The following is a 121,896-nucleotide window of genomic DNA, read 5'->3' as shown; positions in this document are numbered from 1 at the left end:
TAACAACCCGTTTCTGACTTGCAAATGGAGTTTACGTCAGCATCCATGTTCTTATTATGACGGGAAAACTCATCGTTCTAAATATCTTGATATATCAACCGTAACAATACAGGAACAAACATGGATGCCTAATGTCAGCCAAAGTTCATTGTTTAACATTATAAATCCAAAATGTAATGAATGTTGTCCGATATCTTTAGTTCAGTGTTTTCAGCTATGCCACATCACAGGCCCACTACTTTGGTCCAGACTGTGATATTTACTATTGTATGGATAGTCTTAAAATGGACAAGGATCATCACTGGAAGATGAAGCTTCCTGACTTTGTTATCTCCTGACTTTTCCTCTGCAAAAACAATTTAATTTTTCTTCATTTTTCTTAAATCTACTTAGGGAGCAGGTCATTGTCTACAGAGTCCAACATGATGCACTGCCATGTTCAACTGTACCCCAGAGTAGGGATGCACCGATACGATATCTGGATCAAATATTGGCCCCGATATCATCAAAATAAATGGATTGGGTATCAGAAAATGCAACCTATGCCTGAGGCAATCCTTTCCCTTTAAATCTATTGCAACGCGAGCTACGTCATATGTCGTGGAGAGAAGGAGAGAATCTGCTGTGTGGAGGTATTTCACACTATTTCAACTGCTGGAGCACAATTGTTTATTTTTGTTAAAAATAAATAGTTCATTGCATTAATCTGTTTCATCTTGTTTCATTTTATCTTAGGCAAGAACTGTGTAGTCATCAATGTCTGATGCCTCTAGTCTTTTCTGTTCTACATGTAAAGGTGTATAGCTTTTTAGGTCAACCATGGTATCAGATCGGTATCGGGTGTCGGCTGATAATCAAAGCCACAGCATCGGGATCGGTATCGTAACTGAAAAAGCTCAGCTACCATAATCAGTAGCTCCCCCGCAATGAGCAAGTTTTTTTAAACAGGAAACCTTTTTATTCAGTCTTATTACCTCATGATTTGATTGGACTACTGGGTCCGTTTGTTCCCTCTGAAGATAATGCAGCTCCAAGTTAAAACCTCTTGAACGTCTGGATCTTAACTTAGGTAAGAAAACAAAAGCGATGACACATTAGAGGGTGCTGGGCTAGCAGCTTGTGTGTGATGCGCCAAACAATGTTGGAGAAACACTGAGTTGTAATGTGAAGCTGCTTTATTCAGTGTTTTCACCAATTTTAATCACCTGATTCATTTGTTTTGGAGAAGAAAAGAAGTAAAGGAAAAGACCTCTGCAGATAGTTCTGCTTTCAATAAAAACCTTGTCCTTGTTTACGGAGTCCACCATGTTGCACCACCATGTTTCTACAGTAGCCCAGAACGGACAAATTTACACTGGCTACAGACAGAGCCATTTGCGTTTTTGCGGCCACTTTAGTTAGCAGCCCCTCCACACTGAGCCAAACGGCATTGGAAAAACACAGATTTTTAGCGTGGAATTGCTTCATTCAGTGTTTTTGCTGGTTGAAGTCATGTGCCCCATTTGTTCTGGAGAGGCAAAGACCTCTACTTCGGCTTCAGATACTTAGGCTCTGAAAACCCCCCGGACAATTAATGCTGAAGGAATCCTTACTAGGAGTTCTTGCGTGGCATACGCAAGAAGTCTCTGTGGGTTTTGATGAGCAATCCTCACTGCAAGATGCCACTAAGTCGTGCACGCTGCTCCTTTAGCCATTATCAGATCAAAATTTGTGTGTCCAATAATTTGGTTTGTGACCGAATTCCTGCTAATGGCATTCTGTCAGCCTTAGCTGTACTTTGTGCTTATTGTTTCCTAAGAAACATCAGCATACTAAGATCCCAAACATGGTAAACACTGTACTGACTTAACATCAGCATGTTAACATTGTCATTTTGAGCATTTGGTTTTAAAGCACCACTGTGCAGAAGCAAAGCCTCCTTTAGGCTGCCAGCATGACTCAACAGTAGACTTTTAGTCTTCTTAACTCTCATACAACATGTTCTGTAATCATATGACAATCTTCAGCTGTCTGCTAATGTGAATGCTTGCAAGTCGACAAAATGGGAATGTGTCCAACCTCCATTATCCCTCCCTAATGATATGAATACTCCATAAAACAGCTGAATTGCTGCCCACATCTCAGATTTTTCAGTGATACAAAAGAGAGTGACAATTCAGACTGATTGTCAGGCTACCTAAACCTATCCCATGTGGCTGGATGGGTGTAACTCACAGGATCAAAGCCTTGGAAATGTGCTGCTGCAAAGTAGAAGAGGAAAAAAGTGTTTGTGGAAGGCTATAAGTGGGAGACATTTGATTGGCACAATTATATGACCTCTCCTTAACTTGCCACTGACACATTAGTCTTAAAAGCACATCTGCGGTTTCCATGGTGACCTGTGTGCTCCATGTGTTATGTGCTAAGATGTGTCTGAGAGCAGCAAAGCAGCACAACAACCTCATTGTTCTGCATCCAAGCTCTTTCTTCCTCTCGCTCTCTGCGCTTGTGTTCATACGTAGTTGTGTCCCACTTTCTCCCATCATGTCTCTTTCCAGTGTGAGGTATCCACAGACACATAACACCTTTCCCTTTTAGGCTTTCTACAGGTGATCAAACAAGCAGTAGTCCAGTATCATATACAGCACTGTACAGTCAAATATCTGATGAAAGCATATTTTGGTGGGGAAAAATAATCAAAGCAGTGGAGGCAGTGTTGCTAGAAACACTTTATTTATCAAGACCAACCAGCTGATATGTTTAATAAAACAACAGAGAAAGACACAATAAATTATTTAAGTGAAGCATACAGTTTTGTCATGAATATTTTTCTGAATACAGCAAAGCAGGTTCTTAAAACTAACAACTTTTCTCTGAGTTGAAAATATGACAGTACAATCAGTCACCCAGAATCCTCAGAAGTGAAGCCGAAACTCTGGACGAATCTTATTCAAAGCTTATCCAAAGCAACACTCTTTAGGCCTACTTGCATGGGACTAGTATTGCGCAAAGTCATTTCTTACACAAGACAGAAACCCTAAACAGCACCACTACAGGTGATGTACAGTATTAACCTCCCTTTTTCTTTTAAATGTGGGTTAAACAAACTAAACAGATTCTGCCACACATTGTCGCATAATCTGTCCTAAGGTCTTTCGAGATTTTGCTCTTCTGATTGATTTGAGCTCGCTTTTTCTGCAAACAGGTCTCCATGATGTGTAGCGAGATGAGCCTCTTCCACCTATAATGCTGTCAAAAGTGTCATTTGTAATTGACAAAGCAGCCTCCATAGTTCTTGACCGGGATGTCGATTCTAATGGGACTAAAACTATCGCAGAACCTCTGTGTTTGGCGAAATATGGTAGGGAATTTGCAGTGGAATTTTCACTTGAGAAATTATGGACATGGCAGATTCGCAGGGGATTAAGATCATAGACGACCTCTGAAAAGGGCTCTAGTTGTTGTAAACAAACAAAAAATCAGGGCTGCCCCAGATTAAGAATTTTCCTAGTCAACCAAGAGTTGTCATTTAGGGCCATTAGTTGACTAGTCACCCGTATGTTTACGATATTAATTAAATTCTATATTTTGGGCGGGGCAACACAATGGTTTGAGTTGACGGTGTGAGAAAGAATAGTATCAGTAACATTGTTAACACTGTGCTACATTACAGAGAAATACAAAACCGTACTAATGAACCTTCATTAATATAGGCCTATATTTTATCTACAAGTGCACGTCACACACTGAGCGAGCCGCCTGTTAATGACGCTGTCGGCAAAGCAGTAATGATTGTGCTAAGTGGCTAATGGGCATCAGCTACTTCCATGTTTCAGATGATACGTCATGTTTGTAGTCGACCAATGAAGATGAGTTAACATATCACCTTGGGTTCGTCCTTCACCTTCTCAAAATGATCCCACACTTTGGATTTCCTGCCCGACATGTTATTAACTAGCCTGTGGAATAACCGCAGGTACCAGCCCTGGAAATTAGGGGCTATATACATGCCATGTATATACATGCCATGTCTTTAACTGCCTGGAAATGCGAGGCCAGATGCTGGGCGCTAGTCTTGTGCCAGCTTTCAAGAGCTTTTTTTTTTTCTTCCTGCGATTAAGTGACCAATGAAATCTTGCTGACTAATGATCTCTCTGGTCGACTAACGTTTGGTTGACTATTGGGGGGCAGCCCTACAAAAATAAAACAAAAACTCAAACAATGATACAGTTTTACGTGTCTGATGTTGAAACTCATGTGGTTCTATTGTAATAAACTGGAGGAGAAAATGAACCAGTTTTGAGGAAAAGAGGAATGTGTCTTTGTGCCACGAAACAATGGAATGTGCTGATAACACCAGCAAACTGGCAGACACAGGAAGCACACACACACACACATACACACACACACACACACACCCCTCACGTACATTTAAAATACATGAATTTGCAGCAGAGTTGATAAAACGTCTTGCTAGAGTGACTGTACATTTTGCAACAGAGCATCTTGGAAAACGACACATTACCTCATCACCATCTGGCTCGTTAGATACTGAAAATATAAAGTGGAGATTTACCTGCCAAGCATCGTCTGCGAAATTTGAAAAAATCACCCACTCTGTATGAGCTTTGTGTTTATCTCTGTTTCAAAATGAAACCCACAGGAATGAGAGCTAATTTCACAAGCGAACAGAAGACAAAAGCTTTACAGCAGAGTGAAGCTGCTTTCTGTGTGTGTGTGTGTGTGTGTGTGTGTGTGTGTGTGTGTGTGTGTGTGTGTCTGTCTGTCTGTCTGTCTGTCTGTCTGGGAAATTACTTGGAATGTGACTACCGCACAACCTGACACACTTTTGGACCATTGAAGGGTGTTTTGTATCCCACACCTGCCAAATAAAACCCGTGACTTACAGCGCACACATGCACATGAAAGAGCGCCGGCACACAGCTGATCGGGTTTCACTGTGACCGCGGAATCGTCTCAGTGTCCGGTTATTCTCTTTTTTTGTCTGTCTTTAGAACAAAAGTAGTGTGTAAAATCCCATTTTCTGTGTAAATCTGGCCTGTAAGCGGGCCTGAGCGTGTGACACATGGGAGGTGATGATGGAGAGATGACTGATGATTTATTCCTCACAGCTGGGTCATGTGTTTGGCAATGATAAGCTGTTACTTTGAATTCTTGCTCTATTGCTTTGATACTCTAGCTACCTACACACACACACACACACACACACACACACATATGCACGCACTTGCACGCACAGTCACATGCCGACCATTCCCATGCTTGTATCGGCTGCCAGCTCTCACAGACTGTTGGTAACCCTCCACCCCTTAAACAAAAGGACCTCTTCCTGAGCTGTTACAGGCAGACTGGCACTCACATGCACACACACACACACACACACACACACACACACACTCTCAATTATCAGTGGTATTTTCAGCAGAGACTAACAACATGACTCTAATTCCCACAGATCTCTTTTCACTGTGGTGCTGCAGCAGACTTGCAAAGCAGCGGGTCAGATTGTGATACATGTGAGCATCTTTGCGAGGAGTAAAAGCAGCTTGACAAAAAAATCAGGCAAGCGCAAAAAATGAACATGCTGATTGAACCTGCTGAAGTAGCTGCAATCTTTTTTGTGTTGTGTCTCCGAAGTGGCTCCTCTCTCATCTCCCATCCAGGAGTGCCGGTAATCTACGAACAGGAGGCTTGATTGTCCCTCTTCTGTCAGCCGCCTCTCCTAAACAACTCTCTTTCCTCTTACGTGTTCAGGGTCTGAGGTTCATGGTTTTAACTATGTAAGCAGAATTCTAGTTAGCAGTTGGAATGCCTGGAACGCTCAGAAAACCGGGCAGCAGCCTGATCTGACATCTCCTTTGATGTGTTAGAGAGTGTGTGATGAAGGGAGAGTATGTGTGTGTGCGATGCAGTGAGAAAGAAAGAAAAGACACGTATGGATGGAAGGACAGACAAAGGCAAGCGTGAATATATGCAGGCAGGAATGTGTGCAAAACAAAGGAGGGCTTCACTGGAAAATAGAGCAGTGAAGAATTCAGTATAAATAACTTCACTTTTTGTCTTTAGGTGGGCGCGGAAGCCTAGAGCGAATGTGTGTGAGTGCGTTAGTGTGCAATTCAGATCTGGAGGGTTGTGGTTAGCCTAATTTCACATCAAGATAAAGTGTTATTTTGGTTTACACTTCCAACCCCTCTCCCTCCCTCCTTCTGTCTCACGCTCACTCATCTCAGTGTGCTCCTGGCAGAAGAAGTGCCTGAAGTTTCTACAAACGCTCTTTATATAACACGACGGAATGCAAAAACATACACATGAAATAGGAATGAAAAACTGTTTACACAGTGGTTGAAGTCAATTAAATATCAATCCAATTAAGTTGGCATCCATTAAACTCCTCAAATCACGATGTAAGTTTGATGCAACATTGGTGTTATGTTTTTAATAGCATGGAATGGTATTTTTTTGTAGTCCAAAGAATCTTTTGTGTGTAGTTTTTGAAGGAAAAAACTGATTGAAACAGGGAAAATTTAGACTCCAAGCTGTAGGAATGTTAAATAACAAACTTGTTGGGCTGGAAATATTTATGCATTACAAGTTTAGCCTGTGTACAGAGGAAGGGAGGTGGTTTATCTGCAAGAACAAATGTCACTGAATGGTGCTAGCTGCTGTTTGTCAGTCAAATTGTTGCCGCCTTCTTTGCGGCGCGTGTGTCTGCGTTGCTGTAATTATATGAAGTTCGTAGCAAAAAAGATAAAAAGAAGAACTTGTCCAACAGTTCCAGATGAATGTGCCGGTCAGGGTGTCTCAGCGAGGGGGCTGGGAGGGACACGCACACTCGCACTTTTCATGGTGTGTGAGGAAGATCTCATCTATGATCCAGCGCACCCGTGGCCTCCGATGGCGCTGATGCAGAGTGACCTCTGGGGAGTATTTCAGCACCTAAAGGGGTCAGAGAATGAGACGGCAAAGATGAAGAGAAGGGTTAGAGGATGGATTTATTTTTGCCTCGATGGTTGGTAAATGTTAGGTAGGACTGGGCAATATTAAGAGAATCTTATATCACAAGATTTTTTGGAAAAACACCTATCGATATTGCGATGTGTAAAGTTTGTTTTAAAGAATAAAAAACTTGACACTGAAACAAGAGTGTGAATGGCACAAAGCTAGCACTAGCATGGAATCTGATCTTCTGATCTGGGTCACTTTCATATGTGGTCCTAAATCAGACACAGCTCTCTTTCTCCTCAAACTCATTCATTGTCAGCTCACAAATTCATCGGCGTCCACTGCACATCAACTCATAAATGAAACCATAAACACTGACTTCAGTGGCCTCCATGTTGACTTCAACACTATGTGCTGCGTGTGACGTCTTTGTTATTGTTGTTTAGTACATGGCATGTGGACCAGGACTGTGACCAGTTCACATCTGAATCTGATATTGGCCACAACAGATCTGGGGAAAACTGAATTCTCCTACTCTGCACCTTGGACATTGAACAATCTATAATTAGAAACACTTATATCAATTGATTAATTTAAGAGCATCATAAAGAATGAGGTAACAGAGACATGTGCTTGTTTTTCTTCAGAGGCCACTATGTTTGAATAGTTGTTGTTTTATCGTGGATTTTTGTGTTGCATGTTGTAGTTGTGGCATTTTAATGTATTCTGATTGGCTGCTACCTCGGCCAGGTCTCTCTTGTAAAAGAGAGTTTCCATCTCAATGGGACTTCCTGGTTAAATAAAGGTTAAATAAATGAATAAATAAAAATAATGTGAACACTAGGGCTGCACAGTTAATCGAAATATTATTGAAATTGCAATATAGGCAAGTGCAATACCCAGATTGCATAAGCTGCATTTTTTTTTTGATTAAGGTAAAATGTGCGTAACATACCATTATAAAAGAAGCATAGTGGTGCTATAGACAGGCCCCGGCCTATGAATCATATTCCAGATATAGGGAACATACTTGCTTGGTACAGACTCCAGCAAAAATCACATCATCATCATTTTTATACTGTTTTCAGTAAAAATGAAATGCCAAAATTACTATTCCCACCACGATTGCAACTCATATTGCAATCAGATGATTTGTCTAAATAATGGCAATATATTATTTATTTATTTATTTATTTATTTATTTATTTATTTATTTATTTATTTGGTTATTGTGCAGCCTTAGTGAACAGCCAAACAAAACATCTCATCTGATCAAAAAAAATTGCAGTCTGATCATATAGCCTGAGAATGCAGTGGTGTACTGAGACAATTGTATATGCACCCTTCCCTTGTTATCATCACTGAACACACGGGGATTCCTACACTGTGTATTATCTTAACATTCATTCATCCATTCATCCGGGACATGTTGCCAAGGGACTTATTGCTGATTGTACAAAGAGAAAACAGTAGTATCTTAGAAAGCATACCAAACATAATCACAGTGTACACACATATGACATATACAATTACTGATACAGTTTTCTGTTTTATCATCAAAAAGTTTGCCTATCGTGGTTTTAAACAAAAGTTAGCCCGTTATACAAATGTGGAGTCAAAAGAGAGGTTTCAATGCTCTGTTTACACTGCGAGTCTCTAAAAGTACAATGGAATTGATTTTATAGTTAGAATTATTCAATGCTTCACTCTAACTGGCTTTGTTGCAGATGGCCACATTGTTCGCAGGTGCCACTACTAATGTGAAAATGGACTGAAAGTACAAATTGTTCTACAACTGATGCAGTCAATTTGTTCCCCAACGCTCAGTGAAGGCAGGGCTGCCCATGATTTATGTCAGGACTTCCCAGCACTGAAACAATAGTGTGAGTAATAATGTGTTTCTTTAGAAGTTAAGTCAGTGAAGGGAGAGGAGAGGAGAGGAGAGGAGAGGAGTCAAACACACCCCCATAAACACCCAATGCAACACAACCACACACTCATGAGACATGCAAGCAGTTTTCTGCATGCACAGTATATACAGACACAAACACCTTTTTCATGCTCACACATGCAGTGACTTACACACACACACACACATACGCACACACACACAGCACAATTACAACCCAAATCCCACTTTTGTCTAAATTTCCATTGTATGATTTTTGAACAGTGTGTGTGTGAGAGAGAGGGAGCCCTGCGGACCATGTTTCAATAATGAAGCTATACGAGAACAAAGACACAAAGAGATGGAGGGAAGAGCGAGAAAAGAATGAATGACAGGCTTAAAGAACAAGAATGGTGCATTGCAAAGGGATAAATTGAAAATGGGAATTGGGAAGAATGAAAGGATGATGGGAGCCCAGAAAGACAGCGAGAGTGATAGAATGCTAACAATGCATTGAGAGAGATATGGAAAGATCGGGGGAGAGAAAGACGGAGACCAGCGTAGACGCGAATGGAGGAGAGGAGCAGGGAGAAAGTGTGAAGCTGTTGGTGCATTGCTGCTTCATTGTTGATGCGGCGCCTGCCTCTGCACGCCCCAGTATCTCTCTCCTTCTCACTCAGTCACTTGCTCACACCTTTCAGACACACACCTAAAATATGCTGGAAATTTATTTGACATGTTAGTCAAATAAGCCCCCACATCACTCTGCCGTAACACTTCAGCACAGCTCTAGTCTACAATGAATGCCATCATTAATAGAGAGGCAACAGCATGCACAAGCATCTCCTAGAAATCAGGTTTGTACACAGCAAATTCGAAACAACAAATATGTTTGAGGGAAACGTGGTGTTAACATAATGAGTCAATATTGCTGATTAATAAACCTGGCAAGTTGCAAAAGATTTTGATACTGAATATATCCCCTAAATGTTCACTTACAATGCCTTTCATCTGTTTTCTGCCAAAATAGGCGGCCTTGCAATACACTGTGCACTTTGAGTGCCTTTTATTTTTTCTTATTACCTTTTCATTAACATTTGACCCAAATCTTTCCCTAACCTTAAAGGGATACTTTGCAGCTTTCAATTATCTTTGTACCATAACAATGTGTGTAGTATGTGTAAATGAACTGTGGTAACCTTCCCTCCGTCTAACCAGCACCGAGCTCTCCTTTGCTCATCTCTCAGCTCAAGTCTATGAAACTTGCAGCAGATTTTCACGGACTTTAGGGCTGCTGCTCAAACTACAGATTGTACTTCCGCATATTTATCGATAGGTTAAAAAGAGGAAAAGTCATGGCGTCATATCATTGGGGTACAACACATAAATCTGGTCTGCACTTCCCAAATGGCTCAATAACAGGCGCACTATCATAGAACACGGGGACGAGGATTTGTTTAACTGAGGCATCCGCAGTCGGCCTTGGGTCAGAATATATTTTAAAAAATATAGATGTGAGTGAAAATTACAGTTCTGCCGTTACTGAAAATTACCATAAAGAGATGCTTTCTTTTCTCCTCTCTTAAACCAAACTGTAACAACAGGCAGTGTTGATCCAATATGAACCAAGATTCTGTTACTGTATCACCTAAAATGTCTTCAGACACATGTATTAGTGCACTGTTTGGCTGCTGTTTGAGAATTTATGAACAAGAAGCAGGTAGTGTTGTTTCCTGTACTGTAAGTGGACCTGCATTTGTATAGTGTCTTTCTAGTCATTCGATCACTCAAAGCACAGATGGAAGCATCATCGGAACAATTTGGGGTTCGGTATCTTGCTCAAGAATGCTTCGACATGCAGACTGGAGGAGCCGGGAATCAAACTGCTGATCTTCCGATCGGTGGATGACCCACTCTACCTCTGAGCCACAGCCGCCCACTAAAAAATGAAGGCTGAAAATACTGAGATCAAACAGTAAAACTCGGCAGTGTGGATCAAATATGAACCAAGATTCTGTTAATGTATCATCTAAAACAGTGGTTACCAGTGGAAACCAGCCACAGGGTCCAGAACGGAGACCCACTTTTTGTCTGTGACCCACCAGTTGGAAACCACTGACCTAAACTGTCTTGAGAAACATGTAATAATGAACTACTGGGCTGTTGTCTGAGAATTTGCAAAAATGAAGCCTGAAAATACTGAGATCAAACAATAAAACGAGGCAGTGCTGATCAAATATGAACCAAGAGTCTGTTAATGTATTGCCTGTCTTGGCTAAAATGTTTTCAGACACATATTCTAGCTTACAGTTTAACTGTAATTTTGAGATTGTTTTGTTACCAGCCAGCTGCCATATTGTTTCCTATGAGCTCGCATTACATCAACCCACCAGTGGGAGCATTCATTGGTCCAGTGTATCCAGTGCATTTTGGTAGTTGTAGTCTACCTCTTGAGCAAAAGCGAATGCCACAGCCCTTTTTCTTTGATTTCTTATCATGTAGCACCAATTTCAAAAGTATTTGCATCTTTCTACTGTGCAGACAGCCCAATTAATCAGAGTGCTTGTGTTGCATAAACCTAGTTCAGACCGATGATTCGCGACGAGACGAAACCGTTTTGGAACATTGCAGAGAAAAGTTGCAGTGGTTGTCTGAGCTTAACGCAAGCCGACTGATGGTGTCACCTGCAAGTCAGCTGGTCAAATCACTGGTGGCTGGTTTTAGAATGTAAAAAACATCACCTGTTTCTAAAGCCAATCAGCTGATAGTGAAGTCTGCTGGTGAAGTCAAAATGACTGTATTATTATGAATACAGTCCATCTGATGCTTGTTTTATGTTTTTCGCCCTTTCGTCACTACTACAAATGCAGCTGTAGCCAATATCTCACTGTCACTGTCCTCATTCATATTTTAAGAAGCTACAAATTATATTCAGCCACAAAATAAGCCTTAAAAGCTGCAAATCAGAGCGAAGGTGCAGAGAGTTGCTGCATGGAGATGATACACCATCTCATCTAGTTGCATTGGTGTAAACCGGCAGGTTTTTAGAACATTGCAAGTAGTTGACTGTTTCAACTAGTTTCATCACAAATCTTTGGTCTGAACTGGGCTTAAGACAGGAGTCTCAATGAGAACACATGATTCAGGTGTCTTAGCCCTGCACTCTGTATGCACACCATCCACCCCGACCACCTCCCTGCGAATCTGCAGTGTGGTACATAAATGTGGTGTTTCATTAACTCAAAGAAACGTGGTCTCTGAACATTATCCAGGCAGTGATAATGTTGTCACCGCAACGTAATTATAAAAGCAATTTAATAATATACAGACGTAATTTCTAGGAGACAGGGTTGAATGTGCATAAAGATATTAAATGCACGTTTCTGCCTTCTTTAAAAGAAGTAAATGTATTTAACGTTTGTCATTTTAATTATCAGCCTTGTGCAAAAGGAAATAAAGTCAGTTTAATAAGCATAATGGAGAATATAAGAGATTCTTGTCATGTCAGATCAGATAAATAGGTTCATTTTTCCCCGCTTGTGGTGCAGAATGAAACAGGGGAAAAAAGCCTGGAAAAAAATACACATTAATCACAATAATCATCGGGCACCCGAAACTTCCATGCCAGTGCTCATAGAATGAGTATCCAACAAATGCTTTACATGCTGCATGTCAGCAAATGAAAGCAGTCTATCTTTAATTTATGCCTGTGCTTCGTCACTGTCAGAGGTCCACACTACACTCCTACTACGCTAACAATGATTTTTAATTAAGACATCGCCTACAAAATCACTGGTAATGATCTGTCATTCTTCATATTATGACTTTAGACTCACTGCTGTTCTCAACCGGTGTTGCTGCTCCATGTTGCACACCAGGTCCCAATTATCACACAAGCCATCTCAGCAAGCATGCATTTGTGTAGTCAGTGTGTATGTGTGTGTTTTGCTTGTGTGTGTACCTCATGTAGTTTGAGTGTCGTCTTGGAGGCCTGGCAGATGCACCCGTTGTTCCAGTTCTCTGTTCCGCAGCCACAGTTGCCTCCACAGCGTTTGACCAGCAGACATCGCGGGAAGAAGACGGCGTTGGTGACCCTCAGCTCCTCGCGCAGGTTCACAGAGTAGTTGCGAGGCGTACAGCTGTACCGCTTTACGTCGTCATAGAGACGGTTCAGATCAACTGGACAGCGAGTGAGAGAAGAGAAGATAGATGTTAGTTAAGTTTTTGTTGTATTCATGTTTCCTTTCTGCTCTGGTGATTTTTGGACTGCGCTGAGGGAAGGGTGAGAGGGACAAAAAGACATTTTGATTTATTGTTGCTTCGTACTGTTATTACAAATGAGTGATGTGCTGGAGACAGAGACGGAAGAATGAAATTGGAGAGGGAGGCAAAGTCGCTGTAATTCACACTAAAAATATGCTCCGCATTGATTGAATGAAAAGGGTTGAAAGGCGGAGAGGGACTATAAGATATGAGTACAATTGCAACAACAATTGACTGCAGAGGAACAGATGGAGAGATGAGTGGGAGAAAGAGAAACACAAAGATGCAGAAAGAGAGAACACGGGCCAGAAGAGCAAGCAGGAGCTATTAATTGATTGCAGATTGAATGTATTGACCGCAGTCTTTCTTCATGTCATCACTTTGGAGAAAATCACCTTGTTTGTGCATATTGGATCTTTTGTTCATTGGCCTTCTGCAATGGTTCAAAACTAATTTCAAGAGAACCAAAGGGATTATGGGAAAGGCTGATGAGAAATAAGGGACTAAAGTGCTGGTCCGGAGGGGAAAACCAGGAGCTCCAGAACCAGGAGCTTGATTAAAAACTAACTATCACTATGTGTTTCACTAGGATTGGCATTTGAGACTGCTAACTGAATGACACAAGTGCACATTGCTGCTCAGCACATAAAGGGCCAAGGGCCAAACTGTAGCAGGTGAGCATCATCAATTTGAGGTGGTTGAATTGTTGTATGGCAAAGATATTTATTGTGCTTAAAGAGAGAATCATAACAACCATCTCAAGCATTTGTATGGATTTTTTTAGCATGAGGGATAAATGTAAGAGTGAAGGAGGCCAAGCATGTGTTCTTTGTGGAGTTAAGTAGGAGCACTTTACATTGTTCATAATCTGCAGTCCAGAGAGGCATCAGGTGGTTTGAGGGTCACATGAAACAGAACATTTAAAAAAAAAAGAAGAAATATCATAAGAGGCAGAACAGAAAAGAAAGAAGAGCAACAATCAGCTGCAGATTGACTGCTCTCTTCAGTGAGGTCCTCGGCAGCATAATCATCACCACACTGTCCATACAGTAGGTGGAAATTACACAAGGCCATTGAACCAGTGATTGTGCTTTACTTTGAAAGAGTGCTATGCAACATTCATGCATATATGCATATATGTGATTCACAGTCTGGGGCAGGATAGTCTGCACACTGTTCTCAACAATGAATGTATAAGCGAACTTCATACAGCATTGGAGGCAAGCCTTGATCGTTGCTGTGAAAGTTGCTCAGTTGTGCATGAAGCTAAAGAGGTCAATTTCAGCAGTATGAAATACTGGGATCTTCTGCATTGTTGGATCCATACAGCAAGTGCGCTAGAGACTTACAGTGGCTGAGTGGTGGGGTCACCTCTAGCTCACCTGGTATAGTGTGCCCCTAAAGCTGAGTCCTTTGTAGGGTTACAGCGGTAACAACTGGTACAACTGTTTTTTAGCTATACAGTGATATTAAAATTGACGGTTATCATACTGTGTACATTTGCTTATCTATGACATTGAAAAAATGCAACTGGACAGAGCTTCTCAACTTTTGTTATTTTCAAAAGGGAGACTTTTTACACAAACTTTAATTTAAAAAAAATCAAATAGGGTTGCAGCGGTCAATCTCAACTTTTACTATTACACGAACTTTCATTAAACTTTCATTTCAGTAAAGTTTTTTTCAACCAAAAATAACCCTTCAGTTTCATTGCTTTAAGGGTTATTTTGACTTATAATAATAATAACTCTGTAATACCGCCACACTGTGAAATTGCGATAGTAAATCTCATACGGTTGCAACCCTAGTCCTTTGCAGCAGCCCACTCTCTCACACCTTTCTTGTCAATCTGTGGCTCTCCTATAAATAAATGCAAAAACACCCCCAAAAATCCTAAAAAATACCACTACTACTACTACTACTACTAATAATAATAATCCATTTTGCAGCTCTTCTAGACTTTCAAAGTGTTATTGGACTGCATGGATCAAACCTGATGGTGGGGTTTGTGATGCTCAGAGAGAATCCACTGATTTACAGACATCTCTTTCACAGTGTAAGTCTATGGGAAAGTGTCCATGTCAACACGTGATGGACACAGCCATTATACAGTGGTGGAAAAAAGTTTTCGGACACCCCATGCATTTGTGAAATACTGCACTAAGAATCACTCTTAGGTCTTCAAGTGCAATTTCTTTTAGTACAGTCACAGCCAAAATACTAAATAAATCCTAAAAAAGCCATTAAAAACTTAAAATTGATTGGTTCCATAAAAATACATAAGAAATTTTGAGTATTGGGTCATTTTGGTACCAGTGATGAAGGTCGTTCTTTTTATTAAAAGACACAATTTTTGTTGCCAAGCTTCGTGTCTACATAAAGCCAGCACATTTGAACGTTCTTCAGACACAAAAATGGCTGAAACAAGGAACCTAACGCAGGAAACACGCCTGAAGATAAAGATTCTCAGCCAGGAAGGGTACAGCTGCTGCCAGATAGCCAGGAAGTGCAGATGCAGTCCTTCAGCAGTTGGATACACTCTGCAGAAATACAGACGAACCAACAGCTTGGAAGACAAACCAAGATCTGGGCATCCAAGGGTTTCTTCAGCAAGAAATGACCGCATCCTGATCTGCATGTGCAGGCAAAACCGCCAAATGACATCACAGGAGCTTCAGCAGCAGTGGTCAAACCAAACTGGTGTCCAGTGTTCCACCCGCGCTGTACGTGGCCGACTTTTAGATCATGGCTTAAGGTCCTACAAGGCTATCAAGAAGCCCCTGATCAATGAGAGACAGAGGTTAGCCCAGCGTCGTTGGGCCCAGGCACACAAGAACTGGACAGCCAGGAATTGTAAGAAGATTTTGTGGTCAGATGAGTCCAGTGTCCAGCTTTATCTTCCTCCTACTAATGTGAGGGTACGCAGAAGGCCAGGCGAAGCATTATCTCCAGCATGTACAGTACCTACTGTCAAGCATGGTGGAGGCAGTATTATGGTTTGGGGATGCATGAGTGCTGCTGGTGTTGGTCATCTCACTGTCTGTGATGGCACATTGAACTCTACCAAGTATTGTACCATTCTCGAAACCCACATGCTCCCTTCTGTGCGTGCACTGTTCCGTCGAGGTAAAAACTGGATGTTTCAACAAGATAATGCCCCTTGCCACACATCCAAGGCCAGTAGAACTTGGCTGCAGGAGCACAGTATCCAGGTCTTAGAGTGGCCAGCTCAATCCCCGGACATGAGCCCCATTGAAAATCTGTGGTGGATTATCAAAAGGTCTGTTTCAAAGCATAAACCAAAGAATTTAGAAGAATTAAATGCAGTAATTCAAGAAGAATGGGACAAGATTACCCCTCAACAGTGTAAAAGGCTCGTGGGGAACATGCCAGCCAGGATTAGAGCTCTACTACGTGTCAGTGGCAGGACTACTAAATATTAATTTGATGATGTGATGGTTTATTTATTTTTTGTTCAGTTTTGAACACATTCTCTGTTATTTGTTGACTTTGATACCGACAATGTTGAGAACTGACATATTGAAACGGTCAAGAATTTAGTTTTGTTAGTTTTTCAATAAACAAAAAAATATAATTTGTATTTGTTTGTATCTGTCTAATGCAGCCACACCTTTTGAAACACAAAAAATATTTTTCCACAAATATTTCATGATAATATTTGAGATTGTGTAAAATTTTAAGGGTGTCTGAAAACTTTTTTCCACCACTGTAGTTCCACATTTGGCCACTATGTAAAATTGGCTTCAAAATGTGGCGCTGTCCCTGGGGGCTTGTTCTTAACATGGAGGTGGCTGAGTCGGCAGCCAGCAGCTAACAGTGCTAACTCAATAAACAGCGCTTTACAATAGCAACAGTGCTGACAAAGCTAACGTTGTTAGCATCGATAGCTGGGAGATATCGGAGTGCTAGTGCTTCACTTCAGCAATGGCGGCGTCCTCATACCTATGGTAACCACCGTTCCAGTGCAGTGCAGAGTGGCTGGGATTAGCCAGCCAGTTGGTTACACACACAGGGACTCGCATGCACATGTGGCCGAACCATCTACCACAACAAAGACAGGGAAGCTCTGATTACAACAGGCAGAGGGAGTGTGACTTCATTCTCTGCTCAGGATGCAATTGCTACACTATAACTTTACATAGCAAGTAGTTGTTTGCTACTATATTAATGCTCTGACTGTTGTGAACAGCTCCTTTAATACTAGACTCTTACATCTGAGTCACTCTACACTGGATACAAATTAAATAATAAACCCTACACTCTCAATGAGGTGAGTTGATTTCACTTGTGCAGTGCAGTTTAGTTTCATCTGTTGGTTGGAAAAGAAAAAACGTTTGCATGTTAACAAATGGAGCCCTATAAAGTTCTATATACAGCATGTTTGCCCTTGTCTTTTCCCCATAATAGCTGTCTGTAACTACCAATAGCCACTTTGATAATAAAAGGCCTCTCTGTCTCTCAAGTGGAAAACCTGGAAAAACATGTTGTTACTACTCAGTCGTGACTTGTGTGTGAATTCCAATAATGAGGCACCATTTATGTGAAAAAACACACCATTGTTTAACACACTGCAGTTGCTCTTTTACATCATGGAGGAAAAATAATTATTCCAGAAGCCTATTCATTCTGTTAATAGGCTGTATAGATTTGCCCTGAGAGGCACCCTCAAGGACCCCTCTGCACTGGGGGATGGGAAGGCAAGGCCTGCCTCAAAACAGCTTGATTGACATTATAACACAGCAGGAGTGTGACACATGTATGTCACAGTAAACTGGATTAGTTTGGATATTTAAAAAAACACAACATTAAATTAGAGGATTGTGAGGCATGATCCATCAGGCAACACAAGCTGTTGCATATTTGGCTCTTAATTACATTTTTCCCCCCCAAAACAGCTAATCATAGACGCTGTAATAAGCAGAACTGATTCAAGCTATTTGTGTTGTCTTGTTTTGTTTCTTTACTAAGCTAATAAAAAAGTGTATAAAACGTTAAAGATATCATTTGTAGGATTTTCCTAAAAAAACAATAGACTCATACAGAACCAACCCTCAATCATCACTTGTGACCCAATAGAAGTGTGTGGCAGTGTATTTTTAAGCAGAAACTCTGCTATATTTCCTTATTTTATTTTTTATTTTCTGGGCTCAGAACATTAATAAATGTGTACCCCTACAACTCTGAGATGAGGTAAGGCTTTATCAAAAGGTGGCAACCAGGTGCCAGACTGTAAGTAGCTGGCATCCAAGAGACACAGCGCCAAAAAATACAAATATAGCAAGGCAAAATGCGAAAAGACCGAGACTCTGAAGTTGGCTTTTAATTTTATTTTTGCTGGCGCATGTTTACAAACAGTAACCGACAATCTTGCACGGTATACCTTAAAGGACATTCCCTCAAAGCTACAGTAGGTAACTGTTTTTTTGACTAATGTCACTATATCCTGATAGTAGTACATGAGGCAGATAATCTATGAAAAAAAATAAAAATACTTTGCCTCCTTTACGTGCTCCTAATGGCATTTGCAGAAATCATGACGACAACCAGGCAACATGGTGGTGCAGTGGTTAGCAATGTTGCCTCACAGTAAGAGGGTTCTTGGTTCCTGGGGCAGGGGAGCCCTTCTGTGCGGAGTTTGCATGTTCTCCCCGTGTCAGAGTGGGTTTTCTCCAGGTACTCCAGCTTCCTCCCACAGTCCAAAGACATGCAGGTTAATTGGTGACTCTAAATTGTCCATAGGTGTGAATGTGAGTGAATGGTTGTCTGTCTCTATGTGCCAGCCCTGCTATAGTCTAGCGACCTGTCCAGGGTGTACCCTGCCTCTCACCCACCCGGTTATGTAAAATGAATGCAGGCTTTCAAAAAGGCTTTGCTCTCGTTGGGGGGCGACATTTTGTTTTTCAGCTCAACTGTTTTCAACATGGTGGCTACAAACTTTGATTTTACAGCTAAACAGTACACTAAAATATGTTTCTGGAAATACTTGAGACAACAGTCAATGCAGTAACAGAATCCTTATTCATATTTGTTCAGGCACCGTGATTGACAGCTATTCTTTCTGAGAATGACCTGTGATTGGCCAGACTCTCCCGTCACTGGGAAGATTTTATAAAGCCTGAAAACAGTGTTCGAGTGTTCTCTCAGACCACTTGAATTACAATATGCTTATTATGGGATTTTTACCCAGTGACGCCAAAATGAAAATGCCTCCCCGAGCTTTAATGGTCTCCTAAGGTTCAGAAGAGAGCCTTGAGCACCATGGGAGGACAACAGTCTGGCACTTTACTACCTGCAGAAACCACTCAAGAAGAGGGTGACTGAACAACCTCATAGCAACAGCAACATGATGAGAAGATATTGCTGATGCATTCACCTTTATGGTAGCATGTGACTGTCCTCTGTCACACGGAAAGCAGCCAAGAGTAATGGGTTGAGCTTGTCCTTTAGGCGGTGATGGTGAACGTAGCCTATGCACACAGGATGCTATTAACCAGTCTGACGCCATTCAGGGTACCATTAGGTGGCTGGCATCTCCTTATTGCACTGGGTCTCCATACAACTGGGGTTAAAATAACAGTATCGCCAGTTCCTTTTTCTTTTGAATATCACTGCTCTGTTCACCATTGAGGAGCTATTAGAATGAGTATATGACTACCCAAATCCTGTACACTCTCTCTAGCTTGCTTGGCTCCCAGATGGAAAAGATGAACGAGCGAATGGTGTGAGGAGCGTCCGCCATTATGAGACTGAAAGAAAGTAGAAGCATTGTTTGGATATAGGGCCATTTCTACAGCCAACACAAAGTGGATTTGTTTTTTGTATTCTTTTTTTGAATCTATAAACCCCAAAGAGCCAATCAGAGTGTGAAATGGGATAAACTTTCTTGAAACAAGTGAAATATTCTTAAACATTTGCAGTGAAGATGAATTAGATTTTCTCTGATTACTAGATTTTTCACTTTGTTGAAGTGCAATGGCTTTTACTACCAACCACAAGAACAGAGGACTTGTCAAGATCGATATTTGCAGTGAACTACGGCGACTACTTGGCAAGATTGGCTTGAATTGGCTTGTTTCTGAGTTTTGCTGCAACAATAAAAATCAGTCATGCAAAAGAAACTGCCCAGAACTCTCATGTCCTCCATATTAGTATAACAGTGACAAATTTGCTTGATGTGCAATACGTGACAGAGAAAGGGAAGTGCAGTGGGGTCAGGGAAGCCTAATGGCATTGATAATCAATAAGCAATTGTTTACAAAAAGAAGTCCTTGCTGGGGGGGGGGGGGGGGGGGTCCATTCATAACATAAAGCATGTGGGAAGCCCAGACAACAATGCAGAGAGAAGAGCAGGAGATATAATCATTTGCTTTGGCAATATAAAAATAAAGACAAAAGGAGAAGGTGCACCATTTATATTGACGACATTGATTGTGGTTCCATCTAAGTGGTAAAATTGCCAATGTTTATAGTATGCATTTATTTATGACCTAACATTAGATATAACAGGTGTATAGAAAAGAAATGGATGAGCGTGCTTCTGTGTGAGGTGTTGTATCTGTGTTTGCATGCTCCTCTAAGATCCCTGCACTCTGTCATAGAGACAGTTGCTGTGTGCACATCCTAATATAGTTGACTAAATGAAAAGTGGATTATGTGGATTATGTCTGCATTTGTGTGAGTATAAACAGGTTAAACGAGGACAACTGATCCAAACAGTGCCTGTGTCATGTTTATACAAACAACAACAACAGCCTCAGAGACTTTATGGAATATGAATAAAAAATAATGTGTTTAATGCAAGGTATGTTTTTTCCCCCAGAATATAGCAAATTAGGCTTATTTTCAACTATCCAAGCCATTTATACCATGAGGGAATGCAATAGTTATTTTTCTTTAGCACATTTGGCATCTAAGAATTATGTCTGTAATGATAAACGGGACAAAATGTGATTCTTCATTTGACCACAGACACAATAACAACTGCCTTAACTTACTATTATATGGTGTAACACAAACTATTAAGCATTTAAAAAATCATCTCATCATATACAGTCAGACTGCAGTACACACCCAGCATTCTGCTATGCCTGACAAACCTTTGCTCACAGCCAAATCATTTTCTTCCCCTGCATCTCCTTCAGATGTGAACAGTACAGGTGACAGAGAACCCACCATTTCTGTTTTTATTTAAGAGCAAAGCAGCCAGTTTTTTAACAAGTGACAGTTGATGACAGAATTGTGAGGATGTCAAGAGTCATGACAAGTGTCTCTAACATTTGTAATGTTGTTTTTGCCTCCCAAGGTAGTTCAGAGCCTGATGTAAAGGAGCTGGTACCAAATCATGACATGGTATGATATTTATGCAGAATTTAAACAAGAGCTTCAACTGGAAAAGTATGTGTTGCATGAAAACCCCAAAGTACGGGTAGGGTATTTGTAATTTTAAAGTGAACACACCAAAATTCCCAAAGTCATTGGAAGATTGAAAGGGCTGGATAGAAATCAGTAATTGTACTCTGTAATTACCGAGTCTCGATTCTCTGATTCGAGAATCGGCAAAGCTGCAGGAGTGTTCCAACCGCTCCGCAACGTATGGTCGTCCAAAGCTATCACTACGGCCATCAAGCCACACCTGTATATGTCAGTGGTCATTCCAACAGGGACCTACGCCTGTGAGACGTGGATGAGGACTGCCAGCATTACCAACATGTTGGATGTCTTCCACCTACGATGCCTCAGAACCATCTTGAGGATCTCATGGCAAGACCACATCACCAACGATGAGGTGATGAGAAGGGCAGGGGTGGCGCTGCTGTCTGGCATGGTCTCTGACAGGAGAATAAGAATGGCTGGACACATACTCTGACTGCCAAGAGAGAGACCAGCGAGTGTGGCAATGGACTGGGTGCCTGTGGGCAGCAGGAGGAAGAGAGGGAGGCCAAAGAAGACGTGGAGACAGACGTTTAAGGAAGACCTGAGCGAGGTGGGTGTCAGCTGGCATGGTGCAAGGAGGGTCACCAGGGACCGGAGCAAGTAAGGGGCTCGTCGCCTAATGTTCCAATAGGAACGGGAGGAACTAAGTCTAAGTAACTAAGTCTGTAATTACGATCGTCTGGGAGATGAGTATCATTTTGTGTGGATGTCAGAATGTGAGCTTAATTAATTAAAGTCAGAGGTATTTGCTTGATTATTATTTAAACTACTCATCTCTGTTTAAATTAATTGTCATTATAATCAGATAAGCCAAAAATTATTTATAGACGAGGTGCTTTTTTGAAGAACGTCTTTAGTTTAAGTAACATTTGTTGTAATTTCGTCACACTGCGTGCCATTGATTTGTTAATACTCTTGTGCTCCATACCATGTGATCACGGTCTTGGGTCAAAGGCACAGGGCACGTGTGAGTGGGTACGCTTGTTTACTGTGTGTGTGTGTGTGTGTGTGTGTGTGTGTCTGTGTCTGCAGGGCCGAGCTTGCGTCTCTTTAAAGGGGAATGAGTGTAATCTTGGAAAAGCAGTGGCGTGGAACCCTGTCAGGGAGCGTGGGGGAGAAAAAGACAGAGACAGAACGACTGCGAAAATGACTTTGTTATTCACACAACTACCAAGACGACAGAAAGTTTCTATCTGTGCACATGCCTGAAAATTACCGAGTATATTCAGCTCAAGACAGGTTTGTGTTATTGTGTTTTATGTTATTTATGCACAACTTAAGGCACAAATAAATATTACGATCAGACTTACTGTCCTTCATGGGAACAAAGGTGGGTGTGAGCTACCAAGAGTGTGTGTCTTAATGAAAATGAAACTAAGCTGCTGACTGTGGCAGATTTCTGCTCCACTGCACAGGTTGAATTTCCAATTAGAGAGAGCTACGCTTGTACAGAGTATCAAAGACCTGCAGCACTTATATACACCTTTCTATAGAGCTGCATCACCCGCAAACTCCCCATATATGGAGCCTCTAATACCAGCCGAGCACACGCATGCACTGATAAATAGAGATGGATTTGCTGTCACGTACAAACGTTTACTAAAGAACAGGAGAACCCTCAGGTAGAAAGACAGAGAAAGAGTGCAGGGGAGAGATGGGGACAAAAACACTCGGGTCGGTTGCGAGCATGAATGCTTTGATATTGTAGACGCACACGCTCCCATGTTTTTGTAACGTGTGTGTGTAATAAGTGTTTTCATGCCAAGACATGTGCTATCTCTGCGTTTTATGGAAAAAATCTATTGCCTCAGTGACTCCAGGTCATTGGCACCAACTTCACAGTAAAGAATTGCCTTGAACCGCTGGTCCTGTGTTACTTTAAATCTGTCACTGACTCACTTTTAGACGTACTGGAGGGCAAACTGCTCATTTGATGATGCAACAGCTTCGTGAGGCTACAGTATGTCGTTGCATCATAACATGAGCAAGGGCTATTTTTTGAAACTGATGATCTTTTATATTTCCAGAAAACTAGACATAAGAAGATGCATTTTCATCCATATATTTACATCTCTTTCAAGTTCAAAAAGCACTTTCACACCCAAATTCATCAGAATGCTCTTTAATCAGTTTTTTTTTGCCATTTTTATGTTCACCTCGGGGGAGTTAAGTGCACAGATATTTCTTCTGCCTTTATAAATTCCTTCCTGCATACCAAATTAAGTGTGTCAAGAGATACTCTCAACCATCAGCTGTCACCTGTGCTGTATCTAATCATAAGGCAACAATGTGGCTCCATTACAGTCATTACAGCGCTGACTGATGATTTCCTTCAAATCACCGAGCCATAGATGTTGTCCACTGCAGTGCTGTACCACTGAGTTTTATGCATGGCGCAATACTGTATGTGAGAATGGGCCTCCTGCTTTGTGGGTCTTTCTTGGTCAGCAGAAGGCGGCACGCTCTCCCCTCCCCTCTACGACACCAGCTACCAACGACTGCACCAGTCTGCAGCGAAATACTGTGAACGCAGCAGAGTTGTTGAGGATCACCATCTGCAGCACAATAAAACGGGATGAGAACATCACCGCGCTCATCTTCCTGCATCAACTCTACTAATTCGACGAACTCCTCATCACAAAGTCTTCTCATACTTATACTGGAATATACTTTTAGGGTCTTTTCCATGTCCTTCTTATATTTAGATACATAAAAATAGCTATTATTTCTGTTAAATGTCTCTCTATGCATTTCAATGTAATGCACACAGCATAACAACACTGTATAAAAACTGCTTTAACTATATGATCCTCATGTGCTCACAGAATATTAAATCCAAGGATGTTATTTTTATGGCTGCACAGTTTTCTCCCTGTAATTAAGCCTGATGATATAAATGATGTTGCATCTCTGGCAACGTCTGGATCTTTGCTAGAATTTCAAAGCCCATTTAGCATTATTTTCTACATGCATACACTCAGAAATCCATTCTCAAAGAGCCAAGAGTACTGCCAAACCAATGGTTGATCAACTACCAACTCTGTAGCTCTGCACAACCTTTTGACACTTGAATTTGACTTAGTTTGACAACAAATTGTAGAGCTACTTTGTATCTTTGTGACTGTGCTAATACTGCAAAACTAGCACTGTCCTCAACTTTTTACTCTATATTTGTTTATAGTTTGATAGCGTCAAATGAAAACCAAATACTGTCTCTTCATTACATCTGCTCATAATCTTATGTTTCAGTCCTGTGTTGTAAAACTGCCTTGTAATGTGTCGGCACATTCCACTCGCAGCAGTTATATTACAGCTAAATGAAAGCTACTATCGTCATACTACAAGCCGTCATGCAAGGACATATGTTTGGGTTTAGTGTCCTGTAATTCTGAGACATTGTGAGACAATCATACGTGTGTTTACGATGAAGTTTGTTGGACAGTTTTATGTTTTGCCTGTGAGATATAATGTATATCTTACCTTTATTATGTCTGCTTGCCAGATGATAGGCCCTGGATCTGTAATGTATGTGTGTTTGAGTGTAGATGCTGTCCAGGTCCTGTCTCCAGGTGTCTGGGCTCAGGGATCTGAAGAGCTGTTCCACAGTGTCAAAGGCAGCTATGGTCCGGTCCAAATCCTCCAATGAGAACGGAACCTGTGTGACTGTGGCTGGCATTTGCCCTACAACACTGTCCTGCAGAGAGCAAGTGGGAAAGCGAAAAAAATTAGGGATTTGATTATTAATTACCTTCAGCACATTGGGGAGATTTGTGGAAGTCCTGAGACACAAGTGAAAAAAAAATTCTGGTGATCCATTTCTAACTCTGTTCTAGTGTAAATTGTTGTCTCCTGTGTTTAAGGCTTTAGAACAGCTGAAAATAGGTTTTACCAGGATAATCTTTCTTTTTTTTCTTCTTTTTTTATTTCTGGACGGGATCATTAAAAGTTTGTTGTTGTAGTTATAATTTTGGCCACAAGAGGCTGAAGTTTATCACTACCTTATGTTCCCTATACATTGCTAGACAAAAGAAGGGCATGACAGTAATGTTATATAACTTGTTAACAATCAGTAGCCCTTTTTACATGGAAATCATGCTACAGCGCCACTACGAAGTCCAGTCTGTATGCCGCCTTTGCATTTTTACACAGTACCAAAAATGAAAATGGTGGTGGCTAGTGTGTGATTTTAGACAGAATGGCAGCATCACAGAAGCAAAAGAGGCATGATGGGCGTGACATGTAACACAACAGCACTGGCCTCTAGTTTGACATATAACAAGTTCACAACCAATAGCAATCATTTACTGTCTCTGTTATATGGCAGCTGATCTCATCGTCTGCTTGGAGGGTAAGGAACTCCTGGACCTCATTGTTTTCCCTATTTGTGGACATTGTCGGCTGCTGTTCCTCTTCTTTGAGTTAGCTGCTAACTGCTAACAGCTACTTATAAAATTGCCCGCAGTGGGTTGCATGCATAACAGGTCATCAAAACGTCATTAAAACGTCACACCCGTGCCGCCCAAGATCCCGTACCGTCAGCTGTCCCTTTTATAAAGACTGCGTTTCGGCACTCTTCCAATGCCCCCTTAAAGGTGAGAAAATTCTGCTCCCCCATTCCACGATTGTACCGTTTATACACAGAGGCGAGGCAGCATGATGGTGTGAAATTCCTGCCTTGAAGAGGCTGTGTAAAAGTGGCTATAAATATATGTACCTTGTGTTTGGAGTGCATGGGAAATTAAAAGTCACTAACAAGAAAACAAGAAGGCTTTTCATCCTATTAGAACATGGGGTAGTGGTGCACTTCAGCCTCTCGTGGGTAAAATAAGTATACAACAACAGGAAAGAGAGATTCTGGCAAAAACTTTTTTTTTCATCTGGCAAAGCATTTTTTCACCTGTTTTACAGATTAAAAAAAAAAGCAACTTAAAAAGGTTATCCTGGCAAAACCCTTTTCACCTGGCATAAAGTCTTAAACACAGAAGATAAATTAATTTTACAGGATTGTTTTTCTGGCTTGCCTCTCGGGGTTTCCATAGAAATCACAGGTAACTATTGGCCAAAAATCTTCTTGGTAGTTTGTGAGTCACTTTATCATTTCCTTCACCACTATGGTACTACACAGAATACAACCCAATTTAAAGGGTTACTGATGAGTCAGGGAACTATTCAAAATGATGTTTTGCAGTGTCTGTGTATGCACAGAGACAGGCGGGGTACTACTGCAGCTGATGAAACATAGGTTTTCTTTGCAAGCATTAAAAAGGTATCCAAGGATTGATGGGAAGATTTGGAGATACCAACAGATAACCTCTAGGCTGCCACTGTCACTGTTGGTCATATTGACTCCTCTAACACTTGGGGTCATTAATCAGATCCCTACTAAACATTTCAGACAGAGCTTTTAGTGAAATGGAAAACAGATTTTCAAGGAGACGTCTCGACCTGATCAGTGTCTTCCTCTACAGTGCAGCTCTTTCTCTCAAAATCTGAAATACATACTAGTCCATACCCACTGGTAGCTTTGTCACCTTCTACCTATGCCAGTTCTCAATGCCTATGCGCAGTTTCACACACAGAGACAGAATGACTGACTGACAGAATGACACACTCACAGTTTCCGTGGTTATGTACAGCATACCATACCATGACTTAGTCATACCAAAAATTAGAAAAAAAACAAAAAACAAAAAAAAAAAAAACATGCGGTCACAGGGGGAGCCACAGTGATCGGTCACATTTTAGCCATTTTTAAGCATTTTTCTGTTGTTATTGTGCCACCCAGTTGCCAATTAGAGTTACATTCTTTTTAGTTTAGTAAAAATCGATATGGCAGTTAGGCCTAGATAAGAAATTAGCTCTCTAGTGCCCCCATTTTGTTTGATTGGGTCAGTAATGGAGGGATTATATGTGGTCATATGCCTACAAAGTTGCGTGGTGATCGGTGAAACCCTTGAGATGTTATACACCTTTATGTGATGAGCCACGCCCTCCGCAATATTCATTGCCTTATAGAAGCTCAGTTTTAGTAAGTTTTCCAACTTTTGCCAAGAGGGAACTTTAGATATTGGTCCCTAGATTATGTTCACCCAGTTTCATGCAGATCGGTCAAACTTCCTAGGAAGAGATCGATTTTAAGTGTTTTTCAAAAAATTCAAAATGGCGGAAAATCTATATAACCGGAAGTAATGGGTTCTTGAGGCAAATTTGTTCCTCATGAGGAGAGGCATCTCTGTGCAAAGTTTCATGTCTCTACGACATACAGGGCGTGAGATATGCCCATTCAAAGTTTGCCATTTCAATCGGTTGCTATAGCGCCCCCCTTTGGCCAATTGATATAATATTGCTTCATTTACATCCTCCCATGACCCTCTACCACTGTGCCAAATTTTACATGGATTGACCAAGTCAGTGAAGAGAAAAACGTGGAACAGACACACAGACACACACACAGACAGAATTTTCGTCATTATATAGTAAGATTACTTACAGTAATATACTGATGTTGAATCTCTCTGTATTGTGGAGTGTGATCAAAACACTATAAATGTCTCATTTTCTGTGGTTATAAATACTGTTCATGCACTCACAACATGTAATTATGAGAGTAGTCTGACATTAAGAAGAAAGTCAAGAAACCAGCCTATAGCCTGCAGTGTAGCACACTGTAATGGAAATATTTACTCAGTGTTTTGCCATGTACAGTATGTATGCGTGACAGTAGTCTATATGCAAACTGTGCGTGACTGAGCTTGATTTCTTTCCAAACCCACTGTCATTAGTGTGCTAATTCAACGACATAACAAGTCTTCTAAATCTGTAATAATTTCCCACCTATCTATATTGTTAGTGCCATATTTTTTGCAACAATACTTTGAATACCACTTTATATCAAACACTGATGTCTTTTGTGTGAATGACAGCATCTGAGATAGTCAGGTAAGAAAATGAAATAAAGATAAGTAAGAAAAAAACAAACAGAATCTCTTACTCTTTAAATTAAGTAATCTTATGTGACACATTTACCTTTGATTTATCTTTGTAGTATGTTCGTTTTCCACCACAATGAATATTATCAGCAACATGGGCAGACAAAAGCAGTAACATATTGCACAGATGATTCCAACACAGCTCCCTGCTGCAGGCTATTTATCTAGCAAGGAGGCAATTGCAATAAAATTCTTGTGGCATGATGGACTAATACGCCTGTGACTTCAGTTGCCATAATCAGCACAGACTTCCATACAGGTCAAAAGACACGAGGGTGAAGTGATGACAAGATGTCAGGAGAATTAGATTCATCAAAATTTGAGAAGTGAAGTACACCTCTGAGACTTAACATTTGTTTATAGGTATAAATTTAAAAAAATCTCAGTATCACAGCGAGCTATAAAAATGTGAGTCTGGCTCATGTATAAAAAAGGCATTAGATAAATCAAAGCTCCATTAAACTTCTTTTCAAATATCATCTAATACGACTTGCATTTACTTTAATTATAAATTGTGTGTTGTTTAAAATATATTTTTCTCCATGTGGTTAGGATTGTAAAACCAATGACAGGATGAGAGTTAAAACATCATCAATGTCATTACAATAAATGTCTCACTTTGTGCTTGCTCTGTAATATGAACAGCAGGAACTTGATGTAAAACGACCACAAAACGAAACAGATTCTGTATCAGAGCACCATTTGAATATAAAGTGGAAGAGGCCAACAAGCTGCACATTTGCATCCCATCTGCAGTGGCAGTGACATATCCATACATACACACGATAAAAAAACATGCACCCACGTACATTTAACCATTATCAATCCATGTGGAAAAACTGCCACGCAGCCCGATGCACACTAATTATGATGGCCACATATGTTACTGAACCCCAGACACGGACTCACACAAATTATAGCGATGTACTTATAGAAACATTAGTCTATGGAAGCATGTCATCTTACATCTCAGGCTTTATGCATAATAAATACAGTACATACATGCATGGCTGTATGCTGTGTGTGGGTGTGTGTTAGCCTATATGCAAATTACCATATGTCATATTTATTAGTGTAGCTACTGTTCTCTGTTGAGCTTATGATGACACATATGTGAGGTGACGAGGTTGGATGGCAGGTAGGCTGCATGTGTCGAGTGTGATAAATAGTATCTGCAAAAAAGTTATTCGAACATAGTTTGGAACAAGGGATTTTTCCACAACATTGATATTAGTTTGAAAAAAAAAAAAAAAGTATAATCCCAATGATGGTGACATTTTCTTAGCTGTACTTTCATTCCACTCTGTGGTTAATGTGAGAGCTCCGTTACTGCCAAAAAGATCTCCTATTATAACTGAGGTCAAGAACGCCTGTTTAATTTTAATTTTAGGATTTTAACAATTCATAAAGTGTGTAAGTGTGTGCATGACTCACCGACATGGGCATGGTGACAGCCTCCCAGTTGGTGTTGGATGCAGGCAAAGGAGAGTCATACTGCGGAAACGGACAACAGAAATAACCAATCATCAGTTGATCAATTAAACAGATATTAGATTTAAAAAAAAAAAAAAAAAAACATACCAAAGAGAAAAAAAGAAAAGATGATGATTGAATGATTGGAAAAAAACTGTTTGGTTTTAGGGCCCTAAAAAGGCACAGTCAAGACAGCTCTCAGTTTGTGGTAAGAGCAGTTTGATTGTGATTGATTGAGGCCATCAGGTAAAATAAAAGTGACTCCAAAGCAACTAAATGTATAAATCTTTTGCCTTTTACGAAAGATGTCCATGGAGACCATTATATGTGATTTAGGTAAGACTAAAGGAGTCATGATCCTATCTTTTACATGTCACAATAACTGCACACAAAGCACCTTATACTGAAAAAGACATCATTTCTATGAAGCTCTTTACATGGCCAATTAAAGTAAATATTCCTCTAATGTTCCTGTTTACATGCAGCTGTGCTCACTCTGATTAACGTGCCCTAACATGTCGTTTATCACGTCAAAATACGGTAAAGTGAGCCATTTTCCTTTTTTGCGTAAAGTAAGTCAGCAAGTTTCCCACCTATAGTGGACTTGTTGGACCATGCGAACACAGCCTCCCTCTTTCAGTCCTTCAACCACCTTCTTGAAAAGGTTGGCATTGCGATATTTTCGCATATCCAAAAACCTGTTGATATCCAAGTCTTTCATAATGTAAGAAAGTATGTGTTTCTCCTTTTGACTAGAAATGTAGGCTTTTCCTTTGGGTATACATCTCTACCACAGCCTCACAAACTTCTCACTTGTTTGTGTATAGGGTTGCAGTGATATACAGATTTCAAGGAACAACATGATATAAAAGTAGATGGTTATACTGTGAACATTTGCACATCTCCGATATTGGAAAAAAATTGCAACTGGATGGAGAATCTCCCCTGTATTTTGGTTATATTTAAAAGCAAGACTTTTTACACGGGCGGCACGGTGATGTGGTGGTTAGCACTGTCACCTCACAGCAAAAGGGTTCCTGGTTCAAACCCCCTGTGTCAGTGTCGGTTTTCTCCGGGTACTCCAGCTTCCTCCCACAGTCCAAAGACATGCAGGTTAATTTGATGACTCTAAACTGCCCGTAGGTGTGAATGTGAGTGTGAATGGTTGTCTGTCTCTATGTGTCAGTCCTGCGATAGTCTGGTGACCTGTCCAGGGTGTACCCCGCCTCTCACCCAATGTCAGCTGGGATAGGCTCCAGCCCCCCCGTGACCCTCCAGAGGATAAGCGGTTAGAAAATGGATGGATAAATGGAAGAACTTTTTACACATACTTTCATTAACAAAATGAGTTTCAGTTACAGTGATAAAATGTTTGTTCAATCAAATATATCCCTTCCATTTTTCATTCCTTTAAGGATCACTCTGATAGAAATAATATAAATTTTGTGAGACGGTGATACAGTGATACCGTGAAACCTCAGTATTTTCTGAGACCACCATCATACCATGAAAATCTCATACTGTTGCAGCCCTATTTATGCACAACAACACATACATGGCAACACACAGAGCTGACCATAAGAAGGCAAGAGGCCATGTATTGCAGGCCGCGGTAAAAACGCATATTCTGAATGCGCTGTGTACATGTCCAAAGAATGCTCCTAAAATGTGAATAATACTGGCATGTCCCACATGTCACAATCAGAAAATGCTTAATTCGGATTCAGGCTGAATTCATAATAGCCAAAGGGAATATGCTGTTTACATGACCCGTATCAAATTCAGAAAATTGTCATATTGGTAGTAACAGTTGAGTTAACTTTAGGTACCTCAAATCACAGGTCAGGTTAAAATCATATCAATTGTCAAAATTAGGGGATATGAAAATATTTTAAACTTGTTTAAAAGGATGTGATCCCCAGACATTTTGTAAGCCTACATATCCAACCTCCTCCATGTGACTTGTTGCACAGCACACATCTACATGAACGCTGCAAAATCTTAGTTGTTGTGTAGAAGCTAAAGTGAATCTGTTCCATTAGATTTCTGACTAATATCTGTTTCTACAACCTCTCAGACATGACAGTAATACTGTACATATTTCTTCATTTATATCATCATAGCTTGTACTGTAGGAGACGGGGTGGAGCTTCACCCGTTACGTAAGGTCAACCAAGATATTCAGGTGTCTGCCTGTCGAACTGATGGGCTGTCAGTAAATTCCTAAAAGAATTTCCAGTGAAGCTGGTCACAGCTTGCCTTTCTTTCTCTCTTTCTGTGTGTGTGTGTGCCTGTGTGTGTGTGTGCCTGTGTGTCTGTGTGTGCACGAAGGAAATCAGAATCTGGTTAAAGCATGTTTAGATGTTAAATGTCATGCCAATAAAGCCTGATGAATTGAACTGAACTGGGAAACACTCAGCAGACTGACATACTGTATTTGGCACACATTCTTTGTGTTTCTCACACACTTACAGACACACACACACACACACACACACACACACACACACATAAAATCTCAACGGCTATCAAATCCCTCTCCTTGAAGAGTCTTAAATACCATCTCCGGTCAATATGGAACAGTAAATCTGCTTCAACCACACTTCAAAGACACTTTGCCCTCACTTTGCCTGTGTGTGTGTGTGTGTGTGTGTGTGTGTGTGTGTGTGTGTGTGTGTGTGCGCGCTAATGTAATAGAGTTGACATCAAAGCCTGTCAGTGTGCAAAAGTTTTTGTTTAACAGATCCTCGCATGTGGCCTTAGGATAAATGTACTCATATACCCAACCCAGCTGTGACTGAGGTCAGAGGGTTTCCTGTAAGTGTGTGTGTGGGTAAACCCATGTTTACAGATTCCTAGTATCATTTCCTTTTAAGGTTAAATGCCTCATCAAGCACATCTGGGCCACTTAGTAGGGCTGGAAGGAAGACTTAAGAGACAGAACATAGGGGTCCCGATGGGGGATTGACTGCTCGTGGCGGTCCGCTCTCTCCTGTGTGCTGGTGGGGGTCCATCCTGGGGGGTCCAGGCGGGTGGCCCTTCGCAGTCCCCTGGTTCCTGATGCGCTGGGGACATATGCCTTGCAGTATCACCGCCTCCTTGCCTCCCTTGTCCGCCCGGGCCTGGGTGGGCTCTCGTTACTGTCCGGTCCGGCGTCTGCTGGTGGCCGGCGCCTGGTGCGGGCCCGTCCGGTGCGGTGCTGGTTCTCTCCCCGGGGGCGGTGCCGGGCCCCCGCGCCTGGCTCCTTGGGTCGGGGGCGGTCCCTGGGTGCGTCCGTGGGTGGGGGATGGGGGTGGGGGCGGGCGGTGGTTGGGGGGGGTGGGGGCGGTCCGCGTCGGGCGGTGGGTGGGCGGGCCCTCCTGCTCCGCCTGTCTGGGGTGTGTCTCTGGCTCTCTGGGGGTGCCGGCCTTCGCCGCCCTGGGTCCTTGGGCCTGCATGGTGTCCTGCAGCCTCTGTGGCTCCATGGTCTTGGGGTCTGGGCGCTCCTGCGGTCTTGGGGTGCCATACCGCCCCCCTTCCCCCGCAGGGCTGGCCCTGGACCCTGGTGATGGTTCTCATAAACACATTGGAAGGGTTCAAATACACGCATGCATGTTTGACACTTCAGCTCCATGACGCATCGCAAAGAACCGATGGGATCACTCCAAAGGGGCCCACTTGCTTCTCGAACTTACCACACCGCGCTGGCAACTCTTCTCTGCAATCGGGCTTTCCCCCTCCACCAAGACTCTCACATTTTTGGTGTTCAGTATAGACTTCTCTTTTGTTTTTGTTTTTCAGTACAGTATAGTAGACATGTATATGTTTATTTTCGATAATCTGCATGGAGCACAACCACCTCAAGGCCACAATACATCAGCTACACTGCCTGTTTCTCCCCTGTTTTTTTTTTTTTTTGTTTCTTCTCCGCATGCACCGTCACTATATAACTCAGGACTTAAGCACCTGCCCCCTCCCCCTTGCTTGTTTCCTTACTTTCCCCCTGACACACTTTGGTGTATCACGGCCCTCTCTGACTCATATTAGAAAGTTTTTCCAATAAAGGCTGTTAGGCTAGTCTCCAGGGAGGGTGGGTGACGGTCACAACCACGCATTATGGGTATAAAATACTTGACTGCAAGATTAACAGTGCATCAATCTTCACAAGAAGCTTACACCCTTTAGTGGCACTAAGCTATGAAGACCAATGCAGACAAAAAAAAAAAAAAAAGAGACATAACATTTAAAGGGAGGACTGAAAACCTCTCAGCGTACAGGCTGAAGTCACCTGACAACTGGAGTACTAAACCTATACTTTTGAATTTTTACTTTTCATAAAATGTGCTCTACTTGAATTTGAATTAGATGTGTAAATGTATATAATTGCTAAAAATGTAGCTCAGTTTAAAGTAGATTAGTGTTGATTTAAAGTGATCAAAATCTAAGGTCACTTTTCTTATTCTTCATCTTATTTAAACTGACTAACAACAGAATGAACAGGAGTAACTCATTCATATATCAGTTTTCATCAGTCATCCTGCTTCTGTGTGGGGAAACCAAACTCTTGTAAATGATATCAAGCCAGGCTGCACTTTGCTTATTTATCTTCTCTGGTGTTAAAAACAGATGAACAGGTAGAAGCAAGACAACAAAAGTGGTAACATGACTGCACCCCGTCCAGTCCTTGACCTGGAAGCATCATGGAGGACAACTCAAACACTGAGCAAACTGAGCGACTGGAGCGACTTGTACCAAAGAGAATTACTGTGTCCGTCATTTGGATACATTTTAGCTTTCATAAAGACGACGCTGAACAGATAGAAATCAAATGTAAACACTGTGGAAAAAACATTTTAGCAACCAAAAGTAATACTACTACTACCAATCTGTTTCAGCACTTGGAGCACAATCATGTTACTGAATATGAACAGTGCATGGCTCAGACAAAAGAAAGAGACTAACAATTGCCCAGTGACAAGTGCCTCCACAAAGCAAGTCTTGATTAGACAAGCATTTACACAGTATGAAAAAGATTCAAGAAAATACTTCATCCATGTGTGTTTCCTTCAATTAATATAAAATCAGAAGTTAGATATGCCCTCTTTCATTAGAAAAAATATCCTAGCTTTAATAGATCATACTTACTGTACAAACCTTTTCAGTGAACTATGAGGGCAAAAAAATAAAAACAAAGTATTCATTCATTAATTATAATTGAGGTAAAGTGTTCAATTAATTGTGATACTGATTTGAGGTCGTATCGCCCAGCCCTTATATGCATGTCTAAATCAGGTCCTCTGTCACACGAGCCTGTAGTTGGTCTGCTTTGCTTTCACACCATTGATGAACCTCAGTAGAATGTAAACTTAATGTATCAGAGTTCAAGACATACTCTGCAGGATTTTTCTTAAAAACAATGCATAGGCTCAAACAGAAGCAATCTGTAAGGGGGAATATATACTCTGTGTCACTGTGGAGCCTATGCTGTAACCTATGACTTAGCCTGACGTGTCCAGAAATGTAACTACATGTTGTGCTGACACAGACCTCCGGTCTATTCTTGTAAGCTGAAACCATCTCTCTAAATGGAAATGAAGCTTTTGCATACTTTGATTTCACAGATACGAAACAATACATTGTGAAGACAATAAAGCCTCCACAAATTAGCATTTTAAGTCCTGTGTGTGATTTATCCTGGCTTCATATGAGCAGAGGAAATCTCCGCTCTTTGCTAGGTTAATTTATACAATGTAAAATGCCATAGGCTTGTGCTAATAACGTTAGCATGTTGTATTTGATTGGAAAACGTGTTTAGTATAAGACAGTTGTTTTGTCAGTGAACCTTGTGAGTTGTAATGGAGCCAAATTGTGTAACATTACCTTTGTTAAGTGTTGCTGTTGTCCCTGGTTTCATATGAGAAGAGGAAAAGTTTGTTAGCTGCTAGGCTAATTTATACAATGTAAAACACCATAGGCTTGTGCTAAAAACATTAGCATGTTGTATTTGTGGGTAAAATGTGTCCAGCAAAAGACAAGTGTTTGTCTGTGAATGCTGCGAGTTATAGTGAAGCCAATTTGTGTACTTGTGTTTGAAATTGTCTCTATTAAGCCATGTTTAATGCGTGTTTTGGATGTGTTGTGAATCAACTAAACTTAACAGCACTTCATAGAAACCCCGCCTAGTGTTTTGGAGGTGTAACTGCAGAGTGACACAGACACACCACCGCACAAGTATAAATGCTCACAATGGTGTAGGCTTTGTGTGTAGGCTATGCCGAAGGGTCTACCGCACAAGTAGGCCTATGAATCCCGCTTAAGTCATCACCTTTGACCCACTGGAAACGTGTGGTGATGTATATATCTGCAGTGACTCTGCCCTCTGTTTGTATTTTCTTATTTTCTGTGCTAGGGACGCTTGAGGGTGTGTGCCTCCACAGCTCAGGTGAGGTCGGGGCTTTGTAAAAAGGTAGCGCCCAGGTGCCAGACCATAAGCAGAAGACGTTCGAGAGACATAGCACAAAATAAACACATGTTAGTGCGGAGTGAATCTGGGGTTGGCTTTCACTTTCACTTTTGTTGGTGAGTGTTATATAACCAACAACACTGCATAGTGTACCTTTAAGCCTTTAAAATATGTAGCGGGGATCTTTTTCAAGAGGCTGTTTGTCAAGTTGCTAAAAGAAGCTCATGTTGTACGTGAATTGTTTTTTAATATACCTGAGTATGATTTATGAAGCAATATTTGTTATCGAAGCTAAAAGTAATATTTCAGGCACCATCGCCATATTCACCAGCGGTGAGGGAGCAAATTCTTATTTACAGTTGCAGTCTAGTGGAGGGGACACCAGGGAGCTACCCTTTTCAACCTCCATTTTGTACAGTCGGACAGTGGAGCGTCTGAGGATTAAGTGTGTGGTAGATGGTGAGGAAGGCGAGAGCTTTTCCCTGTCGTCTTTTACTCCGCATGACCAGTTGTCTGGCTTCCAGCTAGAGGAGGTTCAAGTCAGTAGATAAATCACATCGGACACACCTATGCTGTCTCATCTGTGTCTAAGTCTAAGGTCATTTTCAGGTTGAAGCCAGATAAATGCTCCTTTTCATGTAGTTTACTGTGAAACATCTGGTCTTAATTTGCAGTACATTTATGTAAATATATCGGGGTCATTAAATTTGTGGATCTTCAGTGTAATTCCAGCAGCAGCAATAGAGGTTTGCTTGGTGTTCACAAACCCACAGCTGGGTACTTAAGAGGACTTTGAGACTGTGACAGTGAAATTAGCGCCACCGAGAGCATCTCAAATAGAAATTTAAACGGCATCAAACACACATTAATAAAGAGGAATAATTGAGCAAATAATGATAGAGCATGATACTTGAAAGTGTTGGATTGGTGTTGTTTATCTCACACACACAAGGACACATGAAGGAGTTGTTGGTTTCATTTTGTGTCACATTCCACGGAATATCCACTCTGTATGAGAAACGCACATGTTGGATGACTCAGAATGGGATTCTGGGAACTAACTTGTCTCATATTTCCATCAGTAGTCTTTTCCCACTGCGCCTGGCATGGCAGCTCTCAGGAATACCCACCCAAAATACATTACTGTTACTCGTATGATCTCAGACAGTAAAATCAATACTGGCAACAAAGAAACACAAGTAAAAAATCTATAAGGCTCTGGAGTCTTACAAAGATAAACTCAGAGCTACTTCTGCTCACAATGTATATAATGATTTGTGCACTTATAGATTGTTCCTTTCAGCCTTTCTAAGCAAATAGCTCCGACTATGTTTATCTTATGCAATCAAAAGCACTCATCACTTCATGTGCGTCTGCACTGCAGATGATGAAGCACATCAGCTGAAAACAAGATATAAAAAAGGGTCAAGGAATAGTGATTTTGGGAGGAAGTAATGACACGAATTATGAGCAAGGCCTCTGTTTGACTGGAGTGTATTCTTATATCAGAGACATAGATCACAAATCTGATTGCAATCTGTCCTGGTTTTCACAGGCCACGTGTAGATCTGTGTAAGCTCAGCCCATTTGCAAAATAAAATGACACTGTACGATTCTGTCTGAAAATCCCAGATATTTTACATCTGTACATTTTATATATGTGAGACATTGCTCAGATTACATGTATATGAGCGGAGTTTCTCACCAGAAGGAGTGGGGGATGATGCACGGTATGACACATAGGTGAGACAGCTGAGAAGCAGCAGACAGCAGCAGACTTCTGTTGGAGACCAACAAAAGTAGGTGTTTTTGGAGACATGTCGTGCCATGTTTGTGGCAATAAAACTGGGTATTTTAAACCCAAACACAATGTTTTTCTAATACTAATCAAGTGGTTTTTGTGCTTAAACCAAACCACATGGGTGCCATGCCGTTGTTCCAACAGTGCAAATTCTGTAGCCCTATTAGTCCAAAAAAATGTCCCATTGGACCAAAGGCTCGTTTCTCCGACAGCCTGTTATCCCCAAAACAAACACCCATTGCTCCAAAGTCCCATTTCTCCAAAAATACACACTCCTTGCAGTTAGTTTAAGTTTCCCAGCAGTGTTTGAGCAACCGATCTGGGGAGTTATTCAACGACCCAGCCCTGCTTTTCCAGCAACTTTTGTGCCCCAGAACATTAGTGTTTTAGTTAAAATGTGGTCTTTTTCCTGACCATAACCAAGTGTTTTTATGTTCTGCTTAAACCCAACCACACAATTACAACAGCAGTGTGAAAGTGTGACAAGTGTGAAACACTTGTAAATGGACTGCACTTACATAGCACCTTTCTAGTCATCTGACCACTCAAATCACTTTTTTTTTTTTTACAATACGAGTCACATTCACACACACATTCATAGACTGGTGGCCGAGGCTACCGTACAAGGTGCCACCTGCTACTCAGTTTTTTAACACACTCGCACACCGATGGAGCAGCCATTGGGAGCAATTTGGGGTTCAGTATCTTGCTCAAGGATACTTCGACATGCAGACTGGAGGAGCTGGGGATTGAACCGTTGATCTTCTGATTAGTGGATGACCTGCTCTAACTCCTGAGCTGCCCTAATACCTGTGTTTTATATAAACGTATGATGCCAATATTTCATCTGCTGATTGGTGTTTGATTTTAGGAATAACAGACTGTTGGAAAAATGGGCTTTCAGTCCAATGGGACATTTTTCGGATCAACAGGGCTTTGGAATTTTCTGGCCAATGGGACAATAGTCAGTCCCCACCACATGTTTACCACAGTGTTGTCAGAACACAAAATTGAAATGTAAAGAACAATGGCAGTTTTAGGGGGGGCCAGCAGGAGCCAGTGCCCCCATAACTCTGAGTCCGGCCCCCCCTGTGGCCCCCCCCCGCCAAAGAGTCGGAGGGTTGACGCGGAACGCAGAACTAAATCGTCTCAACAGTTTGCTGGTCGGACCACTTAAAGCGGCACACCCACCGGATCATGTGAAATATACCATACAAGTAGGTAAAGGGCGCGAGTTTTCTAGTGTATATATACAGTGTTTCCCATACATTGACTAATTTGCTCTGCCATAGTCTCCAAAAATCAGCCAGATATAAAATGCCTCCGGTAAATGAACGTCACTCTGTAGCGCTCTGGCTGGAGCGCCTACTGAGAATTCTTTTTCACACATAAAAAGCACAAAGATGTTGAAATCTAGGCATATTCTGCCACCATAACTTGGCTCTCAGAGTTCACCAGATTGAACAAGATTTTTATAGGTTCTAGGCCACTGAAACTGGCCTAGAACCACCACTGGTAAAGAAATGTAAACTTGTACATATCTACGACATATGAAATGTGTATGTAACATATCTGTGGTTTGCAGAAACATACGACGCCAACATCTGTTCTGGCTATAGGGATGGTAAACCTCACTGCAGCAAAGAGAGCACTGTGAAGCTGATTGGTTTTGGTTAAAAATAAGGAAAATGACGACTAAACTGGAACCTCAGCAGTTGAGTTGCAGTAACAGGTCAAGTTGTCACCTACTGTAACAACTGTGGGCAATACAATCATGGATAACTTGCATTGATGGACTACAGACGAGACATATGTTCGTCTTCGCAGCTCTTACTGACACCACTCCCTTGCTTACTCATTCACAGATCATCCACTGGCTGAACTGATCAGGCCTCAGAAAAACACCATCACAGCTTCTTATTCTTTCTGTATCACTGTATGTGCTGAAATTGTTTGAGATGCTTTTTCTGAAGTTTAATGAGACAGAGATCAGATAGCTATCAAATCCCTCCAAGATGCTTGAAGTGGTTGAGCCTGAAGAGAAAGAGAACCAACACTGCGGTGGGATGATGTTCCTCTAATTAACAAGCAGCCACAAAAGGTCATAAACAGCGGCAATACATGTCATTTCTCCTACATGTCACAGTTCACACTCTCCTTTTAGCCTCAAAGGACAGATTTTTCTCTGGCGATCATTGATAAATAACATGATAAAAAACTTTGTTTTGGTCTTTATTCCCTCTCTTCTCCCTGCATGCTTCCATCTGACTCCACTCTGCCTTTTCTCTCTCACACACTGATGCTGTTTTGCTTTCCCTCATGGTTTTTTCCTTATCTAGTCAACCTCAGTCCACTCCATAGCTCACTACCTCACAAATGCCTCTCTCTCAGTCTGCCTCTCTCCGTTCAGGTTGTTTTAGTCATTAGCTGACATGCTGATACCATCTCAGACACCTGTTCTCTCCTTCCAATGCTGCTTCTCCTCATTCTCTCTCTGCCTCTCTCGTCCTCCTTTCCTCTCGCTGCCTCCTCTCCTCCTCCCTCTTATCTGTTCGACAGGTCTGGAGAGAACAAATTAGACCTGCTAAATTAAGCCACACACACAGCTCCAGTCTAGCTAAAGGGAAGCTGTGTGTGTGTGAGAGAGAGTGTGTGTGTGAGATGGAAAGATATAAACGCACACTCAAACACAGGAGCTCTTTGAAAAATGGGTAAAATGGATCAAATGAGATAAACCTCAGGAGTTGGATTCTGTTTTTAAAGTACAGAGGTGTGATTATTTGACCAGAGGAGGAATAACAAAGGGTGAGCAGGGAGGGAAGACACAGAGAGAAGCAGTGAGAATCTGAGAGAGGGAGAGAGATAAGGGAGTTATATGTTGGGGTACTTTTACTTTGTAGTCATTATGTTGGGTTGAACTTGGTGAAGTTTCTTTCTTGTATTTTCAGCTGAGGTTGTGAAGGGCACATCTGACTCAAACATGTAGTTCATGGCTGTGTGTATTGATCCACAGCTAAAAATAGTCCCCAACAAATTAGGGCTGTTCAACTTGGGGTAAAATGCTGCGGCCGCTAGACACTGTCGCTTTTTTACCCAACTGTCCAATCACAGTGGAGGAGGTACGGGATGAAAAGCCCACCACAAAGACCAACCAACCCTGTCTGACTCCCAACTCATCAAATGCCCATGCTTGGGGCGACCTCTAGCTCACCTGGCAGAGTGTTGTGCTGAGTCATCTGCAGCGGCCCAGGTTAAATTCTGACCTGCGGCTCTCTGCTGCCTGTCATCCCCCTAAGCCTTCCTGCGTCTCCTGTAGCTGTCTTATCAATAAAGACAAAAATGGCTGAGGCTGTCAGATGCTGACACATTGAAGCATCCTTTAGCGACGGTATGAGCCGCATCGGGCGGCGGCAATTTTTGATTTCCTGAGCAACTATCATGGTATAAAGAGTGAGAAAGTCTGCGTAGGGTGGATACAAAGTCGTTAAAACTGTTATCTTAATAACAATGTAGTGTGCTAGTATGTGTAGCATATTATGATAGTGATGTCATGTGACATTATATCACATTAGTAACAAATGCACTTATTTTAAGCCAGACTTTGATTTTTTTTTTTCCTAAACCTAACCACGTACTTTTGTTGCCTAAACCTAAGGAAGCAAACTTAACCCTTGGAAAGAGCCTGTATGCATTTAACAAGCAGAACTGTACATATCCTACTGCAGCTTGACTTGGCAGACTTGTTTTTTGCTCTAAAACTTGCCCTTTTGCAGGCTTATGGCCCCCAAAGAGTGGAATGTGTGTGAAAGCAGAAGAAGTACAGTAAACGGGTGTTAGACATATGTGTGGATTTTAAATGTATTTATACTAACACATCCCCGAGGAGCTCCCGCAAACCATGTCCTACATCGTCCATGCTGTGGAAGTCCAGAAACTGTACATTTCCAAAGTTTATTTTAAAAAGACAGTAAATTGACACCCCGTCCTGAGAACCCAAAACTGATGCTGGAATGGTAGCTAGAGTGTCATAGTATGTCGTATAGGGCCACCGACCAAGCGTTGGTATTTGACAAGTTGGTAGTGAGTATGTCTTGGACCAACTGTCACATCCTACATGTACAAATGCTGAACAACAACAATAGAGGAGAATTAATACTGAACCTATGGATTGGCAGGGCTGTCTTCCCTGCGCACTTTAGCCTTCATCATAGCAAACAGATGCAACCAAAGTGTGAAAAACATGTTAAAAGCCTCATTGCCCTTCCGTGATCTGCATTTAAGAATTTATTTATTGAATTTGTTTTAAAACTGTCATTTTTTGTTATTTATAAAGCAACAACCTCCCTCATTATTGCCAAACAATGGAGCTTATTTGGTCTTTATAGCACTAAAATCTGAGTACATGACGTAATTTGCAAAAAATCAACAACAAAATTACGCTCATACTACATATCATACTGTTGAACCAACCTTAATCACTGCAAGGGCAAACTCAAGCCCAACAAGCAACAGCAGATGGACATTTTGACCTGGATGTGACATTACTGAATAATACTAACGCAATGTAGTGTCCAATTTTACACTTAAAGGTCAGCTTAACTTTTTTTAAGCAGCTCAACATACTTTGGTGGTAACTCACATCGACAATAAATGCAAATAACTTTGGTAATGTCTTGAGAATCATCTGGCAGGGCTTTAAAGCTGGACTTGCCATTCAAAAGATGTCTTTCTCTATCCATGTTAAAATATAAAATTATTCCATATATATGCACCTTTGTGTTTATGTCATAAGTAGAAACCAATGAGCTTTGGACTGAGTGCTAAGGCCGGGGTAGGGAACTTAGATAGTATTGACTAATAATAATAAAAAAGACAGTCGTATGTTTCAAGTAAAAACTCATAGTGTTTCTTAGATTTTTGGTTCATGAAAAGAGGTTTTGCTGGTGTATGTAGGGTTTTTAGTACAAATTGTAATGAGAGCCAAGGTAACTGTTATCACAGGGACTTAATGTCAGAGTGACTGTATAAAACTGAAGCATAGTCTGCAAATACAGTATCTCCCTCTCTCCCTGTCTTGCCCTTTACTCCATCTGTGCTTATACCACTTTTTTCCTCCGTTTTTCCCTCAGATAATAAGCGATGCCACTAGTTCAGCCCTGTCTCTGATGCTCTGTCTCTTCCCCTCTCCTCTGCACTCATAAAAGAGGAAGCCAGGGAACATCTTTAAATGCTTCTCCGTTTCTCCGCCGCTCTTTCTCTCCCCCCTTTCCTGCTGATTATAGGGCGGGAGAACATCCTCAAATCAGAGTCCCCCTCTTTCTTCTTTCCTCTCCCTGACAGAATGACAAAGCTAATCTCCTTATCCGTTCATTTGACAGCCTTTAAGAGAACACTTTCTCATCCTCACCCCCCTGCCCTCTTCCCCCTATCCCTCCATCTCTCCTCTATTGTCGAGTGGACGTGTGAGAAAAGAACAGCTGGCTAATGCATGTTGGCATTTTCCCGACAGTGTTACCCTCTCTCACTTCCTCCTTCCTCTCCCATCTACATATCTCCCCCTATCATCCCATCTCTCTCTTTTTTATTGTGGAAGTAAAGGAGTGAAAGAAGCATTTTACCTGGAGCATCGCAGTGGTACTCGGGCTGAACCCGATGTGACAAAAAAAAATAATAAAAACTTTAAGCTGTGTCCCAAATAGCAGCTCATGATTCATCGTCAGCTGTGTGTGCGTGTGTTGTAGTATGTGTGTTTGTCTGGGTGAAAGTGTATGTCTCACCAGCAGTGAGTAGTAGACTTTGAATCCTGGCTTTGCAACAAAGTAATCGTCAGACTTGAAGGTGACTCTGAGCAGGTTGGTTTTGGAGTTGAGACTAGGCGGTGCCTTCTGCCCACACCAGCGACCCCAAATTATAGTGCTGGTCTCGGATTGGTCCTCCACTTCAACAAAGTCATACCTGGAGTGAGATAGAGAGATGGAGATGGAGAGGTAGGTGAATGTGTGGGAGGGAGGAGGGAAAGATGGAGAATGAAACCTGCACGTCAAGAAAATAGAAAAAATGAGACTTTGAAACTGAAAATAAAACATGAATGTGTCCTCACAAATGGAAGAGAGGACACTCAGGAAGGCAGTAAGATAAAAAATGTGGGTCTTATTTTTGTAGTTTTCATCCATTTTGGTAAAAACATTTCACTCAAAAACTCACTGTGATTACTAACACCTGGAAATTCAATGACTAAATGGCTTTTAAAAAAAAATTGAAATAGTCACAAACAACTTTGACCTTCCAGACGTTTTCTTTCAGCTTTATGCTTTATGAAGATCCATACCACTCTCACATCCTATATGAAGCTGGAGCCAGTAGCAGGTTAGCTTAGCATAAAGACGGACATCAGAGTTAAACATCTAGCCTTCACTACAGTTTTGTCTCAGTACTAACGAAACAGAACGTGTTGAGGCTGAGACACATCAAACTGACATCAAAGAACTAGCAGCAACAAAGGCCGACTGTTGCATTGCCTAACGTCGCCTCTGTCTCAGCCAAAAAGTTACACTGAACACACTATGAAGTCTACAGCCAACGGCTAACTAGAATGTACATTCTGCACCTGCATGAGAGGAAACAACTCTTCATACCAACAGGCGGCAGTGGTCTGTATATGTCATTCAAAAAAGGACTGTTTCAAGATTCAGTTGGCCAGTTAGCACATTAGCAACACAACCCAGTGTTAAAAGAACAAATGATATTTGCTGTGCGCTAACAAACAGTACCACAGTCAATTAGGAACCATTTTTGCTCAGCACTCAATGGCTAAAAAAAATAATCTTATGATAACAAGTTTGTTTTGATCCTCTTGACTTTCTTTGTTTGTTTACTTTCCTCACTTCCATTTCTCTTCTCGTGTACTGAGCTGAACTGCCAATCAGAGCAATTTCATTCAAAAAAGCCAACAAGGGTGGGCTTTTGCCAAAGGTGTGGGACACACCAACAAAACTAGGGCTGCAGACGCTCACCATCGGCATAACACTGACCGACTGGTGACAGTCGGCCTGGTCTGTCAGGGCCCTTAATCAGTGAGCTTCTGAGGTGCTGGTAGGATGATTTTGTTACCTGTGGAAGGCCCCAGGCTAGCTGTTTCTGGGTGTTTCCTGTTTTATTGCTAAGCTAAGCTAACAGGCTGCTGGTTCAAGCTTCACAGATATCAAAGTGGTACCAATCTCATCAAACTCGAGGTAAGAAAGCAAATAAGCCTATTTTTAAAAATGTTTTCAGATCTCAGTATCCACTTTGCTCAGCACAATGTTCTCATAACCAAAAGAAACAATAGCCTGCACTACAAATTTAAGACTTAATTTATAATTTAATAATTTTCCTTCTTCCTTTCGTGCACATTGATCTCCTTCTGACACTTCCTAGTTAGGTAGTTTAGGTTGACTTAAGGGTTTAAGTTTATTCAGCACTAATGATCAAATTAGTGATGGGACAATTATACCATGTATTCTGAAATCACAAGCCTGCGGAACAACAGCGAAAAGTTATCGGGTAACTTTCCAGCAGTCAATGCTCCCGTCAATTAGTGAGTCGATCTATCAAACACACACACAGCCAATGTGACAAACAAGATTTACAAAACCGGGCGCAGCTACTTCCTCCCTCCTCCCACCTTTCCAAATCTCTCCTCCCTCCTCTCCTCCCCCTCCTGCTCCCCATTGTCTTTTCAGCAAAGTGCTTACAAAGACGGCTGAGTTGCATATGGGGATTAAAAAGTCTATTTTCTCCCCTCAACCCTCAAGGACAAACTTCTTATACTTCTTGCCAAGAAAGCAAACTTCAACTATCCATCTCATTTGCAGTGATTCCACCCCCTACACTTTTTATATGCTTTTCTATCACATCCTTTCAATCACATCTTATTGTTGGTGAGCTAATGTGCATGCATTAACAAATCACGGTCACACATTTTACTGTTGCTGTTGAACGTCCTTTCAGCTGGAGACTTCTGCTCCATAAACTTTTCCTCTCCTCTTTGTCACTCCAAACGGTCCTCTCCATCACTGCTTCACTCACACTCTGGTTCTTTAATCACTGTTACTATCATCTGACTTTTCTCCTTTACAGCTGCTTGTTTATCAATACCTCCTCTTCTTTCTGCTCTGCACCTCTGCTCCTCTTTTGTCCATTCAACTATTGTCCCTCTCTCCTTTTCTACTCCGCTCTAATCCTCTCCTCGGAATTCCATCACTCCTCTCTCCATCTGTCTATTTCTCCATCTTTTCGAATCTCATGTTTTACCTGCACACTCCATTCTCAGCCTCCTCCAGACCGAAGTGTCCGTCAAACTCCAGGTGAATGCGGCTCCCTGGTGGCGACAGCAGTTTCCATGACAACAGCAGATTGCGGGGGTAAGCGTTGGGGTAGCGTGGGCTGTGGACGGCTCCACCCACTGGCGTGACTGTGATGTTTTCCTCCTTGCGGTACAAGTCTGTGGTGAGGTGATTGCTGTCTGTTAGTGGTTACAACTAATCAGTTAGTTAGTCCAGTTGTAATTAAGCACACAAGCAAAGCAGCTTGTTCACAGACACATACGCACAAAATGCAAATCTACATGCAAACACACCAACTAGACTTTAGTGGAGGAGACATAAGGAAGCACAAGAAAATACACAGACGAACGATACAAATTCAAATGTGACATTTCAGTCCTGTGATAACACGACCTCAGCAAATGTACTTTGGCTCTCATAAAGCTCTCAGCTTAATGTACACAGACATACCTCAACAAAATAGTTCAACAGTATTGGAAATGCGCTGATTCACTCTCCTGCCAAGTATTAAATTAGAGGATAATAAAACTCTCGGCCCCTTCAATGAGGACTTGAGGCCTTTGCACACTGAGTCTGTTTTTTCTTCTGCAATTGTCTCATGTATAAAATAAATACGACCTCATGTTGTAGTCCGAAACTTTCGTCCATCATTAAAATTTTCAGAACAGGTTTAATTGTCTACGTTTTTCACATCCGTCAGAGCCTTTGGAGACGTTTGACTAAGAATAGGCGAAGAAAATGTGGCGACGGGATGCTGCCACGACAAGACAGAGAATGATTCATAACTCAGATAGCTACTTTCAGCAGGTCAGATAGTAACACTCAGGTGGATGATGATGAAGAGGAGGAGGATGTGGACCATAAAGAATAAAAGACCACAGAATGTGGAGGACAGAGAGAGAGGATAGCTCCCCCTCTTCATGTAGCTGCAGTGCCAAGTTTAAGAGAGACAAAGGAGGAAATGTGTCTTTTCATTTTGTCTTTCAGTATTAAAGTATTAAAAAACATATCTGAAAGAAAAAAATAGTCTAAGTGTGCAAAATCCTTTACATACAGTATAGCCAGGCATGACTAACCTGGCTTTCCACCTAAAACTGCAGTTTTTCCTTTTTAACGCTTTGTTTTTTGTACGGATTAGAAAACAAGACATAATGTATTGCAGTGTATTGATTAATAGTGAGCTTTAGAGGCACTCTAGAGAGATTTTCTTTCAGACAGAGCCAGGTTAATGCTGCGTACACATGGAATCAGGCAGACGTCAGACAGCAGATGGATAAGCAGCAGGAACGTAAAATAACACATGTATGATGATATGTTGAGATGGTGATTTTATTATCTTAATAAAATATATTAAGATAATTTCATGTTTATTATTTGACGTAGTTTTTCTAGTAGTGTCCAGTAATTGTCCAGATTTTGATGCCCACATTTTCCTCTTGTGTGAGGAAGCTACGCAAGATCTTGTTGTAAATTCCATCGCAGAGGACAGCAAAAATTAAAATATTTCAACTTTGAATGACAATGCTGTCTACCGTTACCTTGTCAGTATTCTCTACTAGCCTCACCTGCTCCTCCATCCTGCTCTTATCCATTAAAATGATACCCAATTTTCCATCTCCCTGATTCCATGTGAACGCAGCATAATTGTATCCCCTGATTCCAGTCTTTATACTGAGCTAAGCTGGATTCTGCTGGTAGCTTTGTATTTACAGAAAGATCTAAGAGTGGTATCAATCTTCTTATCTAACTCTTGGAACTTAAGTGAATAAGTGTATTTCCCAAAGTGATGATCTGTTCCTTCGAACGTGTCCTTTTGTGGTTTGCAGTTTGTTTTATTAGATAACTGAGAGAGAATAATTCGGATCACCTCTATCATGATTTTATGGCGTGAGAATCCAGTTTTAAACAATGCTTGATTGTGGATCTGCTGAACATTGTGTTTTAATGGTGTTTAGGGACATGACTGTGTAGTCTGACCTTCTCACACCCATTAGATTTTGGTATTTTTTACATGTGCAAGTGGAAAACTTGGCCTGACATGGTTCTGGAGAAAATGTCAAAGGGTCAACAAAGACATTTAGATTCCCTCTTTCACGCTCATAAATATCAACAGTGAATTTGAAAGCAGAGCTGGTCACGGTCCAACATGGAAATCAGGGATTCACCAAAACCATTACGAGCAATTCTCTCGTCACCAAGAACATCGCATCCTGTTTTATAGCTGCTCTTGAGGCCAAGGGATGGACAAACTATCGCGGTAAATTATATACTTGTCAACACAGAGAATAAATTGTGTGTGGCATGTACTGTGCATAGAACTGAGCTCGTAAACATTGTTATGCTGATAAGTGTTTTTAAATAACAGTGTCTGTCTTTACTGTGAAGTTCCTCGCACTGCTGTGCCAAAACAGCAAAAACACTGTGCTTACCTGTCCCTGTGCTTTGTCTACTTTACAAGCTCACCACAAACCCATGCACACACACACAACACACACACACGCTCTTATAAAAAGAGATAATTCTTACCTACCTACCTAACATATATCCAAAAAAAATGTAAAAAATATATTTTGTAACTGTTACTATGGGCTCTGCTTATGAGCTTCATTGCTTTACTTACGATAAATTATAAACAGTGTTATTTAAAATTGTGTTTTTAGTACAATAATTGCTCATCAGTATTAATGAACATTATAATTATACCCACTGAATGTCTAATCAGCTCAATAACAAGTCAAATTTAAAGAAATGCACAACAAACTTATTAATTTCTCTCATCATTCTATTGCTGACTTTCTAAAAATCTAAAAAAAAAAATCCCTGCACACGCGCACACACACACACACACACAGTCGAAGGTCAGGCTGTGTGCTGAAGTAGGCTGACAGGGCTGTATTTTCTGAGCGGTGTGTGGTTTTTGCGAGAGAGCTGAATGCATAATCAAGCCACCGCAGCCTGCACCCCTGGGAGATGATGATGAAGCTTTGGCCCTTTCCTCCACCTCTTCACTGCAAACTTCCCTTAATTCCTCCTCCTGTCCTATCCTGTCTTTTCCTCTCTCTCCTCATCTTTGCTTCAGTCAGTGATTCTGTCTCATCAGTCTTTCTTCAGAAGTCACACCTTCTGCTAATTCTGGCTCCAGCAATTAACACTGCTCCGAAGTGTGTGCGTGTGTGTGTGCAGCAGTCATGAGCTTGTGTAAGTGTGTGTGCCCGTGTGTGTGTGTGCATGTGTGTTTGAGCACAGTTTGTTTCTAAAGGAATTCTTCCACTCTGCTGATCAGAGGCCTGGCTGTACAGATCCATTCAGTCATAAAAGTGCTTATGTGTCAGGAACTTTCACCCAGTAAGGACACTGGGAAGGAGAGCTCTAGGGCTGCCTCCTAATCGTCGACCGAATGTAAGTCGACCAGGAAGGTTATTAGTCAGCAACATTTCATTGATAACTTAATGGCAGAAAAAAAAGAGAAAAAACAAGCGTGGAACACTATTAAGAGCTGCCCCTCCTCAAAATAAATCTAAACCTATATGACTGGACCATGTGGGAATTTAATTTGAAAGGACAGACACAGGAACCAATCACAGCGGACATATCTTTTCCTTCTTCCGTAAATATTCAGTCTGATAAATACGGAAAAGTTGATCATGTTAGTGCAGGGCTACCCAGAGCTTTACATCTGTCCCACAGACGATAGGCCTACGCACTTATAAACAGCACCTGGAAGAAGATCAGCTCTACACTCAGAATTTCAGGTAAATAGGCTATATGATTCTTGTTAAGGTTGCTTAGCAACCTAAGATGCAACCTGCCACTGACCTCGCATTTTCCAGGCCGTTAAAGACGCGGCATGTGTAGGCTATGGCCTCTTATTTCCAGGGCTGGTACCTGCAGTTATTCCACAGGCTAGTTAAAAACATGTCGGGCAGGAAATCCAAAGTGTGGGATCATTTTGAGAAGGTGAAGGACGAACCCAAGGTGATATGTTAACTCATCTTCATTGGTCGACTACAAACATGATGTATCATCTGAAACATGGAAGTAGCTACATGCCCATTAGCCACTTAGCACAATCATTACTGCTTTGCCCACAGCGTCATTAACAGGCGGCTCGCTCAGTGTGTGACGTGCACTTGTAGATAAAATATAGGCCTATATTAATGAAGGTTCATTAGTACGGTTTTGTATTTCTCTGTAATGTAGCACAGTGTTAACAATCTTACTGATACTATTCTTTCTCACACCTTCAACTCAAACCATTGTGTTGCCCCGCCCAAAATATATCACTTAATAATTAAATTAATATCGTAAACATGCAATCACTAGTCAACTAATGGCCCTAAATGATGACTATTGGTTGACTAGGAAAATTCTCAGTGGGGGGCAGCTCTAGAGAGCTCACTGTGGCAGTTTAAGTGTCTCTCAGTATTTGCACATGTTCATTAGGACATTTTTTTTTTTTTTAAGATATTTTTTGTGGCATTTAAGCCTTTAATGGATAGGAAAGACAAGCATAAAAGGGGGAGAGAGAGGGAGTGACATGCAGCAAAGGGCCACAGGCTGGAGTCGAACCCAGGCCGCTGCGGCAACAACCTTGTACATGGGGCGCCTGCGCTACCACTAAGCCACCAGCGCCCCAGGTGGCATTTTTTTTACACGTGTATGTGACCATTGTCATTTCTTTGTACATGAAATGGGTATTTTTATAATTTGAAGTGTGTGTTTTTGTGCACATAAAGGAAAATGCACAGCAAACTTTTGAAAGCATTTATAAAATGCACTTTTATTCTAAGATGCACAAACATCTCTTAGATCTCAGGTTAACTGTGTCACCTTATACTCACTCCACACACATGGATCTGATGTGACTGTCTCCATTTTTTACGATCTTTCCTTATTTCTGTGAAAAAATAACGCCCACAGGCAGCCACTAAATCCACATCACATCTTATATTTATACAATGTGAGTGTGTGAACTATAGATCAGCTACAACAATAGTTCAAGCCATCGAGTTTCACCGTGGACATATTGTAGGCTTTGGTCAGTAGAAGCTCTGCGCCTAGCACAGACCTATAGGTGGAGATACTACAAGCAGTAGTCGTTGGCAGTGTTGTCCCCAAGGAAATACCATGAGCCTCTGCCTTGTTTTCCTCAGCAATGTACAGATTCCTTCTGTCAGGTAAACAGGAGTAGCTAGTGCAACATCAGTCAAGACATGGCTGTTTTCAACTTTCTCCAGGCCAGGGTGACAGGAAGCCTGTGCAAGATGAGTAAGCTTAATTTAAATTGTAAGAAAAACTTACCCATGTCACTCTTGTGTGTGCATTTGGCTGAGTGTCACAATCATTTATCTGGCTTTGTATCTTATGAACCCTTTTGCCCTCTGATCCACAATACTGCAGCCTGTTTTCAACTATCCAGAGAGGGTAAGTTAGTGAGCTAATGAGTTTCTTTCTATTGACTTAAAGGTCATATGATATCATCTTGCTTGCAAAGCTTGCACGATATTTAGAGTGGTATTACTATTGTTGTAGAAGAAGAATATTATCAGTGGGCAGCAGAGGGCCTGCAGGGTTAGACATTGTTTCAACACACTATCTGGATTCAAACTCAAGTGTTTCAGCATTCAATCCGCCAAAGAGCACTTGACGAAGATAAAGAGCTCTTCATAGCTTCTTACATGACCGCTGCTGTATAGCTGATCCTGACCTCTGACCTACCTGAGCTGGAGGCAGGCTAAAAGAGAATTTCAACTCTCTGTAACTAGCTTTCTAATATTCATGAGTTTAACCGTTTCCAGTCGCTGCTCTTGTATTGTTAAGCTCTACAGTGATAAGTGCAGCAAAGCAACAAAAGCTATGTTTGTTTGTCTTGTTTGTATATTTGTCACATGTGTTGTGTTTCCATCCTCCAGTGAACTTGTGGAAGGCAGCACAGGCTTAGCAGCCAAACTCTAATCATCCTGCTCGTCAGATTTTATGTGATTTGATCTCTGTTTTTCCATGTTTTGCCTATTATTTTGTTTTGTCCTGGACAATAAAAACTTTATCGGTCCAGCTGGGAAAGAGACACATCCAGCATCTCTTGCATTTGTTTGTCCTGGGGAAGTTTTCTGGCAATGTAGGTTGAATATTTCGCAAAATGCTCTGGCGTTAATTGCTGATTAGTTAAACATACTGTCGGCAGGCTCGTCATTTTCTGCACATTTTCTAAAGAACAGTTTAACTTACTTAAAAATGTGTCCATCCATTAACACAGGTGTGAGTGTGTGTGTGAGTGTGTTAGAGAGAGATAGAGGAGAGTGTGATAGAGACAGAACGCATTAAGTAGAATTAAGACACTAAAATTAGAAAATATGTAAATTTCCTCAAGGAGCAACCAGCTCTTCTTGATGGAGTTTCTCAGTCACACCATTGACCTTACTATAAATCATGCAGCAGTTGTGTCAATGACACCATTGCAAATTCATGCAAATGATACGATGATGAGAGAAGAGGTTTCTATTACAGATCCAGTCCATAGAATTGACAGTGCTAGAAAGTGGCAGCTACATTTCGTATGCCCGCTTTGCAAATGAGGATACAGTTTTAAGTTTAAGGCTGAGATGGAATCGGGGCTGAGCAAAATCCTGAAGCCAACAGATAGGGGGGGGCAGAGTGGGATATGCTGTGTGGTTTGTAAATACTAGAACATTTACACATTTCTGTACATTACTACTCTGCATTGGACTTGAAGTGAAACAGTGACTATACCAGTGTTTGAGGGTGCAGAAATCATTTACTTTCTTTACGTAGTCCCCCATTGTTAGCACAATACACCAGAGGAGTTGTGCTTAAAGGTGCAGTGTGTGGTATTTCAGATCATCTAATGGGAGAAATGGTTTATAATATTTGTGACTATGTTTTCATTAGTTCATAATCACTTGAAATTAAGAACTGTAGTGTTTTTGATACATAAGAATGACCCGTTTGCATAGAAATCCTCTTCCAGAGAGTCCGCCATGTTGTTCAACAGTAGTCCAGAACAAACAAAATAAACACTGGCTCTAGTTAGGGTCATCAGCGTTTTGCACTGACCACTTTAGTTCAACTACACACTTTGCACATGGGAGAAGTTTCAGTTCTGCAGCCTCACCACTAGATGCCACTAAATCCTACACACTGGACCTTTAATGTACAGGCCAGTAAATCACACTTATGACTAAACAGTTGAATGTACCTAACTGTTCACGTCAGTCACCACAGTGTGCAGCTGAAGACCAGAGTGAAGGTAGAAAAAACATTCAACAAGCAACCAGTGAAGATGTCTGCAGCACAGGCATTGCTGTGCATCACCAGGGAAGATAACATGTTTGCTATTGACTGTAGACATCAGACAATCACGGATTGAAAAGACTTTAAAGATATTAATTTCAGTAAAACTTAAATTAAGAGCCCAGGCTATTATTTTCTTAAATCACCAAAATCAACAGGCCTCACCACTATATTTGGGACAGGCCTTTAATTCCTTTCACACCAAACTGTCTCTCAGCAAAGATCAAGTAATACAATCAAACTGTCTATTGAAACCAGTGAATATTACTCGTATGAAACAGACAGAGAGTCAGCTACAGCACTCAAGGATTACGGTAGCCGGCATACCGGCACAACCCCACTTTATCCTGTTTAAAACAATACTCACAACTTGGGATTGATTTTTATGGAAAAGGGGGTTTATAAAAGAGGTTTATATGCAATGGTTTCATTGGTCTGGCCCTTTTGAGATCAAGTTGAGCTGTATGTGGCCCATCAACTAAAATGAGTTTGACACACCTGTTTCAGGGTATTATTAGTCTGAGTGGGCGGAAGTTCGCTGCATAGATCAGCCTCTCATTGGGCGGAATGAGCCACCCGCTGAAGTCCCGCCCTACCACCTCCAGTTGTGTAGCAGTTTTCAACCGTTTTCAACACGTCCTTTACTAATTTTTGCGGTGTTTGATCTTGCGATTTTTCTGCCATGGTTCGCGTAGGCAATATTTTTGTGGGCGTGTTACACCAAAACCTGTTTCCCCCCGGCAATATTTTTGCAAGCGCACCGTTGCTGGCACCGCCAAGAACGACTGTGATTGGTTGAAAGAAATACAAGCAGCCGGGGTGTTTTTTTCTCCAATCTTAAAGTGAGAGTCGGCCCAGCCAGACCTTTCTTTTCTTGAGAAAGGTCTGGTGAGCGAGACTAGGGTATTATAGTAACTTTATTTACATTGATTTTAATGTATCCAGTTTATTTTATTTTATTAAAATTTGGGGACTCTATGAAAAGGGCTATGTTGTTTACTTGATGTGGGCGTAAACACCATCAAATCAGCAAAGTCAGCTTTTCAGCCTCACAGCCAGTGTTATAGCCAATCCAATTTACTGCAGTACAGGGCCAAAAAAATAAAAAGAAAAGAATGTGTCACTGTCCAAACTATATTATCGCAGGGTAGGCACTGGATGAATGAAATACATGAAATTATGTGATGCTGTCATTACTGGGTTTATCCATGCATGTAAAGACATGTTCTTCCAGTAAATTGCCTCCAAATATGGAACCAAATAAAGTTTAATTTGTCTCTGTTACGTGCCCACTCTCTTCTTCTCTCTTCATCTTTCTTCATGACCACTTGCATTGTCAGTTAAACACACATTTTGAGCATTGAATTAATTAGTATTTCCTAGTATAGGAAATGCACAAAAACACTTAGTTCTCATGGCATCAAACCGAAGATTACTTGAGGCATGTTTCAAAGCTAATTGGTCTTTTATTTTGATTATTAGGGTTTGTATTAAAGAGCTGTAACTATGATAGCATTTGTTTGGATAAAAAACGCTGGTGCATGTAAATTTTTACAGGAGTGGGATGGCGCATCTGCTCGAGCGAGTGGTGATAGTCGGAAATCCCAGGAGAAGGGGGTGAAGCATTGAATTACCAGTCTCATGTATCTCTTATCTTGGATAATACCAGTGTTTCTAGATGTTCTGCAACTAATTTTAGTCTCCATTTTTTAATCAGTTTTTCTGTGGTTGTATTCATGAATTTCTTTTATGAGCCTTTGCGACAAACATCACCGCACATATTTAATGCTTCACATTGAAGCCATAAAAGTCAAGAAACAGGCTCATGAAAATCATGTGTTTTACAAGACTTCTGTTCTAAACCAGTCACATTACATTTATGTCTTCTGAAGTTGACAGAAAGTTTAAGTTCTGCAATCTCCAGGAATGAGATGATGTCAAAAGCACTGATTATATCAGTGACAGTCTGACTCACACCCCTACATTTAAACACACGCATGCAAAGTCTCACACTGGCAATTAAGCTTTCAGACCCCTGATCTTACACTTAAGTAACTGTGACAATGATGCTGTGTGACTGTCTATTTAAATGTGTTTGTGGGTGTAAAAGTTCTCAGAAAAAAAAAAAAAATTCTTGATTGTATGTGTGTATTTGCATGGATGCGCGTCTGCCAGGATGTATGTGGGTAAATTCTCACAAATGAAACTTGGCTCTCCCACCTCCTGTGCCAGGGTGTGATGTTCTTCATGGCTCTGAGATCTATTTCTGATCCAAGTGCCAATCACACTCTAATTACCAAGCAACCAGCGTGCATCAGAGACCAAAAAACATGTCTCAGTGGAGAAATTACTGAAGTCACAAGAAATAAACTGACGATGCAGACGAGGTATTAAACTTGAGATTTTTCTCCTAATTAAAAGTGCCAAAGGTGAACAAACACTTGCCTAATATTAAACTTCACCTCTTTTTAATCCAACTCTCTATTCTGTGCAAACCAAACTATTTTTCTTGAGTGACAGTTCACAATGATACATTCTCACTCAGAGACACACTCCCACAGGACATTACCTATAACAAGGCAACCCCATTTCCTACATCTGCCATCCCATCTAACATATCCTGTCTGACTTTCATCTGCTCAAAATGAATTCTCATAAGCCCCGACACTAGCTAACAGGACACACATAATAAATTCACTCTCAGCTGTGAAGAACTCCCCAGAGACATGCGATGTTGCTGTTCTCGTTCTTGGTGGCATTCCCAGTTTCTGTCTAAAAAATAGGTGTTTAACTATCATGAGTTGGAATTTGATGTTCTTTGAGATTATGCAATTATTCAGTTTTATACAATCCAAACTATTTCAACTTGCATCACTGTGAAAGAATAAGTTCAACATTTTGGGAAACACTTTAATTTGCTTTCTGGCAAAGAGTTAGACAAGATGATTGGTACCACTCTCTCATATCTGTCCTTTCAATCCCAAGGCCGAAATGCATGGGGAACAGACGCAACACTTTTAAGACCAGCCATATCCTCTAGAGACCTGAACTTCTGTTTGGTATGCATTTTTAATTTCTCCCAGCTATTTGGGATCAGTAGGATCTGACAAGTATAGAAAAACTAAACATTGTCAACAATAATAAAGTCCCAATATCCTCAAATGAGACAACAATAAAGTCCCAATGTCTTTAGACGAGTACTTCCTAATTAACGGTGTCTTAGCTTGTTACTGTTGCTAAAATTGGTCAAATTTGTTGCCATGTCAAACTACAATCAAACCACATTTTTAATCATACATGCACAGGTTTCAGCCATAAAGTGTGTCCCGTTTTGTCATGGGATCAGCTGCAGACTGACTTGGCAGAGATGGCTGCCATCTTGTTTTTACATGGATTGGTGTATTGCGCTCTTACTTCCACTAGATGTCACAAAAAAGTGTCCACAAATGAGGACAACAGGTTCAAGTTAAGCAGACTGAAGTATCAGGTGCAGGAAACCAAAAATGTGATGTCCTCCCTCAGACGGTGGCTTTCATGGTCAGCGTAGCAGCTTAAGTTGATTATAATGGATTTGCGTGTCATGCAGCTGGTTCGCATAGCTTATCACAATGACTGGAAATGGGGAAACAGCTAGCCTGACTCAGTCCAAAGATAACACAATCTACCAATCTACCAACTACTAATTAACATGTTATATCTCTTGCTTGTGTTTGTGTCTGTACAAAAACACAAAGAGAAGAAATGACAATTTGTTATTTTTTTAAACATAGGCCAGAAATAGGGGCGTACAAGGGGAAAAAATAGGCCCATGGGCAATTATTTCTTGGCTGGCAGCAGTAACTGCTTGGAGTCTCCTGGCAACTAAAGGCAAATAAGAGTATTTTCCAAACTGTTGAACTAATGCTTTGATTATAAGGGGATAAAATTACTTTAAAGTCCATGCATGGACATTTCATTGACAGGATTAGGGAGCAGAATCTGTCTGAATGATGACAAGTATCCATCCTACATGTCAAGGGAAAGATTATTTAATAAAGCAGTCAGCATGCCGCACAATAGTTTTTATGCAGCATTTATTTATTTATTTTAACTTCATATTCTGAGACAGTAACTGGCTCAACCGTTGGGTCTAGAAAATACAAAAAGAATTTAAGTGAGAATGATAAAATCCAGTTTGGCTGTGGCACGTATGAACACTGAGAAGCAGCTCTACCAAAACTCTTTCGAATAATTTGACTTCAGAAAAAGAGAAAATAGCTTGAAAAACAATTTTCGATGTAATCGTTATTATTGTTATATTTATTATTATTACCATCATTATTATTACAGACCCATATGCCTTCATGCCCAGTTATCCACTGAATTGTTTATTCATCTGTGTTTGGCAACAGAGTGTAAAACGCTGGTCATTAGCGACAAAACTGCTGATAAACACTGTGAGCATGTGTGTCCCTGCGTGTGTACAGTGTGGTTGTGTATGCATATCTACGCTTCGCTTTTATTTATGTCCATGTTTGTGTTTGTTTGTGCACATGTATGAATCTATTGGCAGTTGCTTGCACCCTCAGAGTATTTTCACCCATGAGAAATGACCAAAGCCTTTTCCATCTTGCTAAATGTTAGTTCAGGGCTTGTGTGTGTGTGTGTGTGTGTGTGTGTGTGTGTGTGTGTGTGTGTGTGTGTGTGTTTGTGTGTGTTTGTGCGTACATCACTATACTGCTTATCAAAGCCTGTGCTGGCTCCACTGTTTTGCCACTCTCTCATGACAAATCAGCTTTAAATATTCTCCCTTGTTTCTCAGTCACGCCCACACAAGCATAGAGGCATGAAAAAGACAAACACACACACACACCCTGGAGGTGAACACTGCATGCCGAGGGGTGTCAGCTTTGGTCAGCATCGGCTCTCGCCCCGCATTTCTCCTGCTCTCTCTTCTTCACTTCCTCTGTTCCCTCCATCCTGCACCATCTTCTCTACCTCTGCCTCCCTCTCTTTTGACCATGACAGAAACACTGAAGATCTAATTTTTCTTTCTCTGAGGTTTACGCCAAATGGACACCTGATTTGCACTCTCACATTTTTAAATATTTCACACCTCAGGGACCAAGTCAAACCTTAGTCCTTGAGGCTTGACCAAGATTTAACTTGGTCCCAGAGGTGATAAATATTAATACATCAAAAATGGTCAGAAAACATAGTGCGTTGCTCGTGTATCTCTCTCCCTCTTTCTCTGACTGATATCTTACTCTCTCCTTTCAGATTATCATTTTGGTGCAGCCCCACCTTTGCTGCTAAAACCAATTAACTTCCATTACTTCTTTTATGCACAGCGACTGCATGTTTTTTGCAGTCAGTGTGAAAGTGTGGGGAATTGGGATTCTGAAGTGAAGCGACGGCATGAAGTGGAAGACAGAATATAGAAGGGTCGGACAGGAGGGACCTTTCAGTTCCAGTCTAACTAAGTGGCATGACGATCAAGAAGGAGAATACATGCTTAAAGAGAGGGTGTGTGGGAGTGTCCAGTGCATTAAGCCGGTCATACAGGCATCCATCTGAGCGTTACATACATGCTGAGGCGGCTGGGGTGTATGTATCCATGAATTATAGAGGACAGCAGGCCTATATATGTAATTATGAACAAGAACACACTACATGCATCATGTGCCGCCATTTGGACAAAACAGAGCTGCTGCATTAGGTTAATGGCTGCAGAGCCGTGGTCAGAAAACTGTGACGGGATAACATGAACATGATTTCCATCAGAACTATGTTGGAAATATGCAAACATTCATTCCATTTAACTCCTTTCTTAAAGTAGTGGATGAGTATTATACAAAGACAGTTTTTGAAGTTGATCTTAAATTAAGGTATTTTGTTAAAACAAAAAACTTGTTTTGACTTGTGTGCTGATTCAGCGCTAAGAATAGCAAGCTAGGCCAACTAGCTTCCACTTTTCGATAGAACACAATCTTAACTGTAAACGTGTGGTGAATGTTGTAAAGAGTCATGATTCATAATATCAAGCCGCCAAACTCCATTGAGAAGAAAATGATTTTATGTTGCAGAACATGGTAGTTGCTGCTTCACCGCTGCCTCAATCACTTAATATAAAATGTAGCAGTGAAAATATTCGAGATAGAATACAATGTGCAATATACATATAAACTGGTAACCTTGAACTGGTATAGATTTTTGTAGGTGATTAAAATACAATGTGCTGCGGTCCCCCCATGCTTCTGTACCACTAGATCTCATTTATCAAAGACGCTGGCACAGCCACACAGTACGTACAGTACAAGCCAAAAGTTTGGACACACCTTCTCATTCAATGCGTTTTCTTTATTTTCATGACTATTTACATTGTAGATTCTCACTGAAGGCATCAAAACTATGAATGAACACATGTGGAGTTATGTACTTAACAAAAAAAGGTGAAATAACTGAAAACATGTTTTATATTCTACTTTCTTCAAAATAGCCACCCTTTGCTCTGATTACTGCTTTGCACACTCTTGGCATTCTCTCCATGAGCTTCAAGAGGTAGTCACCTGAAACGGTTTTCCAACAGTCTTGAAGGAGTTCCCAGAGGTGTTTAGCACTTGTTGGCCCCTTTGCCTTCACTCTGCGGTCCAGCTCACCCCAAACCATCTCGATTGGGTTCAGGTCCGGTGACTGTGGAGGCCAGGTCATCTGCCGCAGCACTCCATCACTCTCCTTCTTGGTCAAATAGCCCTTACACAGCCTGGAGGTGTGTTTGGGGTCATTGTCCTGTTGAAAAATAAATGATCGTCCAACTAAACGCAAACCGGATGGGATGGCATGTCGCTGCAGGATGCTGTGGTAGCCATGCTGGTTCAGTGTGCCTTCAATTTTGAATAAATCCCCAACAGTGTCACCAGCAAAACACCCCCACACCATCACACCTCCTCCTCCATGCTTCACAGTGGGAACCAGGCATGTGGAATCCATCCGTTCACCTTTTCTGCATCTCACAAAGACACGGCGGTTGGAACCAAAGATCTCAAATTTGGACTCATCAGACCAAAGCACAGATTTCCACTGGTCTAATGTCCATTCCTTGTGTTTCTTGGCCCAAACAAATCTCTTCTGCTTGTTGCCTCTCCTTAGCAGTGGTTTCCTAGCAGCTATTTGACCATGAAGGCCTGATTCGCGCAGTATTGTTCTAGAGATGGGTCTGCTGCTAGAACTCTGTGTGGCATTCATCTGGTCTCTGATCTGAGCTGCTGTTAACTTGCGATTTCTGAGGCTGGTGACTCGGATGAACTTATCCTCAGAAGCAGAGGTGACTCTTGGTCTTCCTTTCCTGGGTCGGTCCTCATGTGTGCCAGTTTCGTTGTAGCGCTTGATGACACATTTAAAGTTTTTGCAATTTTCCGGACTGACTGACCTTCATTTCTTAAAGTAATGATGGCCACTCGTTTTTCTTTAGTTAGCTGATTGGTTCTTGCCATAATATGAATTTTAACAGTTGTCCAATAGGGCTGTCGGTTGTGTATTAACCTGACTTCTGCACAACACAACTGATGGTCCCAACCCCATTGATAAAGCAAGAAATTCCACTAATTAACCCTGATAAGGCACACCTGTGAAGTGGAAACCATTTCAGGTGACTACCTCTTGAAGCTCATGGAGAGAATGCCAAGAGTGTGCAAAGCAGTAATCAGAGCAAAGGGTGGCTATTTTGAAGAAAGTAGAATATAAAACATGTTTTCAGTTATTTCACCTTTTTTTGTTAAGTACATAACTCCACATGTGTTCATTCATAGTTTTGATGCCTTCAGTGAGAATCTACAATGTAAATAGTCATGAAAATAAAGAAAACGCATTGAATGAGAAGGTGCATCCAAACTTTTGGCTTGTACTGTAAAATAGGCACAGCCGAAATGTCAGATAGGGTGGACCACCATGTTAAAGATTATGGCTGAAAAAATAAAAATAAAAAATTTGCTTTTTTTTACTGTCTCCACAATTTAAAGCAATTGCAAGTTGTCTAACTGGAAGTGATTGTGTTAGCATGGCATCACAGTGATTTGGTCTAGGGTGCAACATGATTCAGTCAGTTGTGCACCACAGAGGTTGATGGCAACTTTAGCCTTACACTGTCAGGAAACAGCTGCCATTGGAAACGCCCACCCAGTGGCCTGAATCTGATACTGAAGTGGTCTCCGCTAATGTGTCCAAAAACAGCTTTATTCTCTTTTAAAAATGGGAAAATATTTTTTGACTTTCCAAATACAAACAACTCAAAAGTGCATAAAACCAAGTGCACAGTATATGCATGTAATATGCCAAGTTGTTCTCATGCACTGTTTATATGTACACCTACAAAAAGTAAGGCACCATAATTCATATATAACCCACTCATTAGGGAAGGTAGTCATGTGACCAGTGCACTGAAGGACAAAGGATATAGTATGGAGAGCGAAAGTCTCCATACTATGGACCCATCCACCTAGGCGGTGGATGGGTCAAACAGACACAGGACTTTCCCCGAGAAGACTGGTGTTCAGGACTGTGTGAAACCAAGTTAACTTTGAGTTATTTTAAGGTACTTTGTCACCATGTGTCTTTTCCTAAACCTAACCCACATAACTTTACGTTAAGTACTTTACCTTACGTTAGGTACATAACACAACGCTGAATCATTAGATGTCATATGAACAGTTGTATTTGCATTTTCGTAAAATATACTAACTGTTGTACAAGGATATATTGAATATACACACACTGTCTATAGATCATCTCTTGCGTTTTCTCTGAGTAAACCTACATTACATATTGAGCAACCACCTGTTTCTCCCTTTCTCTTTCTTCCTCTGCTTTTGGATCCATTTCCTTCACTCCTCATTTTCATTGTGAGAGCGTCAGCATGTGACAGCATGCATGAGTAAGTGTGTGTGTGTGTGTGTGTGTGTGTGTGTGTGTGTGTGTGTGTTATGTGGGTATTTGGGTGAGCACACACCTCTGTTGAAGGATTTAGAAGATTTTGTGTGCGAGAGAGTGTGTATGTTCCTTTGAAGCCAACACAAAGGCATGTCCTGTGACACGGACGGAGGAGGTTAGACAAACAGCCGCAGACACGACCAAAACAGTGTTTACTGAGCTTACCTTACTCTGTCTCTTGGTCTGACTACACACAAAGTGAACAAGTAAGAGGGGGAGCAGAAAGACAGACAGACGAATACAAACAGCACAGAAAAAGGACAAAATTAATGTAAAGACAGGTTAAGAGTCAAGAGTGAGACAAAGCAGAGATGAAGGACAATCGGATTGATGAGCGAGAAACATGGAGACGGTGATTGAGTGAGGCAGAGGAGAACAGAGAGGAAAGAATAAGGAAGTGAAAGGCAAACGCAGAGAAAATAAATGTAAAGACAGAGCAGATAAAGAAAGGGGGAGCAGTGGAAAGAAAGAGAGGGAAACGCTGCCGCAGCTACTGTACTGTGAAAAGAACAAGGAAAGTCCACAAAGCCCCAAGATACCTCAGCACATCAAACACTGCATAGGCTACACCAAAGAGCATGTCTGAGTTACACTCATAAATAAGCAACGATTATAACTGCTTTGTGGGCATCTGTGAAGTTATGTGCATATTTGCGTCGCTTGCTTTGTTGTGATGTGTGCAGATTTGTGCAAATTCATCCTTATTTTTTCTTTTGTCACCTCTTTCAAAGAAGAAAAACAAAGAGAGGAGACATCACTGGGAAGCTGTGACTCACAAAGCATTTCAATTTTTTCTTTGGTGCTGGAACTTTTTAGTCGGGACTTACATCTTCACCAGCAAGTCTCAATGGTCCTTTTGGGCCTTTGATTAGCATTAGCATCCACTTAGCTTTCGCAAGTGCCTTTCAGGCATCTATGACTCAGCACCTGTTGATGGGGACAAATTAGCCTAATGGGTACAAAGAAGAGGGATGAGCTGCACTCTGCCAACTAGGGCAGAAAATCTCTATCTGAAAAGTTGAAAAGATAACGTCCATTATGTCAGCCTTTTTAGCACATTAATATGTAACTGTGAATATTACTCAAGCAAAACTAAAGGATGCTGTGTGTTGTAAACAACTTGACAGTAGGTGACATTTCTTTAATTGGGTTATTAGCCTCTGTGGTGGAAACCAACAGCACAAAATGTCATTTTTCCTGGTCCTCAGATATTACACACCCTTTTTCCATGCACACACCATACCAGGGATTTGCATGTTTAAGCCACAAATTAATTCAACCTCACATGACCAGTACTTTAATATTCCATGATGTACCTGGAGCATCTTTAATTCATGTTTTTTTCTAACTGGGAAGATAGTATTTACCAAAACATCCAACACTCAGAAATAAAGCAAATTTAGTATGCACACAAACATCTTTGTCACTGTGAACACACCACATCCCCAAATCCAAATCGAGATTCGTGTGAATGGAAATGGGACACAGCTTTAGTCCTGTTTCTACAAGCTAATCTCTGTTATCGCGCTAAGCTTACATCTCTACATTCTCCCTGTCTTGTGCCAGTCCACTTAGCATGCTCCCTTCCTCTGCTGTGATGTGCTCCTGTTTAACACCTTGGCTAGGCTCGCTGAATAATGCAGAGGGGACCAACACTTGCTGAGTCAGCACTGAGGACAGGTCAGTGGAGACGCTGTGGCTGAACGGCTCGAGCAGCTGCAACACACAAATACGGAGGCGGTGCACGCACAAGCAGATGCATGGGTGCTTGGGCGCTAAAGTATACATATTCATGGACACATGCACACATGGAATTGCTTTAAGGGAGGAGCATTAACACATGCACATATACAGACATAGGGGGAGAGAGAGAGAGAATGAGCCAGGGGGGTAATAAGAAGCCGATCTGTGCAAAAATGGCATTGAGCTCTCAAGGCAAGAGATGGGGATGTCATGCATTATCAATGCAAAATAAAGCGTGTTTCAGATAGGGATGGGAATCCCCAGGCACCTCACGATTCGATTACAATTTAGAGGGCCCATTTCCTTTCAGCCGTATAGCCAAAATACTTCTATACTCTAGCTTTTAAACCAGTCAGATTGTATCCATCTGCAGTTGAACACACGTATCTTTTGTGTGATATTCATACCAACGTAGTGTCCAGTGATTGCATACTGTAATATTTCACCTTAAATAGTATGAAATTACTACGTAAGTGCTATTCAATAGTAGCAGTGTAACTTAGCAGTTTATCACAATACGATATTATTTCAATTATTTGGACAATGATACGATATTTGCTGATATTACAAAGTCTGCCATGATATGATTTCGATTCAATGCAATTTAACCCTCAGAGTTTTCTGCCAGAAAGACCTTTCTGGAGGAAGTATTTTCATTTGAACCCAATCCATGATCTTTTTCCGAAAACCTCAGGGCTATCTGGCCTAAAGCCCTGAAGGCAAACTTCTCCCAAGAGCCGAACGTATCAAATTTAGCTCAGTAATAACTGTCAAGGTTCATGGACAAAACAATTGTTTTTGCTAGTGACCCATTATGAGCATGTTAACATTGCATAAATTAGCATAGCGGCCAGCAGACTCATAGCTCTCTTCTCATAGCTTAACAGATTACACGTAACGTTATTATTTTTCTTACTCACCGTTGGTTTAAGTCACTGCATCTACCGACAGAACAGCACAGTTGAATTTCAGCCTGCATGCATGTTTTTGTAAGCCTTTGTAACATTGTTGGAACAGCAGCTAATGTTGCTGTAGTAAAAAGTTAGCAGAGTGAGATGGCTGTCCAGGCAGGCAACAATATGTCGTGTTTTATCTCATAACGACATTGTTTACGTACGAAATTTGCTTTGTCTATTAACCTGTATTTTCTCCGAAATCCAAAATATTTCCACACTGCTGATTCATTCCTGAGTTATTAACATTATCCTCACCGTCTTTCTCTTGGCTCCTTGCAGTTATCTGCCTTCTGCTGTTTGACAGTGACACAAAATAAATGGTATCCTGAAAATGACGACATGGATCTATGTTTTCACTTCACATTGATGACATTGAATCATTGATCATTGAATATATAGATCCAGATTGATGGATCTACACCTGTTACGGCTGCAGGGCTCCAGACTAACTTTTTCCACTAGGAGCACCAGTGCTCCTTACTGAAAATTTTAGGAGCACCAGCACAAAATTTAGGAGCACTATCTATATCAACACAACATATTCATAATTTTGTCTATATTAACTGCATTACTGATAATTTAACACAGACAACCCTGCCTCTTAAATAATGTGTGCAGCGGCGCTTTTGCTCCATCATTGCATCTGTCCCTGCATAATTTATGCCTGATGCTGTTGTTGTGCTTAACCAGCGTTTCATGTTTGAAGTGTGTGGTGGAGTCGGCGAATTTAGTTTTCCCCCGCAAATTTCGGACCACACTGAGAGCAGTACATGCAGGACATCACTTTCTTCTCTTTACAGTATCTCAACCATGTAAATTCAGTGAGCCATTCTTGTCGGAAATGATAGGGCTTTGGCTTTTTCGGTGCTGCGACATCACCTGCTGACTCATCCTCTGAACTATCGTCGTTGGAAGTTTGGGAAACTGGCACAGGACCGACAGGAGTTTCTGGATTATTTTTTCTTGTGAAAAATGAATCTATAGTTCGTTTCATAGCGTCACTTTATGGTCAAACGACCATCTCTGTCTAACCCCGCACACAGTGCACACGTACTAAAACTGCTGCACGTTGCCTCCAAAAAAGGTCGCAAAATGTGACCAATTAGGTGCAGTCTGGAGCCCTGGGCTGTATTAAATAGTAAATTGCAGTTGCAGCCTTTTTACTTTAGTTAACTGCATCAATTAATTACTTTGAAAGCACCTTACAGTCTCCTGCCTGTATGTGCATAGCAAAATAAGGGGGAGGTGGAGTGCACTGCTGTTTTGTTTATATTATGTCTCCGACAGTGGAGGGCAGCTTCTCCACTGCACATTAGCTCCAAGCAGGTTGGGCACAGGGTTTTTGAGGTAAACAGACTGAGCAGAGAGTTGTTTTCTGCACCACAGAGTTGGTTTAAGTTGTTTAATGCTGCAGTGTGTGTTCGTTAGCTGGTCTTGTTTCTTAACGTTACTGCTGATAGACGCTGTGCTCTATTACCATTTGTCTCTGGGTGATGGCAGAAGAAAGTATTCACAACATAACTCATGTTTGCCTTGCATAAGTAATTATTTAGGCATTGAATTAAAGCAAGCTTGCAACTGCTGACTTTGTGAAAAAGTTAACTCGTGCGTGTCGCCTCTTTATTCTGTCCACATCACGTTATTAATAAACATTTAGATAATCGATTATAGACATTTATGAATCGATGACGAATCATACATGTTGGCATCTAAGAATTGGTTATTTCCCCTACCCTTGGCTTCAGAGTCAACACGTTTGCCTTTATAACACTGCATTATGAAACACCAATAGACCCTACGTCATATTAGTCCATTCACATTCATTTATTGGCTAGAACTGTGTCAAGTGCAAGTTTCCGTTTTTGTTTGTTTCATTCAAAGAAATACAAACTACCCAGAGTATTTTTTTTTTTTTTGTATTATGGTGGCTTTAGCCAAACCTCTCTCCAGCACTGGCACAGCACGAGAAAGGTCCGGCCATGCGAGACTACAGACACATACACACATTGATTTATTACTCACAAGGTCTTGCACATGCCTACATGCACACATGCTCATGTGTCAAACACGTACACAGCCACAGTGTTGCACAAGCAATAGGGTGAAGAAGGCGTCAAAGGACAACGTCTGACAGAAAGCTCCATTTAGCTAAATGAGGAGGATGAAAAACAAGTTGAGAAAAAAGGAGGACAATGGAGGGAAGGAGACAGAGAGAACAGGGAGAAGGAGTGATCCATGAGACAAAAATCCATGACTGCAAGAAGGAGAGAGAGTGCGAGAGGAGAAAGCAGGTGGGTGTGGGAAGCCGGTCAAGTTGTAACGACAGATTGCGAGGAGGGTTTGAGGGAGGAGCAGGATAGAGAGAAGCAGAGGATGAGGGATGAGAGGGGCTTGTCCCTGTGTAACCTCCTACACTGTGATGGAGTGTATTTACCCACGCTTCATCAGCGATATCCTCCCTGTGTGTGTGTGTCTGTATAGTATGTGTGGCTTGTTGCAGAGCATTGCACGGCGTGTGCATTACTTTCCATGTTATCTATCCGTTCAGTGCTGTATCTGTACTATTAGGAATACGATCTGTTTCTGAATTCAATCTCTCCTCCTGTTAATCAAACAGAGAATGAATTTTTGTTTTGTATAACTCTGGTTTCAGGTTGTATTAAGGACTGGGCCTTTGTTATACTTGTCACGCACCAAGAAATGCCAAGGGACTGTCAGGTATTTGTAATGTCTGTCATTGAAATGTGCTAAATGTCAAGATCTGAGATGCAATCACGCCATCTGCATTTAATAGATTTATTAAGCTCACCTCGACGTGTTTGTAAGTGTTTTTAAATGAGCGTATGCGTCTGTTTCTACGTTAAGGACTAATGTGATAATGTGTGTGTGCTTGTGAAAGAGTATGACAGTGCGTGTGTGTGTGTGTGTGTGTGTGTGTGTGTGTTTATAATGCTTGTTAGAGTAGCAGTTGGCTCCTGCTGACAGCAACTGCAGTCTGAACAGCAGGGCTGACGAGGACAATCAATTAGCCCTGCACACACACACTTGCACACACTGATATTCACGTAATACGTTTGAAGATTAAAACACACACACATCAAAGGCCATATACATTATATACATCATGATATAATAAAGATCTAATGTTATAACAAATTAAGTTTTCTTTATATCTCCATGACTTTATGTTTCAACACATAACTTTATGAAACTGGCTGTTGCTGGGCTGTGTGTGTGTGTGTGTCTGTGTATGCCAGTGTGTGTGTGTGTGTTTATTTGTGCTTTAGCTAAGCCCCAGCTGGGGTAGCACAAGTTTATCAAATATCAGCCTTTATCCCTCTAAGGGCTGCTTGGACGCTGTTTGCTAGATGTATGTTTGTTTGTGTTTGCTCTGAGCGTTGTGTGTGTGATGCTGAGCAGATGCTGATGTTTTGACAGCCATCCTGCTCTCAGTCTGTGTGCCTCACATCAGCTGTGTGTGTGTGTGTGTGTCTGTGTGTGTCTGTAAATGTGTATTAGTGTATGCATGCGCGTGTCAGGAAGTGTGTGTGACTGTGCCTGTGTGGTCAGATCTCAGGGTTAAGCAGTGGTCTGACTGTCAGTGTGTATCTGACCTTCTATCTACCACTGGGATCACTTATCGTGCTGCAGGCTGCAGCAGTAGCACACAGAGCACCATCCTCCTGCCATCTTTTTCCGCCCTCTCTCCTTTCATATTCTTTCTCTCCTCTGCTTCTTTTTCTGCCTGTTAACTTTTCTTTTAGCCTCTCTCGCACCCCCCCCCCCCAACTCTCTGATATCCCTCTAACAATGCCTTCTCCCTTCTCTTCTGTGTTCCTATCCATGTCCCCTATCCCCATTTCTCCCCTCTCTCCTTCATATTCGTATTCTCTGCTTCTCTCTCTGCGCTTCCTCACTCTCTGCTGCTCAGATACTAAATTCAGAGAGTGAAATGATGAAATGAAAACAGGAGAGGGGAAGCTAATGAAGACAAGAAGAGACAGAAGGAGAGGGAGAGAGACAGCGGGAGAAATGCTGAGATACACAAATGGAGAATCAGAGAGAGTGAGGGAAATATGGGGAGAAACGCTGACAGTTGGAGAGGGAAAGATAAAAGTGTTTGACAGAGGAGGGAAAAAAAGAATCTTTTTCATTTGTGTCAGAGCACCATTGTCAGAGTAACAAAGACATAGCTCTCACAGTGCACTAGAGGATTTCTCTCTCTCGCTCTTTCTTTCTCTCAAACACACACACACACACACACATATAAAACACACTACATAAATACACAGTGTTTATCTCTTTCCTTCAGCAGGGGCGAATCTCCTGGGGTGAGAGCAGCTCCTGCTCTGCAGTGTCACTTCTGACATTTGTCATGTTCTCACCCTCACTTAGCCCTGGTGGCAGAGGCGCACTGGCAACACACCAGTTTTTTTCAGGATCTGTATCTTGTACTTAAAAAGTTTCGGCAGGTACTGAAAACATTTGAAACACCTGATTCCTTGGTGTCTTTTTCTTGAGAAAACACCCTAAACTCTGCAATATGCCTCCTGTGCTGTTTCACAGAGATTTCACTCTCACATGGGACCCTCGAATAATCCTTTGCGCACAATAGATGAGTTGACTGCTTCATTCTGCACTAGCTGTTTTGTGCTGGACCCTCAAAACTCTGAGAAGTGGCCCTTTTTTAGTTGTTAACCATTCCTTTTCTTTGGTAGACTAGATTGTGAATTAGAGATTGGGCTTTGCAACACTAGACGCGTTTAAGGTTGGGCTGGATCAGCAAATTTGAACTGGGTTCTTGAGTGATCTTGTTATGTTGTGATCCTTTGAATCCAGCTGCCTTTCAAGGTAACAACATTTGGGCACACATGGAGGAGAAGAGTGAAGTTGTAAATACAGAAACCTGTAACACTTGAATTTTTTTATTCCTCAGGAACCTTAAGGCTTCCATTTTTAAAGTATTTTAATTTCACTGTTTTGAGTCTTGTGTATTTAACTCAAGTGTTGTCTCATGTGAAGCAGTGAATCAAATGTGACGGAGTATAGTATTTTTATTTGAAACCAATTCTTCATTGAATTCACAGAACAATAACTGTATCATGATGCAACTAACGATTATCTTCATTGTCGACTAATCTGTTGATTATTTCTTCGATTAGTCGACTAATCATTTTATGGAAAAATGTGTTAAAATGTTGAAAAATGTCGGTCTGTCTCTCCCAAACCCCAAAATTATGTCATCTAATGTCTTGTTTTGTACTCACACCAAATGGTTTTAGTTCACTGTCATGGTAGAGTGTGTAAAGCTGCCAATATTTGAACATAAGAAGCTGCAGTAAGAGTATTTTGGGGTACTTTTATAGTACTTTCCTATGAAAAATAACTCAAACCGATTAGTCGACTACTAAAATAGTCACCGATTATTTTTATAGTCGATTAGTCATCGATTATTCGACTAATCGTGGCAGCCCTAATCATGATACATACTGTTACCATGCCAGGGTGTCCACAGGTCTTAAAAAAGTCTTAAAATGTCTTAAATTCAATGGTACAGCAATAAGGCCCTAAAAGTCACTGAATAGTCTTACATTTGAATTTGTGAGGTTTTACCTACTACAAACATTTGATCTAATTTCATTTATCCATTTCTTTATTTCTTTTTGTGATGAGTGAAACCCACTTATGTAAAAGTCCACATTTCTAATGTTACAAATATTTAAAAAAAAACTATAATACTGTCATTTTACTTCATACTTTACACAACACTTACCTCTGCACAAGACAACATTTATGCTACTTGTCTGCAATGCTTACCTGCAATACTTTAACAAGTAAAACATGATTTGTCCAAAAATGTGTCCTAAATTTGGTTAAATTGTGTCTTGAATGGGTCTTAAAAAGCATTAAATTTAAGGGTCTGATACCTGCAGACATCCTGCATGATATAAAATTACACAATACCATGATGGAAGTTTTTGGCCAAATCGCTCAGGTTGGGTACATTTAAAGATCCAGTATGTAAGATTTAGTGGGATACACTGGCAGAAATGTGTATAAGTGTATAATCACTTGGAAATAATAATCATTAAATGATCATAATAAAATTTAGTCATAATCATGTCTTTTATGTCTACATATGGAGTGGTTTTTTGGCCAGTTTGAATCACCGGGTCAGTTTATTTTGAAGATGAAGAGCAATCATTAAGTTACCAGAGAGAATAGGTGAGCACTAATTAGCAGGTGCTGGGTTAGCAGCCTGTCTGCCACGTTCCAAAGAGTGTCAGAGAAACATCACTAATGTGACACTGCTTCACTGTTTTACTGGTTTTATCATCTGTTCCATTCCTTTTGGAGAGGAAGAGACCTGCAGATAATTTGGCTCCTGGTAAAAAACCTCCTGAACAATGAACACTGACAGAAGTCTAACCTAGTGAAGTTTCAGCTGGTTGGAAACTGCAATCCTCACCAATAGATGCAACTTAATCTTACACACTCCTTCAAGGGTACAGACTGAATTACGTCCACACTACCGACTATCGATTCATGTTAAATCCATTGGTACCTGAGAGAGCATCTGGATGAGAACATCATGTTTAGACAAGAGGAAGAAGTGCCAAGAAGCACCCTGAAGCCCGGAACCCAGACATGAAGCTCTACAGCCACTACATTGGCTTCCCAGTGGGCCATAGCTGTCACTGCAGCATCGACCTGCCGCAGTCTTTCGGCATTTGGTCTATTTTCATGTCTACATTATTGTAGTCATAGCCTAGTATCACTGCTAGACGAGCAGAAACACACACACACACACACACACACACACACACACACACACACACACACACAGGTAGACAGACAGACAGACAGTGACAGAAGATTAGCTCTATGTGTTATTAGACCAAAAAAAAGGTACTGTTGGGTACTGGTATACCGGTATCAGTTCACATGTGAACGGTACCCAAGCCCACATATCGCCCACCTCTTAATACAAGGCAAAGTCAGACATGAATGTGATGACTCTGGTCCAGTCAGTCAAACACAGATAATAATGTGAATATAAAACACCTAGAGAACTGATTTTTGGCCTCGAGGCTCTGACCTTGTCACACCCGTCACGGATTCACTAAACTCGACACCATAGATGTGGGAATACCAAATAATTTCTCACCAGGTCAACAACCTAGATTCGGCACAACAGATGGATACGTGGTTGGATAAGGGGTTATAAAACGCTATAAACAGCAGAGTTTTCAGGTTATCCGTGCAGCAGCAGGAAAGAAAACCTGCTCAGATTTGAAAAGCTGAAACCAGCAAATGTTATTTTTTGTGTAATTAATGACACAAATGGTTCGTCTGTGGATGTGAGCAATTTCAAAGCAGCAGCTCTTACAGGGTTGAGTATACAAAACAATTGGGGAACACACTTATGGTAGTGAGTCAAAGTAACCAGAGAAGCACCCAAACAGATGAGCATGTTTAGTTCATACAGGTTGGAAAATGTATACAGTGCACCGTCTGCCGTACTGATGATGTTAAATTGTGTTTGCAAACCAGAGAAATTAACCCCCCGCCTTTTGATGGAGGATGGCGCATTGTTCTTTTGCTTTTATATACATGCTCTCCCTGCAGTGTGATAAAAGATCAGCTGGATTTCTGGTATTATCCGACTCAAATCCAAATAAGTAACAAATAGCTGCCCTTGAGATCCTTTTAATTTCCCTCCCAATCCCCTCAGAGAGCCTGTTTCTATGCAACACCTTGCCCGAGGGGATATCAATGTAATTAACACACCAGCTGCAACTCCAGTGGCATTGTTACACATCAGTTATTAGTGTAAATATGAAGTGTGTGCGGTATTTTACTAGAAGCTGCTCTGGCGGGTTGCGGTGGTCAAACACTTAAACTTGTCATCTAAATGTATATTTGTGATTTGATTCAGTAGTAACTTTGTTTAAATGTATTTGCAGAAGGTCTGTGTTAATGTAGAACTGAGAGTCTCTAATACAGCTGAGCGATTTTTAAATATGTTTTACATTTCATATTTTAAGTAAGTTTACAAAAGTATATTACTTTGCTCAATATACTGTTAGTTTAAATGAGGTTTGAGGTGGAGAGTGTTTTCATTAACTCAGACTTCTGCTGTAGGTCGGAGGATATAACTGCACTTAGTTAAAGATATATTTTTGCAAGATTTTCTTAAAAAAAGTGTATAGACTTAAACAGAAGTATTCCCTCTTCATCATCACTTAAGACCCATTAGAAGTGTGTGGCAGTGTATTTTTCTGCAGCGACTCTGCCCTCTGCCTGGATTGTCTTATTTTCTTGTAATTTCCTGTGTTTGGGACGTTTATGGGCGAGTACCTCCACAGTGCTCAGGTGAGGTCAGGGGCGTTAAAAAAAGGTAGCATCCAGATCGGTATCGTAGAGACACAGCGCTGAAAAAACAGGGAAAGCATGGCGAAACATCAAATGAGAGTGAATCTCTGGTTGGCTTTCACTTTCACTTCCGCTGGTTAGCGTGTTTGCATACAGTAAGAAATTCAAGATCAACTTTATTGTCCCACAGGTTGGGAAATTTGTCTTGGGCCCTGCACCCATACTGCAGCCATAGAAATACAACATACAACATAGTACATAGACAAATCAACATTGTACCCAACGTAGCAATAGGAAACACCAAAAGAGAAACATCATATGCTAATCTACCTCGATAAAAATGCAAATACGCACATCGTCATAATGCAATTTCAGATCTGGCTTTATCTCCCATTGTTTCAAAGCTTTACAGACAGAGGTATGACTGAATTTTCAAATCTGTTCAGTCTGCAACGAGGCATTCTAAATTTCCTACCAGAGGGCAGCAGCTCATACTCTTTATGCAGAGCACGAGAGGAGTCACTGATGATCTCATTGGCTTGACTTTGAGTAGCCTGTTCAAAAATACACCGCATGGAAATGTGCTCTTTGACACCTATTATTTTCCACACGGCGTGGATCAATCGAAACAGTTTGTTTTTTAACTGCACAGAGAGGTTACCGAACCAAGCTGTAGCAGTAAGCAACAATCCTGCATAGTCTACCTTTAAGCAAACAAAAATACACATGTATCTACCATAGACTGGATAAGAATAATGGACGTAGCTACTGTGACATCACCCATTGGTTTGTGGACTCCTTTTTGAAGCCTTGAGTTAGGGATTTCTGCTGTGGCTGTCTTGGTTTTTGAAGCCAGAAGTAACCATATGTGGACAAGAGGCTGGTGCTGTGGATGAGCAAGGAGTGGATCTGACTAAAGAGCTGAGGACACTATTGGCCCACAGCCTGTCACTCAAAGCAGGTTGCCCTTATTTAACTTTAGGCATTATAAGATGTAAACGGTTGAGTTACATAAAAGATCACCCCTTGTACAGTCTGCATAAACGGGGAAATTAGCTATTGAGACCAAAACATGTTTATTTCTGCTGTAAAGTTGGGCATTTCAACATGGGGGTCTATGGGGATTGACTGGCTTCTGCATTTGCTGCTGTTTTTATTCACATTTTTAAATTATTTTTTGCACTTTCAGCACCTGTTGTATGGATGTCCTCAATAACTTGACTATTTCTGCATTGATCTCAGCCTGTTGATCTTTTTGTGGCCATCCAGCCCAGTTGTATTGGTGTGCAAGTATCTCCTCCTTTCCTGTGTCCTTTCTTGGTTTCTACACTGCCATCCATCCATCCTAGGGCTGCACAATATATCATTTCTTTTTAATCTTGCACAATAAACACATCACAAAAGACTGCAATCTGGAATTATTTGAGTTAGTAGTAGGGGTGTAACGATACATCGATCCATATCGTCATCTTAAAGATACACATTTATTTTGAAATTCACATAGCACGTCTGTGTCACCATTTCTGGGCAAGCGCGCCTCCGCTCAAACAGCAAACAGAGCTCAGAAATAAAATGGTCAAATTATATTCTAGTTGTTTTTGTGAGTTGATGTAAATGATTGTGTTAGATAGGCATATGATATCGCGTCATATCGATCGCAGGCTCCTCAATCGAATTGAATCAAAATCGTATCGTGAGAGACTTTGTGATATCGGCAAACATCGTATCGTCATCCAAACAAATCAATTTAATAGATAGATGAAGCTGGTGATTTACACCCCTAGTTAGTAGGCAACAAGTATCAGAATGCAAAACACTCTAAAATGCAACTAGCATTCTGTGTCTATTGGTGCCTTCTGTGTTCAGTTCAAAATTTAATTTGTTCAATAAAATAATGTTTGAAACCATTTCATTTCATTTTTTAAATCAACAAGCAATTTGTTGTATTCTAGCATTATACTAACAGCAGCAGAAAGGCAGAAATGTGTATTATGTATTTAATTATTGCAACAAATATGGCTCAAGCTGGCACATTCGGTCTGACCTTATGGTGACACACGTTGACATTTGCACTGATGATGACTTTATAATTATTTTATAATTAGTTTTTAAACTTTTAATTAACGTATTACTTTATGTTACTGATTTGTTTGACTTAATGATCTATAGATACATTGCAGCTTGTTTTTAACTGTCTTGTAAGGTGTCCTTGAGTGCTTTGAAAAGCACATATGAAGTACCAAGATATTTAAGGTTATTGCATGTTTTTCTCATATCATGAAGCTTTAATCCATCCCCCAACACACAAACACCACCACCATCCTCTCTAATTACCTCAATATTAAATACAGTTTATTTTTTATGCGCTCACACAAATGGATTAAAAGTTTTTTCCATGCCTTTGCTGTTGAGTCACATTAGCTTTGTTTTTCAAGGACTCAGACAGAGCAAACACTGAGAGAGAAGCTTACTATCCAGCTAATCTACATCCTCTTAAAACTGCACACTCTATTTTCCTCCCCTTATTATCCTTCATTCTTATTCGTTAGTGTCTTTCTCACTTTTGGGGGTGCCTCCCTGTGTGTTCACAAACTTTCTCCCTCCTTCCAAACTTTTCTCTCCGTCTTTGCTCTTTGGATTTTTTTTTTCACCTTCACTGCTTATTCAGCACACACCCTCCCACTCCGGTTTCTCTCTTGTGATGCCATGTACTCTCTCTATCACTCTTTTCACACCTCTACTCTGTCTCTTTTCATTGCCATCACTCTCTCTCTCTCTCACGTTGCCTCATTTTATCCCTCTCTCCTCTCCCTCCCTGGCTCTTTCCTTCACCTGCTTGTCAGCTGTTTTTTGTGAAACTCTCATATTGGCAGACTCCATCTCTCTCCTCCCCTCCTTCGCTTCTTCCTCTTCACTTTACCTTGCTCAACCTCTCCTCTCCCCTCCAATTTAACAGTCTGCTTCAATTAAAACTTTCCACTTGTTTATTCTCCCGCTTTTTCCACTTCTCTTCATTAATTCCCCTCTCCCACTCTCTTTCTAGGTCTCCTTAGCTGTCCTCCCCAAAAAAACTTTCATTTCCCTCTTTGCCATCTTTATTCTCTTCATGTTCTTCATTTCATCTCCTCTTCTCTTTCATCCACTGGTCTAATCAACTTTCTTCATTGCTCCCTGCATCTCTGTTTCCATGCCCCCTCCACCTCCTTCTTTCCTTCTGTCCAATTTTCCTGGTCCTCTGTTTTCTGCATCCACAGTGCCAGTCAGATGGCAGGGCTACAAGACTGACTACACTCTCCAATGACCAAACATCTGTCTCCCTCCCTGTCTTTCAGGCTTGCTCTCTAATTCTCCTCTACTGTGTCCCCGACTCGGCTTAATTTCAGAAGAGCTTTATTTGCTTGCAAATTAAGTTAGGATTGCCAAAAAAAAACAGTACACATCAGTGTGGGTAAATAAGTCTGCAGAAGTCTCAAACAATATGCATTAAAAAATAACTGAAAGACTTGTCAGTTTAAGCTGATTTTTGCAATGTAAGTAGATGCACATGATCACAAAGTAAAAACCCCATCAGGTTACATTACACAGCGATATCTATCGTAAAGCAAAAGTTTGACATTTTAGAAAATGAGCTTATTTGCTTTTTAAATCCATAGATCTATTCTCACGTCAGTCCTTATGAAGCTACGGCTTAACTTAACTCAAAGACTGTACACACTTTGTACGCACTTTGGTTTTTGTAAATTTAAAATAAATGAGATATTAAGTGTGTAAAAGAAGTATTTCAGTGCTGAAAAGATGATATTTTCATATAACTGGGCTGTCTATGCAGTAGAAAGATACAAACTTTTGAAACTGGTGCTACATCACCCAAGAAAACAGAGGGAAGGGCCGTGGCATTAGCTTTTGCTCAAGAGCTAGAGAACCTACGGGGCGTCGGTGGCTTAGTGGTAGAGCAGTTGCCCCCAGTTGCCCGGCCCGGGTTCGACTTCAGCCTGTGGCCCTTTGCTGCATGTCACTCCCTCTCTCTCTCCCCCCTTCACACTTGTCTGTCCTATCCATTAAAGGTTAAAAATGCCCCAAAAAATATCTTAAAAAAAAAAAAAAAAAGAGCTAGAGAACCTACAACTACCAGAATGCACTGCAATGTACATGACCACTTAAACACTCCCACTGGTAGGTGGACGTAATGCAAGGATGTAATGCCTATCCGTTTTGACACAGGAAACAACATGGCGGTTGGCTGGTAGCAAACAATCGCGAATTACAGTTAATCGGTTAGGTAAAGTATATGTTTAAAAAAAAAATTAGGCATGAAATAGGCAATGCAGAAACACAATCTTGGTTTATATTTGATCAGCACTGCTTAGTTTTACCATTTGATCTCAGTATGTTCAGCCTCTATTGTTATTATACAGATAACAGTATGTTGCCCACTTCCGGCTTACAAACTCTCGTATTATAGCCAAACAGTGCACTAAAGTGTATGTATGTTTCTTAAGACATTTTAGGTGAGAAATGGGCAATACAGTGACAGAATCTCGCTTTATATTTAATGAGCACTGCCTAATTTTATAGTTTGATCAGAGTTTGGTCTGCATTTGAAAGACAGCGTGAGTGGTGGGTCTCTCTCTATATCTGCAGACTGCTAGAAGCATCTCAGCGTCACTGCAGGGCTGACAGGGTGCGTGAGTTCTCTGAGTTTGTGGTGGCAGGCATACGAAGATGTGCAAGTACAATCTGTAGTTTGAGCAACAGTTCTAGAGCTGGTGAAAATCCGCTAAATGACAAAAACACATCGTCCAGTGGATCTGAACTGAGAGGTTAACAGTTCATTGACGCATACTACCCACATTGTTATGATACAAAGCTGGTTTAAAATTGGCAAAGTATCCCTGTGAGTGGTAAACTTCAGAGATGCTGGTAGGCAGATTTGAAGAGTGCTATCGATTTTCTCATCTGCCTCTCCGCAAGAATACAAGTAAGTATAAATGTGAAATTGCTTTAGGTTTGCAAACACCAGATACAATTCGTCACCATGTACTAGAGTGGCTGTCCAGACGTGTGTGGTCAGGAAGAGTGAGGAGATGTTTGTTCTTGCCTGATAACATCATGAGTTGGTAGCATATGCTGCATGGACTGGTACTGGTATGAAGCCCTGTTCCTGGGAATGACTGATCTGATATATATTCCACGCACAATTTACATATAGGTGCATAAAACAATACCACATGACAGCAGCCCACATTCAAGAAAGACAGAAGGCCCAAAGTCCAGACAACACATTCTCACTCCGACCTCGTCACAGGTTGACGTTTGGTCATGGACTTTCCTCGTCTACATACAACATGCAAGGTACCCTTGGTGTGTTGGTTGATGCCGTTTGAAGTTCTGCCTGTTACATGCATTGTCTTCTTTCAAAATACACTTCTGTTTTCACAGGAAATTTAGTTTTCATACAGTCTCCTTAAAAATAAATGCACTATGTCAGTACAGCACAGCAAATTGATGTTTTTTTTCCTTCAACAACTAATGCATGTGGTTATGTTTAGCCAACAAACACATGGTTGGGTTTAGAAAAACAGAACAGGTTTTGGCTTTATAACCTTATGGGGCACGTACACCACTCTCCTGCGTGAAAGTTGGTGTTTGTTGGACCCATTCATCACCCATCCCGCCCGCCCTACTGAGACTTTTGCCACTTTAACTTTCACTCTTGTCCTGCCGCATTTCCCCCAGCTGCTGTTAAACTATAATGGCAAATTTGATTTCACTTATTTCTTAATTTAATTTCAGTCTTTTGAAACTCACAGGCGGCTTGACATTGACTGACCATCAGCTTGGTGTGTTGAGGCCCCCTAAGGGAAGCAAAGCCTGCATGGGTCCTTCATAATTTGAACACTGGATATAGCTACTGCAACACCTCATTTCTTACTTCTGTAAAATGTTGTGGTCATGTTGGGTTAGTTTTGCTTTTGAATTCTTCACATGCAGCTGAAGCACAAAACTTTGAGGATCATTCCTTGTTCACGGTCCAGGTTTCACCTCTTTTATCTACAAACTCCCTCTTATAATTGGCTTAATCTTAATGGGAGATAACAAGAGATGGTGGCTGTTATTCACATAATCAGCATGAATGAATTCAATGTTTCTCTGTATCAGGATATTCTCTGTGTTTTGGATGATCTTTAGGAATTCATTGTTCTTTTAAACAATCACATTTGGGGCATGAGGTGAAGAAGCTTAATTATGTTTCCACTTCACTGCGTGTGCATGGATGTAGCCTGACCTTCCAATCTGGGCAGCCAGATTTGTCTGTAGCCTTTAGCAACGGCCAAGGTACTGCATGTTGATAGAGCTGTGGTCATGCCTCCTGTTTTCTTTATGCTTTAGGTTTTGATCAGATGCAGAGATCAGATAATCTGCTGATGTTTGGCACTATACTGCACTCCCTCTGCAGAAGCACCTTATCTTTCCCCCTCTCCACTCCTCTATCAGTCCTGCTTTCCTCTTTTATACTCTGTCCATTTGGCTTGCCGTTGGTCTTACTATCTCTGTTTCGGAGCTGACGGGGCAGAAAAGTGGAGGGACAGGTCTTTCAACTTGGCATATCTCTCCCAACACACCTTTTCCCTCTCCTCCTCCTCTGTGCCCTCTAAGCTCCTGTCTAAACTTTCACTCCTCTCCTGCTGCCCTCCTAAAATCTCAGCACAGCCCCATACATGAGCCTACACCTAGCTCCACTCAATTTCCAAGGCATCATCTCACTCTTTGCTTCTCTGTCCAAGTGGTCACCACCCTATTTCCTCCGTGCAGGGGAGGAAAAGACTGCCTGCCAAATGTTTAGGGGTGGGGTAACTTTAGCTCATGCAATTTTTTTTGCACGAAAGTGTGTGTGTATGTGTGTGAGATGACAAGTGTTTACTGGGGGATTCCCTTGAAAGGGAGATCCTGTAATTGTGTTTATGTGGCGGCCTGGGTGGGCGGGTGGGGAGAACTTCCATGTTGGGTGTCCTGAGAGTGACTCATGAATTCCAATAACCTTTAGTGACACTCCTCCCTGCTGTCACCCCTGTGCTTAATATGGTGACACAAAAACATTTGGAACCCATTTAGATCCTGTATTAAATCAATCAAGATGTTGCAGGATGGATGAAAGCCCTCCACTCACACCACTAGCAAATCTAGAGCTCCTTTTTTACAGCCTGTTCAAGGTGGACTGTTGCGCAGTTATTCCACCTCGCTGTTCTGTACAAAAGGTGTGGGCATGGAATGGACGTGGGAAGGAGACATTGTTGCTCTGCCACTAAGCCAGCAGTGCAGGTAGTAACTAGAGATTTGATCCTCTGCCCTGAGCCAATTGGGCCTGACCTGACCCGCCAGGTTTGGACCAAGCTGTAATTTTTCAAAATGCTCCCAGGCTTAAACCTGGTCAGGTTTGCAGCCATTTCTATGTTTTTCTTTTTAAAATGCAGACCTTATAGTCTGTGTGATGCCATGAATAATGAATGGGCTGTGTCGGTGATTGTGCCACTGATGTCTGCTACAGCACTGAAAATACTTTAGTTGATTTAGTGGATTGTAATAAATGGTTTAGATCAGTGGTTCCCAACTAGTCCAGCCAGGGGGTCCAGTTTTCTCCTTAGTCAGTAGTTCAAGGTCCCGCAGTTCAATACATTCAGCGTAATACTTGGTTTTGGCCGTGTTGTTGAGCTAGTTTGTCGTCTCTGTCGAGTAGCTGTCGATTAGTTACTCACTCTACAGTAAAAAAAAAAAAGTATGTGCTGGAAATTTACTGTACTGTACTGAGTGTTTTCAAACCTGACGTTTGTTAGTGACTTGTGGTCCATTCAGAAAGGACTTTTGGACTATGACCCAGCAGTTGGGAACCACTGGTTTAGAGTACGAATATCTTTATTGTCATTGTACATGCACAAGACATTGAATGCAACTCCTCAGTGCGAGATAGGTAAAAAAAAAAAAAAAAAAAAAGAGCTTATAAAGAATTATATAGAAGAAAGTAAACAGAAATATTAAAAACATCTTTTTTTTGTCTTTTTTTTTTACTGGAAATTTTGTTTTTTAATTGGGCTTGGATACAAAACTGCTGCCATGGTTTGGGCTCAGGTCGGACTTGGACAGAAACTATGTGGGTACGTGTCGAGCCAGGTTTGACTTTTTGGGCCCAATGAGAGCTCCAGTAGTAACAGAGCAGATGTTGGTGTTGACGTTGTTTCTAGAATGCCAGCATGCTATCCAAAATGATACACTGAAGCAGCATTATGCCAACATTGTTTATTTCAGTGTAAAAAAGCAAAAGCAGCATAATAGCAGATCTCCTTCATGGCAGTATTGCAGAATCTCTCTTTAAAAAGGGCTCATGTATACCTGCACCACAAAGCAGAGTGTACGAATACATATAGGATGGTCTTTTAGCCATTAGGTTTTTTTGATTTTACAAATTACCCTAGATTTAGATTAGTTTACATTAAGAACGATTGTGTGACATTATTGATAGCTCCAGAGCAGTTACCAGATGGACCTTGATGAAGTTGTTTTCTCAAATATACATTTCTTCTTCTAAAGCCACTTTGAAACCTCTACTGCAGCATGTAAATGGACATTTGTCTTTTTTTCCTACAAGTTTTATGCTTAAGTATGATTTGATGTGTGTCTATGTGAGAAATTTACATTACTGTATATTCTTTGTGTGTGTGTGTGTGTGTGTGTGTGCGCGCGCGCGCGCCTGTGTTATCAGAGACAAGGCCACCTTGAGTTCTCAGACACAGTCAAGGACCATGTCATCACACTCACTGATATCACCAACGCCTAGCTCAGGAGTATGAGAACACACATGCTTTTGTTGCGACAGCCGCTCATATGTTACTGTTCTGCATGTACATGTGTGTGTATTACTGTGTAACTTGTTGTGTCTGCGCCCATTTTTATAGCGTGAAGGTTGATCTTTTAGTGTGTATCCACAGTGGCTGTTAAAATGTCTGGTGGTTTACATAGGTTGACTAAAAGCATTATCCTTGCACAGGTAGCTGTGTGTTGTGCGGCTGTGTTGGAGTGCGTGTCTGTGGCACTGTTTGCTGCATTATATTTGCTCATAGAGCCAACAGGGTGAAATAGCTTTTGATTAAAAAGAGCTGAAACAGATGGGGGGGAAGATGGTGAGATAAAGAGAGAAATGAGAAAGGGGGAGACTGAAAGAGGAGGATCTGGAGAGATGGAGTGATACGTAGCGAGGCATCAACTGATAAGGGAGCACTGAGAGAGGACGGCAGCAGATAAGGGAAGAACTATTGGAGGGAATAAGAGGAGGAATCAGACAGATGCCAGGAGCCTTTTATAACATATAATGTGACTGTGTCCCTGAATAGAAGTTATATACCCTGTTTAGCACAGTGGCCACGATGACTGCATGACATGAACACTGCAGAGTCTGGTGGTCTGTTTCTTCAAACACTTAACCACGCCACTGACTGTAAGCATGGTCATTCAGTACCAGCAACATCTCCGTTACTTCATATCTTTAAGTTCAACTTTGAGTGGTGCATGCATGTCTACATGTGAGTGTGTACTTTCACACACGAGCGAAGCGTGTGCAAGTAATATTGTTGCATAGCTTTAGTTAATCTCAGAGTCAACAGGGTTAAAAGAAGATAACAGCACACTTAAATCTCCAGAGTTTTTCACACATTCTCTTACACTCACAAAGTTGTGCAACACCCTCTCTCAATACACTAGGGAGTATTCGTAGTAGCCCAGGTGCACCATGGATTAAAGAATAAAAGGAAAAATGGTGGTATTCATTCATGGGTAAAAAGGAGTTTGAATAGAACACTTCAGCTGTTCAAGTAGAACTGACAACAGCATTTTCTTTATGGGATTTTGACTTCACAAAAAATTGCACGGTAGACGAGGGATGTCATGAGAACCGATATTTTGGTACGAAGTTGATGCCAACATTCTGAAAATGTGGGGGTGCTTGTTTTTCTCCAGTATCATAGGTAGTGGGGAAGCAGTTCTTTCATACCTGATGGGGCAGTATATACGTCTACAAGTGTTCTAGTCAGCCTTTAAGTGCCAAAGGAAGAAGAACGCACACCAGCACGCAAGAACAACACCTGAGAGATGGCGACAACTGCAGCGGCAGTGACAGCTCCGCCTTGACTTTATGAAAAGGAGCCAGCCATTTTTAAAAAATTCTTTGCAGTAGGAGCCCCACATATTTACATAATGCCTCCAACGCCAGCACTGTGACAAGGCGCTGAGTGTCTATTCTGCGCTGCATGTTTGGCATTTTTTTCTTGTCGCCGAGAATTAAAAAAATGTTCAACTTTGGGTAAAACGCTGCACTCGTTACTGTCAGTTTACCCAGCTGTTCATTCACAATTGAGGAGGGACGGGACAATTAGCCTACCACAAAGACCAAACGTCACATCTTACATGTACAAGTGCTGAAAAATCACAACAATGGAGGAGGAATATGTTAATATATTAATATATCCTTGGCCATAGTGTCTCATGAACCCACACAGACTAGTGCTTTTGCTTGTGGTGGATCATCAAGAAAAAGAAGAAGAGGATAAACTTTATTGATCCCAGAGGGGAAATTCAATTTTTTCTTTTCTTTTTTTCACTCTGTTGTCATGTACACACAGGCCCAAAATACACACACATGCACAAACAGGACCTATACATGCATTAAATGAGCAGTTGGGGGCATGGTGCCTTGCTCAAGGGCACCTCTGCAGTGCCCAGGAGGCAAGCTGGCACTCCTCCAGCTACCAGTCCATACTCCATGTTTGGTCCAGATTGGTACTTGAATAGGTGACCCTCCCTTTCCCAACCCAAGACGCTGTGGATTTAGCTACTGCCGTCCCGCCCTAATCAGGGATTAGCGACAAAAATAATAATGTAAGTTAATTTAAATGGTTTTAATGAGTAAGTTTATGTTTAAGTGGATGGGATTTATTGTTTTGTTTTTCAGATTAGATTCAGATCAGATTTCTATATTGTCACTGTACAAACATACAGCAAAATTCAGGTGCATACAGGGATCGGGCTCATATATAAAATAAGTAAATAGTAATAATATAGTAAGAAAAATAAATAAATATATGTCTCCATTTGCATTCTACACAATTGTATATACACTTCATGCACTCATTGCCAATGTTTGCAATTAAAATAGGATAAAGAAAGTGCTCATATATATATTATTGCACATAAAAAAAGAGTGTATTTGTTTTTTGTTATTTTTCTAACCCTGGTGAATTGGCTATTGAGGTGTGGAATTTCACAGGTATTGCTACTGACTACTGAATTTCTGTTTTTGAGACATGGTAGATGATAGATTATACAAGCATTTCTACTTCACTAAAGGAAATTAATTTATAAATCCATTCAATGAAAAACCTTGAAAGTTTTAAGTATTACATGATGTCAAAAATTGCAAAGACATGAATCACCCAAGCATACCGTTGTCACTGATTTTAATAATATGTGACTTTCTATCTGAATATCTGAGGATATGATTTCTCTGAATATGCATCAAAAATTCTTGTGGATCTGACTCTAATCTAGTGAAGGTCTTCTTAATCTCCTCCAATGCCAGTGGAGGGCAGTCACAAAATGCCAGCCATTGCCAAACTTTTTCTATGATCACGATGCGTCAGAGCATCGTTAAGAGAATCACTTTTAAAGTAAAACCTAAGAGCAGTTGACACTTTATATGGAAGATAAATGACAGTGTATGTGTGAGCCATGTGAACAAAGTTAAGTCTGTGATCATTTGTGCTGTCGTCAGTGAAATGATAGTGCTTGTGTCAGTGTTGTTTCTGACTGTGCCTTCACAGACATGTACATGTTTTTGTGCCCACAATCACTGCTTACACACACACACACACACACACAAAGAAAGTGTAATAGGTTTCATCCTATCTGGGTCATCTGTTCTCTTCAGCAGAGATTTTAAGTTGTTCAAGCCAGAAAGGCCAAATAGTGTTTACCTCATTCTGTGTGTTTACATGTGTGTTTTCCCATTCTACAAGTACACTCTGCCCCCACCAACCCCCCCACCCTCTTCAATGCATACACAGACACACTTCAATGGCAGGCGAAAGAACGAGCAATTCGCTGAACAAACACAGGAGAAAAAAAAAGAACCTTGGGGGGAATTCCTCGAAGTGAGCTAAGACATTCTGTCAGAGCACTCACATACACACACATGCATACACACACACAAACACACACACACACATTCAAATACACAAAGGTACACACGCAGGCACATTTACGATGGCAAATGGAAGAGTGAAAGCAGCGGAGCCCCTATCAGCTTGAGGTTCACTCCTGCACATGGAAACACAGCAAATCAGCAGCAGTCAATCAAACAGGGAAACTAAGCTCTCATATTCCGCATAAGCCGACTGTAAATGTATTTACACACACACACACACACACACACACGTAAAGATAACTTCTGGGCACAGTGTATTTTTGTAAGACTGCATGCAGGGGATTGAAGAGCTGTTAAAAGACTGTGCAGCATCCAACAAGCATTCTGTCTCAGTAGCTGCCATCACAGCGACTCTTAGTCTTTGTGCAACAAAAGATCATCAAGAAATCAAAGAATTCACTTTGATTAATCTGAGTTTGAATTAACAGAACTTAAAGACGGCTTGACGACTTTGTCAGGAGGATCCTCAGCGAGCGTCTGAGTGACAGTGTTCAAAAAACATTTGCCGACTCATCTTTCAAACTCCTGTGATCGAGTGATTAAACGCTCATCGTTTTACCGGCTGCTGCTAGAGTTGTGAAAAGCTGACCCTCTGAAACTGCACCTGAAGTCTCCCACCTGAAGTTACTGCTAAGATGAAGCATGTTTCCCAGCCAGTGTCTGAGGGTAGAAACCTGAGATCATCTCCTCTCTGTCGCTGAGTGCACTAAACCAATCACTTCCTGACAATATCAGGGAGACAGCAGGGAGATTCCTAATTTTGGATTAGTTTGACAGATGGCAAGTGTAGGCAGCTCAGGGATGTGTGCAGCAGTGAGAGAGGTTTTGCTTTTGATTTAAATTTTACCAAATTATAAAAGTATGTGCGATGAGTGTTTATCAAAGGCCTAGTGCAGGTTTGGAACACAAGTTTTTGAGGATGAGGCAAAGTGTATAATTTTAATCTGAGTCTGATATGTAGAAAATTAGCAGGGAGTTAATTTTTTGCATTGTAAATGTTTACCGCATGATAATTGCTGCCAAAGTGAGGGTTTAACTGAACAAGCTTAAACAAAACAAGAGTGAATATGACTGAACAAGAATTTAATGAACATTTCTGCAGCCTGAGACTGACTCTTCCTTTGTTGCATAAAATAATAACAACTTCAGAGGAGATTTGCTGCAGAACTGAGAGGCAGATCTGATAAATCTTGTTGGAACAAGTAATAAAAACTCCCATTTCTAAAGTATGGTAAAAGCATGTTGGAGCTTTATCACTGCAGTCCTCTGATCTCTCCTCCTTAATACTTTTTTTCAGGGAGAGAACAGACTTTTATCCCGCCGCTATTGTGAACCTTGACCAAAATAGAGTGAGTGCAGCTGTCATCTCCAAACAGTATCAACTTTTATTTTCTAACAAGCCTTTTCTTTGTCATCACTCGCCGCTTTTGCTCTCCTGTCCGTCTGCGCTGTCTCACGGTTCTGCTGCGGCACAGCTGTCACTCTGTGTGGCAGTTTCTATGATATCATTCATATGTATATGCACACTTGTGACTGGAAAAGACCTGGCAACTGCTTTCTGACATGGTGCAATCCATCAGTCAAACATCTGTGGATACTGACTTATCAAAGTGTGTTTCGTCTCTGTGCTCGGTGCGTGCATGGCAGGCTTCGTTCAGAAAATGATTCATCATGAACGGTTAGATGCAGTAAAAACAATACTTGAACTTTAGAAAGTTTCAGTGGTATTTGAGGGGTAGGTGTGGACGTGTAGACAGACTTGAAGTCATGACCTAACCCTCTGTGTTATTCTTTTGTTAATAACGCACACACAGGAGTGAGAGGTGAGACAGGCCTCAGGGGCAGTTGTCCAGGTTAGAACCTAATACAGTGGTATTTTTATGTTTCCCTGCCAAAAGCAACCCTGCAGCTGTGTGCATGCCTGTGTGTGTGAGTGTGTGTGTAATCAAGGGTACTGTAGCACCGTGACTTTAGCCTCAGGGCCGAGTAAAAAGTAAGCATGGCGCACCTGCAGGAAGTTAGATAGGCGAGGAGCTCGGGGAATCTTAAGATTTCAGCTTCGGTGAAGGAGCAGACGCACTGAGGCAGTGATAGGAGTCCCACTCTTGACTGGCTACTGACACATACATGCTCCTTATTCAGTTTTCTGAAAATGTGGAGTAGCTTGTCATCCAACAGACCTTTCTATTTTTGCTTCATTTGCACCCACTTCACATTATTTAACTTTCCCCCCTCTGTCATCAGTGTCTCCACTTGGTTGCTGCCTCCACTCTCACCCCACAATGTGAACAGGTCATTCACTACAATAAGTCAAGTGCTTCACTTAGCAAACAATTGATGTCTATTTTAAGTAACACTGTCGGCCACCTAATGCTGCTCCTGACCAAGAATTTTCCTAGTCAAGCAATAGTCATCATTTAGGGCCATTAGTCGACTAGTCGGCCGCATGTTTACAATATAAATTTAATTATTAAATGATATATTTTGGGTGGGGCAACACAATGGTTTGAGTTGAAGGTGTGAGAAAGAATAGTATCAGTAACATTGTTAACACTGTGCTACATTACAGAGAAATACAAAACCGTACTAATGAACCTTCATTAATATAGGCCTATATTTTATCTACAAGTGCACGTCACACACTGAGCGAGCCGCCTGTTAATGACGCTGTGGGCAAAGCAGTAATGATTGTGCTAAGTGGCTAATGGGCATGTAGCTACTTCCATGTTTCAGATGATACGTCATGTTTGTAGTCGACCAATGAAGATGAGTTTACATATCACCTTGAGTTCGTCCTTCACCTTCTCAAAATGATCCCACACTTTGGATTTCCTGCCCGACATGTTTTTAACTAGCCTGTGGAATAACTGCAGGTACCAGGCCTGGAAATTAGGGGCCGTACACATGCTGCGTCTTTAACCACCTAGTAAACGTGAGGTCAGGTGCTGGATGCCCGTTGCATCTGAGGTTGCTAAGCAACCTTAACAAGCTGATTTTCTTTCAGGTGCTTTTTATAAGTGTGTAGGCCTATCATCCATGGGACAGATGTAAAGCTCTGGGTAGCCCTGCACTAACATGATCAACTGTTCTGTATTTATCAGACTGAACATTGACAGAAGAAGGGAAAGATATCTAATGTGACTCCTGTCTGACTGCTGATGGTGGCCACTTCCTGTGTCTGTCCTTTCAAATTAAATTCCCACATGGTTCAGTCACATAGGTTTCAATTTATTTTGACAAAGCGCAGCTCCTAATAGTTCCACATTCTCAGGTTTTTTTTTCCCTCTGTCACAAAGCGACCAATGAAATCTTGCCGACTAATGACATTTCTGGTCAACTGAAGTTTGGTCCACTATTGGGGGGCAGTCCTAAGGCCACCACAAGACAATCAGTCATTGCAAGAAAAGTATTTCCTGTTTGTTGTTTAAATTTCTCAATCATTGATCCTTTTATATCTGTATTACAGTTGATTAAAAAAACATAATACGGATTTTAAAGTAAGAGATGCATCTGAAAAAGCCACTGCCTTATCTAAACTTAATAAAAGCTCGGCCTAAGGTTTCAAGAAGTCAAGTTACACACATAAGCTACAATAAAATGCCACTTAAGATAAAAATATGATCATAATTATACTTTCCTGCAAGAGGGCAACTATAATAAAAATGATGATGATAATAATACCAATAATAACTTTATTTATATAGCATATTTCATGCAAAGATGCAGGCCAACGTGTTTAACAAGAGAAAATCAGATGAAAATCAATAATAACAATAAATTGATGAGAAAATAGCAATAATAGCTGTAGCAATAACACAGTTTCAGCAGGAAACGCAGAGGCCAAACACACACACCAAAGTGCAACAATAAAGACTCACCGTCTCTCCTGATGTTGCCCCTCATCACTTTGGCAGTAGAGACCTGAGCCCTCGCGACCCCTGTTATAGTCCCCAACAATAAAACCATCCACATCTGGAAAACCACCGGTCCACTCATGCTGATAACAAATGCGTAAACACTTAAAAACTATGTCCTCGTCACCTTCCAGAGGCTCAAACAAACTATCACTCACTTTAAATACCGACTAGAAAAGTCCACATTAACTTTCCATTCAGCAACTTGACTCTTTCATAATCTCCCTCCTCTTCCCGCAAATGAGAGCCACTTGTTGACTCCTCTGCCTGACGCCTGGCGCACACGATGTCCCGTCCTGTGCCGGAGTGCCCCACAATCCCAGTGCTTGTCCTCTGCTGGAAGTTACGCGCCCCACAGACACCGAGAGCAAAACTCCGAAACAATTAAGTGCAGGTGGAGGGTGATATAGTTGCGTTCACGGTCACACAGGAGCTCACAGGCGCCGAACTTCTTATCGCTGCGGAGAGGATAAATTCTGTTCAGTCACTGAGACATATCCTGCATAGTTTACTGCTTTCTATCAGGCGCGTCTGAGCTATGAGAGCCGGCACGTCAAACTTTGCCAAGTGAGTGGTGCGCGCTCACGATGTGTGTGTGTGAGTGTAATGTGAGTGTGTAACTGAGCGAGATGCTGGGGAGAGAAACAGTACACTTGCACTTTATTAGAGAAAAAAAAATGACATCAGTCCACCCTATGTTATTACTATGTTATTTTAATCTTGGCACACTTTCGTCACAGTGGAGGAAATGCGCCAAAGAGGGAACATTTTTGAAGGAAACACTCAGAGGGGAGCACAGGGGGTCACCACAACTCACTTCAAGAGGAGGGAAGTCTCTGGAGTTGGCTCTTCCTTGGTAGGCATTACACAGAGAGCCAAGGAAACAGCTGACATGACTGTGCTTGGGTTCTGATGACACAGGAAAGCCCATTATATACCTTTTATTACTCCTATAGGCACAGGCTAAGTGTAATGAGGGCAATAAAGTGTATTAAAAATTCAAAGTATATTGAGTAAATATAGGCGATCTCAATGCCCACTAATGGAATAAAATGTTATGGTAATTAAAGGAGCAGTGTGTAGGATTTAGTGGCATCTATAGGGGAGGGGACTGCGAACTTCAACCAGCTGAAACTTCACCCATGTGCCAAGCACAAGCAGGATTCCTTCATTGTTTGTTGTTCAGGAGATTTTATCAGTAGCTGAATTATCCACAGAGGTCTCTACTGCTCCAACACAAATAAACTAGGTGATTAAAACTGGTAATCTGACATCACAGTTGGGCCGCCAGCCCAGCACCTGCTAATGTGTGCTCACCTTTTTTCTCTGGTAACTTAAGTGTGCTTTCACACCTGCTCTGTTTGGTTCGGTTCAATTGAACTGGGGACGTTTGTTTCCCCCTGGAAGTGCCGTTCATTTGGGCAGGTGTGAACACAGCAATCGCACTCAGGTGCGCACCAAAACCACCGGATGGAGACCTTCTTGAAGAGGTGGTCTTGGTCCGGTTACAGACTAACTCTGGTGCGGTTCATATGTGGTGAGAACGTGTTCCGACCTGGATCCGAACCAACTGCAGTCACATGACACATTGTTTGGGTTAAACATGAGCATGTTACAGTCCTGGAGGATTATTAATGTGCACCTCCTCCTGTACTGCCTTAATATGCACATTCAGCACAACTAATGCATCAAAACATTGTTTTCTAGTTGGAGCCGCGCCTCATTTTCAAACTGTATGGTTTGACTAAAATGAACAATGACAGCAATATAGTCCACGATGACCAGCGCTAAAATCAGCCTGCGTAGTTGTCCCTCCACTGTGACATTAGAAAGTGTCACATTTGTCTTGCAAGTGTACTCTTCTTAAACTTTTGTTTACTTCCTGGATTCTGACCAATTCTGACCAATCAAGAGCAGCTTTCTCACACAAGGCATTTTGTCTGGTCCACTTGTAAATGCTGCCGTGAGAACACGAACCAACTCTAGGCAATTATGCAACTTTGCAACAAAATTAGACCCTGATTCAGACCAAAGCAAGACAACTCTAGGTCTGAAAGCACCCTAAGATCCAGATGCTCAGGATGTTTGTACTGGAAGCCAAACCACCCAGTGAGGTCTCTACCTCTCCTAAACAAACAGACCCAGTGATAAAAACACTGAAAAAAGCAGTTTCACATTAACAAGTGTTTCTCTGATGCTGTTCAGCCTGTCACGGAGGGACTGCTGACTACAGAGGTTGACGCAAAAAAAAAAGGAATGGTCATATCTGGAGCCAGTGTTTGGGGTGTTTGTTCTGGGCTACTGTAGAACAGTCCATGGAAGAGGACCTGCTCCCTGTGTAGAAATAAACAGCTCATTCTAAGGTGATGAAAACACACTTTTTTTTCTCCATTTCTGGCAATATATTCTTCTAAATCCTACACACTGGTCCTTTAAAACAAAATTTCTAAGAAATGACTGTAAATGACACCACTCCTCTGTCTGCTCCTTCACTTTGTAAAATTATCCTCACTCACAGTTTAAAACGAGCTTCCTCAACTTGTCTAACACAACACAGATGACATGATTGCACTTGTTGAGGATTCTAAGAAGTAAATCCTGGAAATGGTTTGCCAGGAATCATTCAATAGGCAGCTTTGTTTCAGCCAAAGGCAAACCATTTCAGACAGGCATCACATTTGAGGGAATTTTAGCAAGTACATTTCAAAGTCAATTATCTACCGTTGTAAAATGCCAAGGTGATAGGCCTGAGTTTATAAATGTGTTTCTGACTGATTCCCAGAAGGCACACTCATACTATAGGTGAGGTTTATTCATCCCCCCCTTTCAGTTTCTGTATCGGTCACTTCCTCACTCCCTTTACTCTCATTTCTTGTCACCCATGTCCAGGAATATCGTCACGTCTTATTTTAAGGGTTATTTAGACTTTATGGGATGAGCTTGCCAACTTGAGGTTTTCTGCTGACTCAGCACAAAGCCCTCCCATTACCCAGCAATTGGCTAATGAGTAATGCAGCACCTTTAAAACTTAGAACCACTTAGGGAATGATATAGGTTATTAATAGAGAGGGGAAATTAATTAAAATTAAAAGCTATTAGACCACCCTGCTGAGCTTCAAAGGCATAATGCACCCGGGGAGTGAATTTGTAAGTACGCATAAAGACCGCTGGCAGGCACAGATGTATCGTACGCCATGCATGCTCATGATGCACACGCACTTGCGCGCTGACACCCACACACACGTGCACGCTAACACACACTGAGACACACAGATACATTTGAATCTTTTTATTTCCACTGAAATTGCGACCTGCAGCATGTGTCTGCTTGAATGATCTGGCATTAGTCTTGTCGAATGTTCTTTATGAATTACGGTAAATTATGGACACATTTAACAACAGCAAGACTATTAGAACATCTATTCACAAACTTATACACAACTTGTGCAGCATAATCCAAGTTACAGTACTTCCCACACACATTCATCTTCACTATAACCTAACTATATAAACCATGTCTGCATAAACAGTTTCATGTGAGTACAAGTAGCGCACCTGGGTTTGAACTCTGCCCAGTGGAATGCACAATCAGAGTTCAAATGCACATGCTTGCCCTGGTGTGCTACTTTGCAAACCAGGACTACATAAAAATAATGGATGTAGCCTTGGTGATGTCACTCACTGGTTTGCAGACTCACATGTACCTTGAATTCTGCATATAGGCTGCTGTCATCTTGGATATTTACAGTCAGAAATGACCATATTTGGATGAAAGAATGGAGCTGTGGAGGAGCGAGGGATGGATCTGACTCAATCTGGCTGTGGTGATGCCTCGCAGACACTCTGTCAGTCAAAGCGGCGCTGCCCTTAATTATGAGTAACTTTAAGCCTTGATTAAATTTAAACGGGTGAGTTGTATATAAATTTACCGCCCGTACAGTTGAAATGAATGAAGAAATTACTGTGGAGTTGGGCATTTTAACATTGGTGTCTATGGGGATTAACTGGTTTCTAGAGCCATTAGAGAAACTGTCGTTTTTGGCATTTCTGCACTGGCTTCATTTTTCTGTGCCTGGAGGTTGCTGCTTGCTGTAAACGGATATTTTGAAGAACTGAAGAGGCCTCTTGGATGAGATGTGAAATGTCTTTGAGAAACTCAAGCAAGTCCAGTTGCCTACGATTTAGTACTTAAGATTACCATGACCTGGGTGACTGAGATTCTTCACAGAGATGTTTTGATGTAGTTTTGCTGTTGTTAAACACAACCCCCATTTACTCCAATTCTGGTTTAATCCCAACCACTGATTGACCTGTGGAAATAGCTTAAGTTCCCTTGAGCAGAGCTCTGCACAGCACTGTGTCAGGTGCAAGGACACTTCAGAACTGAAGCAAGTATCACATCTGAGCATTCCAAACAGGCAATTCAAAGCCATCGATATTGCATAATAAATATTATTTTAAAAAGTTTCTCACCTGAAATGTGGAAGTTACATTTCAGGTTGTAACTCCACTTTTCTTAGATTTCACAACTGGTTTACCCCAATGATCTTGGCAGAAGAAGATCAGTATACTCAATGACTACTTTGGTTATAAGCATACCAAAATGGGAGGTGTGTGGGGCTGTGTTGAGTTGTATGACTACAATTATAAAGCTGTACCAATCACAGCATCGACAAATGCCACCGCCTGGTGTTTCTCCACCACTTAAAGGTGCCTCTGTACGTCGGTATTTCATGCCAATGGCCTCTGAGTCAGTAATTTGACGAATTGGAAATGAGACCAGGTTGGTTGTACAGATTAGTTTTCCCACATCAGTTGTAAGATACTGGTTTTCCATGGTGGTGTGACAGGTGATACAGGCTGCATCTTCTAAAAAGTTTAAATATTTTCAATCTTTTTTTTAACTTGAATTATGCAAAAAAAAATGTGGCTGATGTACAGCTGCACTATAGTTTGATTTATTTGTAAGTTACAGCTTCATAAAATGCATTTTTGGTGGAATTGTATCTGTCTCAGGAAGAAATTCTGGCTTTGTAAAAATGGTGCACAATCCATTGCTCAACACAATAGGTAGTGTGGCCTATCAGTTTTTTATCTTTGTGCTCTAACTCTGGACCCCAGTACAGACTGGAGTAGATGAAGTAGATTTTTTTCTCATAGAAAGTGGGGCAAGAAATTTTATTTGTGGTGCTCATTGCATTTAAAGATTAAAATTAAAAAGACTTAAAGGTGACATCTCAACTCACCTGTTACTCCACAGGATATGTTTTCAACAGTCTTCGTGGACTATTTCTTCAGGAGGAAGTAGCTTCAATAAAAATAGTTCACAGTGAGGTTTTAGGATTATCCAGAGGAACAGGGACACTGCTGTTGATTTCTTGAAATTATTATTTTTTTCCAATTGAGATTTTTTAACATACATCTCAAAACCTGGAAATATAAAGCCAGCATTAATATTGCCACCAGGCATAACACATTTTTCTTTTTCCTTTTGGCAAATAGTCCCTTTCATATTTTGCTGTCGCATTAAGGAATGCACATAAAAAATGTTAGTACTTGCATATTTCAATAATCCATGTAGTCATGCCTTACTCACTGCTAAGTGTTACCAAAGGCTTTAGACAAACACGGCTAATTTCGGAAACATGGGTGCAATCCTCTCCTCTCTCTCCTATAATAACACCTGTTGTTATAATAGAGTTTCTGATTTTGGTCCAACTGGGCTGTTTTCCCAGAATTGTTGTGGTCCTGATGATTTATCCAAGAGTGTGTGTGTGCATATGTGTGTGGTCTTATAAAAGCCATATTTATTGTATGAATAACAGACCTGTAACAGACTTCTCAGGTAGTGTTTTTGAGGCAAGCGTCTGATGCATCAGTGATATGAAGACTTTGGTAGAAAGGAATGAAGGACTTGATTTAGAAAGACAGATGTTATAGTCAGTGAGTCATAATTTGATACTTTTTATGCCATGTATGTAATCATTTTTAGTTTTGTTAGTGTTTCAGAGTCTGTTTTTTTTTATATCATTTTAAAGTAACCAATGTAACACACAGGGCAAAGGAATGTGTGTGTTTACTCTGTACGTGTATCAGACTCTCGCTTGTTCTGCTTGTATTTATGCATGCCTGTGTGGGCTTATGTGTGCATGTAAGTTTGCACAGATTCTTCAACCTTGGTTTTGTTTTGGTGAGAAATGACTCACACATTCTGCGTGGGTGTAAAAAAAAAACATTGCTTTTATATGTGACTGAAAACTGGTAATTTCAAATGTTTTTTAAATGCAACACTGCGAGTAAAAGTTCAAATGGAAAGCCACGTCTTGCTTTTACAACGTAGCAACATCTTGACTCAAAATGCCAGCGTCTCCGCAGACACTCGACATCAGATGCGCTGCGCCACTGAAAGCCCAGACATCACAAGTCAGAGGTGAACAGGGCAAAGAGCAGTGTTCTCTTTTTCTTTTCTCTGCCTCTTCTTTTGTCCTGCTCATCTCATCCCCTGCTTACCTCTTCATCCTTCCATCCTTTGGCTTAACGTCAGATGAAGGGGGATTAGCTTTGGTAGAGGGAGACGTGACCAGTGTTTTACTCTGGGTGTGTATGTGTGTGATGGCATATGTGTGTGCATTTGGAGCACTACACACTATTCCACAGTTTTAATAAATACAAGTCTGGCTTGTGTCAAAGTAAGACAGAAGCGGTGTATGCATGTATCCCTACAGATGTACAGGAGAAGTACAACAGTAGAAGGATTATGTTGTACAAGTGTTTGAGATGACTGTTGCAGAACTTTGTAAGCGACACAAATTCGAGCTGACCACAGCAGCTATTCTCTTTGAAGGGAGAAACTTACCAACTTCTAACAGCCACTTTAAAGTCTGCAGGAGGGTACTCTTTGATACTAAAATCATACTTTTTGGGGCTAGCACCAGGAAAAACTCCAAATGTCTGCTTTCACTGCAGATATCAGTAAATAATAAGAATATTTTTTCCAAGTACCTTTTGATTTTGTGTGCTTTCATGTTAAATTAGACACTTTGGCAAGGTAAAAATTGTTCCTATAGACATTAGACCGTGGCTTTATCTTTAAATGATCTATGTTAACCCAGTGTTAATTCATATTTAGGTTGTCAAAATAAAGGAACATATTACCTGCGTCTATTGTTTTATTTCCTGTGCGTCCTCAATGTGTCTGTTCAGGTCAGAGTGGCAGATTCCTCCAGGTTCCCACAGTAGTCTGCCTTTCTTGGCTACCCTCTGGGAATCTCTTAATGAGCTCAACATCTGTGTGTGTGTGTATGAACACGCGAGTGTGTGCCCACCCATGTATGTGCGTGTAACAATAAGAGCAATGGGGCATGCACGTCTTGCAAGGCTGGTTTCATGTGCTGTGCTTGCATTGTGTGACCGTGTAGGAGGGGAGAGAGGTGAGTGCAGGTCTGCACAGCATGTGTGTATGTGTGTGTGCACAAATGTGTATGTGTGTTCTGACTTGCTCCGCTCAGCTGTGTTCCACTCCCAGTTTTCAGTAATTAGAGATTCTGTAACTCCAGGTTGAGTTATGGCATCCTGTAGTCAAGAGGGATGTGACCCCGTGACCATCTGTGTGTGACGCATTTTCACCATGGGAACACAACCGTCACATGTTACATTCACACACAACAAAAGGTATGATGCAGTATTGGCTGATGACCTTTTGTCATCATCATTACTCCTCTTCATCCCTTATGCTACGTGAGGCTTCAATGAGCTCTTTCCATTGCATTCGATCCTTGGCAGCATGTTGAGCCTCTCCCCATGACAGGTTCATCTTTTCCAGCTCCAGTGTCACAGTTCTGCACCAGGTGGTTTTGTGCCTTGTGGGTTTTCTTCTTTCTGGCGGTGTCCATTTTAAGGCGACTCTCGTGATCCGGCCCTGTTCCATTCTTAGCATTCAAAAGTCTCAAAAGTTTGTGTGTGATTTCTTTGGTTATGCTCCGGCTACCTGTTGTCTTGTACAGTTGAAGGTTGGAGATTTTGTTTGACCAGAAGATCTGGCAAATTTGTCTGAATGCATTTCGGCCAAACGTGGTTTAACACATCACTTCCATCTCAATCCAAATGCACATCCCTGTTGAGCTTGTTAGTACAAACATGTGTCGGTGTGTTAGATCACTTCCTCCCAGTCAAATACATACAATTACAAACACTCTTTGTGTTTTCAGGGATGTCAGGGTGAGATGTTTCATTACTGAAAATACTTTGGCCTTTTGTTGTCAAGCAACTGAATCTCTTGCAGCAACCTCAGGGTGTTTAGAACCTATCATTTAAAAAAGATGAAGGCATTTGTGTGCGAAGGTCAACGATAACAACAATGGCTTGTTGTTTTTTTTTTATCTGGGTTTTTGTCAGCTGTTAGCATTAATTAGAACAGCTAAATGATATTACTTAATGCCAGAGTCCACTTACTATGAAAGGTATCAGTCTTGTGTAATTGCATGTTTTCGTGTTGGTTTTTGTGACTGCAGTTCTGTTTCTATGTGTGTGTTTGTGCATACAGTACAGGCCAAAAGTTTGGACACACCTTCTCATTCAATGCATTTTCTTTATTTTCATGACTATTTACATTGTAGATTCTCACTGAAGGCATCAAAACTATGAATGAACACATGTGGAGTTATGTACTTAACAAAAAAAGGTGAAATAACTGAAAACATGTTTTATATTCTAGTTTCTTCAAAATAGCCACCCTTTGCTCTGATTACTGCTTTGCACACTCTTGGCATTCTCTCCATGAGCTTCAAGAGGTAGTCACCTGAAATGGTTTTCCAACAGTCTTGAAGGATTTCCCAGAGGTGTTTAGCATTTGTTGGCCCCTTTGCCTTCACTCTGCGGTCCAGCTCACCCCAAACCATCTCGATTGGGTTCAGGTCCGGTGACTGTGGAGGCCAGGTCATCTGCCGCAGCACTCCATCACTCTCCTTCTTGGTCAAATAGCCCTTACACAGCCTGGAGGTGTGTTTGGGGTCATTGTCCTGTTGAAAAATAAATGATGGTCCAACTAAACGCAAACCGGATGGGATGGCATGTCGCTGCAGGATGCTGTGGTAGCCATGCTGGTTCAGTGTGCCTTCAATTTTGAATAAATCCCCAACAGTGTCACCAGCAAAACACCCCCGCACCATCACACCTCCTCCTCCATGCTTCACAGTGGGAACCAGGCATGTGGAATCCATCCGTTCACCTTTTCTGCGTCTCACAAAGACACGGCGGTTGGAACCAAAGATCTCATATTTGGACTCATCAGACCAAAGCACAGATTTCCACTGGTCTAATGTCCATTCCTTGTGTTTCTTGGCCCAAACAAATCTCTTCTGCTTGTTGCCTCTCCTTAGCAGTGGTTTCCTAGCAGCTATTTGACCATGAAGGCCTGATTCGCGCAGTCTCCTCTTAACAGTTGTTCTAGAGATGGGTCTGCTGCTAGAACTCTGTGTGGCATTCATCTGGTCTCTGATCTGAGCTGCTGTTAACTTGCGATTTCTGAGGCTGGTGACTCGGATGAACTTATCCTCAGAAGCAGAGGTGACTCTTGGTCTTCCTTTCCTGGGTCGGTCCTCATGTGTGCCAGTTTGGTTGTAGCGCTTGATGGTTTTTGCGACTCCACTTGGGGACACATTTAAAGTTTTTGCAATTTTCCGGACTGACTGACCTTCATTTCTTAAAGTAATGATGGCCACTGGTTTTTCTTTAGTTAGCTGATTGGTTCTTGCCATAATATGAATTTTAACAGTTGTCCAATAGGGCTGTCGGCTGTGTATTAACCTGACTTCTGCACAACACAACTGATGGTCCCAACCCCATTGATAAAGCAAGAAATTCCACTAATTAACCCTGATAAGGCACACCTGTGAAGTGGAAACCATTTCAGGTGACTACCTCTTGAAGCTCATGGAGAGAATGCCAAGAGTGTGCAAAGCAGTAATCAGAGCAAAGGGTGGCTATTTTGAAGAAACTAGAATATAAAACATGTTTTCAGTTATTTCACCTTTTTTTGTTAAGTACATAACTCCACATGTGTTCATTCATAGTTTTGATGCCTTCAGTGAGAATCTAAAATGTAAATAGTCATGAAAATAAAGAAAACGCATTGAATGAGAAGGTGTGTCCAAACTTTTGACCTATACTGTATGTGTGTTTTGTCTATGCTTGTTTGTTGTCTGATGTGTTTGTGGCAGATTATCAGTAGGTAGGTGTATTAAGCTGGCTTTATACACAAGGCGAAGGGAGGATTATTATGACAAGCTTATCTGTCCTCTGATTCTCTATGCTCCACTGACACAGTTCCCTTGTCTGCAATTTACTAACACACACATATGTACTGTATATGAACTCAGCTAGGTATTAAAAGCAGACACACACACACACACACACACACACACACGCAAACATAAAAGACAGCACATACATACAGACATGGCACTTATTTTGGAATCAGACAAGTGCACACACAGGACAAAAACAGGCCCTTATTAACAGTATATATTGACAACAACAGTGGTTCACATAAGCACATAATAGACCCTGTAGTGGCATAATGAGCATATACTAAAAATAACCACTCGACTGATGAAGACTCACACATCATAAATATACAAGCAGATACAGGAACATACACAGATGTCATACATGAATCAACAGCAGAGCATGCACATGTGCTTTCACACTGTGTGCGCACACACACACACACACACACGAAGTAGTGCACAAACATGGCTTAATACACTACTTCCATGAACAAACAATATACTAAGCATACACAACGCTCCCCGACAGAGCTGATAAGACTTAATTGCCTTAGCTCCTTATTATCAAGCACACAGCAGAGTCATAAAATGCAAAATTAAACCCTTTACGGTCATTACAAGAAAATAAAGCACTTTATTTAGTGCCTAAGCATTGAGCACCACAATAAAACACCGACACTGTTTGCCCACCAGGATAACCTGATGCATGAGGACTCACACTCAATAAACATAGCAGGATGTAAATACACTTTATTCCGCATTACAATGGAATATTTCAAATGACTTTCTTGAACATAAATGCTGTCTTAATCTACTGTCGTCTGATTCACCAGATGTAGACTGTGGGTATGAGCCAGCCTTTAGCCAACATTCTCCTCCCCTTCCGCTATCTGCTTGCCATCATTTTGCAAAGACACTGTCACTGCATTCTGCACAGCACTGCCCAAGACAGGTGTGATTGGTTTAGAGAATTACAAACAACCCACTGCCTGTTCTCCCCTATACTAGAATCATAGTGCTTCCAGAACTTTATCTAGCGCTGACAGGGCACTGTGAAGATAGGTCTGGCTATGTGAGACTAATTATACCGTTACCTCTCTCAGTGTAGACTCACAAGTCAGTCTTTAGACGCTTTGCTTAACTAAAGACTGATGTCTTTCTCCCTGATTTTGTGTTTAGATGGGCGGATACAATTTCAGAGTTTAAAAAACTCCCTACGTTGCAGAACCAATCGTAAATCCGCAGGGCGGTCCATTGGTGGCTCGCTGAACTCTTGTGCTCGTAAACATAGTCCGACTAGAAACACATGTAGCGGTACAAAATGGCTCAAGTCGCTGGAAGTCCTTCATTTCCACAATCTTGTGGACTGAGCACACGTTTGATAAAACGGGGTTAAATCTCTCGGCATCCATTTTCAAGCTCACTGTGTGTTTGTTTCCTTGCGGACGAGAAAAGGGGGAGCGCACATTTCCGAGAAGGCGTGTCCTTTTCAAAAATGCATGAGGCGTTGCTTTGTTGCCGGCCGTTTTCGCCGGTGTGTTAAACACACTTTAGAAAGGAGTGTCCCAGACTATCAGAAGGCGGAGATCTTTGATTGTCTGGTGGCGAGACTACTCTCAGTGTGACATCTTACCGGCTCCGAACTGTAGCTGGGAACACGCTGGCTTTAGCTTGGCTTGTTATTAGCGGTTTGGACCACTCTGTAGAAGCAAGGATGACGAGGCGTTGGGGTGCCGTTCACCAACAGTGGCTTTATTGCAGTCTTCAACACAAAACAACAAACATGGCCTTCTCATGAGGTGAAACAGTAGTCCTGAGCAAGACAGTTAATTCTGCTGACCCTCCATTGTGCCGCCTACGTCTTCACCATGACTACACCATGCCAGGTACCCTGGGTGTGTTGGTTGTTGACGTTCTGGGACACCATGTCAAGTTCTGCCTGTAACATGCATTGTATTCTCTCTAGATACACTTCCATTTTCCCTAACAACAAAAATGGTGAGGTTAGGTTGGGGAAAAAGAACAGGGATTGGCTTTAGAACCTTACAAGACGTGAACACTGCTCTCCTGGGTGAAAGTCGGTATTTGTTGGACCCATCCACCACCACTCCTACCCGCCCCACTCAGACTTTTGCCACCTTAACTTTCGTCCTTGTCCTGCCTCGTTTCCCCTTGATGCCGCTGGGCGCTGTTAAAGTATAATGACAACCAGCTGTGTAACATGCCAACGTTAAAGGACGCCTTTTCTCATTCATTTCTGACGCCGCAAGTCACTGCCCAAGCCCCAGATTTCGACAACTTTGGCGTGAGACCGTGCTTTCCATACACACCATGAAGCATGTCACACCCTCACAGGTAACCCACAAAGCCACCGCCCTTAAAGGGGGAAAAGGGTGAGCCAGTAACAATACTGTGATGAGAGAATTTGCTTGCACACTAACAAAGTGGTCTTACCATACTTTAAAATCCAAATTTGAGATGGGGAAAATAAAGAAAAGACTTTAATGAAAACTCAATTTATTTTGATCTTGGCATTATTTAAGCAATTATTATTTGATATATGTTTAATTAATTAATTTCACCATATTTCATCAAAAAATGTTTTGCCTTTATGTTGGAGCACTCACTTGCCATAAGGAACTAATCATGGCCCAAGAGCTTTACACTCAAATTTACATCCTTATTCAAAGGCCAAGGCATGGTACCGAAAATCCATTAATATCAAGCAAAACAAACAACAAGAAAATTTATTTCATGTAGATGATGAGCAGCAGACTCGTGTTGGGAATCAGAAGTTCCAATCACAAATAAATGCGTCACAACGTAACAACATACAGTATGTCAGCTGCCAAATCACAGCAGATGTTTTGAACCAAATATTGTTCAGTTAGGGAGAGTTTGGTGCAGACTTCATCTGAGCATACTGTCAGTTTAATGTGATGAACCACGAAAATGATTCAGCAACATACTCCTACAGCTTGGTCATCAAAATCTGTCTGGATCAGGTGGTGGTGGAGAAGGTAGGGGTTGGATGTTGGCATTAGCAGCCCTCGCAGGTGTTGGTAATTGGTTTAATTAAAAGCATACTGATTGATGAATGGTTTCAGTGTGGAGGATAATAATTTTAGGCTTAGAACAGGAGGTAGAGGGAAGCAGGGAAATATTTATGTACAAGATTATTAAAGATTTACAGAGTGGATTTAAAAGTGAATTTAAAAGTTTTATGTCAACAGAAATCATCCTGTTGGTGTTTGGACAGTAGTGCTGCAAATTCTTTTAAAAATACATAACAATATCTGAAAATACAAAAGATGTTTTAATAGCAGTATGATGGCTTATTTGGTAAAAGAAAATACCAACACATTTTGAAATGTGGAAAAACACCTTTTCTTTCCATATTGAGTTTTTATTGCATATTTCTCCATTACGGATTCGTATATTGCCATTTTCCCTGATTCATGAGGCACCAGAGGCTATGGCACTGAAAATGTTCTTTTAGCACACTGAAAACTGAAGGTTGTAGCCAAAAATGTAGAAAATGCAATGCAACCTTTCCTGAAAATGTGGCTCCACTTCTCCACGATACTGTGTTAATGAAGTGGCTCCTCTTCTTCCCTTTGATAGATGCTCTAATGTTAAAACTACCTCAGTCACAGAAGGACACATTATTATTTAAATTGTATGTATTTTTGTGTTTAAAGAAGCTCCAGGTTGAATTCTGGTTTTATTAGAGAGTGATGGCAGAGATGAATGGCCAGCCATTTTGGATGCCAGGCAGAAGTAAGATAAAGGAGGTATGTGTGTGTACGACCCTGTAAGTTTTGTTCCATTACAAGTTTAACTTGTCTGATTTAACTTGGCCAGTGTATCATTATGATTTATAGAGTGCGCACACTGTGCATAATTAAGCTGACTTTAAAAAGTGTCTGATATTGACATTATAACTGATAGTCTACCCTACTCCTACAGTACATTAATAAATGGGACTGTACGTGTGTGTGTCTGATAAACTGTTCACATAAGTGGCTTTGAAGTTTGACCAATTAGTTGATGATTAAAGGAGCAGTGTGTAGAATTAAGTGGCATCTAGTGGTGAGGATAGCAGATTGCAAACAGCTGAAGCAACACATTCTCACTTTTACCTCATCACATATCGATGTTTGGTCATGGACCTTCCACGTCCAGATACGATGTGAAAGGTACCCTGGGTGCTTTGGTTGCTGATGTTCTGGGACGCCGTGTCAAGTTATGTCTGTTACATGCATTGTCTTCTTTCAAAATACACTTCCGTTTTCACGGGAAATGTAGCTTTCGATCTACTGTCCCAACCCTCACCTTTTGGTCACTACCTCTGGGTAGTGACCGAAAGAATGAGATAGTGGATACAAGCGGTTGAAATGAGTTTCCTCCGTGGCATGGCTGGGCTCAGTCTTAGAGATAGGGTGAGGAGCTCGGACATCTGGAGGGAGCTCGGAGTAGAGCTGCTGCTCCTTCATGTTAAAAGGGGTCAGTTGAGGTGGTTTGGGCATCTGATGAGGATGCCTCCTGGGCGCCTCCCGCTGGAGGTGTTTCAGGCACGTCCCACTGGTAGGAGGCCCCGGGGCAGACCCAGAACACTCTAGAGCGATTACATAGCTCATCTGGCCTGGGAACACCTTGGGGTCCTCCAGGAAGAGCTGGAATGCGTTGCTGAGGAGAGGGACATCTGGGGTGCTTTGCTTGGCCTGCTGCCCCCGCGACCCAGCCCCGAATTAGCGGATGGATGGATGGATGGATGGATGGATGGATAGATGGATGGATGGACATACAGTCTCTTTCAAAATAAATGCACTATGTCGGTACAACAACGTGAATTGACGTTTTTTTTTCCTCAAACACCAGGTTTAGGCAACAAGAGCACATGGTTTGGCTTTATAATCTTATGGGACGTGAACCTGCTCTCCCAGGTGAAAGTCTGTGTGTGTTGGACCCATCCACCACCCCTCCCATCCACCCTACTTGGACTTTCGCCAACTTAACTTTTGTTCTTGTCCTGACACATTTCCCCTTGATGCCGCAGAGCACCGTTAAACTATAACAGTGACTGGCCGTGTATCATGCTGACATTAAAAGACGGCTTTTTTCGTCGGTGTCTGACACTGCAAGTCACTGCCCAAATGCCGGATTTCAGCGACTTCGCAGTGAGACCGGGTTGACATGGCGGACTCTGGACCAGGACCAGGACCAGGACCAGCTCCTTATGTAGATATAAACAGCTCATTCTGAGATGTCAAAAACACTATTGTTCTTTTTTTCACGTCACTGTACACTAAAGAAAACATACTATATTATATTCCACTTCTGCCAGTACATACCCCTAAAAACTGCACACTGGACCTTTAAATCCACCTGACAACTTTATTTGCTCATGTTCGTCTTTGTTTTTGTGCAATATGTGTGGTTGTGTACACGTGTGCATATGTATTGAGTTTGTAAAAAAAGATATTTTCATGTTTACACACCTGCAGCATGTTATGCAGGTGGGTGTTTGATGATTCCTGTGTTTCCTGTCTGTATATGTGTGTGTGTGTGTGTGTGTGTGTGTGTGTGTGTGTGTAGTGCCACCCAGAATTGTATTTCTCTTTCCCTGCAAAAGAAGAAATAGGCATCAGAAATGTCAAGTGGCCTCCATTGGCCCATTAATCCCTGTGCTTCACTGGTGGTCTGCAGAGATATTTAGCATGTTACGTGACAGGATAGCCTGATGCCTGTACACACACACACACACACACACACACACACACACACAAATGTGCACACATACTGAGGCAGCTCAGACGAGGACACGCATGTAGACAAGGACTCAGTCTCTGCTTCTCTGTCTTTTATCTAGCTCTCTCATTCTCTATAAAGCTGTGTACAGTTTCTTTTTACTGTAAATGCATCTGAGGAGTCAGGATATGGAGTGTGGGATTCCCTTATGTATAAATTTCCTAAATCTAGTCAAGCCTGAAGGGCATCCATTCAGTTCAATGCAACCATGTAGCACTTGATGGAAATGTGCCACGGGCTGTCAAAACTTATTTTGTTTCTTCATTTAATTCTCAAACTATTTAAGATATTCCCAATAAAGAGGATCTACTGCACTGCATCATGTGCTTTGAGAGGGAACAGTCATCCCTGTGTCATCTTCAAGAAATCAAATTAAAAAAATGTTGCAGTGAGAAATGCACTGGCTTACACTTTCTTTATAGTGTGGAAAATCACATTTATGACACAGAGTGAATGTGTATAAGATGTTTATCACCTGCCACTGACAGCAGTGCTATATTCTCTCCACCCTTTAAATCATTTTTTTAAGGAATGCAGTCTCAGTTGACTGTAATATTTCTGCGGCATCACTTCAGTGGGAGCAGCTGAAATGTTTATGTGGCCACAAACTCTATTTCCCACAATGACATGCAAACTTTTGTGGGATTGATTGACCAACCCACTGACTTACAATAGCTTATTCAATTGATTGTGTTTTACAGGCATCAAAGACAGAGCATGAAGGAATAATAATTAGAGTTTAAAAAAAGGTGATACAACATGATTATAACAGTACCTAATACAGACTACAAGTAATAAACGACAGCATATGTTGTATAATTAAACACACACACTAATCTAGTCTGGTTGAATTGCTGAGCTAAAAACCAAATATGCAAAGTGACTCCACTGCACCATCCCTTCATGCGCTCTCATTATTCTGAAAAATAATTCCTAAATCCTGTATTCCTCTTTTGGGGCTCAGTGGAAACAGGTCAGTGACCTTATTTTGCATTTAGTTTAACATTTCTTTAAACTTTATCTATCGAGGGAAAGTCTTCCCCTACAGTGCCCTACTTCGCATTCATAAACTTACTTTTTGCATACTCACAACAGGGAGCTACTGTTGACCACTGAGCTGCTCCACTGAAGCAGTTGGGGGTTCAAATGCCTTGTTTTGGTCTGTGCTAAGTTTTTGCCAATTCAAGGGATCAAACAGATGATCCTCTTCTCAAAGGCCATCTTCTCTCACATTCAGGTCACTGCTATCCAAATTGATTGGAAATCATTACTGAGATTTCTAGGGGTCACCATCATGGGAAAGTGATATCAAAAAGTAAAATCCAGCCGTGTCAGCAAAAGAAAATGTTGGCATTCTATGTTCCTACAAAAGACAGATTTGTTAGATTTGCACATTTCATACATATCATATCAACATTTTTAAAGTGACGTAGATTACATGTATGTGCAACCCGGTCTCATTCCCAACTCATCAAACACCAGTGCAAGGTCAGTGGCCCATGGCGTCAGATACCGGTGTACATAATCACCCTTTAGTAGCTGTATGAGACACACTGGCAGCAGCATTTTTTTGAAGATCCAAGCAACTGCCATAGCATAAAAAGTGAGAAAGTTCATAGAGGGTGGGTGGGATGGTAGGTGGATGGGTCAAACAAACTCCGGACTTTCACTTGGGAGACCGCTGTTCAGTTCTCGTACTAAACCGAAAATCAATAGAGCTATTTTAATAACAAGGTAGTGTGTGTAAAATGCTACGCTAGTTAAGAAAAGTTTTTTTACTTAAGTTCTAATTTTATTTTGAAAAGAGACTGTATGCTTTTAACAAGTAGAAAGTGTGCATTTCCTGTAAAAAACAGAAGTTTATTTTGAAAAAACACAATGCATGTAACATGGGTAAATTGACATAGTGTTCCTGATCGTCTAAAAACGACGCTGGAGCGGTACCTAGTGTGCCATAGTTTGACATTTATCAGTGAGACATTGGCGGCATTTACAGTGGCGGTTGGGTCACTGGTACTGGGTGTTCTAAGCCAAACATTTATTTATTTATTTAACCTTTATTTAACCAGAAAGTCCCTTTGACACTGAAAATCTCTTTTACAAGAGAGACCTGGCCGAGGTAGCAGCCAATCAGAATATTTGTAAATGTAACAAATACAACATACACCTCAATCTGTATGTAGCACGTAGCCTTTCATCTTTCAACTGACGCCTCCTTACCAAAATATATGCTTGCTACGGCCACTGCACTAGTACTATACTGTGACGCTTTTCAATTACATTTTGACGACATACTATACTATGACGTTTTTCAATGACGTTTTGATGACATACTATACTACAATGTTTTTTATGACATTTTGATGACATACTATACTGTTAGAGCCATTTGTAAAATATTCATAAACATATTTTCATGTATTTAATTTGCTGAGGATAAGCATAGTCTCAGTGTAGCATGCTTAATAAGGACCAATAAGCGGTGTAATCGTGGAGTCAACTCTAGCTTCTGAGTGGTTAAAAGGCATGACGCCTTGAGCCTTGAGAGCACACTAGTCTTTGACCGTGCTTATTATGTTTTTGTAAGATGTTTAGGTACTGTTTTCATTTTGTATATGAAGAACAAAGTTTTCAATATGTATGTATGTATGTATGTATGTATACATACATACATAATATATATATATATATATATATATATATATATATATATATATACAAAAACGATATATTAATAAATAAATGAATATAGAATAAGTAAATGAATATAATATAAATATAAATTTAAATAAAAATACTTAAAAAGCTAAAGTTGTATTTTGCCATAGATTCAGTCAGTTACTGCTGTTTTCATAAAGACTTTATAACACCACTTTAATATTTACTACTGACACCGGCGGCCAATGATGTCACCTGTGTCTTTCCAGAGCTTAATAACTAAAGAGCTTTTCCTGAAGTTAGTTGCATTTTGCAAAGCAATAAGCCTATTTTAGCACTTTACTTTTGATTGATAGTACAAGCTAACAGTATCAAAACGCCTTGACAACCAGCAAAACTAAGAGTAGTGAGGAAGCAATAATTTCTACTGGTTCATTTTGAGTGACAGATATGATTATAGGAAAGTGATCACTAATGGCATACACGGACAGAGTCATGTAACTACACATTTTTTTTAGCATTTTTTAAATTTGTTTATCATATCAATAGTGATGTTTCATAGTTTTTATTGGTTCTTATACCCTTGCATCGTACATCAAAAGTAAACCTTCATGGATTTAGTGGAACTTTCTTTTTTCAAAGTCAAAAGCAAAGTTTTAACATTTTACAGTTACATGGTGAAATGATTTTGATATTGGAGGGTCTATGTACACCTATCAAACACATGTGGCGTCTTTTTCCAAGGTTTTGGGGTACTTCTACCGAACAGCAAATTTTTTTTGGCCACATTTTCCACTTACAGTTTGTGCCATGCTGCTCCTTGTGTGGGTGTATCTGCATCTAAACTGGGTATAAATCCTGCATATATTTTGTATCTATAACGTCATCATTCATTGTTGTTTCTTGCATGTCTGTTTGTGCTATCATACAGTTTGTTGTTGTTATTTTAGTTGTTGTTGTTGTTGTTGTTGTTGTGTCATTGTATTGTACTGGTGCTCTGCTGTTGCTTGCTGCTTTGCATAGCCTCTGTTCTATCTTGACAATTTCTAATTGCTATAATTAATTCTATCTTTATGTCTCTATGCTGTCTTTGTCCTGTGATTTTTTAAAATCCTGTTATTCGTTTCAAAACATCTTGCCAAAGGACTGCAGTTGAAAATTAGCCAGCTGGCTGACATTGGCACATTTACAGAAATGTTGATTAATGTGCGTTGTCCTTAGAAATAAAATAAAACTAAAAACATTTGGAAAAAAATCTAGCAGAGCAGTGGAAAACTGTGGCCAGTGAAGAAATTGTTTCTTCAACATGGTGCATCCCCTGGATGGCTAACCATCTTCAGGTCATCACCTCCATGAGTCAAAACAGTTTGAGTCAGTAGCACAATCACATCATCACAGTGTAGCAGGGAAAAAACAGTGCATGCTCTGAATGGTAAAGCATCATATATTTAATTATTTAATTATTTATGTGTTCATTTATAATGAATAATGAATTTATTTATTTATTTATTTTTGTTTATCATGTCAATAGTGAATCGTAATGTTCATGTCAATAATGAACACTGAAATTTAAAAAAATATGAATGGAATTGTGGCATTCTAAACATCAAAGCGGAATAGAATGACATCATCACACTGACACGGAATGTGATTTCCCTTTGTGACATCACAGTACATATCCTGAGAGTTTGTAAGTAGGACCCCTTAACATAAGCGTTCAGTTGTGGGTGAAGTCTTTGTGAGGACACTTCAGACCTTTCAACGACTGACAGCTTCGAGAGGAATTGTTGCAAGATGCAGCGCGACGGAGTCTTCAGAGGAAACAGGAGGACGGTCAGAGAGCAGCCCAGAGTTAAACCCCTGGATGCCGCATTAATGGAATGCAATGAGCCTCGCAATCAGGTCCAACACCTTCACAACCTGTTGTATAGAGAGAGACAGGAGAAAAAACAACTTAGCCAGGAGTTAGAAGAGACAAAACAACAGCTGGCTAAGCAAAAATCCTTGAAGGAAATGTACATTAATAGGGAAAAGGAGTCCAGAAGAGAGTTTGAGAGGGTCAAAAAATTTGCTGACCCTGAGACTCTCAGTACATGCAACCTGGCTTTCCAGGTCAACGACACCGTGAGGCAGAAGAAGAAGAAAGATCTGCACAAGGACTATGAGCAGCTGCGAGTGGCACATATCATCAGCCAGGAAAAATTCACAGCTGAGCTCAACATGGAGAAGCAAAGAAACAAGCTTCTCCAAGAAGAAGTGGAGAGGACCAGGGTTTCATACCATGACATGACAGTCAGGTATGAAACCCAAATCCTCACACTGCAACAGCAGGCAGAACTTAATCAGCGTGAGCATGACATCCAAATCCAGGCTCACGCAGACAGGGTGGCATCAGACCAGCAGATGATGCAAAACCTTAAGTCTGCACAGGACGCCCTCGTGGACAAAATGGCAGAGGAGATGAGAATCCTCCAAGAAAATGCCCTGGCAGATCAGACTTCTTTCCGGACACAGACGGAGGAGCTGATGTCGCAGCTAAACAGTCAGATCTATCTCAACCATGAGCTCTCAATGGGGCTCGAGGCTGAGAGAAAACTGACGGAGGACCTCATGACGCAGCTAAACAGTCAGATCTCTCTCAACCATGAGCTGTCAATGGGGCTCAAGGCTGAGAGAGAAGATGATTGTCGTTCACCAGTTTCCAGACGAGAGGAGGAGCCACGTGATCAGCAACGCCAACAGGAGCCTCGCCCTCATGGTGTTACGGTAAAAGACCTGGACCAAGCTGAGGTCTGTGACGACACAGTCCCACCTGAGGCAAACAAACAGGAGCCTCTCCCTCATGGTGATACATTAAAAGACCTGGACCAAGCTGAGGTCTCCGATGACACAGTCCCACCTGAGGCTAACAAACAGGAGCCTATCCCTGACAGATCCACCACACCCGTGGAAACGGATGAAGTCTCTCAGATTGATGTCTCTGAGACAACAAAGGGGCAGCCTTCACTGTGGAAAAGAATCTGCCACTTTCTTGGGTTGAAAAAACCTAAAAAGTGGAAAAAAACCACAAGGCCCCAAAACTAACCAACTAATCATCACCATCAACACCCCCCAAACCCCCCCCCCCCCCCCCATAAGTAGACCCTTTCCTACAAGACATTTTCACTTGTGAGAAGTCAGAATGTCTGCTGTAATAATGTCTATTTATGGGGGGAGGGGCCCCTTGATAAGTGTATGTGTGTGTGTATGTGTGTAGAGAAAAAAAACTGGAAGAGAAACAGAAGGCCCCACAACTAAACCAACCAACCTCCCCCCCCCCCCCCCCCCCCCCAATAAGTAGACCCTTTCCGAAAGAAGACATTTTCACTTGTGAGAAGTCAGAATGTCTGCTGGAATAATGTCTGTTTATGGGGGGAGGGGCCCCTTGATAAGTGTATGTGTGTGTGTATGTGTGTAGAGAAAAAAAACTGGAAGAGAAACAGAAGGCCCCACAACTAAACCAACCAACCTCCCCCCCCCCCCCCCCCCCCCCCCCCCAATAAGTAGACCCTTTCCGAAAGAAGACATTTTCACTTGTGAGAAGTCAGAATGTCTGCTGGAATAATGTCTGTTTATGGGGGGAGGGGCCCCTTGATAAGTGTATGTGTGTGTGTATGTGTGTATGTGTGTCTGTCTGTCTGTCTGTCTGTCTGTCTGTCACACACACATCTCCTCCGAGAATCGCCACCTTAACGTGGTGGAGGAGTTTGAGTGTCCCCATGAACTTGGGAGCTGTGTTGTCCAGGGCTAATAGGCCCTGATAGGGTCTCCCAAGGCAAAGTGGTCCCGGGGGAGGGACCAGACTAAGAGCGATTCAAAGACCTCGATGAAACGGACCTTTCGTGAGCAGAGTACCTCACCCTGTACGGGGACACCGGGGCCTCCTCCTGGAGCCAGACCTGGGGGAGAGCTCGCTCAAACTAACAATGAATGATGACGTACTATACCATGACTTTATTTTATGATATTTGGATGACATAATATCCAAAGACATTTTTAATTATATTTTAATGAATTACTATACTATGACATTTGAGTTGTCCTTTATAAGACACACACACTTTTTCACTTTTTACTTTACTCATCTTTGGAAATACCTTCCCATACATTTCCACACAATATCTGTTCACTCAGTTGACTGATGTTCCATTTGTGTTTATGCTTTTCCCAATGACAAAGCAAAAGATACTGGTAGTGGTACTTTCACATTAGTGAAATGGGGTTCAACTCCCTACAGTGTCATTGCTAAAAGCCAAACACAAGACATTACAACAACTTCATAAACAACAACTGATTAAACATAAATCCACAATAAAACAACAACTATTCAAACACATTTTCCGGACCATAACCAAGTGTTTTGTGCCTAAATATAACCACACGTTTACACATTACAACATAATAATGCACAAATGTCCAATATCCATGGGCTGCAAAAACATATTCCTATTTTTGGTAAGATCATAGTGAATGGAGTGATATGTTACAGTGGCCTCCTTCCCACTTGCCTTGAATGCTTTGAACTGTTAGGCTGGTATTGCACCAGTATTGCACATAGAGCACAAATAGAGCACCAACACATCTGTCAATAGACATTTAGTGATGTTTTCCTCACCAGCTGAGGGCACACAGGACTGTAAAAGGCAGGGAGATAAATTGGACAGATGAGTCCATCTCAACGATAACATGACATATCTAACTCATACTGTATCTGGGGACAGATAAAAGTCTCCTATCCACCTGATATGCTGTACATGGCACTAGTGGGAGAAAGTCAACATGGAAAAACCTATGAATCAAATGTGGGTCTGTCTCTCTGTCCAGCAGAAATGCCAGCTCTTAAGTCACTGTGCCAGCCTGAAAATACCAAACTGAAGAATGCTTTACATTTATTGTGAAGAAAAGTGTGAAAATAAGGCCAACATACCGCCATGTTCAAATTCAGCACATATGTTAATGCTTTGGGCAAGTTTATGATCTTCTTTCTTATAATATGACCAATTTCACTGTGCTTTTATAAGGTTATATATATATTCTTTTAATATATACGCAAGTGAAATTCTCTTAGGGGATCGTCTCCCTAAGATGCAGCCATACATGCTTGTAAATTTAGTTTTCTTCCTTGGCCTGTGCCCAAACTGTTACTGCATAATAGGAAAGATTGATATTATTTTGTTGTGTCCCACCCCTGAGACAAACAAACTGGGCAACAACTGCTGGTGTTCATATTCCAATCATTTATCAGCTAGTTATTCATTCCCCTCCGGCTTGTAGAGCAACATGATTGGCACAGAATAATTACATACTGTAAATAAAGATGGTGAAATCCGTCTTGCAAGCAGTCACACTTAGCTAAAAGAGATGTATTGCTTGCCAGTCCAAACACTGGTGTCAGGCTGTTACTGCCATTTCACTTCACTGCACCTTCAGGCACTCTGAATAAAGGAACCACTTACATTCACTTAGTGTGTATTACATTTTACAGTATATTTTCTTATTCTCACAGACGAAGCCGCAGGGTAAATAATTTTTTGGCAAATTTTCCCACTGAGGGGAATAAGTAATCATATCTGGGTGGTTTTCTTTGTGTGGAAAAGATGGGCATGTGTTAGTGCCGGGGAGAGAGAAAGACACTGTCGGGCATATAGACACAGAGTGAGGAGTGGAAGGAGACAAGCAATGTCTGAGCGAGAGAGCGAAGGAGGGAGCGATGCATATAAATGAATTGCAAGCTCAAGAGTATGAGTATCGAGTATATCTACATTCAGCCAAAGTACACTGCTGATTCAGCTGGGATGATCAAACACTCTTGTCTTGTCTTGCATGCACAGATTCTCTGTCTTTATCTCTCCTGTTTTTTTCATGTCTTGCTCTCCCCAATCACCCCTTTCTCTTTCTTTCCCTCTCCCCCTTTCTTATCCCCACCTATCCCTGTTTTTTTATTGATGCAGAGCTCAGTGTAGAACGTAAGACAGCATCCTTCCGAATTCAGATTTATATGCTGCAGGGTAAAAGTTCTCTGCAGCAACTCCAGAGGCCTTATGCATATATTCTGTGTCTTTGATCCAATCCATCATCTACTGTAGTAATATGGCTTCTTATAACTGTTTTGGATATGAAAGTATATTAAAATGGAAGACAGAATTAATTTCATTCATTTGATTTTTTTAATCACTCTCTTTTCTCTACCTAATACAAAGCATTTGTTTACAGAAGAATAAAAAATGAAAACCTGCCAGCTCACTCAGTGTAAAGGTCCATGGTACAGACAGGCAGTCCAAAAATGCTGCTGCATGTAGTATGCACACAATCAGGACATACTACTTAGTCATAACATTACACCCTGAACTTTGACCCTCTTGCTTTTATATCCGTTACCTTGGAGATAAAAGAAAAACGCCACTTACCAATTCGCCAGAGATGGAGATCAACCTGGAGAGATCTGCTGTTGTTACTTTGCAATGTCTTTGACTTTAGAGTTATAACTGCGCAGATTTTAGATTCTAACATATTAAATTTGTGACAGTGAAATTACATCTGCCGTTCTCTGTCATTGTTATTTTATAATTTTATTACTACACGACTGGTCATCAGTTGCGACTACTGACAGGTGTCAGTATGCTGTCAATCAGCTGTCATCTGTTTGCAGGTCAGTCGATGTGACGTATTGTTTGCTGCACAGAGGACTGTGGGTCAGAATACTCTAAAATCGGACCGGATGTAGTAGAACATCCTGGTGTTTTTGGCATACTGTTTTTGACATACCATGTATTGGGACATACTTTAACTTTTTCTGGCATACTATAAAGTATGGTAGTGTGGGTAACACACAGCAAATTATTGGGAGGTAGAGGGGATGGTGGATGGTGTGAGACCTAGGGCAAGATGAATGCCAAGCTGTAGACCAACAAACAACACAAGCTGTTTTTTCAGCAAGCTGTCGCTCCATTTGTTTTAGGCTAATAGATTATTATTATACTTTTTTCAACAATAACCAAGGGGTTTTTGTACCTAAATCTAAATTCACATTAACCACAGCGCTGACGAAAGAAAAGTTTTAACATATAAATATAAATATAAACATAAATGCCTCAAGAACCAATTGATTGATTGCTGTGACCTTTTTGGTAACACTTTATTTGAAGGTATGTACATAAGGGTGACATGACACTGTCATGAACTTGTCATAAACATTATGAACATGTCATTAACGTTTATGACTGCTGTTATTAAGTGTCATTTGGTTTTTGTAATGACAAGTTGACATTGTTTGGGTTGTCTTGATTATGACAACTTGACATTAATTAATGTGACATTACCAGAAGTTGTCTTTGTCATGACAAGTTGACATTACATATGTTTGGGATGTCCTTATAATGACAACTTGAGAATGACCAGGATGACATTACCAGAAGATGTCTTTGTCATAACAACTTGACATTAACAAAAAAAATGCACCTCTTTTTGTGTTTATGACAAGGTGACATAGTGATTATTATAATTAGATGTACAAGATTACAGACCGATTCTAATACGTCTGGCAGGATATGACATAAAACTGGCTTTCATGACACCATTATGACAGTGTAATGAATAAATTCTTTGACCTCAAATAAAGTGGTACCATTTTGATTTGTCATTAAGATATCTGTGCATTTGTTAATGTTGTTAATGTCAAGTTGTTATGACAAAGACATCTTCTGGTAATGTCATCCTGGTTAATGTCAAGTTGTCATAATAAGGACATCCCAAACAAATTTAATGTCAAATTATCATGACAAAGACAACTTCTGGTAATGTCACTTTGATTAATGTCAAGTTGTCATAATCAAGACAACCCAAACAATGTCAACATGTCATTACAAAAACTGAATGACACTTAATGACAGCAGTCATACACGTTTATGACATGTACATAATGTTCATGACAGGTTCAAATATCAAATATATATTGATAATGAATCCCACTGTAGAGCTGTAAATTACGAGTAACTTTGCTGACTTGAATTGATTAGTTTAGTTTAGTTCAAGGATTTGTTGCTACCAGCAATGCAGTACTTTAACTTTATTTTATTCTAAGCAATAGCACCATCACCATTACAACAGTAAGTGAACGCATCACTGTTTATACAGTCGTGACGTGCAGAACTGAATCAGGTTGTCTTTAGTGCAGTAATACAGAACTATACAAGCACTGCACAAAAGGGTCAAAGCTCACCAGCCACTTATTAGCGGCAGTTGTAACATCCTGATTGTTTCAACCACAAAGTAAGGTACTGTGAATCACAGCTGAACTGAAAGTGGCACTCTGTCACCAGTGAGGGGGGATCCGCTCAAGGGATTGGTCAGTGGTAACCATAATTCAACATTGTCGGTTCACTTTGAAGATTCCAAGTTCCAGGTTTGACTATAGTGCTATTTAGCAAATGTTAACATGAACGCACCTGATTTAAGTCGCTTTACATTAAGAAGCATCAGCAAAATACTTTACTCTGCAAACTTGGTAAATATTATATGGCCTACTTATGTTGTAATTGATTACAGCCTCATAGACTCTAGCCTTGGTATAATGTTTGTCCCATTATACGTCCCTCTCCGACCTTTTTCTTGATCCAGCTCTTTCCTCACATGTATTTTTCATTTATTCTATTACCTAACCCCACAACTCTTCCAACACTCTCTTTTCATCTCTACCTCTTCCCTCCTCTATCCCTCTCCGTTTCCTCCACTTTACCTTTTGTCCCTTTATGCCTCCTCATATCTGCTTCCTGTCTCCCTCTTTCACCCTCTCTCTCTCAGTCCTTTACATCCTTCTCCCTCCCTTCCCATTGTTACGTGCCATCCTCAATGCCTTTCATCCTCCGTCCCTCCATCCCTCTGTGCTCTGCCACCTCCCTCTTTCCTCTGTCCTCTAATCATCTCTCGTTTTTTAATTTCCCCAGCAGACAGCTCCAGTGCTGGTCCATTTAGTCACAGGCTTTTAATTAGGAGAAAGCAGATTAGGAAGGCCACTCTCTACCCTGCTAATGGCGTACACACACACACACACAAGAGCCCCCCCAAAAAAACACACACACACACACACACAGCGACCTATGCGCGGGCACGTAAGGGCAAAGTTATTTATTCTGAAATGCCATTGCATGGTTTCATATTTGTCTTGTTTACGTGAACACATTCCTGAACATATGCTGGCACCTAACAGAGGTAAATCATTGCATTTGAGATGTGATTTTATTGTTTTGAAATTTTAATACACCTCCACACACACTTTGTCAAACAGTAGCCGAAGGGATAACGCTGTGACTATTCTTGTGGAAAACATTGCTACCTTGAGTAATGTCAGGTAATTAATATTTGGTGTTATATCAGGTGTTTGTTTGAGGTGTAAATACATCTGTTCGTCCTATACATGTGGTGTCAGCTGAATCATTATGAGGATACAGATATTTCCATCATAACGAAAAATGGATTTTGATTTAGAGTCATAGCTATTCCTATAATGGCTGGTCGAACCCATCAGAGCTCCCCTGATACAGCTGTTGAGTCATTTCAGGGGGCTTTAGAGGATTTATAACAAGGTCTAAATGATCTAGTTTAAGCAGCGTGATGACTTATTGAGCAGCAATATGGCAGATTGACAAGACGAATAACAACAACAGCGATTCTCATTATACTACCGTCTTCAAGTGGAGGCTTCAAGTAATCCTACTTGATCAGGTAAAAAGACAGGAATGAAAAGAGTGAATTATGACTCATGGAAAGTGCTCTTTAATTAGTGTGTGGGAGGAACAAGACCAATCACAGCTGTCATAACCTTCACATTTAAATGAAACGGATATGTAATGCATGGCGTATGTGTGAACCGATGTGTCATGCGCTATAAATGTATAGCTTGTGTTTCTCAGTTCAGTTTCTCAGTTTAAAAAGGTGATAAGAAAACTTTCTTGAAACCGACAGATGTTCAAAGTGCCACATAGAAAAAGAGAAATATGTATAGTTCCAATCAGTCCACACTCCCACTGTGCAGTTAGCGAAGCTCAAAATACATTTAATCCAACTTGTACCAAAGAAGATTATCATAGCTGACAAGAAAGTTCACTCTCTATCCAATCTAATTCTGCATTCCTGCTGCAGCTCCTGCAGATTAGCGATAAAACCTTATTTAGATTAGATGAAATGTGTGCTGCTTCTTCCCAGCACCTGACAGAGTATAAACATAGCTCTCCAGGGAGGGGGAATGTTTGTGTATGGCTGTGTGTGTACGTGTGGCGCGAGCCTTTTAACATCCCGAGGTGGTCATCAAACTTCTGTTATCTTCCAGTTTCCCAGCAGAGTGCATGTGTCTAATGTTTGCTTGGGCCAAATCAGAATGCCTTAAGCATATTAAGTGCTTTTTGTGTGTGTATATGTATTCAGCGCACACGTACACACATAAAATTAACGTACGTTATTTGTGTGTCTTATTCCTCCTAATGGTGGTGTGAATAAACATGAATTTGTCCTTCCCCTGCCCAGCAGGCAGCTACTGTGGTATGCAACATCAACAGCTGTTCTCTCTGCTATAGGACAACAAAGCCAGATTTGATCGTGACATGCACTTTGAGGGGATGTTTTCTGTTAGAATACAATCATGTCATGACTTTCCAGTATGTGAGAGTATTGAAAGCTTATTTTTCAGTAAAATGTGTGAATGCTCTTGGTTTGACTTTATCATACTTTAACCTCCCCGCCTCATTTTGATGAACCAGTTTTTCGCTACGCTTACTTTTGCTCAAGTTTACTTGTGTTTCATTTTTCTCATTTCAATTGGTTTCTTGTCTACTAACCTTTCCTTCTGTTCCCTGAGAACACCCACACACACCTCAAAATGCTAAAACAATGCTTCTGTTTATAATTCCAGAGACTGTGATTCATGCTGAGTGAGCGGCTGGCATTTTAACAGTACAGAAGAAACATCAGTTTTCTGTTTTGCTCATTAAATGATGACCCCATGATGCCAGTATTGCCACACAATGTGTCTCATCTTTCAACACTCGGCTTGCTGCATGGACGCATTGTCAGACAATGGGGTCCTGGGCAAAAAACATGCAGAAGGCCCCACCATCTCTCCTACGCAGGGGCAAGACAGACTTTGTGGTGGTTTTGCCTCTTTTGCTTTGTTGTTTTGGGAATCTTTGTAGTTGTGTCTTTTTGAGGTTATTTTTTCTTTTTGTTTATTTTTTGGTCATTTTGTGTCTTTTTTGGTTGTATGGTGTCTCTGTGGTTATCTTGTTTCTCTTCAGGGTCATTTGTGTCTCTTTGATGGCATTTTGTTTCTCTTTATGGTCATTTTCTGTCTCTTTTAAGGCATTTTATGTCTCTTTGTGGTTATTTTGTGTCTCTTTGATGGCATTTTATGTCCCTTTGTGGTTGTTTTGTGTCTCTGTGATGGAATTTCATTACTCTTTGTGGTTAAATTTTTGTCTTTTTAATGGAATTCTATGTCTCGTTATGGTTGTCTTGTGTCTTTTTGGTGGCATTTTATGTCTCTTTAGTTGTTTTTGTGTCTTTTTGATGGCATTTTAGATTAGATTAGATAGAACTTTATTAATCCCTTGGGAAGACTCCCTCAGGGAAATTAAATTGATGTCTCTTTGCAGTTGTTTTGTGTTGCTTTGGTGACATTTTATGTCTCTGTGGTTGGTTTTTGTCTCTTTGATGGCTTTTTATGTCTCTTTGTGCTAGCTTTGTGTCATTTTCATGGCATCTTATGTCTCCTTGTGATGGTTTGTGTCTCTGATGGCATTTTGTGTCACTTTGTGGTTGATTTGGGTCTATTTTATACAATATTGCATTTTTAGTGATGTTGGGTCTCCTTGTGGTTATTTTGTCTTTTTGTTGTTGTTGTTATGAATCTCTTTAAGGGAAATTGTGCCTGTTTTGGCTGTTGTGTGTCTGTTGTTGTTTTGCCTATTTCTGTAGTTATTTTGTATCTCTTTGCAATTAATTGCATCTCTTGTGGTTTTTTTGTGCCTTTCTGTAGTTATTTGTGCCTCTTTGTGGTCTTTTAGTGTCACCTTGTAGTCATTTTAAAACTTCCTTGTCTGTAAGTGTGAATTTGAGTGACATTTCATAGGTGAAGGCAAGGGTGGCCCCTGGGCCCTAGGGCCTGTGCCTGATATGCATGTTAATTATTCCATCCATGGCCGGCTGTGGTTTTTCTTCTGTCACTTGATTTATAGTTATTATTCATTCTCATAAATAAACCAGATTGTGACAGCGATGTAACTTAGATGTCAAGTTAACGTTGAGGTGATTGTAGTCTGTAATGTGTCACAGGAACATTGTCATTTTCTTGTTCATCATTGTTGACTGGTGATAATATCCATCCTTGTCTGCAGCAACATATTAAATCACCTGTCTCTTCTCCCTTTTCTCTCTCTTTCTCTCTCTCTCGTCATCATCAGCTCATTAAATGATCCCACTGAGGAAGTTAGTGATGTTCATTTGAGAGAAAGTGTCTGTCTGGCTTCTGGCTAGGTGTTAGTGCTCTCTGAGAGTGTATGCATGTGTTTCAGTCAGTGCGTATGTATGCACATCTGTATGCACTTGTGTGTTATTTATCTGTATGAATGTCGTGTCTGTGTACGTGCACGCCTGGGCCCATCCAATAAAAGAGCAGTAATTACCAGAGCAAGGGTAGATCAACCCTGTTTTCACACACACACACGCACACAGACCCAGATATTAATTCCAGCTGCACTGCTTCTGTTCAAACTAAAGTAATTCTCTTCAGGGCTGTTCTTTCCTTGCATCTTTCTTATAGCCTTGAAGCCAGGCACAGCGTATCATTGAGGAGCAGGCTACCCTGTGTATTTGTGTGTGTATGTGTGCTTTTGTACTTATTCAAATTCAGTGTTCCTTTGATGAGTGTTGTTAGGTAGTGTAATTATATAATTCTGCTGTCATCCTCATCCTCCAGTGATTTAGTGAAGCCTGGTTTGAGCTACAAATTCTAACATTTTTTAAAAAC

General features: G+C 41.1%; 1 protein-coding gene across 3 annotated transcripts; it reads right to left on the bottom strand.

The window, feature by feature from the left end:
* Nucleotides 1–2,696: 2,696 nt before the first annotated feature.
* pdgfd (platelet derived growth factor d) lies at nt 2,697–90,646 on the bottom strand. Of its 3 annotated transcripts, none has more exons than XM_033630578.2 (7): nt 90,052–90,646; nt 46,545–46,755; nt 44,030–44,207; nt 29,971–30,030; nt 25,028–25,241; nt 12,792–13,009; nt 2,697–6,936 (listed from the first exon to the last, which is right to left on the bottom strand). In XM_033630578.2, exons 1-7 carry the CDS (start codon nt 90,167–90,169, stop codon nt 6,802–6,804), a joined length of 1,134 nt encoding a protein of 377 aa, XP_033486469.1. In that variant the 5' UTR covers nt 90,170–90,646; the 3' UTR covers nt 2,697–6,801. The 3 variants fall into 3 exon arrangements, with proteins under 3 accessions (XP_033486469.1, XP_033486470.1, XP_078023261.1); XM_033630579.2 differs by having other exon boundaries at nt 46,545–46,734; XM_078167135.1 differs by lacking the exons at nt 2,697–6,936; nt 12,792–13,009 and adding an exon at nt 23,685–24,102.
* Between the last annotated feature and the right edge of the window lie 31,250 nt (nt 90,647–121,896).

This window comes from Epinephelus lanceolatus, chromosome 4, assembly GCF_041903045.1.
Source record: "Epinephelus lanceolatus isolate andai-2023 chromosome 4, ASM4190304v1, whole genome shotgun sequence".
NCBI lineage: Eukaryota > Metazoa > Chordata > Actinopteri > Perciformes > Serranidae > Epinephelus > Epinephelus lanceolatus.
This window is presented reverse-complemented; position numbering and strand designations above follow the sequence as displayed.

Coding starts and splice junctions, on each gene's coding strand:
- pdgfd (XM_033630578.2), bottom strand. CDS start 90,169: ATGAGTGGACCGGTGGTTTTCCAGATGTGGATGGTTTTATTGTTGGGG. Junction 44,208..46,544: donor GCTGAGAATGGAGTGTGCAG/GTAAAACATGAG, acceptor ATCTCACTCCAG/GTATGACTTTGTTGAAGTGG. Junction 13,010..25,027: donor GGCAAGCAGACATAATAAAG/GTAAGATATACA, acceptor CTCGCTGTCCAG/TTGATCTGAACCGTCTCTAT.